Source organism: Ptychodera flava, chromosome 13 (assembly GCF_041260155.1).
Source record: "Ptychodera flava strain L36383 chromosome 13, AS_Pfla_20210202, whole genome shotgun sequence".
Taxonomy (NCBI): domain Eukaryota; kingdom Metazoa; phylum Hemichordata; class Enteropneusta; family Ptychoderidae; genus Ptychodera; species Ptychodera flava.
In genome coordinates, this window is record NC_091940.1 from 7,157,543 (window position 1) to 7,301,721 (window position 144,179).

Here is a 144,179-nt window from a genome sequence, read left to right on the forward strand (position 1 = left end):
TACTAGGAAATTGCTAAAAGTTGCAGCTAATGGAGCTTTAAACGTGCTTGAACAGATTTCTGTTCAGATTCAGTGCAAGGGCTTCTATGTAACCCTCCCCTGAAAAATTCTGACAGCCCTGTTGCCATGCTGAGGGCTGGTTCAGCTGAACCAGCCCTCAGCATAATAATCGTGCACATAGCTGAACCAGCCTTGAGAAGCCGCAGAGACTTCCAACTATTACAAAAATATCCCAGTATAGCATTCAGAAAAATAGCGTCAATGACACGGTAGCTCCCATCCTGGACTATTTAGTGTTTGTTCTCTGGTCAGATATTTGAACATGTGTGAAAGGGATAAAGTGCATGAAGTGAAAATACTTAAATGAAATGTACTGGAGACAGTGAAATATGTTTAATGTAATTATTCAGAATATAAAATGGAAAAAATACAGAATTAGATATATCGAATACTGTGATACAACCATTAACTCAACAAGTCATTTACAATGACATAGTCCCCACTTGTAATAGGAGTATTAGTCTTGATGGGGCAGGAAAATGTGGTCATTAAGAAGTATCACTGGAGTGTATATGTTGAGATCTATGGGCACATAGGTCTATGTCGTTGTTCCCAATTTGAAACACATGAGGCATGTCTAAGTTATGGTTCTAAATCGGGAAAAAAGATCAGACCTCTAGCAGTATTGGCCAGCCAAGAAATACATATGCGCATTATAAATGAGGTACAAGATGTGACATCTTAAGGTCTAATATCCTATCAAAATTGGAGGGTATAGAACTTGTGGTTACTGAAATATGCATATATATGTATAATCAAGGTCAAAGGTCATCGAGGTCACATGACATTTTGGAAAAAAAAATTATATTGCTAATTAATCCCTATATGCCAAAAAATCAGATCTCTAGCTCTATTCGCTTGCCCAGAATTAGATGTGTACATAATTAATGAGGTAAAGCGTGTGTTGTCATAAGGTCTCCCATCCTACTAAATACAAAGGACATAGCACTTGTGGTTACTTATTTATTGACATAAACATATATTTTAGGTAAAAGGTCATCGAGGTCACATGACATTTGGTCAAAAAATTTCTCTCCTATAGTTATCCCTATATACCAAAAATCAGACATCCAGCTCTATTGGCTCGCTCAAAATTAGATATGTGCATAATTATTGAGGTACAGTATGTGGCGTCATAAGGTGTCCAATCATACCAAACATGAAGGGTGTAGCACTTGTGGTTACCGAGTTATGGACAAATATGTATATTTGAGGTCAAAGGTCACCGAGGTCACGTGACATTTTGTCAAAAAAATTGTTTTGCTAAGTTATCCCTATATACCAAAAATCAGACCTCTAGCTCTATTGGCTCGCTCAAAATTAGATATTAGCATAATTAATGAGGTACAATATGTGGCGTCATAAGCTGTCCCATCATACCATACATGAAGGCTGTAGCACTTGTGGTTACTGAGTTATGGACAAATATGTATATTTGAGGTCAAAGGTCACCGAGGTCACGTGACATTTTGTCAAAAAAATTGTATTGCTAAGTTATCCCTATATACCAAAAATCAGACCTCTAGCTCTATTGGCTTGCTCAAAATTAGATATGCGCATAAGTAATGAGGTACAATATGTGGCATCATAAGGTGTCCCATCATACCATACATGAAGGCTGTAGCACTTGTGGTTACTGAGTTATGGACAAATATGTATATTTGAGGTCAAAGGTCACGAGGTCACATGACATTTTGTCAAAAAAATTGTTTTGCTAAGTTATCCCTATATACCAAAAATCAGACCTCTAGCTCTATTGGCTCGCTCAAAATTAGATATGCACATAAATCATGAGGTACAATATGTGGCGTCATAAGCTGTCCCATCATACCATACATGAAGGCTGTAGCACTTGTGGTTACTGAGTTATGGACAAATATGTATATTTGAGGTCAAAGGTCACCGAGGTCACGTGACATTTTGTCAAAAAAATTGTTTTGCTAAGTTATCCTATATACCAAAAATCAGACCTCTAGCTCTGCTGGCTCGCTCAAAATTAGATATGCACATAATTAATGAGGTACAATATGTGGCGTCATAAGCTGTCCCATCATACCATACATGAAGGCTGTAGGACTTGTGGTTACCGAGTTATGGACAAATATGTATATTTGAGGTCAAAGGTCACCGAGGTCACGTGACATTTTGTCAAAAAAAATTGTTTTGCCAAGTTATCCCTATGTACCAAAAATCAGACCTCTAGCTCTATTGGCTCGCTCAAAATTAGATATGTGCATAATTAATGAGGTACAATATGTGGCGTCATAAGCTGTCCCATCATACCATATATGAAGGGTGGTAGCACTTGTGGTTACTGAGTTATTGGACAAATATGTATATTTGAGATCAAAGGTCATCAAGGTCACATGACATTTTGTCAAAATATCCGAGATATCTGCGTGAACGGATGGACTCACGGATGGACTCACAGACAGACATGACCCAATCTATAAGCTCACTGGACTTCATCCGTGGGGACTAAAAATTTGTCACTGCATCCTTTTTGCAATATGAATACGATGAGAAACTAAATTTTTATTTTTTGTGGCCTTATACATGGGAGTCTATGGAGATCTGCCTTATACATGGGAGTCTATGGACGTGTAAACTAAAAATATGCAAATTTCACCACGATTTGCCCAAATTTGGGAAAGGTCACTCCTATGCACTTCCATACCAAGTTTCAAATCAATCGGACTTGTGGTTTCAGAGCAGGAGATTTTTTGACCAAAAATGGGAGAAAATTACAAAAAAATTCATGAAAAATAGCAAGTCCAAGATACTGACCCAAGATGCGCACAATCATTTCATGTCAGCCAAACTACTTACATGCTAATTTTTCATGTAATCTGCTCAGTGGTTATTGAGTTTTTTCAATTTTGACTGTTTTTACATTTTTTCACTTAATTTGCATATTTTGGCAATGACAACTTCATTTGAACAAAATCTCATCTACAGCCCATCATCCATGTACACACCAAATATCAAGATGAAATGTACAGCGGTTTTGGAGTTTTTGATGTTGACGGACAGACATACAGACATACAGACATACAGACGTACAGACATACAGACATACATACAGACATACAGACATTTTCCTAGCCTATAAGAATAGCTTCCATTGCCATATATACATATGGCTATGGGAGCTAAAATAACTACCAGGGCTGCATTTCACATCCATGTACCTAGTGTGTCAATAGTCCTGTACAATAGTTTTGCAATTAGCACATGCATCATGGGTTTGAAAAATAAGCTTGACCATCTGCTTCAGAGTCAGTCCTGTACCAGCTATGTGCACAGTCTGTAATAGGCAAAATTCCAACATAACTGGCACATGAATGTGTGTACCGGTATAGCCATGTGGCAGCTGTGTTCTTAATAAGGCTTGTACCCCTGGGTGACTAGGATAAAAAAGGGGCTGCCACGGAAAATTCCCATGAGGCTGCTGCTGGTATGTGGATGATAATCACTATGCCACAAAGGCTGAAAAAAAAAACCCAGTACAGAGAGGTGATCAGCAGTTCTGGTACATGGATGACAGTAGCATTAGATGCCTACAACACACATCCCCATACCTGGACTGTGTAAAAATTACCTTGCTACAGTGTTGTCAGGTACATACACGGTACAGGGATGTGCTCTGCAAAGCTGTGCTAGGATAAGAAAGGTTCCCTATGATCCGTAATACATGCACATGTCAAGGGGTTCATACATATATTGTACTCCAAAAAAGCACCCAATTGGCTTTTCCATGCAAAATGTTCCTTGTACTATGACAGTTTTAAGTGAGTAAGATTGCCATAAAATCGTTTCCTGCTCTTGAACTTTATGTTAACTGAGGAATCCATATCAATATTCTATGTTCAGTCAGCATTTCCTCTGCTTGTGATATACAACACTGTCAATGCAAAAGATGATCAGTTGAGAACAGAGCCGGATGTCTACCAAATTTTCACAGATAATGTACAAACAGATAGTCTCCTATATATATATATCTCAGAATTTTTCTGTTCTGTTTAGACTGTTAATATTTACAATGTAAATATAGTAAAGAGTATGAAAACATGCCATCTGTGACAAAACTTAGGCCACTTTAAAAATCTGAGGTATGTTATTGTAGATAAGGTACAAGTTAAATTGTTGCTGTGCTCTCCCTGGCCTTTCGAAATTGTTAGTAAATTTACGAATTGGGTTCAAAAAATATTAGTAAGCACAAATTATGTTATTCTGAACCCACCAACTTTCAACAAGCACTTCTGGTACTCAATAGATGATTTAAGGGGATAGAAATGATGAATGATTTCATTAAAGACAAAAGAAAATGAAAAATCCCTTTTTAGTTTTTTTGACAATGAAAACTCATATTTTGATACGCATTTTCAAAAGATTTATTGAATAACACAGTACATCATGGGTCATGAATGCTTGTAACATTGAAATTTCTTCCTTGTCTCAATGAAGTGTGTAATTTTGGTCAACGGCCAATGAATGTTATTCAATTACTCTATCTTTATTACACAACATAACATGCTCAAGTATATTGTGACACAAATCATAACTCCCTTTGTGTGTGCAGTCAGTGGTTGATGATTATATATATTAATTTATGAAGCGGTCATGAATATTATCAAATATTATCAGTGTTTGCACAAGTTTTAGATGCTAGAAAAGCTGTCCCCTGTTTTTCATATTTGGAAAGCTCTGTTACTTTGAAAGTATGCATGTCATCCCATAGGTACTAGGTGGTGCCTCTATAGCTGTAGTCATTATGCCATGTTCATCTCTAAATTCTTTTTAAACAAGCACTGATCAGAACATTTGGCAGTCTGTGGTTTCGCACAAATTTTGTCTCATCTCAATCAAATTTAAGTACGCAAACTGAGACTGGTGATCCTGCTAATGTTTTCTTAGAGACAGTTATACTTTTAAAACGCTGCAGATGATCGTCATTTATTTTTTTGTCTGGATAAACTTTTTGGTCATGGGACTGTGCACAGCATTTTCTCTGGATCATAGAAAACTATCAGTATTCATAACATTTGCTGAGACAGTTTCTTGTAAAATATTTTGAAGGAAACCTATTAAAATTGGCAAGCTGACTGAAAAATTCAATTTGCAGATCGTCAAATGACAAATCTATGACATCTAAGATTTCCGGCTCGCTTCCACCTCCATGCACAGAAAAACACTGTGCAGTACATGTTCAACCATGCGCGGCCCGGACTGCAGTTCTGCTGTAGTTCGACTGTCTTTCAGGCTGACTGTTCTTGATCTCTTCTAGCTCGGCGGTTTCATTGTTTCGTATTTTTGTCATATCAGTTGCCGTTTTTATGCCCAACTTTCTTTCCCAACTGGATACTATCAATCCAAAGTATTTGTAACTGCACTGTTCCCTCGATCCGCTTCAACAGTCCACTCGGAGAGTTGACAGCATGTGAGTGTTTGGGTGTCTCGAAACTACCGTAATGTGGGTGGTAATGCATGACACACCACTATGAGATTACAAGACCCGGGGATCTTGAAACCTTTCGCGCATGCTCATGTTATTACAGGTCAAAGTCCAAAGCCAGCTATCACCATGTGTCGATGCGCTGATGATAGGGGCAGCGTAGGTTTTGAAAGACGAGATATGACAGTATTTCCCCGGAATTCACAATCTTGACCGAAAATCAGGCTTCAAAAATAACAAAATCGTTCGTAAATGGCCGATCGGGCATTCATTTTTTTTCGTAATTTTCATTTTTGTTCGTAATTTACGAAAGTTACGAGCGACAGCGAGAGCACAGAAGTTAAATTGTTGCTGTGCATAATGACTTGTACACACTTCTGGTTAAACAAAATTTATGCCTCAGAAATAAAATTGCTAGAAAGAATTTTCTAGTGATGCAAATGCCTTCAGTATAATATGATTTGATTGAGAAATTATGTTTAAAAATCATGTTGTCATGAACCTATCATGCCTTCTGAACTTTCTCATTTCTAGAACCATAATGCTTATCATGCCTGAACCCATCGCTTTCAAAGTTTGTACAAGGACATGGCCACGCCAAATCTGCAGTTGTCTATTTCTCTTAAAGATAAAAAGCCAATATGGCCACCAATCACACCCTCATTCATATGAATCATATGTTTACTTGGGTAGATTATGGCTTAATACTATTGTTCTAATCTCCATCAGCCACAACTCTGGGTTCTTTTTTCAGCATTTTTGTTTTTTTGTATAAACTGCAGTTTCCCATTCAAATAGTTGAAGCATAATGAAATCCAAAATGTGTGGCTTCTCAGTGCAGTCTCTATCTTTACTGTAGCATTGTTACTGTTGAAACTTTAAGGCCAGATGAGAATTCATTTGTCAATTATAAAAATGATAATTGCAAATATACACGCTGTATTGACAAGCATAATACATTTGCGTTTTAGTGTATACAGTACTGAAATACAGAAAAAATAGCCAAAAGTTTAGAGTTAATGGAGTGTAATGTACTTACTTCAAACTACATCACACATATGGAGTACGTCATCAATGATGACTTGCGTAGCCAGAGTAACAAAATATTTTCTCAAAGTTCTTTCCAACTTCCAAGTCTCAAAAGGACATTGCACTATGACTTATTATAAATCCAGTTTAATGTTCTGGCATTGAAATTCATCATTGTGACATTCAAACCATAGTTTCATTTACTTATTTTTGCCTGTGCAGTGATGCAACAATTGTTAGAGCTGTCTTTTTCATGCCAAGAGACTTACTTAACTCTGAACAATTATGTCAGTGTACCACATCACAATGAGAGGTTATATAACTTTTAAGGTAGCATTTTCTGTGCACCAGGAAAGAATTGATAATTGTGTTCCAGCAGTCAAATGCTGTATTTGTTTAAGAACATGACAGACTTTTAGAATGCTACAAATGAATATTCCAATATACTTGTACAGTTTCCCTAAACATACTAGGCCTTAATTTGCCCTCATTGTACTAGTAGCTGGGCACTGAGTGTTTTACCAGTAGCTAATCTTGTACTCAAAATTTGAATGTTTGCATCTTTTATCTTCTAGGATGCTGGAAAAGTCACATTCTGCGGCAAAGAAACAAAGCAGCCCCGTATAGGTGTGCTTGTGTATGAAGGAGAAATTAAGCAGTTGGTGGTGTTTTTGGAAGTTGTGTATGAAGGAGAAATTAAGCAGTTTGTGGTGTTTCTGGAAGGTACTATTCTGTACCATGGAAACGGACAACATTGTTCTAGGTTTGCTAACTTATCTATAGGTGTTCACTTTCTCTGCAACTTCGACTATATCAAATGTGTCAATGGCACATGTAAATTTCTGGAGTATTTCTGGCTTTACAGCAAAGACCAAGCGGAGATACCAGGTAAAGTTAAGCAGGTTGGGCTGGCAATTATGAGTGGACTTTAGTGTGTTGGGGTTTTGCCAGTAATACAGATAGTTAGTCCATAGTTTCTTCAACAATCATCTTATTAGATGTGTTAGTGTTGTTAAATGTATCATGGTATCACTGCAATTATATTTTTATGTCATATCTGCAACTGTTTTCCAATCATTGTGTTAGTTTGATATTCATATAGATTTTATGGAAATGAAGGAAGTCTATTCGGCAGTTTACACTTAAAATCTTTAATAGATCTGCCGGTGCTCTTGGAATGAAATTAATAAAATTTATTATACTGTAAGAGAAATTCAAGCTGTACATTGCTTCAGTTTTACTTGAAAACATATTTTCAATATGTATTATCTGAACTGTAAAGCACAGCAGTTTTTTCTTAAGCAAAACTTTCACTTATTTGAAATGTAGGAGGTTGGGTGATTGTCCTATTACTTATGACCGCAGAGCTGATGCATTGTATGCAGACTTTGCTGCTGGAAAATTCTGCGCCCCCAATCACATGCAGCTCTATGAAGTTGAATGAATGGGAGAGAATATACTTTATGGAACTGTTTTGATAGATCATTTCAAAATGCCATATTATATTATCACATTTGAAAATCCCAAAAATTAAGAATTGTGTTTCTTAGACGATGTGAATGTCGAAATGAAAATGAAAACTGTCAACATTGAAGCTTTAATCAGGCTTTACTCACAGGAGAATGGTTTGGCAGAGTCTTTACTTCATACATACCTCTTCATAGTGTTGTGATTGGAGGCATAGGTGTCTCACCAGCCAACAGTCAACATTCTGTTCATAGGGTGTATGTTGTACCTGTAAGCATTTATTCAGCATCTAAATGTACGATGCTATTGTCAGATTTGTTCAAATTATGTTGACATCATAAGTAACATATATCAAGGCTAATTCTGTAATGTTGGGAAAAGAGATTTGCAATGCAGATGGAATATATGTTTTCAACTTTGACAAAAGCAAACAGTTATCTTCATGGCAAAATTTTTCCATTTTTGATTACTCAAAAATCCCTCTCAGAAACACCTGTTTCACAGATTTGAACATTGGTATACATATCCTTTGGGATGAGCTGAGGTGCAGAATTAGCAAGATTGTATTTTTGAGGCAATAGTTTTCTTTTTGTCGAGAATTATTATTCTGAGATACTACATTTAGTACTGCCTATGGTATACTGGTCTAACTCAAATTATTAAGTAGTATTTTTGATCTAAGTCTGATTATATTTTTTTTGCAACCTCATCTTTGTTTTGATTTTTGTATTACTTTTTGACAAAATTAGAGTTTGAGGATTTTGGTGTTTTGACACCTTTAAAAAATTTATATCAGTTTGGAAATTTTTTAGGTCCTTTGCGTATCAGCAAACGCATGTCACTTTTAAGTTTTTTCCCTATTTTTTTTGCAGATGAGTTAGGCAAAAACATATGTGTGTTTCTGGTAACCCAATTAACCCTAGAAAAACCCACTGACCCTAGACTTTCTTTCACATTTTCAGAAACTTTGAGCATTTGTGCAAAATATTATTACATTTTATTGTTTTTCGATTGTTTACCGGCTAAAATGAACGATATAAAAATTGCCAAGCAACCACAATTTTGAGTAATGTCATCAAAAATCGGCAACTTCTTACCTGATACCTTGATAATATTTTTTTTCCTAACTTTGATTCTGCAATTCTTATATTGAAATATCACCATGTGCATTATTTTGTGTTTTCTTTTTCTATCAGTTGATGTATCAGTTGATGCATTTTCTATTATACTCTTGCTTTACATTTATTTTATTCAGTAGACGATAATATTTCTGTTTGCCTTTGTTCTGTCTGCCAGTTATTAATATATATAAGATAATTTTGCTTCCACAAAAATTATACACGGTGAATTTATATCCTGCTCCGATGTTGCCATTCTCATTTTCAGACTCTTTTTCTATTGACAATTACGCTTATGATATATCAAAACTTGAAAAATCTTTGATTTACTTTTCACTAAGTGTACATCTGATAAAGTACAGTATCACAAGCAAGTGTACATGTATCTACCTACATAACTGTATACAGAAACTGAAATTGTCGTACAGATGCTTTCTTAAAATTGCAATCTTGCTGGTCTTGAAAGCATGCTGAACCCCATTGAGGTAAACTGTATAACATGATGTTACAAGTACATAGCATTCATGAAAAATGTCATTTTTAGCAATTATACCCCTTAAATTGTTAGATTTGATTATTTTGCACCAATTACTGTCTCATTTCTTGTAAATGGTAATAAAACAGTCTGAGAGTAATTGTTACATGATTGTTGTTCGTTTTTTTAACGTAGCCTGCAGGACTTCTAGCTACTTAAGCTATTCTCTACATTTCAGATGTGGTACAATCCTGTATTGTGTATAGCGCCATCACATAGATGACCCATTAGGCTGTTCCATTTGATGATATCCTACCCTACATTTGCAAAATATGATGAAATCAAATTTCAATTTGAGGGATGATCAGAAATTCTCTTTTGCCCCCCCCCCCACCCTGCTGGTCCCAATATGGTTTGTATTTAAGCCACATTTAGCAATTGAAGTGGTTTGTGAGCAAGCCATACATTGGCCCCGGAGTGGCATGCCTGCAAGCCAGCTTGTAATGGTTTGTTTGTAAACCAGAGGAATCCTTAAAGTGGCTTGCTCGTAACCAGAATTAGTCAGAAATTGGTTTGTCAGTAAGCCACATTGCACTAATATTGGCTTATCTTCAAACCAGATGGAACCAGAATTGGCTTACCGTTGAGCCAGAGAAGTGTGATATTGGTTTATAAATAAGCCCCTGTTCAGCATTATCTGGTATATGGGCATTTGGCCACAGTATCTTAAACTTGGCTTGCTAGCAAGCCGTGTTCATATTATAGTGGATTGCCTGTAAACCATTGTTTAGTACCAACTGGCTTACTGGCAAGCTGAAGTGATCTTAGCTTGACATGTATATATGCCGTATCATGTTCAGAGGTAGCTTGCATACAGGCCATTTAATTCTTAGCTTGGCTTGCCTGTAAGCCAATATTGAAAAGCAAACTGGCATGCACAGAAACCAGACTTGGTATGCAGGAAGCCAAAATAAGCCAAAATTCACAACTCTAAACATTCTGTTTACTGACAAACAAGCCGGTTTATTTTTGGCTTGAATTTAGCTGGTCAACAAGCCAGAAAAATTTGCAGTGTAGGAATGAATACTAAGAAACATATATCTACAACTCAGAGTACAAGTTGCAAAAACAGCCATGCATGCAACACTGATAAAATTTGTCCGCATTTCAAGCAGCGTTGTTGAATATCGCACATATACAGCTATATTTAGTAACAAATCTGTAACCGTGAACAGCGCTATTACATGATTCTTTATCATTTTCATATAAAATCATATAAAAATGTTTCATTTAGAAAATGCTCAAATAAGATGTAACAATGACATACCCAAAGCTGTGCCTTTCACTTTATTTGAAACATAAGTCACAACTTCTGATGCCTAATATTCATAGATGGAAATGGTTGTTGATGTCTATACAGTAACATAAGCAAGAGCTCAAGTATTCCAGGGGCTCACAGGGGCTCAATTAATGAAACTCCACTGTACACAAAACACAGTAACATTTTGCCTAGAAATTGTTTGGAATATTACAATAAACATCATAGTAAATTCCAAATGTCCATCACACAGCAAATACATGCTGGAAGACTAGAAGAATGCAATTGAGCAACCAACATATTTCCCTATTTGTGACACAGAGATAGAGAATTTTGTTGAAATATCAAACAGCCATTGTTCAGATTCAATTCTGTGTCAACTATTTTTGCAGTTCTGAGAGAGAGCAAGTTCTCAAACAAACCTCGTCATTGTCATAGTCATCTGCATAGTGGCGATGTGATTTGTACAGAGGCAGTATCTTCTTTTGTTGTGTAATTTGCAACACTTAAATGATAGTTCTGTGAGCTCTGGTGGTTGGATTACTGGAAAAAGAAACAACATTATGAGACTCCTTAGTATTGTATCATCAAATATCTATTTTCAAGCTATATCTTCTCAATTTCTTCTTCAAATTCAGATATTTTGTTGAAATGTTGAATACTTATTTCAATCACATAATCATGACTGTATTGACAAGATTGAAAGTCCCTCAGATCTTGCTGGAACCCTGATTTCCAGACACAGTAAATCTTTTCTCTATGGATGCAGGCTTTTCATTCTCTAGCAAGAAGACATTCTGTGTATCAGCATCTAATCAGCAAACAGAGACAAACAAGGGTTGCAAGCATAAATCAATTTTAATTAATTTGTTAACGCAAGATTAAAATATTGGGTGGGTTCACCTTTAAGCTTTTTAAACAGTCATTAAGTTGCTTGATACAGAAGTTTAATTTATGCAAATGTATGTAAATCACTTGATTTTCTGGCTTCCTTTTCCACTTTCAAAAATTCCAAAAAATTTAACTTCACTCAGGCTGGGTCAAATTTTCAGAAATTTTCACATTATGTTCTTTAAATGCTATATAACAAAACATCTATTTTGTTTGGCAATAAAGTTTTTTCATTTTGAATAAGAGGCATTTTAATTTTGTTAATCATGATTTAAATCACTTTTTTGAATGTCAGTCTTTCAACCAATGCCATTTTAGAATGAGGATAGACAATGTAAAATAAATAGTCGTTTTTTTCTACATGTACTCATCTTTCAAGTGAAATATTTCAGAAAATAGCATCAAGTTTTTGACTTAAATTAATTTTTAACATTAACACCAAAATTGATTCACTGTAAAAGTCTACAAATTCATGTTTACGTTTAACAAGTTCAATTTCAAAGTCAAGTAAACAACTGACAAATGTACTTTTTATTAATTTGGGTATTTAGAATGGCATTGAATGGATGATTTGATTTAGTAAAGGGAATTGAACTTGCTGGAGACAACAATTTTGGTAAGGAAATTCATTGAAAATTTGACTCAAAATTTCTCCGTAATTCAACCCTATTCATTGTTGATAGCCACTTGGATAAAAGAGAATATAATTGATCTCACATGTAATATAATTATTACAGATGTCAAGTAAAAATGAAACATCCCGTCTGGACTTTAGAACTCTTGTGCCATACTTGTTTTGTGTAGAGAATAACATTTTGTGACACATGTATTGATGAAGAAGGTGGATATCTTTGATAGCTCATTTCAGGATAACCTGAGCAAAAATGGCAAAATTAGCTATAAAAATACAAAATTGAAGATTTCATCATAATTTCAATATATTACATTAAGATAAAGCCTAGGAACCTGTATACCAAATATCAAAGCTATTAGGTGAGTAACTTTTGAGAAACAAATATTTTGACCAAATATGGAAAAAACTGACCCAAAAATACAAAAATTGAATTCACCAAATTTCAATATATCACACTAAGACAATCCATAGAACCTGTATACCAAATATCAAAGGCATCAGACAAGCAGTTTTTGAGAAACATAATTTTTGACCAAAAAATGGCAAAAATTGCACCAAAAATACAAAATTGCAGATTTCATCAGATATTCAATATATCATATTAAGTTCATCTTTAGGAACCTGTATACCAGATATCAAAGCTGCCAGACGAGCGATTTTGATGAAATAAAGTTTCGACCAAACATGACAAAAAAAATTCCTTAAAAATACAGATTTGCATATTTCATCACAATTTGAACAAATCTAAGTTGGGTTATCCCTAGGGACCTGTATACCAAATAACAAAGCTGTCTGACCAGTGGTTATGAAGATTTTTTACTAAAAACGCCTTTATGGCACTAATTTGCATATTTTTAACAATATCAAATAAAAATAAATTCAAAATCATATTTTTCATCTACACAAGAACTATCAAATTAGTAAATACTGCGGCTCTCAACATATTTGAGTGGACGGATGCCTCACAAACGGACATACACACACATATACATGCTGACGACGGGCAGATACCCATCCCAATAGCTACTATAGACTATAGTCTATAGTAGTTAAAAACAAAATTAACAAGAACCTACCTTCTTCATCCTCTGGGACACCATTATTGGCAGCACACAATTGTTCATCCTCAGACTTTTCAGGTTCTTTTCCTGATGTGGTATCTTCTGAAATATGAGCAGCAGCTGCTGAGAGGAAAAATTTACAGCAAAACAAAAACAACCGAAACCTTTAGAAGACAGAGCTTGGCCTGATTGAGAAAAGTTGAAAAAAGATACCCAACAGTTTTTAACATCTAAATAGTTGAGAAATGTCTGGGAAAGGCTTACTTTGGCCTTTTGAAAATATTGTATTGTTTTAAAAATGGTTCAGAAAATTCTCAAGGGTTTAAGTTACTGACACAAGAAGGTAACATGTTTACAAATTTTCCACGCTTGTTTGTAAACGATGCTTGGAATGCTTGTGAACTGTGGCTGTGCACATGTGGAGCACAGCAATACTTACCACAAGTAACAGTACAAATGAAGCATTTCAATTGACGCTTGGTATGGCACTTTGCATGATACTTTCTTCCACATGATAAACAAGAATTCTGCAATGTTTAACAAAATGTATGATACGTTTAATTCATCACCATTTTAGTTTGTTATGCAAGATGTTCGTTTTCTACATAATGTTGGATATTGATTCTCTTAAAGGGATTAAGTCATTTGAACTGCACTCAAAGGTCATATGGGACCCATATGACCAATGTACATGTAAATACTATCCAAGCCACATTGGTGATTGTTGAAAGTTAAAACATGGCTGCCATAATCTACATTGTATAATTTAAAAGTTGCACCTATGATGATCATGCAAGAAAAAACATTGTTTCTGAACAAGAAACTTGATGCAGGTGCATTTCTGATGACTGTTTCCCTTCAACTATGCCCTGATACTGTTTTCTTAACAGTCAAAAGAAAACAATTTCTTCATAAGTAGTTCAGTATTACTTACCTTAGGGCTACCCTTGCCACATCTGTGACATCTGGTTTTGGTGGTATCTGCATGTAAAGAAGGTTAAACGTATATTACATTCTAAACCGTGAATATACTGCAGCATTATTGGAAGTCATTTAACTGAAGTTACATTGAAATTACAGGTTCATTTAACTAGAAAAATGAAAGAATTTGGTGACATAACCATTAGAAACATAATATTTTCACCATGTTAATGAAAACAGTATTGAAAGAATTTTCTACTTATCGCACATGCAAACCAACTAACATGTTCTCTCAACAAATAGAAAAAATAAAGGGTTGTTACATTTTGATGTCTGAAAACTGCTACTATATTCTACATAAGGTGTCTTGCATATCTGTATGCAATCATATAGAATACATATGTGTAATTTGCAAAGACAATAAGCAGTCTCCTGCCTTAAACTTTTGATATGAACTAAGTGAAACATTCGTTGAGACACGGTCCCTCCACAAAACCGTTTGTGGAGGGACTGTGGTTGAGACCATTATTCTTTGGTGGGGCAAGTTGGTAATTACCTACCTATTTAGCTAGGGATACTGCAATATACCAAGGGAACTTCCTAAGCCATACTCTGTTTTCCTATCTGAAGCGGCAAGGAAGTTCCCTTGGTATATTGCAATATCCCTAGCTAAATTGGTAGGTAATTACCAACTTGCCCCACCGAAGAATACGGCCACAACTGTAAGTCAACAAGAGATCCTATTGTAAATTCAAATGTGTAAATCAATTGCTATACAATATGTTACTTGCTAAAAGGAACAGTAGCTATAACTTTTGATATCATCTTCATTGTTTGTCAGTATATCAACTACTGTTTCTGTTCTACTTCTGAAGAATGTTGAAATGGTATGATTATTATCCAAACTGCTTGGGAAAATTTGGTTATACAAACCTTTACTTTTGTTTGGATAACCTCATATTCAGGTGACTGATCAATACACAAACAAAAGTGATTAATGGGACCTTGAACTGAGGTTGCAATGTATGGAAAGTTAATACAACTGTTGTCTGGATGAGTGGTGTTCAACTTTTCTATATGTCTGTATGTAGCAATTTAAGGCTATGTTGATGAACAGATTTCAGTTATGATGTAAAAACTGAAAAAGTATAGAAACTTATAGCTATTGTCCCTTTGTTTAGACAACAACATGACATGCATTGGTAAACATACAAAAGAACACCTTTGTTTTAACCTTAGAGCTAGCACCTACCAATCTCTTTTACTATCTTTTCAGCTATTTGCAACCTTTTTTCTCCTTTATCGAAAGTAAGTATTGTTTTCCCTTGCAGGAAAAGGTCAGCAAACTGTAGAGAAATACCATCACATTTCTCAAATAATTATAAACCTAATACAACATGAATTGGTAGAATAGAATAGAATTGATCTTTATTGAACTGTATGCCACTCTGGCATATTAGCACATACAATAAAGATTTTCAACTTCAAGTTGAACAAGTCATAATTAAAGAGAAAAACTTCCAAATTCACTTAGAAATAATATAAAATTTTCTCTTTTCAAAACAACAATAAATAAATTTTGCTAAAGAAACAGCTGTGTTATTGTTTGTCATTATTTCAATAAATGTTTCAGTTAAACTTTGTTTCTTGTCTTTTAAACGGAGGATTTGTATTCTTTCTTTGTTATATAATGGGCATAAGAGTAAAAAGTGTATTTCATCTTCTATTTTGTTACTCTTGCACATGGGCAGAGACGTTTTTCTGCTCCCATTTTACGATGTCTACCTGTTTCTATGTTAAGTTGATGTGCACTTAGTCTAAATTGTGTTAGAGTGTGTTGGTATATGCAGCTAGTTTATTATTTACCACTATATTCCTGGGTTACCCTACAGTCAATCACACTTCTGAGTTATAATTATTAGTGATCAATATTTTGACTGAATTACATCAAAATTCAATTTTACCATAGTCCTGTAATGTACATTGAAAATGACGCAAATGACTGAAGCAATATCAATCAAAATCTAATCAATTCGAAAGTATCACATGGAGTGCTACATAATGCAGTTTTTTTTGTTAAGGGCGGTAAGCAGGTAAATGTTAGAGGGGCTCCCAAGTCATTTTACACGGGTTCCCCTTGGTATAGCAATGGAATCAGATTGAGGGACAGCAGCAATGTTACCTGGGTTCCCAAATCATTTACCAATATTCCCCAACCTTAGCAAAAACACTGCATAATGTATGCTTGACAGTACATGTTGCTGAGCATTTTTTTTAAATCCTTTATTTCAAAATATGTGATTCCTCGACAGTGTGTCTTCCTGTGATGACCTACATACTAAAAAATAAGTTTTTCTCACAATGTTTTCTTAAATTTTAATTCTGACCACATAGGTACCATAGAGCACATTCTAACAATGATTCTTACAATATTAATGGGACAGACAAACAAACAGACATCAGTACTCGAAAGTGTGTACACAGCATTTATTTTCATATGCAGATAAGAATGGACAGTGAATTTGATCCAAATGTTATCACACTTGTGTAATTGGTTTGTAAAGTTGTTTCGAAATTTACTACAGGATCGGTAACTTTCATTGAGTTGCGGCAAACTATAGACGGATGACAGTGTTGTTTCACAGTAGGCTTCTGCTGTAATTGTTGATAAAAAGCAATAAAGCAGACACTGATTGGTGTCTGTGTGTGTAGGGTAAAGATTTCCTGACTTTCTATCCCTGTATGTGAAGTGCACTTCAAAGTGTACTCCCTGGTGTGTGTTTATTGTGGGTCCATAAAAGCTCTTTGGTTTCCACCGCAGTTATAACAAGTCAGTGCAACTTCTGAGGCAAGTTTTGGAACAACTTTACAAATCAATTACACAAGTGTGGCAACATTTAGATCAATTTCACTATCCATTCTTATCTACATACCAGTGTGAAGACTGATTACTTATGCCACATGTCTCACCTCTAATGCATAAACACCACATGAAGATCCATCTTGCTGGGTGTCATGTGGTATCTTGAGCGCCTTCCATGGCCTATTTAGCCCAAGGTAGCCAAGAAACTCACTGGAAGAAAATTATGATGTATGACTCATTAAAGTGATCATGGGAGTATTTTGCAGTATTTTCTTGGATTGAAAATGCATTTGTGGTGAGACACTAACTTATGCAGTCTCATCAAATTTGATGTGAAATTTATAGATGGATGGCATGTTGGCCATATTTGCAAATTGTTCATAATTATGATGCCCGTTATTACCTAATCTATTCAGATTACATTACATTTGTTCCTAATAGGTCTACAGACTGACAGACAAAATGGCACACTGTACAATCGGTTGAGACTTGCCAGAGTTATATGGCTCTCGACATGAAAAATAATAATAAAATTGCCACCATGTGGCCATATTGGACCATATCGAGAAACAAATCGACCTACATAAGTCAATGTCTTTGTACCAACTTTGAATAAATTTGATTGATACATGTTTGAGTTATGGCGCTGTACATGAAATAATCGTAATAAAATGGCCATCTTGCGGCCATATTGGATCGTATCACAAAACAAATCGACATGCATATATATGACATAGATCAATGTCCTTGTACCAAGTTTGAATAATCGGTTCCCTGGTTGAGATATGTCTGAGTTATGGCTCTATACATGAAAAAATCGTAACAAAATGGCCACCTGGTGGCCATATTGGATCATATCACAAAACAAATTGACGTGCATATCTATGACATTAGTCAATGTCCTTGTACCAATTTTTTTGAATAAAATCGGTTGAAACATGTCTGAGTTACGGCTCTGTACATGATAAAATCGTAATAAAATGGCCGCTGGCAACCATATTGGATCGTATCAGAAAACAAATTGACGTGCATCTGTATGACATATGAAGTAATCCTTGTACTAAGTTTGAATGTAATCGCAGCAGGCATCTATGAGATATCTGCGTGAACGGACGGACGCACGGACGGAAGCACGGACACGACCAAACCTATAAGTCCCCCCGGACTGTGTCCATGGGGACTAACAAAGCACGAGAGGTGAACCTTCTGGGATTTTGTCATTATTTGGTCAACTGTGAATAAGATCATCCCTGATAACCTGCAAACAATCTTCAAAGCAATAGGTTTAATCTGTAAACCGATTAGACTGCTGTGCAAACCACATGCACAAATGTGAATATGGAAAATTGTATATCAGTATACCGGTACATTGTGCACAAGGATTTGATTTGTACCCCCATCTTGGGTTTATTGAGTGTGTGGAACACTAGGCATTTGTTTCATTTATGAGAACCGTTCAAGAACAGGTTTTCGCAAAAGGCAGTTTCTGGTCTAGAAAACATGATCCTCCTCCCATAGATCATTGACAATTCTACTTAAAAGGGAGAGGGTGAAAAACATTGTAAGCAAAGCTAAAAGAGTTATCAGTATCACTGTTATCAGTTAATGCTCACAGTTGTACATTCTTTCATTTGCACAAAGCTTTGTAAAATATCATTTCTGCTGTTTCCATTTTCTGGTCCTGAAACAGTAGATTCACTCCTCATAAGCCACCTATTCAATGCTTAGTACAGTAGATTCACTCCTCATAAGCCACCTATTCAATGCTTAGTACAGTAGATTCACTCCTCATAAGCCACCTATTCAATGCTTAGTACAGTAGATTCACTCCTCATAAGCCACCTATTCAACGCTTAGTACAGTAGATTCACTCCTCATAAGCCACCTATTCAATGCTGAGTACAGTATATTCACTCTTCATAAGCCACCTATTCAATACCTAGTACAGTAGATTCACTCCTCATAAGCCACCTATTCAATGGTTAGTACAGTATATTCATCCCTCATAAGCCACCTATTCAATGCTTATTTCAGTAGATTCACTCCTCATAAGCCACCTATTCAATGCTTAGTACAGTAGATTCACTCCTCATAAGCCACCTATTCAATGCTTAGTACAGTAGATTCACTCCTCATAAGCCACCTATTCAATGCTTAGTACAGTAGATTACTCCTCATAAGCCACCTTTTCAATGCTTAGTACAGTATATTCACTCCTCATGAGCCACCTATTCAATGCCTAGTACAGTAGATTCACTCCTCATAAGCCACCTATTCAATGCTAAGTACAGTAGATTCACTCCTCATAAGCCACCTATTCAATGCTTAGTACAGTATATTCACCTCCTCATAAGCCACCTATTCAATGCCTAGTAGAGTAGATTCACTCCTCATAAGCCACCTATTCAATGCTTAGTACAGTAGATTCACTCCTCATAAGCCACCTATTCAATGCTTCGTACAGTAGATTCACTCCTCATAAGCCACCTATTCAATGCCTAGTACAGTAGATTCACTCCTCATAAGCCACCTATTCAATGCTTAGTACAGTAGATTCACTCCTCATAAGCCACCTATTCAATGCCTAGTACAGTAGATTCACTCCTCATAAGCCACCTATTTAATGCCTAGTACAGTAGATTCACTCCTCATAAGCCACCTATTCAATGCCTAGTACAGTAGATTCACTCCTCATAAGCCACCTATTCAATGCTTAGTACAGTAGATTCACTCCTCATAAGCCACCTATTCAATGCCTAGTACAGTAGATTCACTCCTCATAAGCCACCTATTCAATGCTTAGTACAGTAGATTCACTCCTCATAAGCCACCTATTCAATGCTTAGTACAGTAGATTCACTCCTCATAAGCCACCTATTTAATGCCTAGTACAGTAGATTCACTCCTCATAAACCACCTATTCAATGCTTAGTACAGTAGATTCACTCCTCACTGTTGAAGCCTCCTATTCAATGCCTAGTACAGTAGATTCACTCCTCATAAGCCACCTATTCAATGCTAAGTACAGTAGATTCACTCCTCATAAGCCACCTATTCAATGCTTAGTACAGTATATTCACTCCTCATAGCCACCTATTCAATGCCTAGTAGAGTAGATTCACTCCTCATAAGCCACCTATTCAATGCTTAGTACAGTAGATTCACTCCTCCTAAGCCCCTATTCAATGCTTCGTACAGTAGATTCACTCCTCATAAGCCACCTATTCAATGCTTAGTACAGTAGATTCACTCCTCATAAGCCACCTATTCAATGCTTAGTACAGTAGATTCACTCCTCATAAGCCACCTATTTAATGCCTAGTACAGTAGATTCACTCCTCATAAGCCACCTATTCAATGCTTAGTACAGTAGATTAACTCCTCATAAGCCACCTATTCAATGCTTCGTACAGTAGATTCACTCCTCATAAGCCACCTATTCAATGCCTAGTACAGTAGATTCACTCCTCATAAGCCACCTATTCAATGCTTAGTACAGTAGATTCACTCCTCATAAGCCACCTATTCAATGCTTAGTACAGTAGATTCACTCCTCATAAGCCACCTATTTAATGCCTAGTACAGTAGATTCACTCCTCATAAACCACCTATTCAATGCTTAGTACAGTAGATTCACTCCTCACTGTTGAAGCCTCCTATTCAATGCTTAGTACAGTAGATTCACTCCTCATAAGCCACCTATTCAATGCTTAGTACAGTAGATTCACTCCTCATAAGCCACCTATTCAATGCGTAGTACAGTAGATTCACTCCTCATAAGCCACCTATTCAATGCCTCGTACAGTAGATTCACTCCTCATAAGCCACCTATTCAATGCTTAGTACAGTAGATTCACTCCTCATAAGCCACCTATTCAATGCTTAGTACAGTAGATTCACTCCTCATAAGCCACCTATTCAACGCCTGGTACAGTAGATTCACTCCTCATAAGCCACCTATTCAATGCTTAGTACAGTAGATTTACTCCTCATAAGCCACCTATTCAATGCCTAGTACAGTAGATTCACTCCTCATAAGCCACCTATTCAATGCTTAGTACGGTAGATTCATCCCTCATAAGCCACCTATTTAATGCTTAGTACAGTAGATTCACTCCTCATAAGCCACCTATTCAATGCTTGGTACAGTAGATTCACTCCTCATAAGCCACCTATTCAATGCTTAGTACAGTAGATTCACTCCTCATAAGCCACCTATTCAATGCTTAGTACAGTAGATTCACTCCTCATAAGCCACCTATTCAATGCTTAGTACAGTAGATTCACTCCTCATAAGCCACCTATTCAATGCCTAGTACAGTAGATTCACTCCTCATAAGCCACCTATTCAATGCTTAGTACAGTAGATTTACTCCTCATAAGCCACCTATTCAATGCTTAGTTCAGTAGATTCACTCCTCATAAGCCACCTATTCAATGCTTAGTACAGTAGTTTCACTCCTCATAAGCCGCCTATTCAATGCTTAGTACAGTAGATTCACTCCTCATAAGCCACCTATTCAATGCTTAGTACAGTAGATTCACTCCTCATAAGCCACCTATTCAATGCTTAGTACAGTAGATTCACTCCTCATAAGCCACCTATTCAATGCCTAGTACAGTAGATTCACTCCTCATAAGCCACCTATTCAATGCTTAGTACAGTAGATTCACTCCTCATAAGCCACCTATTCAACGCCTGGTACAGTAGATTCACTCCTCATAAGCCACCTATTCAGTGCTTAGTACAGTAGATTCACTCCTCATAAGCCACCTATTCAATGCCTAGTACAGTAGATTCACTCCTCATAAGCCACCTATTCAATGCTTAGTACAGTAGATTCACTCCTCATAAGCCACCTATTCAATGCCTAGTACAGTAGATTCACTCCTCATAGCCACCTATTCAATGCTTAGTACAGTAGATTCATCCCTCATAAGCCACCTATTCAATGCTTAGTACAGTAGATTCACTCCTCATAAGCCACCTATTCAATGCTTAGTACAGTAGATTCACTCCTCATAAGCCACCTATTCAATGCTTAGTACAGTAGATTCACTCCTCATAAGCCACCTATTCAATGCCTAGTACAGTAGATTCACTCCTCATAAGCCACCTATTCAATGCTTAGTACAGTAGATAAACTCCTCATAAGCCACCTATTCAATGCCTAGTACAGTAGATTCACTCCTCATAAGCCACCTATTCAATGCTAAGTACAGTAGATTCACTCCTCATAAGCCACCTATTCAATGCATAGTTCAGTAGATTCACTCCTCATAAGCCACCTATTCAATGCTTAGTACAGTAGTTTCACTCCTCATAAGCCGCCTATTCAATGCTTAGTACAGTAGATTCACTCCTCATAAGCCACCTATTCAATGCTTAGTTCAGTAAATTCACTCCTCATAAGCCACCTATTCAATGCTTAGTACAGTAGATTCACTCCTCATAAGCCACCTATTCAGTGCTTAGTACAGTAGATTCACTCCTCATAAGCCACTTATTCAATGCTTAGTACAGTAGATTCACTCCTCATAAGCCACTATTCAATGCTTATTTCAGTAGATTCACTCCTCATAAGCCACCTATTCAATGCCTAGTACAGTAGATTCACTCCTCATAAGCCACCTATTCAATGCCTAGTACAGTAGATTCACTCCTCATAAGCCACCTATTCAATGCCTAGTACAGTAGATTCACTCCTCATAAGCCACCTTTCAATGCTTAGTACAGTAGATTCACTCCTCATAAGCCACCTATTCAATGCCTAGTACAGTAGATTCACTCCTCATAAGCCACCTATTGAATGCTTAGTACAGTAGATTCATCCCTCATAAGCCACCTATTCAATGCTTAGTACAGTAGATTCATCCCTCATAAGCACCTATTCAATGCTTAGTACAGTAGATTCATCCCTCATAAGCCACCTATTGAATGCTTAGTACAGTAGATTCACTCCTCATAAGCCACCTATTGAATGCTTAGTACAGTAGATTCACTCCTCATAAGCCACCTATTCAATGCTTAGTACAGTAGATTCGCTCCTCATAAGCCACCTATTCCATGCTTAGTACAGTAGATATACTCCTCATAGCCACCTATTCGATGATTAGTACAGTAAATTAACTCCTCATAAGCCACCTATTGAATGCCTAGTACAGTAGATTCACTCCTCATAAGCCACCTATTCAATGCTTAGTACAGTAGATTCACTCCTCATAAGCCACCTATTCAATGCTTAGTTCAGTAGATTCACTCCTCATAAGCCACCTATTCAATGCTTAGTACAGTAGATTCACTCCTGATAAGCCGCCTATTCAATGCTTAGTACAGTAGATTCACTCCTCATTAGCCACCTATTCAATGCTTTGTTCAGTAGATTCACTCCTCATAAGCCACCTCTCGAGTATGTTAAGGCACGGCTCCCGCAAGGGCGCCCTCTATCGACGAGTGCGTTTCGGTTTTACTGGCTAAATCGGCACATCCTTCCGTATTAGTCAAACTTTGTATATGTATTTTATAAAAAACGACTCCACAAAATAGTATTATGTTGATAAAATCCCGGAAATAATAATTTATTTCACTAAATAACGGTATTTTTGGTTCGAAAATTGTATGGTCTGTTCCAGCACAGAATCCAGCCGGTAGACTCCCCCATATCCTGTAAATAACCACACTGTCCGCGTTGACCTCACTTTCCATCACTAGTGCGACCTATACTGTAAGAAATTTCGCCCCCGTATTAATGACTTGCCACAAAATATCAGCTGACCCTTGACGGACGACCTCCAGTACGAGCGTAATTGGGGTCAAACTGTGCCTGCACTTGCTTTCTGGGATAAAGAATTGCCAGCATGATAATGACAAACATGTCAATATAATATTCAAATCAGCGATTTAAAAAAAATAACAAGTTTAGCGGCTGGATTTTGGCAATTTTCTTGTCGTAATTTGGGACTCTAGCCGGCCCGGGGAATCCCTATGCAGGCCCCTGGGGAAGCCCATCCAGGGACCACATACAATGCTTTATGGGTAGAGACAGCTGACTGTATCCTAGTAACAAGGCGGTCGCGTCCATTTCAGCACCGTACGCATTCAGCGATTGCGTCGGTGTGAGAGCAGTTCTGGAGATCGATAAAATACTCAACCTCGCTTTTGTTTCTGACTTTTATTGTACATATCGTGAGTAGTGACAACCAGTAGTTGCAAAACACTCCTGTCTGTCCTTGATGAATGATGGCGAAAACAAGTGGTGGGCCACATCAGGGATCAACATGTGCTGATGGCGGCAACCCCGGGCGGCAACCATGATGGCGTAGCCACAATATCCTTCGTCAAACTGCGTTCATTTCGATATGCTCTTGATATGCCAAAGACCGAAACGGTGAAGTTGGCTGACATAAATAGCCGTTCCAAATCTCCCGTTTGGGTCTTTTGCCCACATGAGCTGAAGCCTCGAAGGCTACACTCGGGAGTACTCGCACACCATACACGTCCGCGACCTGGTTGAATCAAGCTGAGCGCCCGCGCTCAGGGAAACATGAATATTTATTGGTGCAAATTTGCATATTCATAAGAAATTTCTCGAGCCTCGCCTTAACGTACTCGAGCTATTCAATGCTTAGTACAGTAGATTCACTCCTCATAAGCCACCTATTCAATGCTTAGTACAGTAGATTCACTCCTCATAAGCCACCTATTAATGCTTTAGTACAGTAGATTCACTCCTCATAAGCCACCTATTCAATGCTTATTTCAGTAGATTCACTCCTCATAAGCCACCTATTCAATGCCTAGTACAGTAGATTCACTCCTCATAAGCCACCTATTCAATGCCTAGTACAGTAGATTCACTCCTCATAAGCCACCTATTCAATGCCTAGTACAGTAGAGTAACTCCTCATAAGCCACCTTTTCAATGCTTAGTACAGTAGATTCACTCCTCATAAGCCACCTATTCAATGCGTAGTACAGTAGATTAACTCCTCATAAGCCACCTATTGAATGCTTATTACAGTAGATTCATCCCTCATAAGCCACCTATTCAATGCTTAGTACAGTAGATTCATCCCTCATAAGCCACCTATTCAATGCTTAGTACAGTAGATTCATCCGTCATAAGCCACCTATTCAATGCTTAGTACAGTAGATTCACTCCTCATAAGCCACCTATTCAATGCTTAGTTCAGTAGATTCACTCCTCATAAGCCACCTATTCAATGCTTAGTACAGTAGATTCACTCCTCATAAGCCACCCATTCAATGCGTAGTACAGTAGATTCACTCCTCATAAGCCACCTATTCAATGCCAAGTACAGTAGATTCACTCCTCATAAGCCACCTATTCAATGCTTAGTACAGTAGATTCATCCCTCATAAGCCACCTTTTCAATGCTTAGTACAGTAGATTCACTCCTCATAAGCCACCTATTCAATGCTTAGTACAGTAGATTCACTCCTCATAAGCCACCTATTCAATGCCTAGTACAGTAGATTAACTCCTCATAAGCCACCTTTTCAATGCTTAGTACAGTAGATTCACTCCTCATAAGCCACCTATTCAATGCGTAGTACAGTAGATTCACTCCTTATAAGCCACCTATTGAATTCTTATTACAGTAGATTCATCCCTCATGAGCCACCTATTCAATGCTTAGTACAGTAGATCATCCCTCATAAGCCACCTATTCAGTGCTTAGTACAGTAGATTCACCCCTCATAAGCCACCTATTGAATGCTTAGTACAGTAGATTCACTCCTCATAAGCCACCTATTCAATGCTTAGTACAGTAGATTCACTCCTCATAAGCCACCTATTCAATGCTTAGTACAGTAGATTCACTCCTCATAAGCCACCTATTCAATGCCTAGTACAGTAGATTCACTCCTCATAAGCCACCTATTCAATGCCTAGTACAGTAGATTCACTCCTCATAAGCCACCTATTCAATGCCTAGTACAGTAGATTCACTCCTCATAAGCCACCTATTCAATGCTTAGTACAGTAGATTCATCCCTCATAAGCCACCTATTCAATGTTTAGTACAGTAGATTCACTCCTCATAAGCCACCTACCCTTATGAAAATTTTTAGCCTGCTGCACAGTGTTCCTGCACAGGTGCGGCACTAGTGCAACAGACAATTACTTTAACTCAACTGTAAGGCGACTTTTTCGCATGCAAATTAGCTGCTGCCGCACAGGCACAAGAAATGATAAAAACAGTAACTGTGCGGCAGCTTTGTGCAGGAACTGTGCAGCAATATACAGCAGGTTGCGGCAGCTCTGCTGTAAGGCGATTTTTTCTCATGCAAATTAGTTGCTGCCGCACAGGTGCAAGAAGCAATGAAAACAGTAACTGTGCAGTAGCTTTGTGCAGGAACTGTGCAACAGTACAACAAGTTGCAGCAGCTTTGCTGTAAGGTGGTTCGTTCGAATTATACACATTAGCTGCACTGAGCAAATATATACTATAGTGCAAGAAATGCTGAAAACAGTAACTGCAGTAAGTTTGTGTTGGAAATGTGGAAGCCTGTGATTGCACAATAGCCCTTTGAACTACAGAGTACCGAAAGACTGTGCAGGAACTTCACAGAAAATTGTGGCATCTTGCAGGACAGCTACCAGGAGTAGGTAAAATTTGCGGCAAATTATTTTGCATGTTACTGCAGATTTGCCGCAAACTACAAAATGCAAAATTTCCTTCATATTGGCATAATTCCACAGCAGTCAGCTCTGGGATAAACTTTTACCAATTTCAGGAACAGTAAGAAAACGAAATACATTATTTAATAGACGAGAGATACTGAAAACCAAAGAAGCAACACAATTAAGTGACAGCAAAATTTCTTGTATTGTACCATAAGTTTCAACGTTTTTATCTTTTCCAACGATATAATACGTTCAGCTCAGATATGTACACAAAAGTTGTAAAATCGCTTGTGTAAACATGGCCAATGTTAGTGACACTGTTGAAAACCTGACAGACTGTGGAAAGCACAAGATGTGTTTTATCCAACTAAGCTCTGAAATACCAGTTTCACAAGAAAAAATGGTCAGCGCAAATAAAGTTATTGTTAAATAAAAAGACAGAGAGAAAAAAAGATTAAATTCAAATTGTGGTACGATTTATTTTAAATGCCATGTTCATTTCATGCCACAAGTATCTTCAAGAGATTTTCTTTTGACTCGAGAAGTTTCATGTAACATTTACATTACTGTCATAGGCTGCGATTTGGCTTTCTGTTCTCTGAATTTCTTGTCCCTTCCTCACTATGCATTCTGAAAAATACAAATCGTTCAGGGAAGAGTATAAGTCTTTACCGTTTGACCACACATTTAAACATCGCAATTTGATGAAAGACATCAATAATTATTTGAAAAGAGACAAAAAAGTTGAAAACTTGAAGCAAAAAATGCATATACATTTATGATTATTAAATTAATAATGATCAAATGTCAAACAGCGGACAGCTCGCCGTATGTTGTTTACATACCAACGGCGGCGACGGGCGACAATCTGCAAAAATCTCAGCACTTACTGTAACTGTTGTGAAACGAAAGTGAATTCAGTATGAATCAGTACTCAACGAAAATTTATCTGTAGCTAAACATAGATATGCAACGATTACAGAACATTATAGCGATGAACAGACGGACGGTACATTGACTTACCGGTACATTTGAGAATGGCTCGCAGAGGCTGGATGATTCGATCCTGGTTCCGGTTGCAGGTCTCTCCGAACCGGACCGTGTGTACATACTTAGAAAACATAGTCAGCATTTTTACTGCTGTTCGCGTTCACAAATTTTGAAAACCATCAATCTCTGGTGCTGTATACACGTTTTTCCAACACTGTGATATCATTTGGCTGGCGATTCCAAAGAAAGATCACGAAATTGTCCACTAGATAACTCCCTAACAACAAGTACACAGCCGATGGTACCAAAATCTAACTTCGCGCCGATCAAGCCTCATGACGTTAACGGAAGTGCGATCTATAAATCATTACGCGATTTATAATGTAGTCCCGTTTTTAAACGTTGGAATTGACTCTACATTATTCACCAATCCGTTATGTTTATACTTGATAGAGCACCCAATTTACAAGTATAATGAAACTGGTTATTTTCATCATAGAAAGACTCAAAATAGAGTAAAATTTCTTTCAACACGAAGATTCAATATCAATGCGCGAACTGAACTTGATGAACCGTGACCTCAGAGTGTAAACATGTCGGCTGCTCTCAGTCTCAGCGCTGGACGTTCGCGAAGCAGCGTATTGGATTTTCGTACAGCGGTCGGGATGGGGTGTGAAACACCCCAAAATTGTGCTCGGCAATTATCTAACGCTGAAAACATGGACAAAAGCATTGAATATCAGTCCAGTCATAACAGAAAGCGAGATTTTGTTAGCGATGACAGGACACAGACTTAGTGCTGGGCACTGTACGTACGTACCTAGACTCTCCGCAGTCGCTGTGCCTAGTTAAGTTTTGTGCGCGCCGCGATGGGCCTGCATTCGAAGGCTGTGCAGCTGTGAGCACGCGCTGCCAGACACAGCGACTGTCCGTTCTTGCAAGTATATGAATATTCATAAGGGTAGTGATGTCAAAAGAAACACCTATCTAACTGGGCGGAGAGAATATATACTAGTAGCTGGTACACTTATATACGCGGTATGTTTTTATTTTTCATTTTTAATTTATTTGGCTATGCTACCTGTCAGTTTTGTTTTGATTAACGGATGTGGGAGTTCTATAAAGTACCCGGATCAGGCAGAAATCCGACCGGTCGCTTGCAAGAACGTCCAGACCCTGGGATTCGCGTCGCGTCTCTGAAGGGCGCCCGCGCGTGTTCCAACAGGGAAGAACGCGAATCTCAGGGTCTCTGCCAGACTAGTACGTACCGTATACTGTATACACTGCTATAGCGTGAAGTCTGAGCACGTCCACGGCCCTGCTTGGAGCCAAGGTACTAGTAGCGGGTCCTGCGACATTGAAGTTTATTTGTTTGTTTCTACAATGGAAAGTTCTCATCTGTCGATATTTTTAAGGTACAGATTTGCAGTAACAAAAGTCTACGACGCGTCCTTACACAAGTTACAGACCATCATAGATTTCGTTCGAAACTGTTTCAGTGCATTTTGGTATCACTCGCAGAAAATACAGAGTTAAACTTGCAAGTCAGACAAGTCCCTGTTTTAAAAATTTGTTTTCCTAAAAATTCAGTTGTCGATTGAACCTTGATTTACCAAACCAGATCGTCGAAGGGGGTACTCATGTAATGATGTTACATGTCACTGCTGTATAATACAGATGTACTCTTTATATCCATCATCCTGCAATGTTGTTGAGTTTAGGCCTGTGTCGCTTTCGCCAGCTGAACTGTGCTTTAAAAGCTGTCCATTATCTAACAGTTTTTATAATTTAAAAGTTGGATTGTCTGTTATAAAAATAAATGAATGTAAAATATAAATGAAAGGTCAGTTTTGTTTTCTTGAATATGACTGGTCACGAAGTGCAATGGTACACTGTACTCCCGGTAATGAAATACTAGTAGTCGGCAATGTGCCCATCATGTGTTGCTCCATATTTGCAGCAATAACCAATAACAATCTGTACATGTAATGTCATTTCTGGCACACAAGCTGCACACTTTGATGGCCTGCTGCACACAAGCTGCACACTTCAAGGTCTGTTGTACACAAGCTGTACACATTTTACATTTGCCGCACACAAGGTGTACAGTATGGAGATTATTGCACAGAAGCTGCACAGTTTTGTCTCCTGCTGCACAGTTTCTGCTCAGATTAACACTGTGCAGAAACTGTGCAGCTAGCTGCATTTTCCTGCACAGCCTCTCTTGCACAGCTTTCCTGTGCAGCACTAGTGCAGCAACTCTACGGCAGAGCTGCCGCTAGTCTACAGCAGAGCTGCCGCACAGTTTCATTTTCATAAGGGTATTCAATGCTTAGTACAGTAGATTCACTCTTCATAAGCCACCTATTCAATGCCTAGTACAGTAGATTCACTCCTCATAAGCCACCTATTCAATGCCTAGTACAGTAGATTCACTCCTCATAAGCCACCTATTCAATGCCTAGTACAGTAGATTCACTCCTCATAAGCCACCTATTCAATGCCTAGTACAGTAGATTCACTCCTCATAAGCCACCTATTCAATGCCTAGTACAGTAGATTCACTCCTCATAAGCCACCTATTCAATGCTTAGTACAGTAGATTCACTCCTCATAAGCCACCTATTCAATGCCTAGTACATGAATGAAAGAAATGCATGAAGTTACACAGATATTGTTATTCAAAGCACCAGAAGAACATATGTTATGATGCACGGTACATTTGTTATACTTACATTTATTAAGGCTCAAAGTTTGAGTTGAGTGTCACATTTCATAACTTACTCATTTTAATTTACGTATTTAAAAAATCAGTGTAATAAGGCCATAAATCAAAACTTAATACACACCAAGTTGTATGATAAAAGGGATGATTTTAATTTTGAAATCATTAACTTTCCCTACTTGACCAGTAATATTCCGTCGAGTCCAGCTTATGGTGTGTACATTTCACAACTACTGAGATACTGTAGAGCTTGTGATTCATATGAAGATTTTCAAGAGAGACACAGCTTATTAGTCTTAAAGCTGGTGAGACAAGGATTTTCACAAAGTAGGTTGGTTAGATCTTTTAAGAAGTTCTATGGTAGATATGGAGATCTTATATCTAAATATGGCAAATCTGTCACTCAGATGATGAAAGACAGTATTCCCGACTTTGACTCAGAACAGTAATTTAGCAGATAGCTGAATTACCGTACAATAACTTTGTCACACTAGTTCAATCTTGACGGGTGTAGCATGCTAGCAGGGTACGCTTACCCATTCCGGACACCTGGTACCACCACTTATATAGTGGTTCAAGATTGTACTACCGATTTTGTCAGTGATCTTATGTTTCTTTGTGTGTTTGTTTTTACTGTTTATTGGACCTGGTAATTTATTTGCCTTGAATGATAATGATTGCTGGAATCGATTTGATGTCATATTAATACACTGACACTAGGGTAAATTGATCAAAAATCATTTTAACTACACTGATTATAGTATGATCTGTATGATATACTCATTAATAGGTAATTCTGCATTATTAATTACTTCATTTAATTAGGCTATATATTCAAACAAAATACAATGAACTTTCATTGATATGCAAGTCTAATGCCTATATATGACACACTTGCAGAGGCAGAGAAGGCATTTATCATCTACGCAAAATATGTAAATAGTTATGAATTATAAACATCAAAAGTAGAATCAGATTAGCATTTGGTCAAAGTTGAGCTTCCTTTCTGGTTTGCACAGCTCGAGATATCAATTAACATTGTTCATTCAATTTAAGTTTCATTTCCACTCTGCAGTACATGGAAGGGGTACAATTTTCACTTGACACAGCCATTTACGGGTGTACCGGTATATGTATATAATACTATATTGGACACGCCATTAAACACCCGCATAGAGCTTTATCAATAGACATTCAGTGACTCTTCCTGTGCTGCATTGGAGAAAGGAAACTTTAACTCTAGGAAATCTCTTTAGTGGGTTCTCAACCCCAATTAGATATCAAATATCTGATTTTGTCAATAATATTCATTTTCAAAACTATTACACACTTTGTATCAATGATTATTGCATTCTCCATCAGTAACACTGTGTAGTGAAACAGAGTCTTTTTATTTGTGCAGTTTGATTAAATACATATCAATGCAATTTTAAAAATATCAAAAAACGTTACAACGACTATAGCGATGTGGAAACATGTTATATGTTTTAATCAGAAAACAAACTACATAAAAAAGAGCTCAAATTTATTAATTAATTCATTCATTAATTAATTAACCAATAATTAATTAATCTATCAAACAGCTGATTTATGTATTAATTGCTTATTAATTATTTTACAGGTTATCAGATAATGCAAGAAATGTTGTCATGTATCATGCATGATGAGACTAAGGACTTGCTATAAAAGAAAATATTTTCAGATAACAATTAATTTGCATAAATATCTAATTAAAATTATCATAATTTACATATAAAATTATGTAATAAGGGTCAAAGGTCAACAGTAGATAATAGTCAATGATGCATTATGTAATTGTTACTGAACGCGGCAAAATAAATCAGTGTATTGAAATTGCCGTATTCAAAATATGAAATGAATAACAATATTTATATATTTTATTAGGTCAAAGGTCAAGCAGTATTAACTGTTTTCCTTCTTTCTCAGAGTATTTAACATTTTGATTTGAAAATTCTATTTCAGGACAAATTTAAAAAAATAATGATGCTGTTTTGAATGCAATGATCTTCAGTACTTTGGTCGTTATTTGATACTGTGTTCCATTTCAGGACACATGAATATATTTCTGACAAATCTTTTATTTCAGAACAAAATTTATTTATTTCAGTGACTTATATGTACATTTTAACATTTTGTCTTCAAGTCTATAATTACAAATCTTTGATGATTAAATCTCCCTTCTTTAAATCTCGCAGGAGATCAAAGTGATACATTTCATTTGGTGTGCCTACATATCTAACATTGTATACAGTTGAAATCCGATCTAATTTCACTATATCAGTCACTTCAGCTTCATACCACTGTGGTACATGGTGCTCATCAAAACTCTGATGCTGTATCATTTTGCCCAACAGTTTCGTTGGATCATCAATATACACTGGTAGAAGTTCTTTTTGCTGTAAAATAATGACTTTTCCCCTTGCTTTTTTAACTCTGGCTGTCATTTTTTTCTTTTCATTTGATACAACATCTTTCATTTCATCAATATCTGGGTAGTTCTTTCCTTTCTAGTCTGTCCTCCTCTTGATTTCCACTTGCATCATTTTCTTCTAAAATTAATTTTAGATTATCTACCATTTGTACCAGTGTATATAGATGACCAAGCCTACTCCTTTGAAACCAGTGTCTCTGGCCTTTACACTTTAAAACAAAATGAAAAAACTGAATATGTGTCCAAACAAAATCTATAATTACTTTTCCACTTTTTTTGCATTCTTTCAATTCCTTGACTTTCACATCAACTTCTGAGAGAGACCATGGGCCCCCACCACAAGCTGCTAATTTCTTTGTAAGATCAAAATTTTTGGTGACTTCTCTTTGCTCTTTATTCGTTTTTTTCATTTGTTTTTCTTCAAGAAGTTTTATTTTTTGTTCCTTGATCTTAACTTGTCTTTCTTTGAACAATGCTTTAATTTCATCTGAACTTTTCCTTGCATTTTGGATAATGTACTCTCTTTCTTCATCTGATTTACTATTCAACCAATTGGAAGTTTTATTATTTGTCCACATGACAATTGCTTCATAACACAAAGTTGAAGCTGCTGGTTTCAAACGAACAAGAAGATCCAAGCTCCCAAAATCTCTCTCTGAAACTGTATTAGTCTTTTTGACATGCTCTGACTGCTTCTGTACACTGTCATCACAGGCGACCCAAGTATTACTGAGTTTTTCACACTGTTTTCTCTATCATTTTCTCTTCTTTCTTCATGCTCTGAATGATCGGAATAAATAAAATAAATGTTTATATAACCTAACCTAACCTAACCTGTGACTCTTTATTTATTTTACACTCTATTACAAGGACGTATATCTCTCATACACACATGCTGTAATTAATTAGTCAACACAACTATAATTATGCTAATCCGTGGACTTATCAGGGATTTTACGGGTTGGTCAACATCGCGAAAGATAGGAATGGTTATTAGTCAACACAACTAATTATGCTAATCTGTGGACTTATCAGGGATTTTACGGGTTGGTCAACATCGCGAGAGATAGGAATGGTTACTAAAACGGGAAGGTAAGAAGCTCTCCTGAAATGTGTCCAGAAATTACCGAATTGCGGCCAGTCATGACCTTTTATCCAAAATTTACTGCAGCCAATGTATTTCGATGGCCGAGGAGAGCCAGCTACTCTTATTTCAAACGTTTAAATGGTCGCGAACAGTGCAAACCCTGCCAGTGCCTTGCCTGCAGTTCATGGCATGAGGACGTCTGAAACGTCTGTAAAGCAGGAAGTCGGAAGTTGAAACCTTTGACCTTTACGTTGTTTATATGTGGGCAAACTTGTAAACATATTCCCAGGGACAAGTCTGATTTTGACTAGGGTCAAAGTTCGTGTGGTTTAGCGTGGTTCTCTCAATCGGGTGGTGTTGCTAGGGTTTTGTCTGCCCACCATCCGTGGGTGGAGGGACGGCCGTCTGCCTTTCAGTTTAGCTGTGCGTTCTTGATAATTTTGCTGTATTTTTTCTCACAAACATTGGAAATTCGTTTAAAGTTTTAAGAAACATTGATTTTTATATGAGGAATATTCTAGCTCGTATCCTCGAATTAAATCAACCGATTTTCTTTGATACAGTTTTTTATATGGTTTGGAGAACTCTTTGGGGTGGCGTCAGATAACTAGTGGAATGAGACAACAACATTTCGTTCATGCATGGATGTAAAAAATAGACCCATGGAGACAACAACATTTCGTTCATGCATGGATGTAAAAAATAGACCCATGGTTCATGTAAGGAAATCATATAGCAAGTACTTCTTGCGGTGGTGCAAACTCTACGAAATATTATGATATCAAAGATGTTTTCCATGATAGTTTACAAGGTTTCTTGTTTAAATTCGCGGAAATCATCAAGAATATCTAAAAAATACTACACGTAATTATGATTACATTTTGTATGTGTAGAGGTGTTGTTTGCCGTTCCGAACGTATGTTCTACACGTACGCGACGTATGGTTATCACTAATCAGCTGATGATGGAACGTAATTTCATGTAACTAAACTTTTCCATAACGATATGTTACCGGCAGACATGGAGATAATAGCGAGTGAATAGAAATTATGGTGACTGGTTTAAAAAATTCACAGTGCTGGTAAAAATTCTCACAGGCTTCTTGAAGTAGTGGACAACATCATCGGTGATGTCAGTTTGTGTTTCGATGTTGCGAGGTCACTGCTCAGGTGACTTTAGTGACGGGCTACACTGAGCCTCGTCAATCGCTGATTGTACGCCAGAAAAAGAACGGTCTGCGAGTAGTCATGTCGGAAAAAGCTGGAAAAACGGCGATAGTTTGGTGATTTTTTTTTGTAGTGGTTGGCCCCTAATAACCATGTTGTCGATGAGTGTTGGCAATTTGGGTGGAAAATTTTCGAAATATCGACAAACAAAGTTGCGACAAGCATGCTGTCGGGCAGAACATGGACGTTCCCATGGCTGAGCCTGTGGTGGTGACGTTAAAGTCAAAACCAGCCGTAAAAGGCAGAAATCCCGTCCGAAAACACCACAGCTATGGACCCAAAGCTAGCCTAACAGTACAAACGAAGTTTTATAGCCCGTGCGCTGCTTCTTTCGGGAATTTTGTGCACTAGCAACATAAGGCACAATTGGAAATCGATCGACTAGTAGCGACCATGGAGCTGGAAACTAGCTCCACATGTAGCGACCAACTCTCTTTTATTATGCGAAAAAAGTAACCGGCGAGCTTAACTCTTTGACGCCGTACAGTCATTCTAGTCATGAGCTTGGTTGCTACCGTATACCAGAAAACAACCGACTTTGACGTCAAAGGCCTGTTGCTGGTACGTACTTTGAGACAGAAAATAACGATATGTTACCGGTAGACATGGAGTTAATAGCGAGTGCAGAGAAATGAAGGTGACTGGTTTAAAAAAAATTCACAGTGCTGGCCAAAATTCTCCAGTGTGTGCTCCTGCTAATGTGTCACCATTGTGCCTTGAATCACGACACGGTTTGTAAATTATACTTGGTATATACACTCCCAGAAAACGACGACGTGAAACATACATCTATATAATTTTGTTGAAAAACTCATGAAACGGCAACTCCGGCGATCTTTTTCTGCTTGGTCGGTCGATACTTTCTGGGCATTTGTTACATGGAGCAGGACCATGTCTACTTAGTTATGTTAGAATTTGGCACTTGGCAACGAAAAGCACGCGCGTTTTCAGCGTTCCTTTTGATCTAACTTCCCGTTTGTTTTTGAATATGAGCAGTGTTTGTTTGCGCATATCATGAATATATAAGCGTCCACTAGGTTTACGGACGTCCTCGGGACATGTTTCCCAAGATCTTCATACCTTCTCCTTTTTCATTAACATCACTATCTTTCCGAAGTTGACCAACCTCTGATAAGTCCACGGATTAGCATAATTAGTTGTGTTGACTAATTAATTACAGCATGTGTGTATGAGAGATATCTTCTTTTTCATTAACATCACTATCTTTCCGATGTTGACCAACCTCTGATAAGTCCACGGATTAGCATAATTAAGGGGGGTTTACATGTGTGAGTTAAGTCCGGAGTTGACAACCGGAATAAATTTAAACCTGTGTTAGTTGGACGTGTGAACAACCAACACCGAACTAACAAAGAACTAAATTAATTCGGTGTCGGAGGGCTGGTCCAGGTTCGGTGCTCCGTACTAAACAATGGCCTATTTACACGTGTGACCAGAACACCGAACTAAACGCCGAACTATATCCTATCTTCGGGCTTGCGGCCATTACCACAATGGACGGTGTTCAAGTAAGCTCTCGCGATCGCGGCAACAATTGGCCGCAGGAAGAGATCAGGCTACTAATGTCAATCTGGAGAGACGAAAATGTCATGCGTATGATGGACGGCACGTCGAGGGATCGGCAAGTGTATGAAGTCGTAGATGCCAAGGCCAGGGAGAAGGGACTCGAAAGGACAGCAGAACAATGCCACAACAAAATCAAACGGTTGCGAGCTGCAGTTCAAGTCCGTGTCCGACAACAATCGTCGAGGTGACAGAGCTAGAAAACGATGCCATTTTACGATGAGTTGTAGGTAGTAAAGGGAAAGCAACTGGCAGTAAAGGGAAAGCAACTCCACACATCGTTCATATTTAGGTTGTTTGCGTTTTGTGTATGATATCGTGTATAATATAATTGTATATCATGTTTAACTGTTTTGTGTAAAATGTTGCTTGGCCATGGCGAGACGTACCCGTAATCTACGTGTCTTGATCTAAATCTGCACTGGAGCGGAGAGACTAATGTGACACTGCGATCCTTTGGCGCTATGTTTCGAAAACAGATTTTTATTCATCAGTCGCTTAAAATCCATTTCATTGATTGGTGAGACGTGTTGAATAGTTGATTGTTTTTATTTTATGATATGTTGTTCCACTTACGTTTGGTAGGGAAGCTAGAATGTCTACTGTTTGGCCTTGTTGTGTTTGTGTAGGTTCGAGTGAATCTGAGTTTGAGCTATTGTAGTTTTTGTGAAGTCTGGCGCTTATAAGTGTGTCGCCTATATTTCTGTTCCTTCTATATGCGATTATTGGTTGGTTTTGGAACAGTTTTTTTAGTTTTTCGTCTTTTTCAAGTTCACTCCAGTTTTCTGTCAGGGGTGCTTGATTTTTGTCGTTTCGATGTACGGGCTATACGTTGTTATGAAGACTACTGTATTGTTGGTGGCGTTATTTCTTTCGCTTGACCCGAACTAAATTTTTACCTTGTGTATAACGTGTAAACGTGAGATCGCTTAGATCGCTGATAAGGAATATTTACAGAGCGACTAATCAGATTCCCTCAGGTTTAAAAAAATACACGTGTAAACCCACCTTTAGTTGTGTTGACTAATTAATGACAACATGTGTGTATGAGAGATATACGTCCTTGTAATGGAGTGTAAAATAAATAAAGAGTCACAGGTTAGGTTAGGTTAGGTTATATAAACCATTTATTTTATTTATTTCGATCATTCAAGAGCATGAAGAAAGAAGAGAAAATGATAGACAAAACAGTGTGAAAAACTCAGTAATACTTGGGTCGCCTGTGCTGTCATCAGGCTCAAAATACCTGCCACCAGGAAGCTGATCCTTAGCTTGCCTGTCTAAAATAATAAGAATAGCGTGCATTAAAAGCTCCAAAGCCATTTGAGTATAGCTGTCTAACTCAGCATCATTTGTATCAGCAAACAGTTCATCATATAGTTCATCTTGATGAACCGGTATATCCATGAATGGTTGTTGGCCTTCCATCAAAGAAGATGCATTGCATCCCCACTTATCAAGCTTTTCTCTGAGAAGTTTGAGATATGGGTTGAGGGTAAGTATACCCCCCTCACTCTCAAACAATCTCCACATGGGACCTGTGATAATTTTATCAATTATCCCCAGAGCTCTAATTTCAGCTATATATAGCTTTTGCCTAATGTCAAAGTCAATAGATCTCAGCAGATCATTTGGAAGCAATTGATTATTCAAAAAATTACAAATATCATTTCTGTGATAGTAAAGAGCTGCACTATTGTAGTATAGAACATTGAACCTATTGCCACGGAAAGTGATCAGTTTGTTCTTACGATTATCTTTAGATAGAAAAGTTTCCCATTGAGAATACACACCAGACTTTTCAGAACCATGGGATGTAAATGCTTTAGCTGTAGTTCGAACGAGACGGCATGCACCTGACTCAGACGAGGAAAATGCAAATGGATTTTTCCCTGACACAACATTGTCTTCAAATGCATGGAGGCATTTATCTGACTCTGTGGAAAAATTAACCAACAGGTGCATTTTACAAAAGAAGTGGCCAAGTTGCTTCAGACGCTCTTGTGTTTCAGTGGGCAGGCTATCCCATTTATCTATGACCTGGGGTAATAACTCTCCTCTGAATTAACTCAGGGTAGCATTAAACACAGGATTAATTGACCCCTGATCCGACATTGTATTTGTCAACGCTGAAACAATTTCTGCAATTTTTTTATCCTTTTCCTCATTACATTCAGCATTTAAGGAAGCTGTTGCTAATGAACCAATTGTATCTATGAAACAATCCATTAGTGCTTCTGCACTGGCAGATCCAACTTCTGAAATACCTGTGGACAGACTTCTGCCATCTTGCAGTGTAATTTGAAAGCCTTGGTAGTGCTTGAAAAATTTAGAGGTTGCATCTGAATGCGCATCTGAATGCAAGGTACTACTAATCATATTAGCAGGGTCACTTTGTTGAAGCAGTTCCTCCACAACTTGTTTCTGGGCTACAGCCTTGGCTTCAATGAGAAGTCTTGACCGTAATCCCAGACTTGGCAATCGATTTGGAACTTTGCCAACCAAGTTGTGAAGAACTGTTTCAATCACAGAATTCATTTTGTTTAAACTTACATTACATTCTGTTGCAAGTGTCATAACACACTGCCTCAGTTCATTTGTGTATTTACCATCTTGGAAAGTTCTTATGATTTCACTATCTAAAATATCATTTAGTTGTTCAAGTTCTGCTATCTTCTTATTGTATTCACTAACTCTCTTCTTTAAATGTTGTATTTCATCCAAATTGTGTTGTATTTGGTGTGACTTTGCTTTCTCTCTTTTCCTTTTTAAGTGACTCACTTTTTTTTGAAGCTTTCTTTTTTCTTTCTTTAGTGATTTCACTTGGCTGTCATTAAATTCCACTGTATCATTTAATTGTTCTATTTTATCTGTACTCTCCTGTAACTGTTTTTCTAATTGTTTAATTTGTCTGTCTTTAGCACTTGCTTCCTCTCTCGCTTTAACTAGATTTGATTTTAGACGTTTCTGCCTTCTGTTTACATTTTTTACATTGTACTTTGACAGCTTGTCCTTGGCATTTATAAGTTCTTCACTTGTTTTATTCAGCTTGTCTGACAGTTTAGTGAATTGTTTCTCATATGCTTCTGTTTCTTGTTAGCTCCCATAGCCATATGTATATATGGCAATGGAAGCTATTCTTATAGGCTAGGGAAATGTCTGTATGTATGTATGTCTGTATGTCTGTCCGTCAACATCAAAAACTCCAAAACCGCTGCACATTTCATCTTGATATTTGGTGTGTACATGGATGATGGGCTGTAGATGAGATTTTGTTCAAATGAAGTTGTCATTGCCAAAAATATGCAAATTAAGTGAAAAAATGTAAAAACCGTCAAAATTGAAAATCTCAATAACCACTGAGCAGATTACATAAAAAATTAGCATGTAAGTACTTTGGGCTGACCTGAAATAATTGTGCTTTTTTTGATTTTTTGATATTGTTGAAAATATACAAATTAGTGCCAAAAAAGGCGTTTTTGGTAAAAAATCTTCTTCTTCATGAACCGCTGGTCAGACAGCTTTGATATTTGGTATACAGGTCCCTAGGGATAACCCAAATTGGATTTGTTCAAATTGTGATGAAATATGAAAATCTGTATTTTTAAGGAATTTTTTTGTCATTTTTGGTCAAAAATTTATTTCATCAAACCGCTCGTCTGACAGTTTTGATATTTGGTATACAGTCCCTAGGGATAACCCAATTTGGATTTGTTCAAATTGTGATGAATATGAAAATCTGTATTTTTAAGGAATTTTTTTGTCATTTTTGGTCAAAATTTATTTCATCAAAACCGCTCGTCTGACAGTTTTGATATTTGGTATACAGGTTCCTACAGATAAACTAAATATGATATATAGAATATATGATGAAATCTGCAATTTTGTATTTTTGGTGCAATTTTTGACATTTTGGTCAAAAATGTGTTTCTCAAAAACTACTTGTCTGATGCCTTTGATATTTGGTATACAGGTTCCTGGGGGTTCTCCTAGTGTGATATAGTGAAATTTGATGAAATCTTCAATTTTTGTATTTTTGGGTCAATTTTTGCCATTTTTGGTCAAAATATTTGTTTCTCAAAAGTTACTCATGTGATAGCTTTGATATTTTGTATACATTTTTATACATAATTATGATGAAATCATCAATTTTGTATATTTGCAGCTAATGTTGCCATTTTAGGTCAGGCCATCCTGAAATGAGCTATCAAAGATCTCAACCATCTTCATCAATACATATGTCACAAAAAGTTGCTCTCTACATAACACAGCAGAGCTCTGTCGACTATTGGGTCGCTTGGTTTTTTTTCAAAACCGCTGGTCAGACAGCTTTAATATTTGGTTAACAGGTCCCTAGGATGACCTTAGTGAGATGATTTCATACAGTCAGGAAATACTTAATTTTGTATCCATGTCTATAGTAGCTTCAGGGACATTGGCCCTATGTTTAAGATAATGTTGTGATTCAGTAAGCATTTGAAATGGTAAACTGTATTTGGTGTTTAAATGCGGTAAAAAATAATGAGAAAACATAGCTGAGACAACAATATATTCAAAGTTTTTTTCAATGTTAAAGAGTGATGGAGGGGGGGGGTCCTGGCAGATTTTGAAAAAAATCCAAACAAATGTCAATAAAAAAATCAGCCACAGAAGGTTTGTCAAAAGAAAAGGTGGGATAGTGGGAAAAAAAGAATGTACAGTGTATCGGATAAAAAAGATGTTCCTCATCAATCTTCCAGACAACCCCCTTTTATCAAATGGTACACCCCTGATGTATTTTTGTGTGCCATTAAACATGCAGTGTATTTTAGTTTAAGATGTCAATCAAGTTAGGTAAGGATTTGAAAGGAATAGTCAAGTTCACCACAGTTTAACTTTATCTCTTGTGTCATCATCCTTGTGTAATCGGTTAAGTTTGTAAGTTGCTCCAGATGTGGATATACCAGCTGTTCTGGAAGAAAACAATGTTTACTTTTCCCTATAGGGTTTCTGAGTTAATGATTGCATGTTGAAATCTCTCCATGTATCTGGTGCATGGGCAAAATGTAAATATTTGTTGCATGTTATGTATTTCAGTCTATGTCAAATATTGTAAATGAAAAATCAAGAACAGTTTGCTGTGTGCTTGTACAAGATAACATGTATGTCAATTAATTATATAAAATAATTCAATATTAAATATTAAATTAAATTATGTCAATTAAATATTAAAACTGCCTTGCAGTTTGATTGTCTTAAAAATTATCACAGAAGTAGAAAATGAAAAGAAACTAATCAAATTGCTGTAACATATTCACCCTCAGTGTCTGTAGGCCTATACTTAACTATTTTATCATTACATTCAGCTTTTTGTTATATCTTTATCACTCTCCATGGGCCAAGGCACACTTGGGGTCAATGTCATCACTCTGTGCCAGTCTGTGAATGTCAGTCTGTCTGTATTTAGGCCCATGTTTCATACAATTGGTGGTTTGTTTTGATAACTATATTTGGTATATAGGGATAACCTAGCAATACAATTTTTTTGACAAAATGTGACATGACTTCGGTGACCTTTGACCTCAAATATACATATTTGTCCATAACTCAGTAACCACAAGTGCTACACCCTTCATGTATAGTATGATGGGACACCTTATGATGCCACATATTGTACCTCATTAATTATGTGCATATCTAATTTTGAGCAAGCCAATAGAGCCAGAGGTCTGATTTTTGATATATAGGGATAAACTATAGGAGAGAATTTTTTTTGGACAAATGTAATGTGACCTCGGTGACCTTTGACCTCAAATATACATATTTGTCCATAACTCAGTAACCACAAGTGCTACACCCTTCATATCTGGTATGATTGGACACCTTATGATGCCACATATTGTAGCTCATTAATTATGCACATATCTCATTCTGAGCAAGCCAATAGAGCTGGATGTCTGATTTTTGGTATATAGGGATAACTATAGAAGAGAAATTTTTTGACCAAATGTCATGTGACCTTGATGACCTTTTACCTAAAATATATGTTTATGTCAATAAATAAGTAACTACAAGTGCTATGTCCTTTGTATTTAGTAGGATGGGAGACCTTATGACAACACATGCTTTACCTCATTAATTTTGCACACATCTAATTCTGGGCAAGTGAATAGAGCTAGAGGTCTGATTTTTTGGCATATAGGGATTAATTAGCAATATAATTTTTTTTTCAAAATGTCATGTAACCACAATGACCTTTGACCTTGATTATACATATATATGCATATCTCAGTAACCACAAGTTCTATACCCTCCAATTTTGATAGGATATTAGACCTTAAGATGTCACATCTTGTACCTCATTTATTATGCGCATATGTATTTCTTGGCTGGCCAATACTGCTAGAGGTCTGATCTTTTTTCCCGATTTAGAACCATAACTTAGACATGCCTCATGTGTTTCAAATTAGGAACAACGACATAGCCCTATTTGCCCATAGATCTCAACATATACACTCCAGTGATACTTCTCAATGACCACATTTCCGTGCCCCATCAAGACTAATACTCCTATTACAAGTGGGGACTGTCATTGTCAATGACTTGTTTAGTTAATGGTTGTATCACAGTATATGATATTTCTAATTCTGTATTTTTTCCATTTTATATTCTGAATAAATACATTAAACATATTTCACTGTCTCCAGTACATTACATTTAAGTATTTTCACTTCATGCACTTTATCCCTTTCACACATGTTCAAATATCTGACCAGAGAACAAACACTAAATAGTCCAGGATGGGAGCTACAGTGTCATTGACGCTATTTTTTTAGCTTCGACAAATCTTTGCTTTAATCCTCTATAGCTTTCTTGTGATTAATTTGAACTCTTTCAAGTGCAGAGAGCAGCACATTGACTTCATGAGAAAGTGTTCTCTGCATAGTCTCTAATGTAGCTATTTCTTCTTCCTCCTCCTCTAACTGTCTCTTAAGATGTCTATTCTCACTAACCACACCTTCAACTGTATTTATGACCTGCCTGATTACCTCTCTGTGTGTTTCTGGTATTGACTCAATCAGTGTATCACTGGCTACCTTTGGAGGGTCAAATTTACTTTCACAAAATTTTAGGAGATCTTTCCTGCCTCTTCTTTTCATGTCTTTTATTTTCCTTACTACCTTCTCTACCTTCTTGCGGAGACTGTCAAAGTTGCATTTCTTGAAACTGTCGCCTAGTGTCAGCTGTGTTATTGTTTCTGCAGCTTGCTGTGCTGAATTAGATACCTGCCTCAAACAAGTCCATTGGTGACACATGATTGCTTAAGAACCTGCCTGGGATTTAGTACTAAGTCAGCTGTTACACCTGCTACTTCACTGTATTCGCCTAATTCCATTTTAGTGCCTATTCTCACTATTGCAATTATGATCCTAAGGGAAGGGGAAGAAGTTTTATTCATAAATATATAATTCATCATTTTTAAATACAAACTTTCTTTGATGTTGATGACTTTCATATAAACTTTTACTTTCAGTTGAATATTAACTTAAACTCTAATCCATGTATACTGTAGAGTATTAAGAATAAACTTTCAGAATGCAAAGAAACAAGAGAAGTATATCCTATGCAAACAAATTTAGTGTTTTCTTTGAAGCAGTTACAAACATTATTTACATCCATATATAAATAAGAAACATTTCATTGATATTTTTTTTAAATCACGCATTTACTTCCATAAAAAAGTTTTGTGAACACACCACCGCTAAGTGAGGAAAGACAGGAGGGTTTATTGCAAAAAGGAGAATGTAAACGCCAACAAAGTATAGAATAAAGCACAAGATGAAACGGCAAATATAAAGCAGTAAAGGGCATAGAACTAGTGCCCTCGCAGATCTCAAACTAAATACTATCAAAACTTACAATACAAAACAGTCAAAATAGAAGTAGCAAACTATCCTACAATAAAATATGAGCAAAATATATGGGAGAGGGCCCCTTCAGTCAAGCAACCGAGCAACGGTCATTGGTGACCTTGGGGTCAAGGTCTGAATGACCTTGATGATGAATCCATCCTGAGAGGCCGCAATGTGGGAAAGGAGTGGAATTCCCGAGAAATGGGGGTCAGGATGGAATCCAAAGCCCGGACACTTGAAAGAAAGGGAAAAGAGAGGAGGAGACAGGGGATGGTGGTGGGATAGGCTGAGCTGGTATGGCATGGACCCAGCGGCTGAATGAATGAATGAATGAATGAATGAATGGGAGCGATGAGACAAAGGCTTGATTATGTAGTGTCGTGTGCAAACGTGGCTGATTGGCTGGGAAGGAGGATTGATAACAGTCATGGGTAGAAAGAGCCGCATTGGCTAAGGGGATGACAGTGAAGATGTAAGAAGGCAGATAGCTAGGTGTAATCACAAAACACATCTGTGATAAAACACAGATTCCACACTATTTACAAGTTTTGAATGAAAACAAAGCTCATTGAACAGCGCCATCAACGGTCAAATAAACATAAATAAAGGCAGATGCCTCAATGGACGCTCACACTGTCGTTTTCAAAATCATTTCTGTGCAAAATATCAGTCGCATATTTTCTTTCCATGTCATTTTATGGTGTAAAATGTATTCAATTTTCAAATGCAGACTGCGCAAAAATTAAACTCTGTCATTTATGCCAAAAAAAAATCGGAGCTAAATCTTACAACGGGCACTTACCGTATTCAACGACTGTCTGCAAAATTCGCGCCACTTGAACTTTACTCTAAATTTACATAGGTACCCCTTATATGGATTTTTCTGGGCGTGTTTTCACTCATTAACCCCAGCGAAGCTATTTTCCGAAGCTGTCTATCAGGACGATACCTGTTTGACAAGGGTCACAGTTTGAGGTCAACCACAGTCTCCGCCTTCTGAACGGACCGGCGACTGATAGCCGTCGTTTCCACCAGTACTTTGTATGAAATAAACACAACTCTGCTCATTTAACCCAACCAAAAGATTATTTAGATATCATTTGCATGGAAAAATGTCTTTTTTCCGTCATGACTATTTTAACTAGGTAAAATACGGCAAAGAATTTACGTAGGTATGCGACAATGCAACGCACAGAATGACGTTAGTGTGCGTCCATTAGAGCGAGTCACGTGACTTGAAATCCCTATTATATGAGCTCATCATCAGCCAATCTTTCATTAAACTTATGAAAAATGTATTTTATAGCGTGAATCTCCATTGTAGGCTGGCAGCGCAATATAAAACGTACATTTCTACGATTTTCAGCCATGCATAACAGAAATATTACGAATTCTGCTACTCAAAAGAAAAACTACATAAATTTGCTTACAAGAAATGATTAAAATTTGTTAACCTGTCGCTATTGGTAACGCTGCAGGAAGTTACTCACCTTTCTAGGTTGGTAGGTTTGAAGCTGCGGATCGAAAGAAAGCCGTAATACAAATTTTGAAAAAGAGGCTATTCAGCGTCACATATGTCATCGCATTTGCATGAAGATAGGCCTGGTACCTGATTTAGTTGACGGTTTACGGCGCTGCATCACAGCTAGTTCAACTGTATGTGTCGAGTCTACTCATGCCATATATACTGTATATTAGGAAACACATGATTGGTTTAATTTCACAAATTACTGATGTCTTCTCCAATCAGAACGTCTGTGAAATTCAACGCATTCAATACATTCTGCGCATGCACCTAAACTTCAGCACGTTTCACTAAATAATTACGGAATCGATCGCGATCGACGCTGTGATTTCTGGGCTCACCGGTTCGTTATGTGGCGTTATTTAGAAGGCGACCATGCCCCCGGCCGCCAAAGAAGAAGACGGCGACACAGACAGATCAAGAACGGCGACAGCAACAGAGACAGTACGACAACAAGCAAAGACAACGGACATTTCAGAGTGCTTGGCAAACGGAATTTGGTTACAGTTGGCTTCTATATGACAAACAGAAAATGTACTGCAAACAATGCCGCAGTGCCTACGGTCAGTTAGCTGTCAATAAGGTAGCTGCAGTACAGTAGCTCGAGGTTTTGCCTGGGTATTTGGGTCGGACATATTCCTCTTAAAATTATCATTTCAATGAGACTACAATTCAATTCCGTTCACTCTTTTCCCAAAAACTTCAGAGGTAACATCACTTCATATATCAGTTTTATTTGACAAAATATCACTTTCAAGACATATCTTTGCTCAAATTTCATACCTCTTGGTGTTCTCCACAGCTTAGAAATCACCAAGGGCGGCTAATTATTTATTTACATATTATTTTGTTGTGACAATATTCTTTTGTTGGGTTATTAACATATGAATAGATTTCTCCAAAAAATACAAGGGTGGCCCACCCCTCTAAATCCCCTCGTGGAGAACCCTACTTCCGCATTTCATTTGAATATTACTGCTTGATATATCAGCCCCCTCGATAACTTGTTGTGGGCACTCATTTACATAAACATATCTCTAAGCCACCTTCTCTTTTTTGTTATTATCACAATTGATTATTACAACCTATGCCCACCCTATTGTATCTTACAGGACATTCCTGCTGATATTGCCGCCCTATACAGTGACACTGATGACCTATCAGACAATTCTGACACAGATTCACATTGGGAATCTCGTTCCATCCAAGGCTTGTCACGTTTGCAGAGGGTAACATTATGCCCAGCGTCACCTACATGTAATGGATACATGACTGACAGCAACAGGTATAACAATCACATTGTTTTCTCTGGCATTTATTACTGAAATTCAGATATACTTCAATACATGCATGTCCAATTGATCATACCCAGCACAACTAAACACTACTCACCATGACAACTCACCTCAACCTTTTACTCTACTCATATCATTATTCACTTAACATCACAAACATTTTCACAAAATACATTTAAATTTATTGTACAACTCTAACCATTTCTAATCTCGTTTTTTTATAGATTTCGCTTCTGTAAAAAAACCGAAGGCACCCACCTCTAGACAAGGGACAACTCTGGCTCTGCTAGCTGCTGCAAAACACCTCCAGGAATGTTGACACCTATAGACTCTTCCCAAAAGAAGCAAAATCACTGCTACAAAAATATAATATCAATCCCATCAACTCGACCCAGGACCAACTGCACGAGCAAGTCACCGACATTTGCGACGGCCGTACTTGGCATTAAAAATCGAATGTCAACAACACCATCACTGCCATCAGACTGAACTAATATTAGACTTCTCACCAGCCCCATGTTTACAAATCCACGGACTTTTTTTTTTGATTACTGCCTTTTACCATGCATTTTCTGCACTCCCATTTCCAAATAATTTCTACACTCCAGATCTCACATTTGTTATCAGTTCTGCTACTTTTTTCTATTTTTATACCATTTCTTGCGCAATACAACAATCATCTGACATCTTTCATTAATACTTAAGGTATTCTATTTTTTTAGCATAACAACAATAATACCTTTGTTTGTTTAATTAGATTTAGTTAACCTTGCGTACTCAGCTTAATTAGTTAAAATTCTTATTTTTATAGCATTATGACAATGATACCTTTATTGATTTAGTTAGATACTAAATTAACCTTGTCTTCTCTCTTGCTTAATTATCATTTAGATTTTTTTATTTATATAGCATTTCAACAATGATACCTTTGTTGATTTAGTCAGATACTAAGTTAACCTTGCGTACTCAGCTTAATTAGTTTAAATTCTTTTTTTATAGCATTTCAACAGTTATACCTTTATTGATTTAGATGCTTAGTTAACCTTGCTTCTCTCTTGCCTTATGTATCATTTAGATTTTTTTGGTTTTTTATACAATTAAGGCAATGACACCCTTGTTTATTTAGTTAGATAGTAAGTTACCTTGACTTCTCAAGTACTTAATTTATCCTTTAGATTTTTTTGTTTTTATACAATTATGACAAGGACACCTTTGTTGATTTAGTTAGATACTTAATTAACCTTGCTTCTCTCTTGCTGAATTTATCCTTTAATTTATTTTGTTTTTATAGCATTACAACAGTGATACCTTAATTTATTTAGTTAGATACTTAATCCAAATTCATTAGCTCCATACAGTATTCGATATTTCTAATTCTGTATTTTTTCCATTTTATATTCTGAATAAATACATTAAACATATTTCACTGTCTCCAGTACATTACATTTAAGTATTTTCACTTCATGCACTTTATCCCTTTCACACATGTTCAAATATCTGACCAGAGAACAAACACTAAATAGTCCAGGATGGGAGCTACTGTGTCATTGACGCTATTTTTTAAAACTTCTTAGTTTTTGTCGTTTTTCATTAAAATGGGCTTAAAATCACAATGTGAAAAATACTCTTTCAGCTATATGTTGCACATTGACACAGTGGTCTGTCTAATTCACAATGAGTGGGGTTGTTGATAAATAATATACTGGGCAGTCATTATGTCCAAGTGCCATTGATGGTATTTTTTAATATTTTAACTATCTCTTTCCTTTTTAGGTGTTCTAGTGGCTACAACATGGATACGTACAGGTCCAATGGATACATAGCAGGGGTTGAATTCACAGGTGTCAGAGCAGAGTAATGCAGCTATCAACAGAATCAAAGCACAGTTGTCATACATGCTTCCGGACAATTTCATTTTCCATACTGCACTTTTCCTCGGTATAACCAACAGGAAGAGAAAGAAATCTACTTTGCAGAGATGTTGAGGCTCCCTACACAGTACAGTGACCCAGTTTTCTAACTTAAATTTACTCTGATGTTTCTGTTCCTGGTCTTGTTTAACTTAATTTACGATAAATGTCCTATGCCAATTAATTTCCCATGAAGATTTCTCGCAGAACTTTTTTTACAGACAAACCTGTGATGTATGAGAACCATGTGTGACACATTTTCACTGTTATTGCTGGTATTTTATGTTCATTACCAGTACTTTGTGCCAGTCTGTTTATGTACAACATTTTATGCTTTATCCTTTGTCAATGGATTGGAATTGAGTGTGAGATGCAGAGGTGCTTTTTAAGGAACAAATAGGCATAAAGGAAAACAAAGAGACATGAACTAAATTTTAACTTGAAAAAGTAATATTTTATTTGACATGAAAAGCAGGCAACAACTGGAAATAAACATAAAGATACTGATATTTTTTCTGTATGAAAATTTGAGAAAGGATTGAAAATGATATTTTTTTCTCTGTAATTTTTGTGAAATGTACTTTTGATATAATTTAAGAGTGTTGAGGATATGTAGAGACCGTCACTGAAAATGAAAATTGCAAGACTGTTCTAAATAAATGTAAATACATTTTGTTCACACTACTCAACAAGTTTTGCTGGACGCCTTCTTGCACGCTTGCTCTTCCTGATGTTGTTAATGGATTCTCTTGGACGTTTGGAAATTTGTTCTGCTTGTGGCTGGATGGGCGCTAAAGTGAGTGTTGGCTGCTGAGCTGGTGATCGTTGTTGGGATGGTGCTTCTGCTGGTAGCTGGGTGGGCACTGGAGTGAGTGTTGGCTGCTGAGCTGGTGGCTGGATTGACATCAGAATGAGTGTTGGCTGCTGAGCTGGTGGCTGGATTGGCATCGGAATGACTGTTGGCTGCTGAGCTGGTGATGCTGCTGAGCTTTGTGCAGTAAAAACTGCAATAGATGTATTTGTATCAAGTGTTGTGTTGTCCTGATATTGGGGAATTGGTGATGTAAGAAATCCAGGATCTGATGCTTCTGGGCTGATAACTGATGGCTGTACGCTTGCTGGGGTCGATGTTAAAATGTCTGAAAAAAAGGAAAAACATAGGGCCAAAGTCCCTGAAGCTACTATAGACATGGATACAAAATTAAGTATTTCCTGACTGTATGAAATTATCTCACTAAGGTCATCCTAGGGACCTGTAAACCAAATATTAAAGCTGTCTAACCAGCCGTTTTGAAAAAACAAGCGACTCAACAGTTGACAGAGCTCTGCTGTGTTATGTAGAGAATAACCTTTTGTGACACATGTATTGATGAAGAAGGTGGATATTTGAGCTGGTTTATCTTTTAATATCAGTATTTTCATCCTATTAACCAAGCACATTTTAACTTTTAAATTAACATTGTAAGTAAGTTCTGTAAGTAGTCAGAGAAAGCACACTGAAGAGACAAATGTTTGAAACTTAAGAAGTTCAAGGTCATCAAAAGCATTATAAGGAATCACCTAACACTTTCATTGCACTGTTTACACAGATTGCATAATTGCTATAAATAGCACATGAGGAATCTTACAGCCCAGCTTTACCATAAAAACCCTATCACTTTGACCACTCTTTAATTGACCACTCTATTTTTTTCCTCAAAAACTATTTATTTTATCCTTACCCAGTCAACCATAAATGGAAATTAGAACTTTCTCTATCTCTATTTATTTGACCACCCTATCATGACAAACTATTAAGAGCAATTTCTTTTAGATAACATACAGGGCACACTAAATGACGGTTCAGAATATATTAAAGTTGGGATTCAGGAAAGTCGCCTTTACATGTTTTAATCCTCCAAGATGGTAAGCATTTCACTATGAACTGTCAAAAAAGTTGATCTTTCTGATAATTCCACACTAAAATTATTTTGGCTTTGATGATTTCCTATTAATTCAATTATTTAAAATCATATTAATTATTTTTTTCTGGGTGAATTGATAGGGTTTATACAGTACAAGAATTACTTACAATGTAAGTCAAATTTGACCAAAAATGACAAAAAATTCCTTAAAAATACAGATTTGCATACTTCATCACAATTTGAACAAATCTAAGTTGGGTTACCCCTAGGGACCTGTATACCAAATAACAAAGCTGTCTGACCAGCGGTTATGAAGAAGATTTTTTACCAAAAACACCTTTTTTGGCATTAATTTGCCTATTTTCAACAATATCAAAAAATTAAAAAACTAGTTTCTCAAAATCATATTTTTCATCTACACAACAAATATCAAATCAGTAAGTACTGCGGTTCTCAAGATATTTGAGTGGACGGACGCCTCACAAACGGACATACATACATACATACATACAGACTGACGACGGACGCCGGACGGATACCCATCCCAATAGCTTCTATAGACTATAGTCTATAGTAGCTAAAAATGGTGATATGATGCAAAACCTACTTTATGTAGATAAGAGTGATTGTTTTTGCCATATGTATATTGCTGTATTTCAATAGGAAGGGGCGTGATGATATGACATCAATTATTTATTCTCGGTGACCTTGTTCAGCTTTTAAAGCGAAATACTTCAATTATAACTTTGCAGGGGATATTGACGGTGATTTTGTAACCTATCATTTATAACAACATAGTATTTCTACTTTCCATCATTATTTGTTTCTTGGCGCATTGAAATTATTGCCCCAAATTGTTCATAGTAACTTAAGTAAGTCAGATTGGACCAAAAAGCAAACTAAGTAAACAAAACTTATGTTAGTTTGAATGTTATAAAGTTACTTACCCATGACTTCCATTGAATCGCCATACTGGTCTGTTAAATGCTGTATTGCTTGAGGTATATCATTAACATCGATTGTAACAGGTTCTTGATCAAATTCATCACCTGAAAAAAAACATCGTTTAACAAGTCATCGTTGATGACACAGTTCCCACTTGTTAATGGGTACTTTGATTACAAGTCCTCAGAGAGGATAGAGTCCTCTTCATTAATTAGGTCTGTGATAAAAATACTTTGATACAGATGGCGCTCAATGGCCAAGAATGAGTTCCATGTGTGAAAAACATAAAACCAATGTAGGCCACCATCCTAAAGGTCATTAAATGAGTCAACTAGGAATTAATCAACAGGATGTTGCAAAACATTTTTGCATCCTATCATAACACTGATAGATTATCACTGGTACCATATTTTATAAAGTTTGATGCAGTGCTTCTGGACATTAACCCTAAAAACAAAATTTCATCATGTAAATGCAAATTAGCAATTAATTTAATTTATTGGATCGTATCACAAAACAAATCGACGTGCATATGTATGACATAGGTCAATGTCCTTGTACAAACTTTGAATAAAATCGGTTGAGATATGCCTGAGTTATGGCTTCATACATAAAAAATCGTAACAAAATGGCCACACGGCAGCCATATTGGATCATATCACAAAACAAATCGACGTGCATATGTATGACATAGGTTGATGTCCTTGTACCAACTTTGAATAAAATCAGTTGAGATATGCCTGAGTTATGGCTTTGTACATGAAAAAATCGTAATAAAATGGCCGCATGGCAGCCATATTGGATCATATCACAAAACAAATCGACGTGCATATGTATGACATAGGTTGATGTCCTTGTACCAACTTTGTATAAAATCAGTTGAGATATGCCCGAGTTATGGCTTTGTACATGAAAAAATCGTAACAAAATGGCCGCACGGCAGCCATATTGGATAGTATCACAAAACAAATTGACGTGCATATCTATGACATTGGTCAATGTCCTTGTACCAACTTTGAATAAAATCGGTTGAAACATGTCTGAGTTTACTGGCTCCGTACATGAAAAAATCATAATAAAATGGCCGCCTTGCGGCCATATTGGATCGTATCACAAAACAAATCAACGTGCATATGTATGACATAGGTCAATGTCCTTGTACCAACTTTGAATAAAATCGGTTGAAACGTGTCTGAGTTAGGTCTCTGTACATGAAAAAATCGTAATAAAATGGCCGCACGGCAGCCATATTGGATAGTATCACAAAACCAATTGACATGCATATTTATTGGTCAACATGCATATTTATGACATTGGTCAATGTCCTTGTACCAACTTTGAATAAAATCGGTTGAAACATGTCTGGGTTATGGCTCTGTACATGAAAAAATCGTAATAAAATGGCCGCCTGGCGGCCATATTGGATCGTATCACAAATCAAATCGACGTGCATATGTATAAAATCAGTTGATAACATATGAAGTAATCCTTGTACCAAGTTTGAATGAAATCGCTCCTGGCATCTCTGAGATATCTGCGTGAATGGACACACGCACGCACACACGCACGGACATGACCAAACCTATAAGTCCCCCGGGACGGTGTCCGTGGGGACTAAAAACATTAGCCTATCTAACTTCACTGAGTTATTTTCTATTTTCCAATTACCCTTACCGAAAATTATTTCTACTGCAAATTTGCCGTAAGTTTGCTGCAAATATGCAGCAAGCATATAGCTTGCAGGAAGAAGTTGCAGAAGTTTGCAGGTAGATGTGACCCTCCTGCAAACCCTTAAGTCAGTTTGCAGCAAATTTGCGGTAAACGACGAAGTTGCTGCAAATTTGCGGCAAACCAGATTATTGCTGCAATATGCAGCAACACATGATTAACATATTTCCCACTATTTCATTACCAGGGAGTACACACTACACACTGAGTACTGTTGCACTTCGTGACCAGTCATGTGTAAGCAACATAAAATTGATCTTTCATTTATATTTTATGTTCCTTTATTTCATAACAGACAATCCACTTTTTAAATTATAATAACTGGTAATGCTAGATAATGAACAGCTTCAGTTATGCTGGTGAAAGCATTGCATGGATATAGAGTGCATCTATAGTATATACTGTAGTGACATGATGTAATAAAAGTGCCCTTTGACAATCTGGTTGGGTAAATTATGGTTGGATCGAAAACTGAATTTTTAGGGAAACAAATTTTTGAAACAGGGACTTGTCTGTCTTGCAAGTTACACCCTGTATTTTCTGCGAATGATACCAAAATGCAAACAGTTTCGAACGAAATGTGCGTTTGATGATGGTCTGTAAGGACACGTCGTAGACTTTTGTTACTGCAAATCTGTACAGTAATGTTTCCGCTACTACCTCCAAGCAGAGTAGTGGCTGTGCTCCAAGCTATTCATCCCATCAATATAGTACATGTATACGGTACGTACAATGCACTGCAGCTTACAGTCTGTCCCATCGATGCCGCTGACAAAACACGCCTTCTGATAACATGGGTCGAGGTAAAAGGCTTTTGTCCATGTTTTCAGCGTTAGAGTTGTATTGCCGAGCACAAATTTGAGATTTAGGATTACACTCCATCCCGAGTCGCTGTACGAAAATTCAAAGCGCCGCTTCACCAACGTCCAACACGTCCTGTGTATCAGCTGCGAGCAGCCGACATGTTTACACTCTCCGGTCACGGTTCATCAAGGTCAGTTCGCGCATTGATATTGATTCTTCGTGCTGAAAGAATTTTTACTCTCTTTTTAGTCTTTCTATGATAAAAACAAGTCATCGTTAATGACACAGTCCCCACTTGTTAATGGGTACTTTGATTACAGGTCCTCAGAGAGAATAGAGTCCTCTTCATTAGGTCTGTGATAAAATACTTTTGAATAAATTCGCTTGATACATGTGTGAGTTGTAGTTCAGGACATGGAAAAATCGTAATAAAATGGCCACACGGTGGCCATATTGGATCGTATCACAAAACAAATATATGTGCATATGTATGACATAGGTCAATGTCCTTGTAGCAAATTTGATTAAAATTGGTTGAGATATGCCTGAGTTATGGCTTGTACATGAAAAAATCATAACAAAATGGCCGCACAGCAGCCATATTGGATCGTATCACAAAACAAATTAATGTGCATATGTATGACATTGGTCAATCTCCTTGTACCAACTTTGAATAAATTCACTTGATACATGTCTGAGTTATGGTTCTGGACATGAAAAAATGTAATAAAATGGCCACACGGCGGCCATATTGGATCGTATCACAAAACAAATCAATGTGCATGTGCATGACATAGGTCAATATCCTTGTACAAAGTTTGAATAAAATCGGTTGAGTTATGCCTGAGTTATGGCTCTGTACATGAAAAAATCGTAACAAAATGGCCGCAGAGCGGCCATATTGGATCATATCACAAAACAAATTTATGTGTATAGCTATGACATTGGTCAATGTCCTTGTACCAACTTTGAATAAAATCTGTTGAAACATGCCTGAGTAATGGCTCTGTACATGAAAAAATCGTAACAAAATGGCTGCACGGCGGCCATATTGGATCGTATCACCAAAAAAATTGACGTGCATATCTATGACATTGGTCAATGTCCTTGTACCAACTTTGAATAAAATCAGTTGAAACATGCCTGAGTTATGGCTCTGTACATGAAAAAATCGTAATAAAATGGCCGCCTGGCAGCCATATTGGATCGCATCACAAAACAAATCGACGTGCATCTGTATGACATATGAAGTAATCCTTGTACCAAGTTTGAATGAAATCGCTCCAGGCATCTCTGAGATATCTGCGTGAACGGACGGACGGACGGACGGACGCACGCACGGATGGACGCACGCACGGACGCACGCACGCACGGACATGACCAAACCTATAAGTCCCCCCGGACGGTGTCCGTGGGGACTAATAACCATTTTCATTAAACTAATAAATTAAATGCTATATTAAGTATGAAATGTAACGGATTGGTGCAGATGTAGAGTCAATTCCAGCATTTAAAAACGGGACTACATTATCAATCGCGTAATGATTTATAGATCGCATTTCCGTTAACGTCATGAGGCTTGATCGGCACGAAGTTAGATTTTGGTACCATCCATCGGCTGTGTACTTGTTGTCAGGGAGTTCTCTGGTGGACAATTTTGTGATCTTTCTATTGAATCGCCAGCCAAATGATATCACATAGTTGCAAAAACGTGTATACAGTACCAGGGACAGGCGGAGTTCTAAATTTGTGAACGCGAGCGGCAGTAACGATGCTGACTATATTTTCTGAGTACGGTATTTACACACAGCACGGTGAGACCTGCAACCGGACCGGAATCGTCCAGCGTCTGCGAGCCGTTCAGAAATGTAAGTCAATGTACCGTTCGTCTGTACATCGATCGCTATAATTATGTTCTGTAATCGTTGTATTGCAATCTTTACCTAAATTTTCGTTGAGTACTGATTCATACTGAATTCACTTTCGTTTCACAACAGTTACTTACAGTAAGTGCTGAGATTTTTGCAGATTGTCGCCGTCGTGTATGTATTAAAACAACATACGGCGAGTTGTCCGCTGTCGGACATTTTAATCATTATTAATTTAATTTCGATCATGAATATTTATGCATTTTCTGCTTCAATTTTTCAACTTGATTTTGTCTCATTTTCAAATAATTATGGATTTCTTTCATGAAATTTACAATGTTTGGTCAAACGGTAAAGACTTACACTCTTCCCTGAAGGATTTATATTTTTCAGAATCCATTGCTGGTACACTAAAGGGACAAGAAATTCAGAGAACAGAAAGCCAAATCGCAGCCTTTGACAGTAATGTAAATGCTACATGAAACTTCTCAAGTCAAAAGAAAATCTTGACATGATCATGACACTTATGTGGCATGAAATAAACATGGCATATAAAATAAATTGTACCACAATTGAATTTAACCTTTTTTTCTCTGTCATCTTTTTGTAACTTTATTTGCGCTGACCATTGTTTCTCGTGAAACTGGTATTTCAAAGTTAAGTTGGATAAATAATATTTATATATTGGCCGACTGTGGACAGCACAAGATGTGTTTTATCCAACTAAACTCTGAAATACCACTTTCACGAGAAACAATGGTCAGCGCAAATAAAATAATTTGCTGTATGGAGTTTGCGGCAAATTTTCAGTAACATTCAAATTAATTTGCCGCAAGTTTGCTGCAAGGATTGTGCCGCAAATTTGCTGCAAAGAGTTTGCAGCAACGTTGCGGCAGGGAGTTTGCTGCATATTTGCAGCAAGTTCACAAGAAACCTAATTTGCATCTGAAAAATGAACCACCCGCATATTTGCGGCAAATAGTTTGCTGCAAATTTACTGCAAAGCTTGCGGCAAATTTGCAGTAACAGTTTGCGGGAGGCCTAAAATTTCGGTAAGGGTACATGTACATACATTTAGACTATTGTATTTTCCCTATGGCTTAAATTCACATCATCAATCATAGTTTCTATTTCTGGTCTGGCTGTACTTGGCTGTAACATTTATTGACAGGAGTGCACGGCCAAGAAATGCCAATGACGATTGCCGTATATGATAATTTGATTTGATTTTTCTGTACCAGACCATTAAACTTAAAACTCTGTACACTGTATTGGTATAAATTAATGAATCCAGTCCTAGAGGAATCAATGACTTCAGCTCTACCACTACCCTGAACAGTAAATATAAACCCCTCTGAAAGTCCAACATTTTTAATCGGCGAATTAAGACACTGACTTCAAACTTTACTTTGCACAAATGTGATTTCAATGAAAGGAATTTTAGGTGTGATAAACTTTGCTAGCTGCCAAAGAGTGTTGCAAATAGCAAATGTATCGACAGTTATCTGATACGTTTTTGATTGGGATGACACTTCATATGACACTTACCGAGTTTTTCCAGCTGATTACAATGTTGGTAACATGCCTTGACTGCTGTTCTCATTTTTCTGTCCACCCTTCACCGCCATGGCTACCTGGCCGAGTTGGGCTGACGTATGGTACGGAGGAAGGCCACCACTCTGGCTTCTGTTCCTCACGACCCCAGTGCGGCTCCCTTTTGACGGACAGTCGAACACATCTTGTGAGGAGTTTACATAGCCGTTGGTGGTTCAACTTGCTGAGTTGTTTGTTGGCTGACCGCAAGTCAGGCAAAGCGACACAGGAGTCATCTGCTGCTGGCGACTGGTTAGCAATGCTACTCATTGTCAGAGTAGGCCTTGACGATGGCAAAATGTGGCAACTACTGCAACTTCTAATTTGGTCTTGCGATGAAATGACTCCACCTTACGGCTCAGGATAGACCAGGCTTTCTGTTGATGGCCGCTGAGATTCTGCATGATGTGATACTGGTACTAGTGGTACTGGTGATGCTCGATGTTTCGAGAGACTGACTCAATGCTTTCTGGTCACAATGCAACGAAGAAGTGAAGTCCTTGTCATACTGAAAAGGCTTTATGAGATTTCTGCCATTTAGCGATTATCACCTTAGTATAATAGCACTGTTTTAAAGAATAACATTAAAAATGCCGCATAACTGTTTGTTGTCCGCCGAAATTTTTGGCGGGTTGGAGAGTGTAAAATAGCACCGTTCCGTATCAAGCCACGATTCCTTTCGGATGGAAAAGTGTGAAGTGTTTTTAATAAGTAAATTTATATGGTCGAAGCAGTGTTTTCCAGGTTTTCTCTGCATGTTAATCAGAAAGCGGCAATTTGTTCCCCATTCATCAAAATTAGCGGGCAAACTTGATGTTGATTTTGCCTTCCTAGGAAGCGCTTCCCTAAATATCATTAAGATCGTCACCTAGTTCCGTTGCGTAGTCTATGCTATGCAGCATCCGTACTGTTATCAACATCGTTATGTTTGTCAACTTTTTGATGAGCTGGACTCTTCTCTATCTGCTGTTGCTTCGTTATCCACAGGTTTTCCTGACTCAAAATTTGACGTGTTTGTTCCCTTGGACACAGTTTGGTCCGAAGTTGGGGGTTTAAATCCATAAAAATATGCGATGATCAAATGATTGTGTTTCGATCGAGACCGTCAGTTCAGCTTGCCTACAAAAAAGGTGGAATTTTCCGTAATTCTCTCATTGATACAGTGTTTCAAGTTCTGCTCAGAATCTGAATATACTTGCAGAGGTAGCCATGGAGACAGAGCGACAACTCATGATTGGCGGTTCTTTTCGATGCGTGCACTCCACGTCATGGACGTCACCAAAGCTGAATGACAGGCGATACTATGTCTTTTCCGAGGGAGTATTGTGATTAGAAACAACAGTAAACTCATAGGTCACTGCGCTATGATCGCCATCATGTAATATGCATGATGCAAGTCTTTGCTTGCGGCATGCGGTGCCGTGCTGCCAGTAACTTTTTCAGGGCAGACGATGACTCTAAGTACGCAATTTGCGTAGTGGAGAGAAAAACACTGTCGAACCATGGCACTTAAGAAATCGAAACGGCTCGGCATCAGTCATGGTTTGATACCATTCCTATACGTATCAATCCTCCATCGTCGCATGATACTTGAAAGGGAAGCGGACTACTCTATATTTACACACGGTCCCTCCCATTCTCCGTACAGAGATTATAGCTAACCTAGCTAGGGGGTCTTACTGGCCGCTCTAATCTCTGCCACTAGGAGACATTTTTCACCAACTTTTTGGGTATTGCGCGTTTTTTCTAATATGCATTTTCTGTCTTTTTTACATTGACTGTTGCAAACCAAAAAAATAAGATAAATAAAAAAATAAATCTGTTTCAATATCGATCGTCGAACTTGTGAACATTTGCAAAAACATAGACCTTGCTCTAGGTTACATAGATGGAAATCGGCGATTCAAGATGGCTGCACCCATGGCCGTCAGCTTTGCAGACGCCATTGTCAAAGTTATGTCAGATTATGATGGTAAAATGACATTAAAATCAAAACAGCAGGAATCTCTAAGAAGATATACGAAGATGGAGTTGACATAATTGTAAATTTGCCAACGGGTTATGGAAAAGTGTAGCCTTGATGAAGATTAAACACCATGGAAGTAAACATTGCATCATCGTTATCAGTCCCTCGACAATAATTCAACAAGACCAACTGAGCAAACTGAGGGACAGAGGTATTTCAAGTGTGAGATTAGATGTTACGGGAACTCAACACTTAGTTGATTCTAATTCAGATGGTTCTGACAGTGAAAACGAAGATGCTATGAGACAGCTAGATTGCTAAGAGGATATGAAAGACGTGTGTGATGCGAAATTCGACATCAAACACTGCCATCCTGAAGCTCTTTTCTGCACAAGAAAGGGTTGTGGTCTTCTAGAAAACCAACTATTTGTTAGTAAAGTTGCGGCTGTGGTTGTGGATGAATGTCACAAAGTTGAAGACTGGTAAGTTTCCTTTCAATTATTTATTTCTAAGGGGAGAACCATTTGATTTCGGGGGGGGGGGGAAGGTATTGAGGATTTTGAGAAAAAAAAATTGTCACCAGGTGAGACAGAAGAAAAAACAATTGATCCTGTCATGGCCTGAGGAAAAGAAATTGTCATAACAGACAGAAGTGAAAAAAAAATTGTCACAATGCACCAGAAATTAGTAAATTTGGAAACCTTATTCTCATGTATTCTTTGCCGGCACGCCGCCATAGGCGGCGCAAATGTTTTTACCACAAGCATTACTTATATTTGTTTCCCCAGCACTTATGATATAAGCATGCACTACATAGGTCTACTTTACACCTCAGTACACTCAATGTTCTCCTTCCCTTTTCTGACCCAAGAAATCATATTTCAGGATTTCTGTTGCAATATCTCAATGGCATAGGCACTATCTAAAGGGGACTATTTGACTTCTGTAAATTGTGAAAATTTAAAACACAAGACAGGAGTTAATAAACTAGTGTTAAAATCAATATATCATTCTCATAATATAAAATTGTTAGAAAGATGTACAAGTTGACAATGAAAAATTGAGGAACAACAAATATAATGAAATACAATGCGTGAGCCTTGTTTCTCTGACCACAAAAGATATCATATTCCCTGAGAACTTACATCGATGCTTGGTCATGTTAATTATAATGTGACACCACACACCGGATCACTCACTATAGAATCCATCAATTGGTTGGATGACTTGCTCCATAGTTCCTTGTATGCTTTCTAATACAATGAAAAAAAAAAGAGAAAAAATTACCCCTGTAACAAAAATGAACAGAAATTTCCATGCACACAATTTACAAACATGTATTGCTGGGTTAATACATAGATCCTCGAGAAAAACGAGGGTCTATGGTTAATAAAATTATTTTCTATATCAGTAACACACATCGTATAAAAGCATAAGTAAACTGAAAATGCTTGTTGTTTTCAGAAAAAGTGATTGGCACCCTAGTGTGTGTAAAATATGGCTGGCAATATAATAAATAGATCATTATTATTTTACTGCACAGTTTGTGTTCTTAAGGATATACAAGCGTTACATGCACACGGATTTTGTCCCTTTCCATAGGATTACATTGAGAAATACTGGAAAAGCAACTTCTACTATTATTTTCAGGAATATTTGCAGAAATCTCAATCAAAAGAATTAAATAAGTGATCAAATAAAATTGTATGGTCACTGTGCTTAATTTTGAGATAAACAGCATTAAATCATTTTGTCCATAAAAAATGCAGTGGTGAAAAAATGCTGACTCAGCATTTTTCTCATTGACAATTTTAGAGAACTAACAGTATTTAGAATTTTACTGCTTGTACATCCTTAACAGCCATAGGGAAACAGTTATACACATATTGACTGGCCATGAGGGCAACAGCATACCTCTGTACCCCGAGGGACTGTGAGTCACCCCCAAAGACAGACTCTTTCGTGAGGCCGAAGGCCGAGGGAAAGTCTATTTTTGGGGGTGACTCACAGGCCCGAGGGGTTAATGACGTATGCTGTTGCCCTAATGGTCAGTCAATATGTGTTTTATAACACACCTCATCCGCAGTCGACATGCATAAGAACGTACCATAGACAAAATTTGTCGCATGTAATATGTTGGAGTGGTTTGGCAAGAAAAAGTTTTTCCCGACTGGATCGCAGTACTTCTGCAAAACGTTCAGTGCACCTTTGATTATAGTTTTTGTCCGTTTTGAGTCCTTGTTGGAAAGCAGAGCATTCAGTTATTCTTCAGAAAGTAGGATAAACCCAGAAATTTCTCGACTATCGCTTTGATCGGCCGCAGCTGACATCTTCGTTTACATTCCTGTTTGCGCATGCGTCAATGTATCAGTGGTTTATATCACACTTTAACCTAAATTAGCCATACATTGTGTAACTTTCGGCTATTTTGAGGGATTTTGTCGTGTGTATCAACTGCAATGTATTTCTTGAATCCATGAAGTTGAAACACACAACAACAGTGTAAAATAGCTAACTAAGGTAATGATTTTCTGACTGTTAGTACCAATTGCTCATTATGCATAATAACATATATTGGAGAAATATGTTCAACACATTACAGCGAAAACAGAGTCAGCGTGGACTCTCTCTTGTGCCGCGCAACAAAATAAACGCAGCCACTGGCGTTTTTTACAGACAAAACAAACAGACAATGTAGCAAATGTCATCGAATCTTTTTCAAGGCGTACTAGGATTACCAGGACTTACTTTTTTGAACGTGTTGATTTCGTCATGGATGTGTAAGACAAATATATATCTATGTCTTGAACAAAAAATTGAAAAAAATCTAAATTTTAATATTATCAATGGTTTTATCCAACTCACACACTGAAGTAAGAGTTTTCCGTCTTTAAGAGGAACTACTGATGCTAAAAGCGGATAGCGTCAATGGAAAAACACTACGGACCCGACCCCGGGACCCGACCCTAGTACGAGTAGTCGCTGTGGTGGGTGTGGGTAGGGGTAGAGGTGTCAGTCAAACAGTCGACAACGTGCTCACTGTTCGTCGGAATTTCATCTGGACGTTTATAATAGACGTACGTTGATGAAGGTGGCATCGAACAATACTGTCATTTCGATGGCAGCAATCTATATTGAGCTGCTTGATGCGGTGTTTGTTCGGTTGATGCTGTCCCAGTTTCGCTGAAGCTACCACCTCGATTGACCAAGGAAGTTTGTGTAGATGCAGACGCAGGAAACGTGATACCGCGCCGTTCAAGCTCTTTCTCTACATAATTTACCGTATTTTTGGTTTTATTCTCAACTCGTCATGAGGAACTTTTTGTAACAATAAGAATACAAATTGAATCTTTTGTTTGATTTGTGGGATTGATTGAATAGGCGGTGTGCCTTTGATGACGTTAAGTTTGGGTGTTCTGTCTGAAAAAAACGTCTGTGGCTGCGTTTATTTTGTTGCGCCGCACAACAGAGAGTCCACGCTGACTCCGTTTTCGCTGTAATATGGGTATTTTTTACATATACCTTGCAGATTCAGAGGAAACTCCAGAGCATATAGCCTCTTCAAAAGCAGATGATGACGATGATTCCGTGTTTGATGGTATCCATGAACATGTCGTATCAGTTGAGGATGATGTACTTGCTCCTGGAATAACAATGACCTTTGATGATCCTGAACCTACTGGTGTACCTGAGAAGAAGAAAATTGAAGTTGAAGACATGGAAACAGATGATATGGACAATGGCTACACTCAACAGGGTAATCATTTTTAGTAGAAACATCAAGAAAGTAATCAGTTTCACCTGAAAGCAAATACATTACTTGACATGTTAAGCAGCAGATGTTCCTAACACTTGGCTGTGTCACCAGATAGCAGTGCAAATAATTCTCAGTCATAAACATAGCTAAGGAGATGCAGCTATCTGTGACAGGAAAGGCTGTGTTTTTGAGGGTAATCAAAAGGTCAATATGAATGTTGGAGTTTTCATATAGCCTAACCTTCCCCACCACAGGTACATGTAGCTCTGTTTCCACAGCTTTCATATACACAACAGAAACTGATCCATATGCTACCTTTCATGTGAAATATGTATGCAGTTTGACATTATTTCATAGATTAATTGCACAGACATGGTTTACGACAGGATCACCAGTGACTTACCTGTTTGTGACTATTAAAGTTAAATGATACTCAACTGGTGTGGACCTGAATCATGTTGAAAAAATGATCTTGCAAATGCTAAGCAAGTGTGCTATGATATCTCTGAGCTTATTTACAATCCACACTGAGGGCATTTACTTGTCAAAAAATCAAATAGCATCTGAAATTATGGAAGCAGCATCAGAGCTGTCAAAGTATGGCACTGAATTTCTTGTCATGAAATTTATATCTATTATATGATTTTCCAATATCAAATGAAACTGCTTAATAATTTATTAAATTTTGGTATACACTTATAATTTGTACTTTTCTTATACTGAACATAAAAATGTTATTTGCATGCAGATCAGTCAAGTATACCTCATGTCGAAGAAACAACAAATTCAAGCATGGTCATGCAAGAAGAACCATCAAAGAAGGTTAACAACAAATCCACCACAATTGACAGTCTAATATTTGTGCTAGGACAGACAAAAGAAGTAGACAAATTTGACAAAACATGTAATCGTTTGAGGGCCTATCCCAACAATCAGACAAGCGACCTAGCGGCCGATATAGCTCCGCTGTGTTTATGTAGAGAATAACTATTTTTGACACATGTTGGTGGAGAAGGTGAAAATCTTTGATAGCTCAATGCTATGGCCAGAAAAAGTGGCTAAAATAAGCTGCAAAAATACACGATTGAAGATTTCATCATATTTTGAATATATCACATCGAATCATCTCTAAGAACATGTCAACCAAGCTATTTGATGAGTAGTGTTTTGAGAATAAAATTTTCTGACAAAAAATGGCAACAATTGCCCCCAAAAATAAAGATTGCAGATTTCATCATAATTTCAAAAGATCAAATTTAGTTCATCTATAGAAACCTGTATTCCAAATTTCAAAGCTGTTGGACCAGTACTTTTTGAGAAACACATTTTTTGACCAAAAATGGGAAAAATTACCCCAAAAATTTAAAATTGCAGATTTCATCATTATTTCAATAAATATCATTTAGTTCATCTATAGAAACCTGTATACCAAATTTCAAAGCTATCAGATGAGTAGTTTTGGAAATACACATTTTTTGACCAAAAATGGCAAAAGTTGCCCCAAAAATACAAAATTACAGATTTCATCAGATATTCAATATATATTACTTGGCTCATCTGTAGAAACCTGTATACCAAATTTCAAAGCTATCAGACCAGTACTTTTTGAGAAACACATTTTTTGACCAAAAATGGCAAAATTGCCCCAAAATATACAAAATTGCAGATTTCATCATAATTTCAACAATTATCATGAAGGTTAATCTGTAGGAACCTGTATACCAAATTGCAAAGCTATCAGATGAGTAGTTTTGGAAATACACATTTTTTGACCAAAAATGGCAGAAATTACCTCAAAAATGCAAATTTGCATATTTCTGCACAATTTGAACAAATCTGAAATAGATCATCCCCAGAGACATATGTACCAAATATCAAAGCTATCTGACTGGTAGTATTGAAGAAGAAGATTTTTAAAGATTTTTTTACCAAAAATGACAAAAATTGCCTTAAAAATACAAATATGCAAATTTCATCACGATTTGAACAAATCTGACTGAAGTCACCCTAAGTAAACTGTATATTAAATTTCAAAGCAATCGGACAAGTGGTTTCAGAGAAGAAGATTTTTTTACCAAAAACACCAAAAATTGCCCCAAAAATACAAATATGCAAATTTCACCACAATATGAACAAACTTAAGTGAGGTCACCCAAAGTGAACTGCATATAAAATTTCAAAGCAATTGGACTTGTGGTTTCAGAGGAGAAGGCAATTGTTGACGAACGACGACGGATGACGACGACGGACGACGACAGACGACGACGGAAAAATCAACCTATTTGATAAGCTCCGCGTCGCTGGACAGCGGAGCTAAAAATAAATGACGAATAAGGTACAAGTAGGAACGAAGCTGTTAAAATCATACAGAATAGCCAAACAGTCAATCAAGGAGTGGGAACAAGAATATTGTGTAAATCATGGGGGCAGTGCACCGAATTTGGAAGATTATAAGAAGAATAAACATATACTGAAATTGTACAAACAAACAAAATTAGCTGCCTAATTCCTAAAACACCGAAATATTGATTATTGCTAGAATCTGTATTTTAATGAAGGCAAATACTGTGTTTACAATTGTACATATCATTGCATTTTTAAGCTTACTACATTTTAAGAGAGACGCAAAGAGCTTTGTGCATTTTTTTTTTGCATGGGCAATTGGTGAAATGGATTTATCAATTTTAATCCAAAATATATATTTGCATTTCCATGCAGCAATATTAGAGCTGCTATTTTGTTAAATTGCACAATACCTAATCTTGACAATATGGGCTTAATTAATGCATACTTTAAAGTAGCACTGTTCTTATATTCTTGGAATATTGAATTTTGTTGGGAAAAAACAACCAGCTCCTCTAGTGCTGTATACAGTCTTTAAAAATACTGACTAATAAATATGTATTGAACTTGTTATGGGGTATCATGATCTTACCTGAATACTGCTCTTCAATTCATTGGTTACCGTAATAGCAAATATGAAGCAGAATGTTTTAAACTGCCACTGCAATGCACTGGTTGTTTCCTGTATTCCATAAGGAGAAAGCCATTTAATATCTATACACAACTGGCATGAGTAATATTCTTCCCCTTCCTGTTTCCTTGCCATATAAAATACCCCTCTTCACATGGAATGAACTACCCCCCTTCCTTACCACTACAACCAATCACTGTCAGTAAATATTGTCTAACCCAACATTAAGAACTGAGATGGAAATGGAAATAAAGGATGCATTTCATTAGATACGTCAAGATTAAAAATTATTAGACAGTGGGAACGTAAACTACAGATCATTTGTTGAATGCATAGACGACATTGGAATTTGAAGGTCATTATGCAATCACGAAAAGTCGGTGAGACGACTCGGAACAAGTAAATGTTAGTAACGACGTCCTCTACATCTAACGAAAGCTGTATGCTTCGTCAGCTTGTATTAGTTTAATGCTTACATGGTAATAGAAGCCCTACGAGTACATTCGTTTCAAAATATCGATAACCTGGCAGCCTTTAGCCGAAGGAATTTAGTAAAAACTGATCACGTGATTATAAATTTCTTGCACGATCTGCAGTTTGAAGTCCCCCCCCCCCCCGGTTAAAAGACACAAAGCAAAACATGTTGTTATCGTATGCGTGTGACCCCTGGAATTCGTTTTGAAAATATTTGATATATACTTACCTTCATTATGTAGTTTCAAAAGCGGCACCTGAGTCTGTCCCTGGCCTGGCTTGATGAATGATGGCGAATCAACATCATGAAACATGTGCTGATGGCCGCGATCGACCATGATGGCGTAGCCACAATATCCTTCGTCTGAGTCCATTTCGCGATTTTGATATGTATAAGTCTTAACTTAGTGGGCTCTGAATATGCTAAGAATATGCTAAAGACCGAACGGTGAGGTGGGTTGGCATAAATGCCGTTCCAAACCTCCCGTTTAGGTCTTTTGCCCACGTGAGCCGAAGCGTACACTCGCACACCACACAGACACAGACACATCTGCGATCCAGTTGAACCACGCGGGCTGAGCGCGCTCATGGAGTTATGAATATTTATTAGTATCAATTCGCATATTCATGAGAAATTTCTAGAGCCTCGCCTTAACATACTCGAGGTGCTGATTAATAAAACTTTAATTGATATAACACCCATGGAGCCTGCAGTTCAGATTGCAAAAGGAAATATATTCTACACAAACATTGATCTTTTTCACATACCTTAAGTGGAACAATACCAGGTTTCCAATGTACATCTTTACTCCACACCCTGTACTGAAGTTGAGCCTTGCCTTGCGAGTTCTTAGTTACAAGAAAAGCATGAGGAATGGAATGTTTGTGCAGATCTGCACAGTATGGTTTCAGCCATTCACGGATATCATACATTTCACTGAGCAATGCTACTGTAGAACCATTCTTGGAGTGGCCTGATTGCAAGATATCCAAAAACGTATCCATAAGGTCTGAAATTTTAACATACGAATAATTGATTTATTAGTGAAATCACGTTGCCTAGTCTGACCAGTGGGTATGGCTTCCTGAGCAAAATTATGAAGATGCAGCATTAATACCTTGTAGATTAATTGGACAAGTACGGTACTATATTAAACTTTCACAGCACATTATACAAAGTTGATTTACGAAAGAATTCAATGAGCAGAATAATGTCAGTTCAGAACCTATTTTGTGTGATATCAAGAGCTGCTCCAGTTGTTTGAATATAGCTTGAAACATGCTGATATACTGGCAAACTCTACACAGTCTCTTCTCTGGCAATAGACAGACAATATATAAACATGCACTGAGAAATAAAAGGTTTCTACCAGGCATTCGTTATTGAATGGACGTTTGAAAATGAATGAGACAGGATAGCAAATATTATATGTTTGGACCACATGAGGGTTGTCAAAGGAAAGAGACTTTGACATTGAGCAGTGCATTTCATCTTGATCTCTCACATAAATTCATCAGTTTTCATACAGAAAAGGGGTCATTTCTGACAGTTTTATGAAAAAAAGATGAAAAAGAGTCTTTTTCCCTTTAATGTAGCTGTATCTTTGCATCAAATTCTTTCCAAAGTAATTTTTAAAATACTTACTGTCCAGAGTGATGACATCTGCACGTTTAATTTTGTTAGATAATACACTGAACACTTGGTCAATTTCTGTTAGAAAAGAAGACAATTTGAATTAAAACTTTATTACACCAGATATTAATTACATAAGTAATTCCATGTAATTCCAGAATGTGCATAATTTAACTACAAATACTTATAATTTCATGCTAAAAACACTGGGAGTTCACTTGCTTTACCGCATGTTATTGAGCAGTAAGCTTTTTTTAGACAACTGGATGAAAGGATTAGATATGGATATCTAAACATGAACATGAATTTAGGGACATGCTAACTTGAGATAGGGGCTAAGGGCTGGCCTAATGAATCCTACCCGGTAGTCAGGGATTAAACCTAGAATAGAACTTTTGTCAGGTATGGACAAACCTTAGCTCTGGGTCCATTGTCAGTGTGCATGAAGCCATGTTCTATGTTAGACGCATGTTCTATGTTCATTTTAAAATGTGTACTAAATAGACTATATAGGTGGATGTAGGGATTTATCCTTTTTAATTTTTGTAGATTACCATTGCTAACCATTGACAATTGGCCTGTCAATGTGGGCAGTGCACTGTTCACATTGCTTGCCCGTTTTTTCTGTTGGTGGATTATTGATCCATAACAGCAGCAGTGTGAACTTAAGCTAGATAAATACCAAATCGTTCATTTTTCTGTCAAATTTTCAAAATTCTCTGAGAATACGCCTTCAAGTAAGACCCAGAATTGAGATGTGTCGCCAGTTCAAGATAAGGAATGGTTTCCGTGTAATTCACGATTTTAAAAATCAAAACAAATGCACGTGGCTATCCCGGTTAAATCGGGGAGCTTTTGTAAACATTGTGGACACATTTGCATTGTTATTTCCATAATCCATCTTGAGTGACACAACGTTGCGTTGCACTAGCTAATTTACATAATGACGTGCTGTGACTTCTCCAAACACCAGGATTACTTCCGTCTGTAAACAATAAACCGTAATTAAATGTTTGTCGAAGCCTAGTCCAATAAACAAGTATTCGTACAGTTCCAGACATAGTCTACACCAGAGAGCAAGTCATTTTTCTTAGTGTGGTCAAGACATCGTGTCAACGACGATTTCTCAGCAGTGCGACGTTTTATCACTCTTTGCTTAGGGTTGGTCGGAGCCTGCACACGCCGCTTTACGGTGGTTGACGTCTTTTTCGCAATGTTAGATAAACAATTACACAGTGTTCATTCTAGGATTTACAAACAACGGGCCACTGTTGGCCCCAACTCCTGTTCCAAGGGGGCCATTTTAGAAAATTGGGGGGCCATCATCATCACACATGTAAAAACCTTGAATTTTCTGCAGAAAATACAATAGTCTATCAAGTCAAGAAAAGGAGAATACTGGAGATCCCCCCCCCCCCCACCCGTAACCAACCAAGCCTACTGCAAAGTTGTCCCTTGTACGTACGCAACAGGCCCAATAACGGCAACAGCAAACCGTTTGGTTTGATTCAATTGTTTACGTAACTTATGTGATGAATTATTGATATGTCGGACTTGAACAACTGTACAAATTGCTAAGGACTGTGATTTTGACTGTGAAAACGATCATGATCAAAGCTTTAACACTGGACACTGGTAGGATTTCTCCGAGAGTGGCCCTCGATTTGCACGCATCGACAATTAGGCTACTCATACACTGATATAGCACGAGACTGTAACCCGTACGACCTATAAAATAAAGTGATCGATACATCAACTTTTAAACATAACTCGTACGTATTAGCAAATTTACGATCATTGGTTCTGGTCAAAGGGTTTTACACAGCGGTGTTGTTCAATGCAAAGACCTCGCTACTCTGGAAAAACGAGATGTGTCCTACCTAAAATGTGTTGCTCTTCAAAACGATCATGGACGTTTTCCTTGCAGTGTTCAACGTTTCGTTTGTACGGACGGTAGATGTTGCAAACGCTTCAATTTAAGGGACTGCCCGATCATCCTGGGTTCATCACTATAACGGCGTTAAAAATCCGAGTGTCGGCTAGCTTTCCACCTTTACGCAGCGGCCAGTGCCGTTGTTTTATATGCTTATTCATCGGCCATGTGGCCATGCCACATGCGTACGGCTCCAAAACACCGTTGCCCCTACATCAGTCCTTTCTACCCAGCTTCCTATGTACCACCATATATGCTGTAGTGGGTATTTAATTGCAAAGGTTGATAGGTAACTGAATCGTTTTACATGTCACACTATGACTGAGGTAATGACCTTCGGGGAGCTACGCGAATGTATGAACTACGTGAACTCTGCGTGATCGACCCATTCATATAATGTTGCGCCCTTAGTGGCGCGTCAAACGTAGAAATGAGGGCCATTCGAGATTTTATTGCGCAATAGCGCGTCCTAGAATTAATTCTGCAATTGGTGCGATAGTACGCTATCAAGTTTACGGTTCTGCAATGTCTATATAGCGTGTGAGGGGAGTGTGATCTGGGGAACGCAAACAAGCTTATCTGCATATGAATTTAGGACACGCCCGCTATCAGTAATGACTGCTGACGTCATTGTTTTTTCCCACTGAAGCCATTCGCTGTGGCGATGTGTCGACACGCAAGGCTCCAAAAATTGGTAGTTTTCCGCGATTTATTTTATTTCCTGGGACTTTTTCTCTGAACAACTGTCATTCCCGGCCGACATCATTACTTGGTAACAAAGTATGTCCGTGTTGAGGCTCGTGCACGTCTAATTATCAAATGCCGTAGCGTAGAAGTATCAAAACATGTTTTTTGCGTTTTTCTCGAATTCAATGTGTGAATGAAGTACCCTTCTTTGGCACCTCGTCAATTCGCGTTCACAAACACTAGCTGCTTGAAATTCACACCGTCCATTGGAAACATAATGAACTCAATATCCGTGTCTGGGATTTCCTTTTATATGCCTTTGTTATTTTTTAATGCGCTCTTAAAGGTGTTGGACGAAGGTGCTTTTCAAGGAATTTTAATTATCACGCCATAGAATTTGAATGGACATGGTTTTGAAGGATATTGTCAAGGCTTGTCAATGAAGAAATTCCAACCGGAAATCTTGCAGCGTGTTTGCATAAGGCCGGGAAAACCGGTTTTTGGAAGGTTCAGCAAAACGCTTGTCACGTGACTCTTATGCAAATAATGACCGTGCACTGTTCTTGGTCGGATAGCTCTATATCAGGGCTTTCAGAAAATGTATACTTTATTGGGGTTTGGGACATGTTCAATTGAGAAAACAAGTGTCTAGGCAGTATAGATAATAGCTTCACAGGTGCCTACAACTGATCCAGGGCTAAACAAACCAAAGTAAGAAGTAACTCACCTTCATGTGTATGCCCTTTCATAAGGAAATTTATGTGAACCTGTTAAATTGAAATGAAATAGTCAATCAACCTGTACACTCATTAGTTTTGAACGTGAACATTCCTATCAGTGACAATCATGTGCTACAAGATCTTTTGAGCATCCTTATGGATTTAAAGCTCAGTACTGTACAAGTGTATACTTGTTCTTTCAGGGACATTGTATGTGCAAATGACACAAAATAGAGAATTCAAGTGATGCTATTGATAGGTCTTACAATATGATGTTCTTCCAAAGGAAGCCAAAAAATTCTTGATGATTTGAATTGATGACCTTATTAGTAAATCTGTATAGTAAAGGTACCAGAATTTTTTGACCCCAAATCTCTAGCAAATAATGACAGAAGTACCAAACAAAATCTATCAATCTTTTTCTCTACATCAAGAGGTTAGAAGCAAAATGTGCTATCGGTTCAGTTTCTATCTTAATCCCAAAGTGACCAGAAATTATCTTACTCCCACACCAAAATTGACATACTCACAGAGATTACAATTAAAGCTTTGTCTCTATTTTTAAAATTCAAAAAAAGAAAGAGATTTACTAGCACCATAATAAAACTCACTTCCTTGAAGTTGTCCATCTCCACAAGGTAGCCCAAGAGACCGAAGACAAATCGGTTTTTGTTTTCCCGAAAGCAGTTATCCAATTGAAGGAACATCACATCTGGTATAGTATCCAAACAGAGTAGAACATGCAAAATGATGTTCATGGTCAGGTTACTGTCATGGCAGAACTGCATGACATCAAAATAACCCATGGCTGCCCTTCCACGTACAAGTACACCAGTAAGGTGAGTTCTGAGTAACCACAGGCCACTCGTCGTTTTTCTGGACTGCCGCAAACATTGAAGGAAGAGTTTGTTTTGATCCATTCCATCAATAATGAAGCTCAGATATTTCCCAGGATTAGATCTGCCAAGTTCTCTGTGCTGGAAATACGTTTCTCTCTCTTCCCTGCAAAACAAACGAGCTATACCAGTACATTACTTTTGCACTTACAGTAGCTCATAAAATGAGGAATTGTAGTTCACCCCTAAACTAATTTCCATCCTGTTAGTATTCCTATCAAGAGAACTTCTAGGAATAATCTACCAAATCTCCCAATTTGCAAGCATAATAGAAAACTTTTCTATTCCTCTTCACAATGACTCGTTTTTGCCCATCATGCCCCACCTGTACTAGTCAGACTCTTGCAGAGGCCACTCAAACAGATCACAACAACCAGATAGCTATAAGTTCAGGAAACACCCAAACTAATGACTCTCAAACCAAAACAAAACTGTCACTGCCGGGTGCATATAACCGGGGCCACAGAGATAAGCTAGGAATGAGAATAACAAAAGACCCGCCCTTTTAGAGTAGAAATACTTCTCAACAAATAACATGTACACCACTATCCCTGGAATCCATAGGTGCAAAGTTCAAGGCCACGTTCATATTTTGGATGCTTGTATGGCCTCTCACACAGCTGCCCCATAGAAAAAATGGCAAGAGTGCTACAATTTGCTGCGCACACTTTCCGACTTACGAACAGCACCTGAAATTATGTATTTAGCCTAAAAATACAAAATGCTGTTGCTATCTTTTCAATAAATACGTGTATTTACTCAAATATCTCCTTGATGACTGCTGACAATCCTGAATGGACAGCTATATGATGCAAAAAGCGAGCTGGCAAATTACTGTGTGCTTGCCTTTTTTTCTCTGGGGTGGCAGTGTGGCCTAGAACGCTGCACCTATGGATTCCAGGGCTAGTACACTACAAACAGGGGAGGTGGGTAGGAGCTCTAGATAGGTATACAAATAGGGCATTTTTAGTTTAGCGGAAAACTACTATTCTAGCCATTGTATACCTTAGAAAACTTCTAGGAACAAACATTTAGAGTCCGGCAGATTATTCGTGGAAGTTCTCTGGTAGGTATACAATGGGTAGAAACCAACTGCTTGATTTCCTGCATGTATCAACTGATGGTAAATTATAGCAGCAGTCATATGAATGCAACTGTTCAGAGATGGTGGAGCAGCTTATCAATATTTTGTTGAAAATTTGCTGCCCGTTTTGTGTGGTACACTGGCATTTCAGCATGACTCAGAGATTAGGATGAGAAAGTAGAAGATTTACAAAACCAGAACACTGAAAACATAGGAGTACTTCAACAGTGAAGTGCACCCAAAAGTGTGACATTGACCCCAAAATTCAAACTTTTAATTTGACTTTGAAAGTTATTCAGGTAAAGAGGACTGATGATCTACCTTATGAGAATACATATTAAAAGATAAACTTGTTTCACATTGCTTCAGGAAAACTGACTGATTGACGTGATGTCATGACCAATGGCAACGCGCGTAACATTGACAGACAGTGTTTTCCTTGTAGTAGTTTTAAATGCCATGTCTCAACTAGCTGTTGCAAAGGACAAGTTAAATTCATTGTATACAGTTTGTTATTTCACTATTATAGGAAATCACTTATCTTTGGATATTTTACTGCTTTTGAATACCTACAATTATAGAAATCTTGTATTGTGGGTAACGTATGTAACATGGACAGACAATATAGATGACATTCCTATCTACACAAAAGCTCTCAATATATATATGTCACATCATGTTTACAAATATTGTGGAGAAGATTAAATGTAATTATGCTTTGCCATGCTTTTATGGTTATTTATTGGACACTGTAATGCTATCCCTACAGCCTTTCAAACCACACTTACAAAAGTGAACATGCAACAGATTCTGACAAGCATGCACCATATCTGCCAGTCATTCTGAAATCAATGCACTGCATCCTATTAAAATTAACCTGTGTTAATAAGTCTAAAAGGTCCTTTAACTGTAACTTTTGGCTGTTTCTCAGGATTTATCTTCTGTGAATCAACTGCAGTTTCTGGTTCAAATCCATGAAGCATGAAATACTCTGTATTTAGCTTTATCAACACAGCCTATATGGGTAGTAATTATTGTGATTATTGAAAACTGAACTGAAGCCAGGACAAGAATTCATTTATCAACAATAATGGTTATTACTTACATACAGGCTGTGTTGATAAGCATTCAGTGCAGGGAATTATATCATGTTATATATAGGGAGTAGAACAAGAAACTTTAGTTCATACAAAAAACCTGAATACTAAAAAAACCCAGCTAAACATCACAGCTATTTTGTCACCTTCACCAGCTTTTCCTGATAGGGCTTAACCACGCCAAGTGCACCTTCCCTATAGCTTTCCTTTCTTTTCGCACTGTCCTTCATGCTCATGCACATCTCTCTTTGTGCACATCTGTTCTAAAGCACTTGCCAGTCCCAAGCCTGGATGAAGTTGGAGGGAGCCCTAACATTCTGAATGAGTGCTGTCATTAAAATTAAAATTTCAATATTGTCAGGTTAGTTTATCTCTGACATCAAAATTTGTGCAAACACCCTCATATATGAGGAGAGCAGGTAATACATCCAAGTAGATTTATCCTATGAATCAAAATGTCAATAAAGTCTCCTCCTATTAATTTGTATGGATGAACACTGTCAGGTAAGTTAATTTTAGGAATCAAAATTCAACAAAACTCAAACATGGAGTGTAAAGGTACTTTTTACTTTATTATGAGCTGAACAATGGTAAGTATTTCATAGGTACTGAACTAGTTACAGATTATTCATAAAAAGGACAGTACGTTATACAGTATGGATCACTGTCAGGAATCAAACTTCAGCAAAGCCCCTCAAACACAAGGGGTGTACTTCGTACTTTCTGAACAATGGTAAGTATTTCACAGGAACTTAACTAGTTACAGCTTACTCATCTAAAAGGACAGTACGTTATACAGTATGGATCACTGTCAGGTAAGTTAACCCTTTGCACCCTGGTACTTTATGACGTCATTGGACATTTATGTCCGAGCCGGGTTCAAAGGGTTAATATCGGGAATCAAACTTCAACAAAGCCCCTAAAACACTTGGGGTACCACTGTACTTCGTACTTTCTGAACAATGGTAAGTATTTCACAGGAACTCGTACACCGTAGTTACAGATTACTCATCAAAAGACAGTACGTTATACAGTGCGGCCATCACTGTCAGGTAAGTTGACATAGGGAATCAAACGTCAGCGAAACCCTTCAAACACAAGGGGCGTACTTTGTACTTTCTGAACAATGGTAAGTATTTCATGTTAACTTAACTAGTTACAGATTACTCATCAAAAGACAGTACATTATACAGTACGGATCACTGTTAGGTAAGTTTACCTACAATGCCAAAGACAAATACAGTGCACAGACATGTTACAGTAGGCAAGGGCAATGGACAATGATTGGCATAAACTACTTGCCACAGTCTTCAAGTTATTTTCAAATACCTAGCCTAAGTCTAGCTCTGCAACCTCTGCTGCAGCTTTAATTTTATCTGAGTCAAACAAAAAGTGTTCTCTATTAGTCAAGGATTTGAGACTAATTGCTGATATTATTTCTGTTGTTGGCACCCATGATACATCCTCTCGGGTCGGCCAAATATATTTGCCATCGGAAACCCTCTTCATAAACTTGACTTGGAAAAGATTTCCATCCTTGTGAACAATCTGTGTATGATAAAAGGAAAGTTTGGACAATCAGTACCATTAATTCTTTTAATTAAATGGCGGGGGTTGTCGGGACTGCATCTGCGCAACTTTTTTGTTTACAAACAATATATTTCATGCATGAAATTGAAATTCATCAGTTCAAAACAGATATAGTTTACAATGTACACCATGGTAAACATGTTGCAACTTCCATCCCTCTCCAATGTACTTTGAATACGGTGTGTTGGTCGTATGGGTCCATACAACCAATGTAAACACCGTATTCAAAGTACATTGGGAATGATGGAAGTTGCAACATGTTTACCATGGTGTACATTGTAAACTTTATCTGTATTGTTTGTAAACAAAAAAGTTGCGCAGACGCAGTTCCGACAACTCCCGACCTTTAATATACAAGCAGCTTATTTACTGTAAATGCTTGTAAAATGTATCTGACACTTAAGAAGACAATTACCAATAAAACACTTCTTGAACTGAATTTTTCCGGTATCTTTCATATATGTTATTAAAAATTTACTTTATTGATGGAATTGGGCCAACGTAAATGTGCACATTATATTTGTGAATGTTTGAACATACCTGCCCAAGAAACATCAGTGGTCTACCTCGAGCACTCTCAACTCTAACCAGGATGAAGTCACAAACATGGAAGCCAGAACTGCAAACCAAAAAAATTGTATTTTCAATTTAACCTGTTCACCCCAATTCCCTGTAAACAGGTCCACACTCACCATTGATAACAATGGGATTGGGCCAAACCATGGTGGTGAAAGGGTAAAAGAATCACTGACCAAGTTAACTGAATAATTGTTTTACAGGCAGAGTATACCTCTTAATTAGTAACAATACATGCCACATAACTTGAAAACTACACAGTGTTTTTTAAACCTGTATTGGGTTACACATGTACATGTTTGCAAAGCAAATATATCTATGACTTGTACAAAGCTGGGTAATACTCAAAACAAAACCTTTACAAAACACTCATTTCAGAAATATACATTCCTTTTTTATTTTTTTATTGGGGGGGGGGGGGGGGGTGGGGGGGGGTGGGGGGGGGGGGGGGGGGGGTGGGGGGGGGGGGGGGGGGGGGGGGGGGGGGGGGGGGGCATATGGCCGGCATCTCATTGGCACTTTGTAATGGGCTTAGCATCTTCACAGCTTCATTTTTCCGAAACCTACCAGCAAGTTAATGTTTAGAAAGAATTTCATTAAAGGTAACTGACAATGACAAGTACAAACCTTCCTACTGGCTGTGTGTCAGATATACACGACTCAATAGCATCAGTCTCCATGACATGTTCACAAGGTTGGTCAGTCTGATTGTCACTTTCCAAACGTGCATCAGGTGCAGATTCTGAATTAACAACTGGAAAGAGAAAATAAAGGAAACCATGATTTATAAAATACAAGACACTGACTGTTCCATACATTTGCTGTGGCCCAGGTACAATATTGTGAATAAATCTCTTGAATGATAACCAACCAACTAATAAAGTGATGGAGATGTTGTTCCCACTGAAAATTAGATAGTCACAACTATACAAGATAAAAACATTTCTGTTGGCTACCATGGTCAAATGGATTCACGTGTTCAAACTGAGTCAATTACCTGTGTTAGTATTGGTTGAAGGGGATAGCTTCAGCATTCTCCAGGAGTCAACCCATCTTTGGTTTTCACAGCCAGTAGCATCACTGAGGCACAGAATACAATAACATGATAAGTCTCGACTTTGAAGTGCATATACCTCTCCAGTGCTGCGGACTGAGTGCAGTTTACGAGTCCCCTTGACAGTTTTTACTACACGAGACGGCCGGTCACGCTGGATGTCACCAGTTTCTGTCCAGTAGAAGGTACGTCTGAACGAGTTTGTTGATTTTGCCAATGATTTCTGGCAGAAGTCATACACAGCCTGTGGACAAGTTGGTATAAATTCCTGATTTTTCACTGCTCTTGACAATGCAGCCTTAATGACTCCACCTTCCCCATCACATGGTCCTTTGCCATGTCGTGAACCGAAGTAGTTTCTTTCTATGGAACACTGGACATCCTTTTCTGCAAAGGATACATCCGCAAATGGTGTACGGGACTTGTACTGGCTTGAACATCCATCGGAAAATATTACCATTCTTTGCACATCCAGCTTTCGGACATCTCTTAGATGTTTACACACTGTCTTGGTGAACTCATTCACAGCATGACTGTCATGGCTCAGATCATTGGAAACAAGTCATCGTTGATGACACAGTCCCGCTTGTCCATTTTGATATAATCTTTGGTGTCTAGGTAGCTGTGGTCTAGGTCAGTGTGGAATGACATTGATGCAACGGGTGCATCAGGCCTGTGACTTGCATAATAAAGTAATCTGAGGAACGTTCAATAAATGACTCATCTCTGCCGGTAATGACCACTGAAGGAACTTTTGATTACATCACACATAACGATGCCCTCACTGCCTCTAATGTCATGACAGCACATACTATACACATGGTTTGGTGGAATTTTCGAAATGGTATGGGATCGGGTATGTTGTTGTAATCAGCCATTTCAGATCATATAATGAAACAAATTAATGTGCACAAGAATGCAGCCATAGTATTTTATCTTCGTATCACGTTTGAACAAAATCAGTCCATCGAGGGACAGTGACCTATGTTTATGTTTCAAAGACATAAAAAAATCACACCAAAATTGAAATCAAATGGCTGTCTATTGACCATATGGATCATAGCACAAAATTAGTAGACATGCATATGTATGCCATAGTACTTTATCTTTGTACCAAGTCTCAACAACATTGGTTAAGGAATATTTGCATATGATTAAGCCTCAAAGACATGAAAAAATCCAAAAATGACCATCTGGCAGCGATATTGGAAAAAAATGACAATCTGGCAGCCATATTGGAACATGTCACGAAGTAAATTGACATGTATTATGCCATAGTGCTTGATCTTTGTGCCAAGTTTTGACAAAATGGGTGTAATGACCTTTGAATTATGCTTCAAAGACATGCAAAATGTCAACAAAATGGCAGTTCTGCAGCCATATTGGATCCTATTGCAAGGTTAATTGATACATGCATATGTATGCCATATATAGTGCTTTGCCTTTGTGCCAAGTTTGAACAAAATCGGTTCAAGGATGTTTTAGTTATGGTTCAAAGACATGAAAAAATCGCAAAAAAATGGCCGCCTGTCGGCCATATTGGATCATATCATGAAATAAATTGGTGTTCATATGAAGTGCATAATGTTTTGCTTTTGTGCCGAGTTTGAACAGAATCGGTTCAAGGATGTCTGAGTTATGGTTCAAAGACACGAAAAATCGCAAACAAAATGGCCGCCTCGCGGCCATATTGGATCGTATCGCAAATAATTTGACATGATATGAAAGCCATAGTGTTTTGCCTTTTGCCAAGTTTGAACAGAATCTGCTCAAGGATGTCTGAGTTATGGTCCAAAGACATGAAAAATCGCAACAAAATGGCCGCCTCACGCCCATATTGGATCGTATCACAAAATAAATCGACGTGCATCTGTAGGTCATAGTGCTATGCCTTTGTGCCAAGTTTGAACAAAATTGGTTCAGCAGTGTCTGAGAAACTGTTGATGACGGACGGACGGATGGACGGACAGACGGACGGACGGGACCCAATCTATAAGTCCCCGCCAGACTTCATCCGCGGGGACTAATAAAATGGATGGCCTCTCGCATCACCTTACCATTACCATCCTGGTAATATGCAATCACGGGGTGAATAGTCACTTGTGTATGGTTCCAGTGTGCAGACTGGATTTCATCTTGGAGCTGACATGTGTAGTTTTCTGCAAAGTCCATGCAGAGCACTGCCATATTTGGCGAGGGGTTTCTTGAGATACTTGTGAATTGTGAGTACTGCCAGTGAGCAATGAATAAATGACGTGAAAAGGGGGCCAGTTCTTCTAACAGCTCATTGATTATTTCTTGAGTTGTGCCAGTCTTTCTCACCAGGCACTTCTTCTTCTTGTCTGATCCATCTGATGACACACTTTCCCATTTTAGCCAACACGTTTGAGTCTCTGTCACTGATAATGGCAGCAGTCTGTCTTTCACTCGCTCAAACACCACACTTCTGGCAACTTCTGTTGATGCAGCCTATATCGTGGAATTTGCTTTCAGCTTCCTTTGGACAAAGACTAATCTCCATCGCATCATATTTACTATTTATTCTGACTTCTGACAAGTTGAATCTTGTAGCCAATTTGTTGATTTCATTTAACTTTAACTCAATGTTCACACAATATTCACATAAGCACTGATTAAGTTTTCGGTGTTTTTGAACTTTCACATTTTTGGGCCGCAGCTCACAGAACTTGGAAAGTCCTACTTTACTTGCTGGATTTTCCTGCGACCACTGCTTGTGAACATCTTTCAATGATCTATTTAGAATATGACGTTGAAGAGATGTTTTCTTGCTGACGGTGTTTTTCCCTGCTAACTGAAGAGACACATCAGGACGTATGTAGAAATGGCTTATGATGAACAACGAAAATAGATGCTTTGCGAAATCGCGAAATAACGAAATGACAACATTTCCACAACCCCAAATTTTTTCTTCAATAAAATCTAGTATTTAAATAATGTCCGTGACCGCAGCAGTTGGTTTACTGGGTTTCATGAACGGATTAGGTATGTAATGGAATATTTTGAAGTGACTTCAATCACGGTCGAACTACAAAGTGATACATGGCGAAATCATGGGCCGCCATGAAAATATCAGTATGAACACGTACTTCCACAGTCACTACAGTACCTGTTTAGTCAGGGGAGTTGTGAAGCTTCACAAATCTCTCTCGAAATGAAGCCATAACATTTTGGAATTGAGGTTTTTAATCTTCAAACACTAGCTGTCGAAACGCAGCTATCTGTTGGCGGTGAGCGTGCGTAGCTATGCGGTGGCAGGGTTGACCTTTGATCCGCAAAGCTCTGCATGCATGGCAGGGCACAGGCAACCCAATAAGTATTACTGAGTTTTTCACACTGTTTTCTCTATCATTTTCTCTTCTTTCTTCATGCCCCTAATGATCAGAATAAATAAAATAAATGGTTTACATAACCCATGGAGGTACTACCTCCATGCATAACCTAACCTAGCCTCCGTGACTATTTACTTTACACTTCATTACAAGGACGTATATCTCTCATACACACATGCTGTAATTAATTAGTCAACACAACTAATTATGCTAATCCATGGACTTATCAGACGTTGGTCAACATCGGAAAGATAGGTTTTAGTATTCCATTCCTATCTTTCGCGTTGTTGATCAACCCGTAAAATCCCTGATAAGTCCACGGATTAGCATAATTAGTTGTGTTGACTAATTAATTACAGCATGTGTGTATGAGAGATATACGTCCTTGTAATGGAGTGTAAAATAAATAAAGAGTCACGGAGGCTAGGTTAGGTTATATAAACCATTTATTTTATTTATTCCGATCATTCAGAGCATGAAGAAAGAAGAGAAAATGATAGAGAAAACAGTGTGAAAAACTCAGTAATACTTATTGGGTCGCCTGTGCCCTGCCATGCATGCAGAGCTTTGCGGATCAAAGGTCAACCCTGCCACCGCATAGCTACGCACGCTCACCGCCAACAGATAGCTGCGTTTCGACAGCTAGTGTTTGAAGATTAAAAACCTCAATTCCAAAATGTTATGGCTTTATTTCGAGAGAGATTTGTGAAGCTTCACAACTCCCCTGACTAAACAGGTACTGTAGTGACTGTGGGAGTACGTGTTCATACTGATATTTTCATGGCGGCCCATGATTTCGCCATGTATCACTTTGTAGTTCGACCGTGATTGAAGTCACTTCAAAATATTCCATTACATACCTAATCCGTTCATTAAACCCAGTAAACCAACTGCTGCGGTCACGGACATTGTTTAAATACTAGATTTTATTGAAGAAAAAATTTGGGGGTTGTTGAAATGTTGTCATTTCGTTATTTCGCGATTTCGCAAAGCATCTATTTCGTTGTTCATCATACGTATGTAGAAATCATGTATTGATTTCTTTGCAATACCTGACACACTATCAGATCTGCGCTTCCGCTCCAAGGTGGTGATAGATGAGGCTTTAACTAAAGTCTGCCATCGTATACCAAGCTGATGACTTACTCTTCGCTTAAGACAGTACCTGTTTTTAGTGCTTTTCGCAAGAGCCATGAGAAAGGTTCTGCGAGCTAGGCTTTTCTTGTCCAGCGACTTGAACGTTGATCTTAAGGATTTACAGACACCAACAAGTTCCCTGTTTTCCCTTGCAGAAGCTAACCCTAAAGCTTGTACTGCAGCCTTCTTTTTTGGAGATAGATTTGTAAGAAGCCCTTGTACGATTTCTGCGTACTTTTTGGGAGAACTTGGAAGACGTGCTTTCATTCTATGAACAGCTTTTCTTCTCGTACAGTCCTTGATATACCCAGAATTTTTATTTGCCTGTTTGTTCATCTTCCCTTCTTTAGCTCTCTCTGCCTGCTTCATTTCCTGACGCTTCTGTCTTTTCATCAAAGCATCTTTCTCTCTAATTCTTCTTCTTTTCTGAGATGTCATACGAGCTCTTTCTCTTCTTTTCATTTCTCGCCAGTATTCTCTCTTCTTCTCTTGTTTCTGTTTATCTAGTCTGGTGAATGGATGCATTTTAGCTATGCCTGCTTCTGGATTGAGTAGTGGCTCTAACTTTTTTCGAGCTCTGTATTGCCTCATTCTGAGTCTTGTCAATTCCCGTTGCCTTTCTTTTTGTTTTTCACTTGAGTTTTCTCTGTATTTTCTTAATCTTTCACGATTCTTCTCTTTATACGCGTGATACTTCTCCTGGTTTGCTTTCAGTTCCTGTCTGTATCTTCTCATATCTACTGCTTTCCTTGATAAACTGTTAACATTTTCTTTATTAACATTTTGATTTAACGGCTTGTCACTGGGGTCCCCTTCCTTGTCTGTAAGACTGCACAGTCTTTCCATGCACCTGAGCTTCATCCTGAATGGCATTTTGAAGGTCAGTTTGTATGGTACACACTGATAATACAATCTGGGAATGTGTCAAGGATTAAAGTATCAAACTGATCCGAAGTTACATCATCTGTATCCAATGATAGAATGAAGTACAGAAGTCTATGGTAAGTATTATTCAATATGGTAAGAATGTTATCAAGCTGGAACTTAATACCAGGTGCATCCAAGTTACACAGCAAAGGTAAGTCAGATACTATGCTTACAACATTAGAAGGAGAGACATTGGTGAACCCAATGAGTAGGTGTTGAAGATCTTTGCAACATGAAATTGAGACTGCATCCTCTTTGTGCTGAAAAATGTTCTTGCACTCAGAAAGAATGAGTACCCTTAGACTAAGAAGGTAAGAAAGAAACGTCAATGTTGACAGTATACAGCCAGTCAGGTCAAGGTAAGTAATACAGCGGGACCGCGAGAGGTGTTCGCTAAAGAGTGAATCAGTTCCAATTACCGATTCTTGAACCTCTGCATAAGGTATTGAAAAGGTTCGAAACTGCACTGAATGTTGCAAAATATCCAGAATCTGTTGTCCATCTACCACAATTGGATGGTCACAGTCAATATCTTTCCAAAGAGCACTTACAGATTTTATAAATCTATAAAGTTTTTTGCAACACAAACATACAGACTGCAGCAGCTCTTCCAAGATCAAATTCTGCAGCACTTTAATCAGCACCACATCGGGAAGTGACAACAACATTGAGTCGGCAGGTTAATGTCGTTCTGAGGTATCTACATTCAGGAATGTTCCATAACCAGAGTTTTCTTCTTTAAAAGAAAAAAGGGAGATGGCATTAAAAGGTGCAAAACATACTAGCACATGTACAGATATTTGATGTAATGTACTTCCCATTAGTTTTGTTGTTATGTATTTATCACCATTCCAATGTTATCTTATAAACATTTAGTTGCACTAAATCAGAAGTGATCTGATGCAAACTAACACCCTAAAACTGGTATTTTATTGTATTCTACAAGAAAGAATTTAAAAAAATCTGCAATCACTTTTTAATTAAATGAATAAATAATACAACAGTAAATAAAAAATAACACCTAAAACAAAACTATTGCAGTGTATAACCCTTTAAAAACTGTCACAATCGTTTGAGAAAAAATTTCTGTCAAAGTTATTTCTAAGTTATAGCCCCCACCCCAAATCGTGATTTGAAATCATGCATGTCATCTCACACAATCCAGAAAACAATTGGCTAACACTGTGACAAAGCATCAGATTACTATACAACAAACGTGAAAACACTGTTTATAATAACTTCATCACAGCGGAATTTAGACAACTTTGACGCCTTATCAAGGATTTTCAACTCTCATTCCATCAATTTTGCACTTCTGGAAATCATAGCGATCTCCTCCGTCATGCAATCAAACATCATAATTTTCGATGAAAATTCACAATACAATCACGGAAAATGAAAACAATGAACATCATCGATCTCCTCAGTCGTGCAACATCAAATATTAGAATATTGATGAGAATTCACAAGAATATAATCACAGAAAACGAAAACATCTTTTATAGATTACTGGTCTCTGTCGTCCATTTCTATCACTGCACTGCGTTGACACGTGCAAAATCGGTCAAAAACAACCGCGACTCATAGGCTGTTTCGACATTCTATCACAATTATCATGACAGAAAAGGTTTAGATTGGAGGTACATTTTAGACAAAAACAAACTTATTGATAGTCATGTGGTATTTTATTACAAAATTGTGAATTCTAACACATGGCAGCGCCGGAATAGCACCCCTTCTTCCCGATCTCCATCCCGCGCCACATCAAAACTCCATCGCTGCATGCTGCCATGCGTGCTTTTCTTGGATTTTCAGTTTTCACACTGTCATTAGGGTTTCCATCAATAATGAAGACCTATTTAAACTACAAAAAGATTTCTATATTTAGACAAAGATGGGTAAAAGATGCATTTCAGTCTTTTCCCCATCGAAATTGATGAAAAATTAAGCAAGTTACGCTAATTTTTATTTTTTCAGGCATAAATTAGGTAAGTATTTTGACAATAGGGTTACATAACATTACACTAATCCTATTGTTTACAATATGCCCCCTTTTAAGATATTTCTACAGGTTGTTTTAATGCAAAAATGAGTATATCTTAGCTATTTTAAGAGCAATTCAAACGAAACTTGGAGGTGTCGCTAATGACGTCATCTCTTAAATGTTCCAAATATTAAAATTTTTTTTGAGCAAACAGTTGCTATGGAAACCGTTTTTAACAAATTGCTCATTTTAAATTTTTGTTAATATCAACAGACAACGATTATTTACACACTGAATACCCTTTTATATCAGTATAACATACATGTTTAGATCTAAATTAGGTAACATTTTAAATTAACCTCAAATAGTTATTATTTTCTTTCAGTTGCCATGGTTACGAATAAATATCACCAGGCTTCTCAAGGAATATCAGGGTTCTCCACGAGGGGATTTAGAGGGGTGGGCCACCCCTGTATTTTTGAAGAAGTCTATCCATGTGTTAATAGCCCAACAAAATAATACATTATCAAAACAAAAGAATATGTAAATAATGCATTGTTATGCAAATTAGCCACCCCTGGTTATTTCTGAGCTCTGGAGAGCACTGGATATGTTTAGAGATGGTCTGTCAATTTTTGGGGTGAAATTATTGGTAAAACAACCTGATTGAAGTTTTACTCATGTAATTCAAATAATAAAAAAACAATATCCTAATTACGAATTGTTATGCAAATTAATGATTTCTGATTAAATGAGTATTGCATCATTGGATACATGTATGTCATTCCTGTACTAGTCACCTACCAAACATTCAAACTTCAAAAGATCATGAGGTCACCATCCCTCAAGTCTTTTAACAAGTCAAAATTCCACTGATCATCATCATCTTCATACTTTACAGAGTATATTGTTTTTAAGGGTTTATCTTTGTTTGTTTTGTTGATTCCCAAAACTTTTCCTGAAAACCAGCATCATTGTCTACAATATATTTATGCTTGATTTTTTTCCAATCAGTTTTTACGGATTTTGTACTAGTTCTGGTAGTTGTTTTTCTGTGCCTTGATGATTCTTTTTTCTCTGGCTTCCTTTATCTTTGTGGCTAGTTTGTGTTTCTCTGCTGTTACTTTAATGTTTCTTTCGTCAGCTGACTTAGTTACGTCGTCATGTTCCGTTTCCATGTCTACTGACATTACAGCATTCAGTTTCAGAATTTCATGTATATTTGATTTAAGTTTTGCAACACCGAACATTTCTCGTTTCTTATTTACAGTTGTACTTAAAAGGAATAATGATTTTGGTCCTTAAGATTTTAACACCTCTTTATGAAATAAAATTTGATTTGTTAGACATTCTTTCTGTTGTTTTTCATTTAGGCCTTGTAGCTTATTTTCAATATCTGTGCATGACTTCCACACTGTCTGTATTTTATCTGTTAGAGCAACTTTGCGAGAATACTGTCGCTCTTCTTCAACAAGAGCCTCAAGTTTTTTCTCTTTGACGATTTCTTGTCTTGCTTTATATTTTTCTCTTGCTTTATTCACACTCTTTCGTGCTTCATTTAGAAGTTTTTCCTTCTCTTCTGTCGTCTTGCTATCTAACCAATCTTTTGTTTTGTTATTAGACCACATTATTTGTGCCTCTACCGCTACCAACGTACTCGCAGGCTTGAATGGAAGCAGCATGTCAAGCATGGCAAAATCCCTCTCAGAGATCGTGTTAGTTGTGGGAACACAACTAGCACTTTGTTTCAGACCAGCTGACGGGCTAGCATACTTGCCGCCTGGCAACTGGTCATCACATTGCCTCTCAAGTATAAGCAACATGCAACCACACAACATTTCCAGACACTGAATGGTCATCTGGTCCAATTCCAGATCACCATCTCTGAAAAGAGCCTGATAAACCTGATCTTTGTGGACCTCAACATCTGCCCAAACAAATGTTTGTTCCAACAGGAGACTAGCATCGGAACTCCACTTTTCAAGTTTATTTTGCAGAATCGCCAGATAGGGGTTTAAGTCTAGAACACTTTGTGTCTGTTCAATGAGACGCCAATATGGGCCAGTAATTAATTTATCAATGAAGCCAAGAGCCCTGAGACCTGCAATATGTGATTTTACAGAGAGGTCTTCAGAAACAGCTTGCAGCAACCTGTTTTTGTTGGGCCATAGCTGAAGAAATTTCTCAATATGAGAAATATGATAATAAAGTGCTCCAGCATCGTAGAACAAAATATTAAATCTGTTTCCACAGAAGGAACCAAGTACATTTTATCACTTTCAGCTTGCAAAAATGACAAAAAGTATGAGCCAACTCCAGCCTCCTCTGAACCACCCTCATGGAATGCTTTCACAGCAGTTCGGATTAGCCGTACAGTACCTGCTTCTGCAGTTTCAAATGCATGCTTGGATTGATAATTTGATGTTATGTTTTCAAAAATTTTAAGTGTCTTGTTACATTCAGAAGCAAAGTTGACAACCACATGCATTTTGCAATAAAAATTGCCCATTTCGGAAAGCTCAGTTTTCACATCTGATGACAGAGTATCAAAGTTTTTGACAACATCAGGTAAAACTGAATGGCGGAGTTGTTGCAATTGGAATTAAGGTTGGGTTGGTGGGGCCCTGATTTGATGGTTGCAATCAATTTTTTTGCACCATCTTCAGTACTCAGTCCTGCTTCATTTATATCATCAATTGTTTCTTTGAAATTTTCAAATATGCTGTTTGTGTCCTTACCAGCTAGCTCTGATAAACCTATGGACATTGATTCGCCACTGCTCAATGTGACCTGAAAATTCTGGTACTCTCTGTGTTTTTTTGTTGTGCCATCACCATGAAGTGTATGGCCACCAGTGCCAGTACTGTAGTGCTCACCACAACTTATCATTTTTTCAGCAACTTGCACATGGGCCAAGTGTTTTGCCTCAACAAGAAGCCTAGATTTCACTGCATCTAATTAGATGGCAGCCTAGCCACATTTTTCTTTGCAAGTTTATTTAGTACTGTGTTTATGACACCGTTGACTTGATTCGTGGACACATGCATGGTCAACAAATCCATGATGACTTCACGTATTTCATGAGTGTAATGCCCATCTTCAAATGATATTATTTCGTCATCATTACACAGAGCTAGTTCTACTTCTATTAGATTCTTTTCTTTTTGAATTTTTTTCATATCAAGTTCTAATCGTGCAATTTGCTCTTCCTTTTCTGCAACAACTTCACTAGCTTGGCTCCTCATGCAATCCCTGTACCACACTTTCTTTCTCAAAGCTTCCTTTTCTGTTTGTAGTATTTCAACTTTAACCTGTGCCTCATTTAGAGCAACCTCTTTCTCTTCTAGATGTTGCTTAAACTCTAAAGCATCTTTTTCTTTGCTCTTTTTTCAGCCACAAGCTCTTTTATTTTCTCATTCTGTGCTCTAATCTTTGTATCTCTCCTTTTGATTTTCTTGTTTAACTCTTTCGTATTTTTCTTTCTCCTGACTTCAATAAGGTTACTTTGAATTTCATCAACTTCCTCTGACCTCTCCCTGTACTTTGCTCTGAGACTGTCTAATTCATTTTTCAGTTCTTCCCTGTTTTGTATTTGTGGATCTAAGTTAGCTAATATTTGGTTATATTCTTGCATTACTCTCAAAGAATCATCATACTTTGCCTCTAAAACATTGAGTTGCTGAATTAAATCTTCATTGTCATCTTCTATCTCATTGATTAACCTTTTTAGTTCTCAATTTTGTTCATTTACAATGTTTACTTGGTGTGGTACTGATTCATTTCCACTCCCCTCATTCTGGTTTATGTCAGCTTGACGAGGAACATTAAAGACATTTGCCAAATATTCTTTTCTCTTTGCTTCCTGTCTGTTACTATTCAGCTTAACAACTGTTTCATAAACCTTTTTAGCTTTTTTATAGATGGTTACGTCATGGGCACCACCATCTTCAATGGCTTGCAACTGCTCCCTTAAAGCACTAGCTACATTTTTTACAGACAGCTGCAATTTAGACTTTTTCAATGCCTGATATGCTGAATAAATGTCTTCATTGCTAATTAATATTCCTGCCTGACTCTCCATTTTTCGACCTCTGACACAATAAATCAAAGTGAGACTTGAGTGGACACCGTGGGTCATCAGTATGTATTAGGGAGATGGTGCAGTGGGAAAGAATGTGAAATTTGACCAAACTTGAATAGCATAGTCACGCGACAGTGTAATCATACTATGCACAAGTACCATGTTTGCTTGAGTACATCTTGAGATATGGTGACATATTTCAGTTAATGTGAATGTCTGGCTCAACCAATGAGTATAATACATGATAAGTGTAATGAATGTATTTTCAAAGTTACTATACTTCAAGGCAAGCAGACAAGATTGAAAAAGTAAAGTTTTATTGTCATCATAAATTATGACAAACTTGTAACAAAGTCATATTGAACATGTCTCAAGTCATAAAAACACTTTCAAAACACATTTAATAAAGTCAAAATCACTTTCATAAGACTTGTTATTAGTCAACGCAAACTTTAAAGACATTTTAAACTGGCAATCAAAAATAAACTGTAGTAAATGTTTGTAGTCAACACAACTCTACAGACATGTTTACAACAAGAATAAAAGATAAACAAATATCCACCAAAGGGATCTTAGAAGGGTAGGTGTGATATTAGCATTCTGGGTAATTTACAAAAGTTTGATACTCAAATGTATAAAGAGTTACATCATGAATGTGAGATGGGTTTGTAAAACTATGTAAGGATGCTGGTTGTCATTGTTATCATTTCGTCGTTTTAGAAATGTGAGAAATAAAATGATTTTTTACACAGCCCTAGCAGGAACAAGAACACTGTATTTTCAGGGAATGCTACTGTGTGATCTTGTTATAGTTGTACAGCTACTGTGCTGTGTTCAAAGGCACAAGCTCTGCATTTTTTTGTAAATTTTTTTGCTTGGAAAAAATCCTCCAATTTTCCTCAAACATCATTTCTGTCCATTAAGAAATTTGACCTGTATAAAGGCTTGGTATGTCAAAAGTTGATGGCCTTTCAGATGATTGAAGTTCATGCCTTAAGGTCAGTCAATACTATTCAAAATACACAATGGCGGTTAAGGAGAGTCTACCATCATTTTCTAAGTTGCAACTATCAAAAGATTTATATGTCTGAAAGACGCTGTTCGCTTTACAACATGAGTACAGTAACTGGCCATTTTACATTACTTGGTTAGCACAACAACATAAATACTTCTTGGTTCAAACTGAAATGACCAAAAATAATTTTAAAAATCGTAGAGCTTGTGCCTTTAAGAATAGGACTTGTATTTGGTAAGATTCATCTGACAAGAACATGTGAAGTATACATTAATGGTCAAAGTGCTTACAGAGTAGAAGACACTAGGTTGGTCTCAGTAAAAATGGGTCAAAATCCATGTGAACTATTGTTTGATTTCTTGTGATATTTGTAACCAGCAATTTGTGGACATAGCAATTTTTTACTGAACAGGAACTTTACAAGCACATGGCAGTGGTTTTATTCTAGTTAAGTATATCACAATATCATGTTGAGAAATTTGTTAAAATCTAATAATAAAAGGAAAATTAAAGAGAACAAGTACCAAAATATAAAAGATAAGCCACATAATTCAACCATAGTGTTTGTTATTATGGCCCAATGACAGTGAGATTCACAAAAGTACGTAGGTGACGTTACTACTCTTTAGCATAGAACAAGTCTAGAGGCAGTTGAATGAGAAAGGTGACCAGACTAGTCGTTGAGTCAGTTATTATGCACTGACTGTATTTAGCAAATGTAATACCTAGTGTCACAGACAGTATATCAACTAAAATGAGACATCTACATTGACACAGTATAAAGCATTTAAGAAGTGGTAAACACCAAACGATGAAATTTGCATGAACATTTGTTTCAAATGGACACTACACTTACATTTGAAAATATGTTACCATCTATGCAACATCATAACCTTGTGGTCTAGAGAAGTCCATCGTTACAAATGTAAAAACATTTTCAAGATTTTCAACCCTCCCCCCCCCCCCCAAAAAAAAATGGGAAAATAGCACATGAAATAGAAATAGTGAAATCACCAGTAACTACGATTTGAACCAATGTAAACGGTGGGTTAAGGACGTATCATACTAAAATGCAAAGCACTTTGACTGCTGAGGAGTTCGAGAAGAAATTGAAATCATTCAAATCACAGGATTGAAATCAGAAGCAGAAGATGATACTCAGAACAAATAAAATGGAAAAGAAAAGGTGACCAAAAATTACTGCTAATGGATCTTTAAGACCATGAAGTTGAATGTGAAATAACTGCTTATATGACTGGTCAGTGCAGGATTACTTGTCAGGATAAAACACCCATGCATCCTATGTATTAGTTTGTTAACAGCTAATGGAACTTCAAAGTATGTGAAGACATGTCTATATTTGTACAATTTATGCAAATTATTGGCTGATTTCTTTGGAACTGTGGGAAAACTCTGATAAATGAAAGGTTGAATATATTGTTTCAGATTTAGATTATCTTAAGTACAAGAGCATCAGCAAATCAATCAAACAAGCTATTTAACTATTACCCTTTCATAACATTGTTTCAAATTCACACAACACTTACATTTGAAATATCTTACCATCTATGCAACATCATAATATTGTGGTCTAGAGAGGTCCATCGTTACAAATGTAAAAAGTTTCAAGATTTTTACATCCCCCCCCCCCCAAAAAAATATATATATATGGGAAAATAGCACATGGAATAAAAATAGTGAAATCACCAGTAACTATGAATTGAACAAATGTAAACGGTGGGTTAAGGACTTATCATACAAAATGCAAAGCAATTGTTCAAGAGAAGAAATCAAGGATGATGATGGAGAATCAGCCAGGCTGAAATCTTTTGTTTTTTGAGATGACAATGGACAAAAAAAAATGCAGCAAATCACAAGCAACTCTATGGTAAAAAATACATTCTAAATATAGGCACACGACAATTAATCTTCGGTTTATTCCAAACCAGTTTTGTAAGCGTTCTGACAGCAAAGTTTTAGTTTGTCTTTAGTTTTGACTGTCTTTGAATATTATCAGGTCATGTGCACAGTTGTGTAACACACATCTTCAGGTGAACAAATTGACATTGTCAATCAAGGTGACCAAAATCACAGAACTCTCTGAAAATTTCAGATTTCTAGACTGAAAAGACCAGTACAAATTATACTTTAAGACCATGAAGTTGAATGTGAAATAACTGCTTATATGACTGGTCAGTGCAAGATTACTTGTCAGGATAAAACACCCATGCATCCTATGTATTAGTTTGTGGTAAATGATAAAATCGTACGTGTTGGTGATATTATCATATGCTATCTCGAACAGGCCATCATGTGTTAGTATTGTAGAGGTTATATTGTCAGCTGAAAGAACCTGATGAGGGTTTTTTCCAGACAAATTGTAAGCACAGTGGTCGATTGTATCAATGTAGCTTGCAAGAGATGATCGCGTAAACGATAAGGTTGTTTTTCTGCCATCAATAGTGGTGATAATGAATCCAGTGAATGCTATTGTCATTTCACTGGTGACCTGCGAAGCATTACATTTAGTGCATTTGATCAAAGAGGGCATTGGAGTTGGTATTGAAATTGTAGCCTTGCAGGAAGGCTGGAGACATGAAAATGATTTGGTTATAGAGAACACAACGTTGGCTTGCTCAGTATGGTACTTGTGTTAGGATTTGTGTATGTTGTATAAATATTTGGTATTGAAGACACTTGTTTTGCTGTCGTGTCATAAGATGTACAAAGGTATTTGTTGCCTAAAAAGTAGCGTACAGACACATTACATATTTAATAAGAACAGTTTTTTTGTAAAGTGCTGGTGAAACCACCCCAAGCTGCCAATCTAACAGAGGCTGTTGCGTCCGAAACTATTTTGTCTTGCATGGGTAACTCGGGTTTGTCTTTTTTAACATTATACTTTATTGGTTCATCATCTATAATAGTCCCAAGTATGTTTATTTTGGCATATTCTCTCTGTGTGCTAACATCTTTTAAGTCAGTGAAGACTTTCTGTGGAGGACTATATGGAAATGATGCTAAATGTTCAGTTTTTATGGCTGACTTTAAGTTCAGACAGATTTCCTCTTCATCAAACTTTACATAGGATGGCTGCCACTTTATGTTATGTAGTGTCACAGGCTGATGTGTTTCTGCTGCATGCTGCAGTTGATGTCGATGTTTTAGTGCACTGAAAGATATGCATCTGACGTAAGTGTCCAAGGAATTTTGGATGGTGCACACTACTCGGCTGTTATCTGTACTTGATGTCAAATTGTGCACATATCCAGTTACCCTGGTCTCTTCAGGTGTCACAGGCTGGTGGTTATTCTTGTTTTACAGTGTGGACCTGAAAAAAGGGAGAAAGTTGACATATAATAACTGAGAATAATTGCTGTGATTGTATAGTGCATAGAAAGTGATGAAATGATTACCCCTTTGAGTGCCATTGTCAATTTTTTCATCTTCCATAAAATAGTCTGCTTATTATATGCTGTAATGTGATGATGTATGTATGATCATTGTAATTTTAACCAAAATCCACAATGAGTCATGCTATACATTTGTGCTCAAAAGGGGAATAGTGTCAGTTAAAAATGAAAGAAAATATGAGAAAAAAATTGCTTCAAAATTTGGTGGGAGAATGTGACTTTGAGAGGGTTAAATTTGTATGGTAGATGGTATATTTTTATGTTGTGATTCAGAAGGTGTATCATTTTTGCACTGATGTATGCATAGAGTATATCATTGGTTATCATTTTTTAAAAGTACTACGTCAGTAGGGAATAGTTCTGAAAACTGAAATGGAAATCACTGAACAGATGAATACATTACAACTAAATCTACTTTTGATTGACCAAAAATCATACAGAAAGTATTGGTAAAGTGTTATACAAAAGACATGACGGGATCTATTAGTGATAGCCATGTTTCTTTGTTTTCAACTCCAGATTACCTCATAAAGATGTTTTTTATTATGCTGATTCTCAGTTGTATGTCAGAACCCCAACAGGCAGTCAATTTATGCAGTTGGTGTGATGGTGATGATGATGATGATGATACTTATGATGATGGTGGTTGTGGTGACAATGATAGAGACAGTAGTTGTCATGACAATGATAATAGTGATGATGATTTTATGAGAATGATTGTATGATGATGATGATAGTAGTGGTGGTGGTGGTGATAATACTCACTTGTATCATTTCCTGCATTGAAGAGTCGTCTTTCACAAGGGTTACCACATGATGTGGCTGTAGTGTTACCATCTGCCCTATCATGGAACTCATCTGACAGCAGATTTCCTGTTGCAGATTTTGACGGTGGACGGGCTGTAGCACATGAGGCTTGCTCATCTAGATAGAAATGAAGTAGATACTCAAGAGTAAAATAGATGTCTATACATGTAGCAAGCAGATACTATTAGTTCACTGATTCATATAGGGATTCTTCTGTTTATTAACTGTAACGGTTTTTATTAGAAAATGTATAGTTTGAAAGAGAAATGGAATAGTGACTTTTTTGAGTTTTTGACAGGTCCTGTACAAACTCATCTACCGACTTTACACCCAGAAATCTACATATTTTGACTATGAGTTCTATATGTTTCTGTAATGGTTTCATTAGGAAATCCTTATCAACACTTCCTGACAAGTCCCTGCCACTTCATTCAATTGGAGTGCAAATTATGCTACACACATACCTATCATTAGAGGAGTGTCACATGACAAGCTAGATATAGCTTCAGAACACACATTGGAATGATGAGATGGACTTGTGTCCATAGCTGTAAGACACAAATGATGAGATAACTGCCATAATTTCAGGATAAAGAAATTGTTGGAATTGAATGTGATAGTTTGAAGTATTTACAAAAATAGCTCAGAATATGAAAACACAGGATAATTGGGATGATCATAAATGATTAAATAATTGAATCAAAAAGTGCTCTCAATGTGAAGATTACAACAAATTAACTTTGTAGAAGGTTTGAAGGTTAATGGGCTCAGGCATGTTTCATTATGGAGTGATGCATATTTAATTCAAGATCGGTGTCTGCCAACAATGCAAAGTAGTAGTAATAAATTGCAGTGTTAGAATATTCCTACATGTGAAAAACTGGGGGGGGGGGGGGGGTTAGAAGACTATCATATTCATATTTGTGACAAACATGAAATGGTCGTGGTAGGATATTTCTGAGGCTACAATTTGAGGTTTCATACTTGAACTTAAGAGCTTACCTGATACTTGACTTGAATCATAAGGTGTGGCATTTGTTACTTCGGCAGACATACCATTTTTAGAGGGAGTTACTTCCAAAGGTGTAAGATCTAAATGAGACATATACCGGTAATTGTACGTTTATCAGAAAACAATCAATTAATGTGTAAATGTATATGGTTGTAAGAGCTTTTATAATAGAACTATTCAGCATGTCTATCGAGATATTATTCTACAATACTTTACAACTACCAGGTAAAACAGTATCGATGCCACAGTTTCTTTATGATAACTGTTACTTTTTTTAAAAAACTACAAATATGGGAAATACCTGATATTTGTGATGTGTCTAGTCGTATGCCAAATGCACCCTGTGAAGTACCATCATCTGGTGAAGTCGATGTCGTTTCTATATTACGAACGTGAGTACAATGTGATGAAAAATTGTGTGAAATTGACATTGATCTCGTAGATAATGGAGAAATGTTCCGAAAAAAATAAAAAAGGGTAAAGTGGTAAAATATTACAAAACACGAAAACTAAGAAATAGTGAAGAAGATTGAAAATTGAGAAACGTATCGTGTTTATTACTCGGACCGATACGTGCATGCGGACATTTGAAACTAAACCTCATCAAAGCACATACTGCTGTCATTGTACACGGGTGAATAGCTATTTTTAGCAATAAAATCATTGACGATGTGGGAACAAGTAATCAAACTGTACTTCTGATGCAATGTTGGAATGCATGGAGTACGATAACCAAATTGGAGTATTCAACTGATCGATTTAAACTTTATTCCAAGTCTGTACATGATATGACAGCCGTGTTTCCATAAATCCACTATAGACAAAACGTTTGTCTGATGTTGTAATAAAAATTAATGCGATACCCAGCCAGTGAAAATTTGGGAAAGTTTGCGAAAGGGCCGAAGGATGATTTTTTGATTTCTTCGTTGTTTTAAGATCATACAGCATGAGAGAAAAAGATTAATTGCGGAGAGGAAATAAACGAGAACAACTCAACGATAATAAGAATATTCACTTACCAGGCTTCTTTTTAGTTTTATTCTTTTTCTTCATCACGTTCGCCATGATCAACTTTCCTACGTCTGAGTTCGATGCTGATACGTTATTGCGCATGAGAATAAATAGTTTGGAGTTGAAAATCAAATGTAATCAATGCTTTTGCGCAAGAATCTGAAGTCACATGACATGAAAACAAAATGTGGCCGATGGAAAATTTCTTAATGCGGATTTTTTGAAGTACAAGGGAGTTCTACGAAATCCTCAGAAGGTCGTAAGTTCTGAAATGACGATAGGAAATATTTAAATGTTGACGTTTTTTGAGATAACACTTTGGCCGGACTTTATTCTTTGGCTCCTTTTCTAAACATAAGCTGTATGAACACTCAAGTAAAAGTGAGTTACAAGGCTAATCTGTAACATGAGAACCGAGAGATTTCCGGAGAACGCGTGGGAAAATAATTCGAAGGTGTACACAACCTCCACAGGGGAGAAAAACGTTCTGCGCATGCCTCACCGGAAGTAGCGTTCATCAGCTGTGTTTTCAATCAGCTGGACAACTCGGCCGCCGATTTCTGCGGTTTTTTTTAGCGTCATTCCATTACTATGTTGAGGTCACTGTACCAGTGATTATACTATGGCTTGCACTATCATTACACCTCTCGACTGAATTCCTGTAAGCGTTTTTTATTCTACAAACCTGTTTTTATTTTCTGAATTGTGTGATTGTTAGCACGTTTTTGGCCATACGATTACGAGATGTCCTGTCCTTCCCACAGACGCTCGAAACATCGCTACGAGAGACCAATGTGTTGCAACCAGAAAGGGTTGGTTCGAGTGCCTGCGGTTCTTCCTGCCGATTTCCTGTGTGTGAGCGAATGTACTGGTGTTTTTACAGTCTGCTTTTTTGCCTGAGGCGACCGGGGCTGTGCTTCGTGCAGCGTGAGAAGTGTAACTCACAACAAAGAACCATACGGGTTACATACCCCCGGTACGATCCCTATGCATATCTCCTGTTGAGTTGGCTGCAGACGACACATGTGCTGATGAGTTGAAGGGACTGACACTAGTGTGATTGCAAATGTCCTTAGAAATTAATTGACTGACATAAAGGTAAGTTCCAAAGTAAAATTTTGTTTATGTACGTAAATGTCGTCTTCACTATAAAAGTTGTCAAATCTGACTTGTGAGAAGGACATATAGAAATGAGCAAACATGTAAATGTTTGGTTTGAAGTATGAGAATAAATATGCAATTCAAAGTACATTAGTGTATTGTACATATTGTATACTTATACAGACGTTGAAAAATTGCGGAAATTTCAAAAGCACTTTACCATGTATGTCACATATATATCCATAGAAAAATAGTAGTCCGAGTGTCAAATATTTACACAAATGAATCTGCACATATTGTTACGTGCAGAGAAAACGAACAAAAGGGTGAACTCAGCAGTTAACGTTTAAACAAAATTTATTACGAAAATAAAACTAATTGCTAAGTCAGGGATAGAGTACAAGCTTTAAAAGTGTACAGACTACTTATCTCAGCTGGGACGGCGAAGCTCCAGTCTCAGAGTTGTAACAGTCAGTTGGATGAATGAACAGTCCTTGGCTTGCAGGCTTGAAGCTGCACAAAGTCCACAGTATAAATCCAGCGTTGGCAGTGAAGGTCTTGAAAAGTCTTGAGAATGACTACTGCTGGAGTTTAGTAACACACAAGAGACACGATCCCCAAAAGTCTGACTGGAAGCTGAGCACGTCCCTTTTATAAAGGCATATAAGAACAATCTAGAACTTTTATTGACATGCTAATTACTGTTCTAAAATTATCTCCCTTACACAACTAATCAACTTTCCAGAACATTCCAAACATGACTAATTGAATTCAAGGTTGTGAGGTCATCAAGGGCAGTGACCTTGAGAATGTTCTAGACTAATTGAACTCAGGTCATGATGAGTGTGGGGGAAATGACCTACATAACACACCCCCTCTTCAAAAAAAGAAAATTTTTCAAAGAAAAATCTTTCTTTTACAAATGTAATCTTGAAAAGGATTTAAGTACTCAAATTTTGTTTTACTCTAAAGTAAAATTTCTTGAAAGTGAACAACAATAAAATTTCTTGAAAGTGAACAACAATAAACTCTAAATACGAGAGAGACAGTCTGCAATTAAATTGTCTCTGCCTTTGATATGTCTAATGTCAAGATTAAACTCCTGTAACATTAAACTCCATCTTAGCAATCTCTGATTTTTGCCTTTAAATTTCTGCAGAAAAACAAGAGGGTTGTGATCAATATAAACCACTATTGGCTGATTTGAAGAAGTAACATAAACTTCAAAATGCTGTAAAGCTAATATCAAAGATAAACACTCTTTTTCAATTGTAGAGTAGTTTCTCTGGGATTTGTTAAATTTGCGTGAAAAATAGCAAACAGGATGATCTATACCATGACTATCCTCTTGCAATAAAACAGCACCAGCAGCCGTATCACTAGCATCTACAGCTAATTTGAATGGCAAAGTGAAATCTGGTGCAGACAACACTGGGGCACTTTGCAGTATGGCTTTAAGTGTATCAAATGCCTGTTGGCATTGCTCTGACCAAACAAACTTTACTTTCTTTTTAAGTAAGTTAGTCAAAGGCTCAGTAATTGTGGAGAAATTTGGACAGAATTTTCTGTAGTAACCAGCCATACCGAGAAAGCGCATCAGTTGTCGTTTGCAGTTTGGTATGGGAAAACTTGAAATGGCACTGATTTTGGCATCAACAGGTTTTACCTCACCCTGTCCTACAGTATGTCCGAGGTAAGTTACCCTTGCCCAACCAAACTCAGATTTGGCAAGGTTGACAGTCAACATTGCTTTGCTCAGTCTCTCAAAGAACTTCCGCATGAGCTTGATGTGTTCCTCCCAGGTGTCACTATACAGGACGACGTCGTCAACGTAGGCTGCACACCCGTCTAGCCCGGATATGACGTCGTTGATCATCCGTTGGAACGTTGCCGGAGAGTTCTTCATTCCAAATGGCATCACCTTGTACTGGAACAATCCGTCTGGTGTAACAAAGGCGGATATTTCACGAGCACGATCCGTCAGAGGGACTTGCCAAAATCCCTTCAGTAGGTCAAATTTTGTCACATACTTGGCTTTTCCCACTCGGTCGATGCAGTCATCAATCCTCGGGATTGGGAAAGTGTCTGTCTTTGTTAAAGTGTTGACCTTCCTAAAGTCCGTGCACATACGATAACTGTGATCTGATTTGGGAACAAGTATGCACGGCGAACTCCAGTTACTTTTACTGGGTTCAATAAAGTCATTGTCCAGCAGGTATTTGACTTCTTCCTGGAGATATTTCGCTTTTGTTGGATTCAGTCTGTATGGATGTTGTTTTACAGGCTTACTGTCCCCAACATCAACGTCGTGATAGATGACGTTTGTCCTCGTTGGAACATCTTGAAACAGGTGTTTATATTCGTGGAGCAGTTCTTTCACCTGTTGTTGTTGTTCTGGCTGGAGGTGTGCCAACTTTGTAGACTCCAGCTTCTCCAGGATTTCTGAGTTCTGAAGCTTGACCGAGCCCAGCTTTGAGTTTAGAGTATTTTCACTCAAGTCAGTTTCAGTATCACTATCTTCATAATGGCCAGAACTGACGGTACTGACAGGCTGAGTTATAGTAGGATTATCCCTATCCAAATATGGCTTAAGCATATTTATGTGACATAGCTGTTTTTGTTTTCGCCTGTCAGGTGTTATTATGATGTAATTTAAATCACTCAATTTCTTATCAATTAGGTATGGCCCAAAGTAACGAGCATGGAGTGGTTTGCCAGGAACCGGAAGTAGAACAAGAACTTTTTGACCTGGTTCAAACTTCCGTTTTGAGGTGTTTTTATCATATTTGGTTTTCATTGACTGCTGAGATGACTCAAGATTTTCTCTGGCTAATTCACATGCTTTAGAGAGTTTTGTACGAAAATCTGACACATATTGCAAAATATTCAGACAATCATCATCGTCTGATAGGAATTTCTCTTTAACGAGCTTAAGTGGGCCACGGACTGTATGTCCAAATACAAGCTCAAATGGGCTAAAACCAAGAGACTCTTGAATTGACTCTCTACAGCAAAGAGCAGAAAATGAATTCCTTCATCCCACTGCTTCTCTGTGTCAAAACAGTAGGTCCTAATCATGTTTTTCAAAGTTTGATGAAATCGCTCAAGAGCACCCTGACTTTCTGGATGATAGGCGGATGACCTATACTGTTTAATGCCTAGCTGATCCATTACTTGTTGAAAAATTCCAGACATAAAGTTGGAGCCTTGATCGGACTGGACACATTTAGGGAGGCCAAATAAAGTGAAAAATTTGACTAAAGCTCTCACTATAGTCTTTGTCTTTATATTTCTCAGTGGTATGGCTTCGGGGAACCGAGTGATGTACACATTATTGTCAGCATGTACTCATTCCTGATCTTGTTTTTGGTAGGGGCCCAACACAGTCTATTAGAATCCTACTAAATGGTTCTTGAAATGCAGGAATTGGCTGTAAAGGGGCCTTTGGAATGGTCTGATTTGGCTTTCCTACCATTTGACATGTGTGACAAGTTTTACAGAAATGTGCTACATCCTGCCTGAGATTAGGCTAATAAAAGTGACTGAGAATTTTGTGATAAGTTTTCCTGACCCCTAAGTGACCAGCCCAGGGGGTTTCATGGGCCAGGCGCAATATTTCAGCACGATAGGGCTTTGGAACAACAATTGATGTTTTATAGCCCAATCGTCATCAACCAAAATGTCTGGAGGTCTCCATTTACGCATGAGAATACCAGATTTTGTATAATAGGAACAGAGCTATCTGAAGTTTTATCTTCATCATCTACCCTGTCAAACAAACACAAAATATCTGGGTCTTTGTGTTGTTCTGCAATGAGATTTGATCTAGAAAATGTCTGACTTTGGTCAGCAGAAGTTTTACTGGAAGTTTCAAATCCACGAGGGATAACGGAATGATCCGTGTCAAACACCTGACTGAGAAAGGTGTCATTTAAGTCAACATCTGTGACATTATTTTTGAGAGTATTTTGATTCTCAGAAGTTTCTTTGACATGGCTCGAGTAATGGCACATGATGGGAAAAGGCCGGGAATGTCTTCCTCTATTGGCTCTGGATTTTGATCTAAACTAGGATTATCAGTCACAAGTGGATTAGTAATGACCTTGTCCCCAGCAAGGTCGTTTCCAAGAAGAAGGTGAATCCCTTCAAAAGGCAAAAAAGGCCTAATACCTAAAGCCACAGGTCCAGAAACAAAGTCCGAAGACAAATAGACATTATGGAGAGGAACAGGAATGTAGTCATTACAATCTACCCCCTTAATAAGAACTTTAGAACCTGAAAATGACTTTTCAGAAAACGGCAGGGTATCTGCCAACAAAAGAGACTGGGACGCCCCGGTATCTCTTAAAATTTTGACAGGGGTAGCGGAAGAGAAATCACTAGAAAGTGATATAAACCATCATGAATAAATGGTTCGAAAATACCCATAATGCTATCTTGAGAAGAATTGACCTTGACCTCATTAATTGGGGATAAGAGGGGTTTAACCTCAGAAAATGTGTTGCACACATTATTAGACTCTAATTGAGTTGATGAAGAAATAAAGCCGGTGGGCTTAGATCCACTTTGACCACTTTGACCTTCACGTTTTCTTTTCAATTTGAAACACTCTGACATTAAATGGCCGTCTTTCTTACAATAATTACAAGAAAGTGTACCAAACTGTTTGTCAGAAGGAGATTGAGACTTGGGATCTGATGATGTGTGAGTGTTACTTAAATTTTGTGAACTGTTGTCATTTGATTTCCTACTCTCCTTTGAGAAATTCTGGATGAAAAGGAGGAGTTAAATTTACCTGCATTGTTTCTGTATGAAAAGGACTGGGATGGTTTGCTGAGAAATGAAGATTTGTGGGTCAATGAATAATCATCGGCCAAACGTGCAGCAACCTCCAATGTATCTGCCTTTTGTTCATGATAAACGTCTTGATGTCACTCCGGATGCACCTTTTAAATTCCTCAATCAAAACAAGTTGTCGTAATTTGTCATAATTCTGACTGACCTTTTCAGAAGAACACCAGCAATCAAACAGTTGTTCTTTTGTTCGAGCAAATTCAACATAAGTTTGATCTTTCGCCTTCTCACAATCCCTAAATTTCTGACGGTACGCTTCAGGCACCAACTCATAACCCTTGAGAATTAATTCCTTCACAGAATCATAATTTGAAGCCTGCTCTACTGACAACTGAATGTAAATTTCTCTGGCTTTACCCACCAAAGCACTCTGCAAAAGCATAGACCAGGACTCCTTAGGCCAATTCAGACTCTGAGCAATTTTCTCAAAATGAGAGAAATATTTATCAACATCCTTTTCTTGGAAAGGGGGAACTAACCTGAAATGCTTAGTGATGTCAAAATTGTCTGAAGGGAAGAATTTTCCTGACTTTCCAAGCTCTAAACGTCTCATTTCTAACTGCAGTCGGTGTTCTGCTAATTCTCTTTCCTTTTCTTTTTCCTCTCTTTCTTTCTCCCTTTGTCTTTCTTCCATTTGCAATTCTTTTTCTTTCATTTCCAATTCCCTCTCTTTCTGTCTTTCTTCCATTTCTAATCTTTCCTGCCTTTCTTTTTCTTTCTGTCTTTCTTCCATTTGCAATTCTTTTTCTTTCATTTGTAATTGCATTTGTATTTTTCTTTTTCTAATGCCAATTTTTTAAGCTCCAAATCTGCCTGAATTTCTAATTCTAATTTTTTGAGTTCGAAGGAAGACTCAGGCTCATAATCTTTTAAGGCAGACTCTTCAAAATGGCCAGAATTAACTAAATGTTTTGCAATGTGGTACTGTATTTCCCGCTTGCGCATAGATCTTTTGACATCTACTTTAAGGAAATTGGCCAGTGCAATGAGGTTGTCTTTTTTGAGGGAATCAAATGCGTCCTGATCAAGGTCATCCATAAATTCGTCTGGCTTGAATTCCGCCATGATTGAATTTCGCTGAGTTCACAGTATACAGTAGTTTTGAAAAGGCAGGCAAAATGTTGTCAAACGGCTCAAAATATTCGTCTCCCGGACGAGCCCCCAATTTTGTTACGTGCAGAGAAAACGAACAAAAGGGTGAACTCAGCAGTTAACGTTTAAACAAAATTTATTACGAAAATAAAACTAATTGCTAAGTCAGGGATAGAGTACAAGCTTTAAAAGTGTACAGACTACTTATCTCAGCTGGGACGGCGAAGCTCCAGTCTCAGAGTTGTAACAGTCAGTTGGATGAATGAACAGTCCTTTGGCTTGCAGGCTTGAAGCTGCACAAAGTCCACAGTATAAATCCAGCGTTGGCAGTGAAGGTCTTGAAAAGTCTTGAGAATGACTACTGCTGGAGTTTAGTAACACACAAGAGACACGATCCCAAAAGTCTGACTGGAAGCTGAGCACGTCCCTTTTATAAAGGCATATAAGAACAATCTAGAACTTTTATTGACATGCAATTACTGTTCTAAAATTATCTCCCTTACACAACTAATCAACTTTCCAGAACATTCCAAACATGACTAATTGAATTCAAGGTTGTGAGGTCATCAAGGGCAGTGACCTTGAGAATGTTCTAGACTAATTGAACTCAGGTCATGATGAGTGTGGGGGAATGACCTACATAACAATATGTACATGTAGTCAGTTACAAAATGGAAGAGGAAGAGTTTAATTCAAAGGTTTTGACCTTAACTTAGCGACTTGTAACAGTGACACAATGTTATACACCTTTTTAAAATTTATTGGTGTTCTCCCCAGAGCAATGAAACAATATTGGACCTACTCTTTATTGGGGGGGGGGGAAACAATGGAAGCTAATTATCATAAGAATTGGTTGCATTATAATGCCAATTAGCCTACACATTTTCAGAAATTCATGGGGAGAACACTGGTTATACATCAAAATTGTTGCATGTCTTTCTCTAAGTATGTACAGTTCATTTTTAAATACAATTTTCATTCTGTCCTTTATTGCAGAAAAAGCATTGCACTACTACCAGGGTGATAAACTGGTAAGCAATTCAAGAGATGGATGCACTTGAACTTTAAGGTAGGATATCATCATTTATCTTCTCTCTTACATGGTGTTGTGAGATAAATATGGTGTTTTAGCAATTCACTAAAACTTAAATAAAGTCACTGTACCAATATTATGCTCTCCATCAACCCCAATGAAACTATCATAAAACTGATGCAAATACTTGACATTTGAATGCTGTACCTGGGCAAACAGTGCACCATTCTGACCCCCACTGTGTGTATGTGAATCAGCAAGTAAAACATGGCCTTGATTCACAATAAATAAAATTGACATATTTCTTCTTACATATACTAAAGCCATTTTTGCCCTCTGTTTACAATAATCCAAGTAAAACTCCAATAACCCCTGTCTTGGTTCAGACATATGATGAGTATAAACTGGTCCAATTTCATTTGAATGAAAACTTAGCTTTAATTTATTTCCTAGCAGTCTCATTCCTTCTAAGGGTGAAAGGTTGAGATGAGGAGATAATTCATTCAAACGATAGATGTCATGAGCTTGATTACCAAGAACACATGACATAATAAATCCAACCAGACATTCCTGTGGAAAGACTGATGACTCTGGTAGGATCTGTATTGAACACTCTTGGTAGTACCATTGTGCAAACAGTAAACAAATCAATGTACATGCATTACTCCCTGATCGCATGTTGTTGCTATGCAATGATCCTTGTGAAATGACATTGTTACATGACCAGTAACTTACACATCCATGTGACTGTGGTTTTGGACATAAACATACCAAATGTCGCAAGTGGGCATATTTGTGAAGTTGAAGGGAAGATTGACTCATTGATTTTCTGTTTTGCTTCTGTTTTATTTGTTTGTCAGAGACAGAATGCTGCTGTACAGGTATTGAAGAAAGGGTTGTCTCTGTCTGCAGTATTGCTGCATCTGGTGGTACATGGTGCCTGGAATGGGAAGTTTGTATATGTGGAAGTGCTGAATCAGATGGTGAAGGTAAGTTAGCTGTTTGTGTCTGTGGTATTGCTGCATCATTTGTTGATGAGGGGGATATCTGAGTCTGAGGAAGTACTGCACCATCTTCTGAAGACCTAGTTGTGTGTGTCTGTGGTATTGCTTCATCAGTTGCTGAAGGCTGGGATATCTGTGTTGGAAGTATTGATGCATTAATAGATGAGGAATGGGATGTTTGTGTCTGCTGTGCTGATGTATTTGTAGAGGGAGAAGAAATGTTACTTTGTGTGGTGTGTGCATTCATCTCCTTGTGTTGTTTGTTTCGGAATTGGCCTGTCTGTGCGTTTGGTATGAGAGAGGCACGGTTTTTTATGTCATCTTCAAATTGCTGTGTTAGGTAATATTGCATGTCATGAATTTTGCAAGATGTTGGCAGAGTGTCACTGTCAGTTGTTTCAGTGGATTCATTAGAAGGCTGGCTGTGTATGTCTTTGATGATGCTTTCATTCCAGCTGTTAGATAAGTGAACAACTTCAGCAGTTAGGAGAGGAGAACATATTGGACAGCCACTTTGAGATAAGCAAGTTATGTGAAAGGTGTGGCCACAAGTGAGGCGTTTTGAAAGATTGAAGAGAGAGGAAGAGATAGAGCAGTTCGGACTATCACAAATAAGATCTTCACTTGGCCGATGATGGTCGGACCATCTGAATCCAAGTGGAAGGCACTTTGCTGTGATGTCTGTGTTGAAAGTTGGAAGATGATATGTGGTGCTGTTGACTTCTGTATGTTGTTCATGTTCAGCTGCAGACTGCATTACCTGATTGATAATATCAAGAAGTGTCTCGGCACTTCTGCCAGCTAACAGTGTGAGGTCATGGTCATCTTTACCATGGTTATGGTGTTGCAAGAAGTCTCGAATGAGAGTGTTATGTTTTGTGTGGTGTAGCATGTGTGCTTGTCTTTGTATGGTGATGCCGTCATCGTGAGGCTGTATGTGGTGTCTTAGTGATGAATGAAATAGTTCAACTTTCTTCTCAGTGATGATGTGTTGGTGATTTTGTGTAAGATGATTATAGCCAGGTAAATGGGATGAGTGATAGAGGTCATCAGAAAGTAAGCTAAGAAGAGACTTGTTATAATGGTGTCTATTGGATATTATAAAGTATATTTCTAACCGCTTTAGTACTTTGAGAAGCATGTTTCGGTCTTTACCTTGAACAAATACAGGATAATGAAAATATACAAGGGGAATTAATTCATCTAGAAGATAAAGCATAAACTGGACTTCCACAGATTTACACATTGTTAATTTGCTGATCACATAACGGCGAATGCGAATCCATCCACTGAAAGCCAAATAAATACAAAGTGACACTTTGTAAGGTTTAGGAGATTTTGCTAAAATGAAACGTTTATCAAAAACCCCATTGCAGAGTAACTGGAAGAAAAACCTTGCAGATATGACAATATCACGAGAAGCGTTTAAAGTGATATGAAATTGACCAACAGTTGGTACAAAGGAAAGTATTTCTGTGGGAATACTTATATCATTATCACTGAATGAAGCTATTATTTTTTTACCAAAGTACCACACTGGCCAGTCACCAGGTGCTAAAATAGCTTGCTTTGAGGTATATGTCTTCAGCTGTGGGATATCAAGAAGCATCATCCACAGTTTGAGTAGATCTTGTTTTCTCTTGAGTGGCTGCTCAATCTCGTCAACCAGTACAGTGGTATTTAGAGTATGGAGTTCTTCCACATCAACATCAGTGTATGGTCTGTAGGGCAAATGAAATTTAAAAAAAAATTATTTACATTAAAGATATTGGTACACAAAACAATGTTATCACTCAATATAATTGAAACGTATGATATTTCTATTTTCAGAGAAGATGTACCTTTCCTTTTATCTCATCAGGGACACATTTCATTGTGAACAGGTAAGTATTACTATTACTCAAATGATTTTATTTTTATGCATTCATCTATATTCAATGTAATGTGTATAATAGTATACACATATTTCCTGGTGATGAGGGTAATTGCATATGTTTGTTTACATGAGGGACTGTAAGTACATCCCAAAATAGTTTGTTTCTCTCAGGTTTTGGTCATGGGAAACAGACTCTTTTGGGAAATTCACAGGTTCTAGTGTACACAAAAGGTTTGCTGTTACCTAAATATTGCCAGTCAATATATGCTTTGTAACACACCTCATCCATTGCTTCATGACTTCTTCTGAATATGTTATAAATTAAGACAAATCTTTACTGTCACTGTCTGCACTGCAGATGACATTTCCAGTTTTGTGCAAGTGTAGATGGGTTGTCAAACTTATCCAAGTAACTGATTCATGTATCAGTTCCAAAATAACTCTTCCCATAAGAACATATGTTGAGAAATTGCATAAGCGATTATGGATCAGGTGTGTTGTAATACATAATAATATTTCTTTAAAATTGTAACACAATAGACGACATGTGTATTTCAGTGTCAGTAGCAAAACCAAAACAATGTCAAAAGGTGACAGCCTTGTCCCATCAAATGTCATTGTTATGTGATAAGATATTGGAATCCTACCTCATGTTCTTAAGGGAAGAGATGGCATGTTGTGTATCCAGTTGGTGATATTGTATCGGGAGACTCTCAAGGAAACTCAAAGCATAGTCTTGCATGAACAATTTGAATTCCTTTCGCATGACATGGGGTGCTATCCCTCCTCTCACAAGTATCTGCTGTCCATTTTTATAGATAAATATATTTCTATAATGCAAAAAATAGTACAATTAAGTGCACTTCATAATCTCTTTAAATCCTTCATGTCCCAAATGTTACATGTTTGGATATGAATATGGTGCAATAATTAATGCATTATGACAACATTATTGACTAATGATTGTTAGCAGTGCACGATATAGTTACTATCAAAGTCATGTCATTATAAATTGACCCTTTCATACAATTGATGTTGGAGAAATTTGTTTTCGTATAGATTATGTAATACACATTTCACAAATATAGTGTGTGTGTGTGTGTGTGTGTGTGTGTGTGTGGATTCTACAACAATTACAATGATGAGTCTGATATAAATTGTCAATTTTACCTGTGTATTGATTCACCAGCTGGCAGATCGAGTGACTCTACAGGCAAGATATCCAACATTGTTGTTGCCATATGTACAGCCTGACTGGTTTTCAGTTCCTTGTGTCCAGAGGCCATCGATTTAAATCCATGGATATTATGGAAATCATCAATAAGAGCGAGGATGAATGCTTTACCTCTTGACTTAAATAAATAGACAAACAAATAATTTTAAAAGTAAGGTAAATTACTCACATCTATCCAATTTCAGGCATTATTCAATTATTCAATATGCTCACAGCAAAATATGAGAAAAAATGATCTTCGAAAACAATTTGGTTTCATGATATCAGTGCAGTTGATATTTTGCATTTTTACTTGAAATAAAAATATTTAAAATGTATTTAAAGTGTTTTTTGTCATTTATTGATTACTGTATGTATGTAGGTCAATCATGCAAAGCTAGAAAGTAATATTTACTTGTAACTTATTCATCAGGTATGTCTTGATTCGCTTCCCATGTTCTCCGGCAATCTGCTGTCTCCTTTTCAACAAAGTGCGGGGATGTTGAGATAGACCAAAAATGTGGCACATATCCTGCGCTTCTTGGGATAAGCCCTGCATATTAAAATATATCCCCATTGCCTCCTGGAAGCCTCTTGTCTTCTGTGATCTGAATGATGGAAATGGCAGATTCTATTTTATATGCATACATAACAAGAACATAACAATAAAAAAAAATAAAATGACACTGAAGAGATAAAGTTGTCTCTTGATATCATTTGTTACTCCTGACAGACTGCACCACTGAGTTTTTCTAGAATTTACTGAAATATTCTGTTCTATCAGAGCATTGCTTTCAGCCTTTTTTTGACATCAAATTATTTCAAGATTCCAGTAAACTGAAAATAGTAAGCATCAGTGTAACAGGATATAGCTTCATACATCTGTGTTTCTATAGTTACAATAGTAATACTTATAGCAATGTCATTTTAGACTACTGCAAAGCACCAAAAGATATATAATTAACCTCACTAAGCTTTAATTTATGTGTCTGCACTCTATATACTACACTTCAAAGTATGTGACTGTGTCCAAAGTAAATGAGTTATCATCACTAAATTGCAATTGTGTTTCACCTGTAATATGCAAGTAAACTCAGGACAGTCAATATTCTCTTCTCTTGTTGCCTTTTTCTTTCCACAGACAATGATGGGTCAACTATTGCACGGTAAATCTCCTGATAAAGATCTGGGACATATTTCTTAGCAAAATATTCCATTTTTTTCACATCAAGGAACACACCATTTTGTTGTGACCTGTACAGCATTTCCTGCAGTGTTTTCAATTGTTCAGAAAATGTCGAACCTGCATGAACAAATTTAAAAGGTACACAATTAAATATATCTGAAAATTAGATGATATATTTGTTGATAAAGCAAAGAATAGAAAAGACATAGCTATGGGGCTTTAATGTTTTTGATAAGAAGCCATTGAAAGATAGTGACTCCCCCAAAAGCAAATTCAATGGGATTGTTGTCAGTCATTACTTTATCCGCTTTGAGATTTTTTGTAAATTTGTTGAATAAAGTTTGCAAAGGATGACTACAGTGCAGTAGGATGCATGGTGTATGACTTGTACAAATTCAATTAACTCTAGATCTTAACCTTATGATTTACCAGTCATCCACTCTCAGTGTTTCAAATGTCTTTTTCAAAGCTGAGAAAAGTATGTATACAATAAACTATACCAACCTTGCAACTTGGAAATAATGCCATTCCATTGAGTTTTTGACAGCAACACATGACCCTCATTTGTAGAAAGAACGGTACCACAGTACACGGAATCAGTCTTATTGAAAATTGTTGGTTGCTGCTTGTAGAAGACAAAATAAGATGCAGTTTAGTAGAAATACCAGCATTATTCACCTGTTGTGATTTTGGGGAATCAGGATGTGTATACAGAGTTCTCCTTGAATAAGATAAAAGGGGCGTGGGGGCCCTCTTATAAATTCAGATAGCCCTCTTGTGAAATGCTTTGCAACAAATAATTTTTAAATCGCTTCCAAGAAAATTCACAAAAAATCATGGCCAAATCAGTGCTAGTGACATTAAACAGTGTTTACTTTCTGGTTTTAATTTGAATGTGTGCCGGAGCATTCATTTGATTTCTCATCAATCCCTGAAATCTCCTATGTGTGACCGCTTCTTTCTGCAGTGCTTCACAACATATGAGCCCTATTGTGAAAATTTCCTACGGAGAATTCTGTGTATACCCAATCAGTGGATGAAAACATATGCTGGAGCTTGCATTTTTTTCGGGGGTGAGGGTAAAATTCATATGTTTTTGTTTATTGTTATCAGTATCATCATTTTTGCAGAGTGTGGCCATCCTTAAAAATACGCCAACTAATTAATTACTCTGTAGTTAGCTAAACTCACAAACCTATATTACTTCATGATTTTGTGCAATGACCCCATTAAATGATTATGTTTTTGATAAATTGAAGATTAATTACTCTTGACATCTTTCAGTTCACAATTTTTTTCCCAATTAAACCACCAACAGTTTAGTGCGCCCTCATGCACCAGTTCTCAATATTTCAGGTCAATAACCTGGAGTCAATACAGCCGAAAACAACACCGGCCGCCGAAGGACCTGTCACAACATACCCTCGCTGTTGGTCTCGATTTACACTTACCAGTGGAGACCTGTCTCGAATATTGCTGTTCCCGATATTGCCGCCTGCGATTTTCTTTGGTGGAAGATACTGTGAAAACCCGGGAAAAAACTCCAGATCTGCTTTTGATTTGCATCTGGTACACCATCGCGTCCCCGGGACGTACTGTTCATCTTTTGCACCAATTTCATCGAAGACCTGGAATAGCCTTGATGGGATTGGACGCTCACATATCTTATCACTGTAGGCCCATGGTGCCGGACAGGAACATAGTCGCCTGTTTCTTCTGATGACTGCTTTTAAATGATGTAAACAAATAAGATCACCGGGACTTTGACAACACCGTCTTAATTCCACTGTCAAATGACATAAATTTCCTGTGCAAGTGGTTTTCGCACGCGTTTTACCGGCAAGTACACACTCAGACATCTTGAACAACACTTCATTGAGTTTTAGAAGAAAAATTCGCGCCAATATTTTTATCGTCTGCTGCTATATCATATGTGTGTACAAATGACAGTTTCACGGCTCTGGCATATACTGTCAGTGAATAGATCATGTAGAGGAAATAAATTCATTCTTGAAAAAATGGCAAGCGCCTTTATTATGTGCAAAGCCAGTAAACTAGTAGACAAGTGCATATTGTCGCATTTGAAAGTTTGCACTACTAGCGATCGAAACTGACGAATGTAAACAAACATGCGTAAATTTAGCGCCACCCTTTTTCAAATAGTGTTCCTATTTTTATCCAGGATCGGTTTTTTTTAGGCAAAGGGTATGTTGTAGTTTATAATAAAGAGAGTTGTTGTACACATTTATAGCAATCCCTTTTGCGTATTTTTCATCCCTTTTGAGAAAAGAGAAGACCTCCATGTATTTCTATGCATGAAAACTACTTCCGGTGAGGCATGCGCAGAACGTTTTTCTCCCCTGTGACACAACCTCACAAGCTTTTACTTCTTCCAAGTGGGGGTACGCCCTCTGTAGGCGATAAGCTTATTTTCTTTTTTTTGTTGGGTTCCTGGATTGGCAAATAGGAGAAAGTACTTTCACGGAAATGTTTTAATAAATCAATTAAATTAACTATTCATCTTTTACAATGAATAAAGTTATTTTGTTAAATTGGTGGGATACTTTTGATTGACTAATCACAGAAGAAAAGAGGATGCATTCTGAATCTTTCTACTTTACATATCCGACATAATTGAGAAAATGATAACCTGGGCATGATTATGTGTATATATTGCATGGATAGTGTTTGACCATTGCACATTAATTATTTTTGTGAGTTAAGCGTACTTAAGTGCGTCTAGCTGTTAGTTTGGTAATTATTTAATTATGGAACAGCATATGTTCATCAGACAGGTGATCATTAAATGTGCACACTCATTTAGAATGTAAGGCTTAGATTTCTATAGAAAAACTGGATATACAAAAAATTTTGAATTTGTTTGCATGCATTATTGATTCACTTGAAATCATCATCGTAGACAGCGAGCCTCATTGTGCTCAAGTTTGTGGGAATAATCTGACATAGAATGCAATTTAAAAAGAGGATTTTTTTGATAAATAGCATAGAGAGTAGTAGTCTCTCTGTACAGAGTACGTAGTGACAAAGAAATGTCAATACTGTCATACACAAATTAAAGAGTAGGTATTTAATGTGAATAAGAAATCTACAGACTTACTGACCATTTTCAAAACTGAGAACAAAGTGTACTGAGAAGTGGAGAACTGTATCACACATGACAATTTGTGTAAACATTTATTATTCTGAGTCTTTAGCGCAAAACATCACTTAACAGTGGTGAGAAAGGGGATGACTAAATTTATGACCGATAGTCTACTAATGATAAATGAACATGCATTTCTGCTTATTGGAAATGAGTGTTATTTGTATTGAAAATTAGTTTTTTTCCATTCAAATGTCACATTTATGTGTGTGAATTGAAGGCTGCAAATATTGGCTTATGATCACTGAAATAAGATTCAAGTACATGACCTTCAATAGGATCAATATTGGTGTAGATGTGATCAAGGCATGAATTATAATCAGTTGTTGGAGAGTGTATCAGCTGTTTGTAATCATATGTTTCTGTCATTAACTGTAAAAGTTTCTGTTTTCTGACAGAATTGTCTTGCATATCTACATTAAAATCACCGATTATGACAATGGGGTCATTGAGATGAAGTTTAAGATGCAGGTTAAAAATGGCCTTTTCAAAAGTTGAAATTACAGTATTTGGATTACAATATGTACCAATAACTTGCAAGATACCAATATGTGTTTAATACTTTGATAGTGTGAATTCAATGCCACCATAATCAATGCTTTGTGGTGTTTCAAAATAGCCATGTCTGGAGTAAATAACAGTGCCATGTGCTGATCTCTGATTTCCGGATGATGACCCATCATGTCTGTAAGTTACATAGCCTGGTAAGTCATAACTGGAACTATCATTTGGGGACAGTTTTGACTCTGTACAAATTATCACATCTGCAGCTGTTAAACTGTAATCACATGTAACATCTTCATAATGGGCATGTAATGATCTCACATTTTGATGTGCAACTACAAAATAGGTCTCATCATATTTGTAGGGAAATTGTAAATTTGGTTGTAACATTGCTTCAGTGCGTAAACGATTCATTTCTGTTTGAACATCACTGCTGACTGTTATATTGTTTGGATGCAGATTCAGAATATGAAGACCTTCTAGATGAGTTACACGACTCAGTGCAACATAATGTAGATGATACTGTTTTTTGTTTGGCAGATCTACAACAACGTGTTGGAGTGTGTCACCTTGTGAACGGTGTATTGTTTTTGCACTAGCTGGACGAATAGCAAATTGTTTTCGTAAGACTTCAACTGAGCTTTGATACCACTGTGCAGTAGATGTTTCTTGTCATGACGTGTTTTGCGGCCTACAGACTGATCATCAAACTCAATCCACAAATTGGTGACATTGTTGTTATCTAGTATATCAATGAATCGGATTATTCCTGATGCACCATTTATGAGGCCATCTTCAACTGATAAATTTATGCAGAGGTCAATTCTCTGTCCAATGGCAATATGCAATGTATGTTGTAAACCCATTGTCTTTTGAGCTGCTTTTGGAACACTCTTTAGGATTTTAGTTTTAACAGCTTGATCAACATCACCAATAACTGTGTCTACTGCTTCAGTGGTTGTCTTAAATCCTGTCAATTTGTTAAAGGCTAGGATGTTATGTGAATCAACACTGGCATTGCTGTAGAAAATGTGGACTATGTCAGTAACATGTTCTGTAGTTTCATCTTCATAGTTCAATTGACAATACGAGTCTCAAGGTATTTAATGTCATTGTCTGTATGGTTTCCTTCTCGAAGTCGGTTTAGTAACTGAGCAAAGTTTGCATCATCTTTTTGTCTCATTATTTCTGTTAATTCAAACATTGTAAAAATTCTTGCCAAAGATTTGTTGCTAAAGGCCCATAGTTCACATTTAGATCTTGAAAAATCCAACCATCAAACACAGGTTTGAGTTGAAACAAATCACCACTACTAATGATACTGACACCACCAAACAACTTCTTGTTACCCATTATTTGCTGCAGCCGTAGATTCACATAATTGAACATGCCATTACCAACCATTGAGATTTCATCAATAAATATTACTTTCAGGTTTCGATACTTTGCTTGCAATGTATTGAGCTTATCTGTTGAGAGTGCTCTGTAGTGAAAACCTTGACTAGCAGGTATTTGAAGTGCACTGTGAATAGTAGTACCACCAAGATTGTATGCAGCTTTTCCAGTTGGTGCCATTAGAATCATTGTGATAAGGTCAGGGTTTTCACCTGGTAGACTTCCAAGGTATCGTAAGAGTGCTTGGTATATTGCTTTGACTACCATAGATTTGCCAACTCCTGCTCCACCTGTCAGAAACAGACATAACTGAGCATCTTTAGTTTTTACCCAGTTGAGAATATGATAAAATATTTCTTTCTGTTTCTCATTTAGTTTCCTTACAAGATTATGGAAATCCTGCTTGTTCATTCTGGGTTGCTGTAAATCCTCAATGCATGGGTTATTGACAGCAATACCTAGGTCTTGACCAATATCATAATTTGAATGTTCAGGTTTGTCTGGATTGAAAGATGCATAGCCATTGTTTTCAATTGAGCCCTGGTTAGCATCTTGTTCATCATTGTGTATTGCATTAGGTGCTACTGTACTCACAGCATTATTTTGTTCAGCGTTTTCATTCTGCAGATTCTCTATTGCTTGCTGGAGAACTTCAGCATTATGTTGGTATTGACATCTCTTTGCATCTATGTCTGCCTTCAACTGCATATATTTCTCTTGATATGAATCACAATTCTCAATGAGTTCACTTTCAGATTTCAAGGATGAAACAGCATTAATAGTTCTCTGTAATGATTCTCAGGTTCTTTGCTTTGTGGAAGTTAACATATCTAATTACTTTACATTTTTGACGTTTTTTGTAGATCAGTCCACCAACTTTGTATGAAACATGTGACTCAGATGATGGTTGTACAAGTTCATCATCAACATTGTCATCATAGTGGTTTGTTTGATTATGTTTTGTGTCATCTTTGTGGAAGTCAAACCAAGCTGCAAAATCTGCCAGGCACCATGCCAAGAGAGGTTTTGGGCGACGTTGGTACTTTTTAATGAGACTGTCAGTTTCTATGTCAGTGATTCTGGAGGCATTCCTTGAATTTCACAGAGTGGTTTCAACAAAATTGTGCGACTGTCTGGTGGTGATGTATTAATAAACACAAAATCACGTGTAGCACGGCGCAGTGACATTGAAGTACCAAATATACAGCTTCTTGAGCACTCACTTCTACATGGTTAAGAAACTTATTTCCAATATGTCTAACTCTGTCTTTGATATCTTTATTACCTTCTCTTGCTTCCTTGGTGGCACGCTCTAGTAGGTTACTCATACCTCGCTGAGCCTTACTTATGTATGACACAATGTACATCGCACATGCATATGGGTCTAGAATAAACTGAATATCCATATTTGCTCTCCAAGCTTGTAGTAATGTTAAATTGTAACTATTAATTCTGATATCATTTGGTGTTCTCTTGAGAAAAACCTTGTCAGTTGCAAGTGATGAGCGAATAGCATCAATGTATGTTTGCTCATCAAGTTTGAGTTTGGACAGAAATTCCTCAAATGTGATATCATCACCCATACACATATTATCCAATTCCGCCTTTATTTTGACATAGTGCTCTTTCAGTTGATTTTGTGTTTCCTCTGGACAATCAGATTCAAGAGGAGTCAGTATCATTGTTTTTGGCATTGGTGGCAATGGGAAGCCAAATCTACAGACACATTGTCCCTTCTTTTTGCAGGTTTTGGCATGTCTATGTAGTTGCAGGTTGATCAGATTTTGCAGTGTCTCATCATCAGAATTCATTAAATTTTGACAAGAGATGTATCTGTCAATGAAGTCAGTGATTGTATCATTATCATCTTTATCATACTGTGGAGCATCTTTGATCCATACCAGCATGTGAATATGTGGTGATCCTCTCTGTTGAAAATCAACTCGATAAAAGCTATCTGCTATTTCACCAATAGGATGAAGAGAACTCTCTAAGAAATCATGAAGAAATCGTTGTACAGAATAGTCAAAATGTCTTGCACAAGTCACAGGATCAGACTGAATCAATTCACATTTGTCTTTCCAAGTCATTTGACTAATCTCTTCATCAGTGTATAATTTGTGATGCACAGTTTGTCCAAGTATTCGTAGTAAATGATGCCATCGAGTTTCTGCAGCAGAAAATGAGAGGAAAAATGTGGGTAGTCCTAGCTGACGAATCATTGCAAATAAATCTCTTTTTGCTTTTTCCCAATATGGTGGTGATCCTCGGACAGTTCTCAAAATTTTGTAACCTTCATCAAGATGCAACACATTTTGTACTGCTCATGAGATTGGAAAGAAGCAGCTTTCAATTGTTTGCCTTCAAATTTACATTTACGTAGAGATAATGTAGCTTTGTCTTGTATTTGCTTTACTTGTAATTTCTTAAGTTTGAAGAAAATGTTCGGCACTGATTTAGCAACTCTCCTGTCTGAATGTCTTAGTTCCCATTTACATAGTGTACTGTAATGTACAGGTACTTTTGTCTTTGGTCTAGGTTGGCCAGCAAATATTGTAGGAAATGACAACTCTTCAGAATATTTATCTTGAAACAAACCCATCGGTTTATTGCGTTCTCCTGGAGCATAGCAGTATGCACCATCATTGTCAATATCAGTTGTTTCAGGTGTAAGTAATGTATCAAGATTTCCTGTAGCACGGTCATCTATGTTTGTCACTTCTGTCCACTCATCATCAGATTCTGTGTCAGATGTTACATTTGTTTGCTCTGGCAAATTAGGACAGTCTTTTGTGTTACTTGTTTTATTTGTGTCATTTTCGGTATTTGTTGTTACATGTAATAGATTCTGGTGGTTCTGATCCCTATTACTTGTAATTTGTGCTTTGTTTATGTTCAGTTCACTGTCAGCATTATCTGTCGTATATGTAATAATCTTATCAGTTGTGGCAGTATGTGTTACTGAATGATCCGAGTCATTTTGATTTATACCTGTATGACTATCTGATCTGTTAGATTCATCTGTGCATTGTGTATCATCAGTTGCAATTTGTTTATCAGAGTTGTCTTGAGGTAAAAATTCTTTCCATTCTTGCTGTTTATCTTTAACTACACCAAAATGATTTGTGTGGGGTGAGATAGTGACATTTCAGACTTGTACAGACAAGAATTTTGTACTAGCCACTGTGCAGCATCAACAACTTTCTGTGGTCTAATATTTTGCACTTGATATGCATGTTTGTAACTTTGTTTTCTTTTAGCTTTAGTGGTATTGTTTGTGATGCATCTAATGGGCGTGGCAATGTGTTAACAGTTGTAGATATATCACATGGTACGTTTACAACATTCCCTCGTAATGAAGTCTGTTGTCCTCGAGGTAGCTCTCTCAACTGCATAAATGGAATACGTAATGCAACTAGTCTTTCTTCTAATGGATGAAGTGCAAGCTCTTTTGGTAAAGTTGGAAATGACATGTGTTATGCACTGCACATGGAGGAATGTTGCCCTTTTCAAATATGAATAACATGTTGAGCAAAGCCATTGCACATCATTATCATCATGTTATCCTGAGTCTAGTTATAAGTGGCAGAGTGTCTTTGATATTGTTGTAATTAATCAAAGTTTTTCTGTACCAGAGCTGACTACAACATGCACACTTATAGTGAGGTCCATCAGAAATACTATTGTGGAAATATTCTATAAGTTCTTGCACATTCAGTTGTGTACAGTGTCTTTGGTTCTGTTTTTCCTGTTGTCATGTAAACGTTCTTTTGCTCTGTAATTTTCATTGGTCCGTCTTTGCATCATAGCAATGGTGTTTCTTACCTTTTCCTTTTCACGATATGCAATGTTCAGTCTGGATTTTCTCATTGTGGTAGCATTTGCTGCTTTTCTCTTTTAGTCTATGAAATACATTTAATCGCTTCTTTGACTTTGAAATTTTATTTTTCAGTCTTTCTTTTTGTTTGTAGTGGGCATCAATTCGTCTATTTTTCTTGAATAAAGCGTTTCTGATTTTCTCTGTACAAATGTATGCCTCATCTAAACGTCTGGTTTTTTTTCGAATAACGTCTTTCTGTTGTTCTTTTGTTTTATATCCTTTATCTAAACGCACTGCTCTCTTTCGAATTACATCTTTCTGTTGTTCTGTTGCTTTGTATTGTTTATCTGTACGCACTGCTTTCTTTCGAATAACATCTTTCTGTTGTTCTGTTGCTTTATATTGTTTATCCAAACGCATTGTTATCTTGTACATGGCCTGATTCTGTTGTTCTGTTGTTTTATTTTTTTATCTAAGGCACAGTTTTCTTACGAATTACATCTCTCTGTTATTCTTTTGCTTTGTATTGTTTATCCAATACGCACTGCTTCTTTCGAATTACACCTTTCTGTTGTTCTTTGCTTTATATTGTTTATCTCTGCGAATTGTTTTCTTTCGAATTAAGTCTTTCTGTTGTTCATTAGCTTTGTAAGTTTCATCTATCCGCTTGGCTCTTTTTGAAATAAATCTGCCTGTTGCTCTTGTGCTTTGTTTTCTTCATCACATCGTTTTCTTTTCTTTCTAATTAAATCGGTTTCTTTCTCATTTTGTTTGAAATTTGGATCAGCCCTCTTTTTTTGAATCCATTCTCTCTTGCACTGCTGTCTACATGTAGGAACTGTGATGGAACTTGAAATGGGTTTCAGAAAATCATAATGTCCACTGTCTGGCATGGCATTTCTATAAACAAGATGGATAATTAATGGTCCATTGATATTGCCAACAGTGTCTATGGGGTTATTTGCAGGGTCAAGATGTACTTGGATACATACATTATACACAATAGCAGCTGCAGTCAACTCAATATGACCTGCATATGTAGCTAAACCTGGTTCATGTCTGCTCATATAGTGTGCATATTCCTCTTTCGTTTGGATATGCCACCTTGCATATTCAACTTTGATTACATCTTTATAATCATCCCAATGTGTAGTTAAATAATCAATAACACCAAGTCTGATTTGTATGTGGTAATCTTCAGTATTGTAGATCCCATAACTTATAGCACGATATAGACAATTGCCATCACCTCTCATCACGACTATCTCATAGTAAGGTTGGCTTTTTGGGGAAGACCTTCGGCTCTCCATGTATAATTTCTTTGCAAGGTTTGATGCTTTTTGACTTTTCTTTTTTGTTTTCATATTTGTCAGTGTATTTCTAAAATGTCAAGTTCAATTAAATATATAATGCACGTAAATATTAAATGTTTATTGTCAATGCCTTCACTATCAATGATAGTTCAAAATACGTGCATAGGTGAACTATGAAAAGCTCAGTATTTCTAGAAAGTATTCAGAAGGTACTGTTATTTCAGAAGAGTACTTTCAGAATGTGCTTTGGAATACAATTCAGAATAATATTCAGACACTCACTATGTGAGATAATATTCTGTATATTCTAGAACTAACAAGCTCTGCTTGTTAGTATGTATTGTCAATGTCACTGTTGGATGTTGTTGTCAAATGTCTGTGTACTAAGTGTGTGTATTCTGATTTATTTTGGCTCTTTTTTTAATTAGCAGCTGCAGTAAAGACACAGTGAATACCAGTACTGCAAAAGAAAGAAAAATATGTCAGAGATAGGTTGTCTAGCTATGATTCACTAAAATGATTTAAATTTCATATTAAATATTTTGATTTTACATTCAAAGCACATTATGCATTTCCTCTGCGAACAACATTCTCCCAATAGCCACTGTAAAACTGAAATCAGATGCGATTCTTGATCAGTGTCATTATTCTAATTCAGCACAGATTTGTGCAATTCTGACATATAAATCCAATAGGAAACTAATACACCATTATCAGTTGATGTTTCAATTGCAGCTGGACTGCACAAAATTCACAATCTTTGTACAAAGTACCAACTATGTTATCATCACCACAAATATATGCATCTGAAATATCATTAGAATAATTTGCAAATTGTTCAAAAATTTTAGAACACTGCTAAACAAATATGGACTAAAGAAATAAAAAAATACACACTAAAGATGGGCTAAATTATTGAAATGAAATAACATACCAGTAATAAATATGCATATGTTGAAACAAACTGTGGACTACACTTCATTTTTTCAACATTTTAAACAGAAATGTTTAGCCATAATTTGAACGCCACACTATGACACAGAGGGGTAATTTTAAAATTCGTTTTACACCGAATGAAATTCATCGACCGTCATATCTTGAACACAGAAATGCCTTGCTATATTGCGTAATAAAGATAGCATTGAATGCATTTCTTTGAATTGTGCGTAGTACTGTTAGCTTGAATAGTCGAAACTGCATAATGCCCATAATTGAGATGAGATAAGAAAGGCTGACGTATTTACTTGTGACATTTTCCATTTTCAGTAATGAGATACAAATGGCAGCCGTTTCAGTCATAGATATCTGTCAGTGACAGTGGTTAATTAACACACGAATTTGAATCTGAAGCTGTGCACATCCGTTTGTCAGTGACGTCACTGCGTAAAGTTGTTGATACACAAATATTGCCGCCGTGTTCTTTCGTTTTTGGCTCAATGAAAACACACCATAAAGGTAAATGTGTACATACTGTTGTTTTTTGATTAAAGATTATATGTGGTCCCATGGCAGTCATTTCATTTTTTCTGCTAGCAGATTCTTTCTCTCTTGCCTTACACCCACAGCATTTGGTATCATTCACAAAATTGACCCATTTTTCACAACCAGATCGACACATTGGCATGTAACCAACACAATAATACTTGGTGGGGACTATGTCATCAATGATGACTTGTTCAAAATGTGGTGAAATTTTCATATTTGTATTTTTGGGGCAATTTTTCCCATTTTTTGTCAAAAAAATCATTTTCTCCCAAAGTATTTGTTTGATTGCTTTAAAACATGATAGTCTTGATCCTACGGTAGGTTTATTTTCTGTCATATGTGTAAAAGTCATTATGAGATTGAGCATTTCATATTGCTGGGGTATAAGATTAATTTGGACTTGCAATGGAATTTTCTTAGTAATCAACCTGTAAGAATGCAATGTCATGTGTTTACTTAGTATCTTTGTAAAATGGGAGCACAGTGTCATTGACACTATTTTTTTTGTCTCTTGAAATGTGAATATTAGTTTCCAATTTCACACATTTTAAAGCGTTTCTTTGTCGGCCAGGACTCTGCACAGTACAGTGCAGAGCATGGTATTTAGGCACGCGACCTTCGGCAGTTGCTCTGTATACCAGACGTAAATTTTCTTTCAGCATTGCTAAAAAAAGCTGTAGAACTGTACTTAAAATTGACATTTGTTAATCGTGAACACGAGATTTCTGATGGTCGAGCAGTATCCAATCTTTGATTTAATTTGAAATTGTTAACCAGATACAAAGATCTTTGTGCACCATACATGTAGTATTGGAAGTGAACATTATAAACACAAATTCCGATGACATTTTCACTCATTGGTACCATGTACAAACCATATATTGTCTATGTACAAACCAACGAAAGTCTAAAGCATTGAGCGTTCTTGCGACCACTGGGCATTCTATGTAAGTGAAAATAAATGTTGCGCACGCGTCTTGTGTGCCCCAGCAAGTTTTACTTGTTGGTGCCGTTTTGTCTGGTGAGTTTGTGGCTATATTTTTATTACATGGTTGAGGGGTGAACTTTTAGGAAGTTCCTTATCAACTCATTAAGTTTCAAAGGAAACACACTGATGAATTCATGAGATGTATCAATATTCACATGAAGTTGAGCGTTGGATGATAGATGCAAAAGAGTGTAAAGGCTACACCTTTACGTGAAGACTTGATATGTGCTTTCAATTTCAATTCCTCATATATACATGAAAGTGTTATCATTTTTTGACGAGTCTACCAATAACTTTTTTCTTTTCTACTCCATTTTTGCCACTGGATGAACATAGTTCAGAATTGAACAATTTTGGAAGGTAAATGTTGATTTTTCCCTGTTTTTACAGGAGAAGATGATGGACATGGCAACAAAACTTGCACCCCAGATAGTACATCAGAGAGTCTTTGTAATGAAAAATTCATAAATTTGTCAAGTGAACTTGGTAAGTCAAATACGATATAAAGATAATTTGAATTTGACTACCGGTATGTCATGCATCTAGAGTATCTTGTGACCACTCAAAATGTGACTGTAGATCCGTGTACAGTACATTTTAACTCGCATAGGTTTAGCATATTTGCACATGTCAGGAATTGTACCGGTAGATAGGTATTTTCATGCAGTGCAGTGTTTTTAAAGCCAAAGTATTTCTCACTTTGACATATATTTTCGTTTGAAATGGTATCTTCAATTTCTAAATTTAAAGTAGATCGTAATTGATACTCAATCGAGCAGTTTCCATCAGACTCAGTCACCACAGTGCTATTACGTTGGATTCCATACAAAAACAAAGCCTGACCTTCTGGAGCCTCCCTTGCCAAAGATATCATCTTGTAACAAACTTTAGACAAGTTATGTTTTCAACTTTGTGACAAGTGTACAGACCATATGACTCTCCACCTTGTCACATCCGTGTTAACAAGCTTGTCAACACGCTTGACATGAAACTTACGCAAGCGTGGGACAAGTTTGAATCTTACAAGCTTGTAACAATTCAAAAGGTTCAGGAAAGTGGAAGGTTGAGAATTACAAGCTTTTAACAAGGTTGTGGAACACTATGTGTGTCTGCTGGTATATTCATCTATCAAAGGTTGTATCAAGGTTGTATATTACCCATAACCTTTGCTTCATTGCCAGCATTATTGCTGCCGTTGCCATAGGCAACTATATTGAGCCCAGTTGGGGTCATCATGCCACAGGCACTAAGTGCCACATTTGCGGGATATTAACCAGATTTGACTGATTTGATAACACAGTGACTTCATTATTTATTAAAAGAACCATATTGTATGTGTTACGAGTGTAGGTTTGGCAATCAAGAATGAGACAACAACATGCTAGAGAGTGGCTGGAATATGGCTCTCATCACCAAACCTCTATTTGAACTACCTACCCAAATCCAAAGTACATCGTTCGACTTAAAACTTACCTCTTACATCAACAGATCTCAATTTCAATTACCTTACCAAAATTTTAGGCCTCTCGCAAACTATTACTTCAAATTTGCCGCAAGCTTTGCAGTAAATTTGCAGCAAACTTTTTTCTGCAAATAAGCCGGCGATTCATTTTTCAGATGCAAATTAGGTTTCTTGTGAACTTGCTGCAAATATGCAGCAAACTCCCTGCTGCAATGTTGCTGCAAACTCTTTGCAGCAAATTTGCGGCACAATCCTTGCAGCAACTTCCGCCAAATTAATTTCAATGTTACTGAAAATTTCCCGCAAACTCCATACAGCACATTATTTTCTCATGTTACTGCAAATTTGCTGCAAATTACACATGCAAAATTGCCTTCAAAAGTTGGTATAATTCCACAACAGTCAGCTCTGGATCAGTAATAGTAAGAAAACTGAATACATATTGAAAACCAAAGAAGCGACACAATTAAGAGGCAGCAAAATTTCTTGTATTGTACCACAAGTTTCAAAATTTTTATCTTCTCCAAAAATATAATAAGTTCAGCTCAGATGTGTACACACAGTTGTAAAATCACTTGTAGACATGGCCAATGAAAACCTGACAAATCTTAAGACAGACTGTGGACAGCACAAGATGTGTTTTATCCAACTAAGCTCTGAAATACCAGTTTCACGAGAAACAATGGTCAGCGCAAATAGTTATTATTTAATAAAAAGACAACAGAGAAATAAAAAGGTTAAATTCAAATTGTGGTACAATTTATTTTATATGCCATGTTCATTTCATGCCACATAAGTGTCTTCAAGATATTTTCTTTTGGCTTGAGAAGTTTCATTATATTTACATTACTGTCAAACGCTGCGATTTGGCTTTCTGTTTTCTGAATTTCTTGTCCCTTTTAGGCTTTAATTAGAGAACCAGCAATGCATTCTGAAAAATAAAAATCGTTCAGGGAAGAGTGTAAGTCTTTTACCGTTTGACCAAACATTGTAAATTTCATGAAAGAAATCAATAATTATTTGAAAATGAGACAGAGTCAAGTTGAAAAATTGATGCAGAAAAATGCATAAATATTCACGATCCTTTAATGATTTAATAGAGAGATTAAGATTGCTTACGTTAACGTAACGTGAACGTAAACGTCATCACTTCTTGCGCGCCTTTCCCGTAATTTGATTACGTCACACGTTCGTTTGTCGTCTGCTAGCCGTATTTTACGTGAAAAAGGTAAGTTTCACGTATGTGAATTCCGAGAAAAAAATAAGGGTTTATTTGAGAAGTGACTTCAATGCCAATGATTTGTATTCCGACTTTCTTTATCACTTAATGTGTTAATGTTGAAAGTTGTCTCAGTAACGATACATTTATGTAAAAAAGAGCACAATTTATCAGAGGGGATTTTCGTTGAGGGCATCCTTCAGATTGCCGCTGTAGTGACCTTTGGCCGAACACGGAAGCAACAAAACGGCAAGCGAAAGGATGCCCGCTGCAAAACCCCCAGTTCATAATTACTGGATATTAATTTCTGGCTTATCTGACTGTCATGTTGGTGAAGTGCATAGCATCGTAGACAACTTTGAACTGGTGTAGCCCCACTCGGAACCTGGGAAAACTTGACTGTTCGCTCGATGCCCGATGATGTTGTGAAATGCATTGAGCTGACCTGGTCTGTCATACAGTTCACCTCCACTTTGCCGGGCAACCTTTGTCTTTTTACGCAATATGCGATCTATTTGATGTATTTTATGCATGAAGTATATCTCTCATTTTACCAAGAATACCTTATTTAACTGCTGACCAATTGTCAGGTTTTCTGTTTTGTTTACGCGGAAACGGGAAATTTCTGAAAACACTAGTCATTGCATGTATATATATAGGCCCCAGTGCAGTGGCTTTGCTACCTCCATGGTCACTGCCTTCCTAAGATACTTGTTGGGTTTCACCAATTGGAAAAGTTGTGTACGATGCTTTGTGGTGTACATGAACATGTAATTTTGTTTGGTAAGTAGTAAAACTTTGATTCTTGGTAATTGAAAGCTCAGCAACGTTTGTTTTTCAAAATGTTGACGGTTTTTCTGAATGTTCTGAGCTAATTGCAATTTTGGACAAATTTCCATCATGGAAATCCATGTCACTGTATCTAGCATGATTACAGAACTTGTAATTAGATTTTAAGTTCAGCCAAAAGGTGACATAGATTTGATTGTTTTTTCTATAGACTATAAACAATAATGGGCTGTACTTGCTGTATTGTGACAAAGGAAAACATTTTTAAAAATTGTTTTGTTATAAATTATATTTTTTGTAATTTAGCTACTTACTACATGCTAATAGCGTTGATCGGGATTCAAGGTTTGTTTCTAAATATAGTAAGGCGCGCACGACATCGGCACGTCGCGCTAGAATTTCGGACAAATTTTGTATGCGATCAGTCTGTGATTATTGTCGTGACTTATAGCTTGAACTTGAAATATTTCATTTATATGCCTCTTGCCGTCACGTCAATAGACTCCAAGCTCGATTTTTGTCGTTCTTGTTTGTTCAATTTGCTACCTTGTCTCTGAAATTTTCGGACAAACAAAATATTTGCATATACAGTGACGTCATTTACGATCAGCGTTATTATGTTTTGGTATGCCTGCTAAACTGAATGATAGTGAATTTTCAGTGAATAGAGCTGAGCCATTAAATACTGCAAGATGATAGTCAGTACTCTGATGGCATAATTTTTGGTATAGATCAAAAATTAGATCATCAAAGTAAATATATATATATTGTTATACCCACAAGCAAGAATGATGAAGTGTAGAGATGATGAATGATATTATCATAATTTTTCAATTAAGTGCATGAATCTGAAAAACACCTTACATGAAAAATAACAAAATTGTTACTTTGTATCTTTGATGTTGAAGTGGCTGTAACTGATAAATCTTTCAATATTCTGGTTTAGTGTATCAACTGTAGTTTCTTTCTACACACAAAAGCATTCAAACACTAAAAGTATTCAGCTTGTCAACACAGGTGATGCAATTAATGAAAATATTGAAAATGCACACAAAGTTACACCTACTATCCTTTAATCTAAACATTCTAGTTTAGTTTTTAAATTTATGACCAGGTTATTTACATGTCAACTATCTAATTTTGGACTACAGTTCTAGAAATGACAACACCAAAACGGATTGCATTGCGGTGGACGGTTCAGCAAGATGTTGATTTGCTGAAGGAGGTGGTGGCCAGTAGGCCTGATACATCAGCAGAGTGGCAAGCTATTGCCAATAACCTGATGAGTCATTGGTCCTGGGCTGAAGACAGAACAAAAATATCACCAAGATCTGTCCGAGAGCATGCAGATTTACTGCTAAGCAAGTTCAAAGAAAATGACAAGAAGTCCATGAAAAAGTAAGTAGTATGCAAGTGCTGTTGCTACTCAGTATATGATACCTGTATGTGGTGCTAAAATCATTTGGGCTTTATAATTTAGAGGTATTTTAAAATTAGGTGATAACTTTATCATTATTATATTAAAGGGAAAGGTTACTCAGGTATTTTTTGTTCAGTAATAAAAAATCGATGAAAAACTGGCACGAAATCTGTCTCTGTTATTCACTTTCACTCACTCATTGTGCAATGGCACCCATTTGAAAATCTTTGGTTATAGGCGGAAGTGATGTAAGAGCCTAGCACTGCACTCACAGTTGCAGGGCTTCCCCATAGTCTATAGCTTGGGAAGCCTTACAAGTGTCAGTGCAGTGCTAGGCTCTTGCGTCACTTACGCCTATAATCAAAGGTTTTCAAATGGGTGCCATAGTGCTAAAGTGAAATTGAATAACAAAGACAGGTTTCACACCAGATTTTCATAGATTTTTTATTGCTGAACACATATTTGCTGGGTAACGTTCCCCTTTAATCATTAGATTGATTTGTCTGAATGTTTCTGAGTTTTTTAGTTGCTATTATTATAATTCATACTTCAATATTTCAGATCTGGCACAGAAGAACAATACAATGAGCTGCAACAATTATGCCAAGAAGTCCTTTCATATGTAGAAAGTCATGCAGCCAGTACTTCTAAGGAGGTTGTTGCATCAAAGAAAAAACATGAACAGAGACAGCAAGCCCTAGCCATAAGAGAGACTGCCATGAAAAGAATGACAGAAACAGCAGGGAACAATGACCAAGAAGGTATGCTCAGTCATTAGGAACTATCACACACCTCATTTGGTATCTTCTCAGATTCATTGAATGTTCATGTCTTGCTGACAAAATTGTTTAATCAGGTATCATCTATTTTGCTGCAATAGCATGAACAACTAGTTCCATAGCAAATCCAAATTGATATTTGCATAAGGAAACATAACTTTAAACAAAGTTATCTTCTGTGACCAAGTCAGAACAAGACATTTTTTTGGGTGAGAATATGGCAATATGAAGTGTGTTGTATAGAACAGTTCCTTAAGGGTAAGGGGACCATCCACAAAATAGACTCCACTCTCCATTAGTCCTGGGAAACAGTCTATATTGTGGTATGTGACTCCTTGGTTTCATGGCCAACCATGGGTACTGTCAAATCATCAAACAAGCATGTGTCTTCAGTGCTGTGTACAGCCATGTCATCACAGCACTTGTCATATGCAGATCGACCCACATCATCCCCTGTCACAAGACATGGGATGTCTTGACATATACAGACTAGACCAGTACCACAGCATTTTGTCAGGGCCAGTTGCTAGAGTAATTTTATTTTTGCTTTGTACAAGATTATTAATTCCATTGTTTGTAATAATTAGCCATTTCATGCCAGTGTCAACTTTTGACACCATCCACAAAACAGTCTGCTTATTATCTGCAGTAATTACAAAAATTGTGTAGATAATTTTTAAATAATTTTAACCAAAATCTATAACCGATGTCCTGCTATACATTTTGTGTTCAAATTGGAAAAAAAGTGTCAGTTAAAAATATATGAAAATGTTGCAACAAATTTAGGCCAGTAAATGTGGCATTCAGGGGGTTAATTTCTTTAGAAGTGTTTTGTTCTCCAACACAGCCCCCCCCCCCCCCCCAAATAATTATGCCTTTGTTACAGGCTCTGTGTATACCCTGATACAACCCTGTGGCAAAGGTCTGTGTCAGCAAAGATGTCCTATTGCTGTGACAGAGGCTGATGTACATGTCTATAGTCAGTGCTGTAGTCTGTAGTCCTGTAGTTGTATACAGTGTTGTAGACACAGTGATATGAGCGGGTATGAAAGTTTGACCTGCATCATCATCAGTTCGTGTATACTCAAATAAACCAATGACCGTGTTATTACATCATGGCGAACAGTGCCGCCAACCTTGAAACCTTGACAAGCACAACAATCAGGGGCTGACGGTCTGTCAGCGGCCACTTTGAAAATTCAGTTATTGTTTTTTTTTTCAAAAATGATGGCTGACAGACCGTTAGTCTCTGGTATTGGCTGATGCATCAGCAGACAGTAGTAATATGTACATTTCAAGGTTGGTGGTTCTTGCCAGCATACCATAATTGGCACAATCATTGGTTTATTTTAGTCACATGGGGTTGTGGGATGTATTCTAAACCTCTTCAGTTTTAGAGTGTACACAAAATGATCATTGTGTATACTGGACTGTGTACACAGACCTGCAACAGGGTCTGAATTTGTTTAAATGTGGATACAATTGTACCTTTTTTCATTTTTCTCTTCAAAATTGATCCATTTTCTGAACATATACAACCCTGCCATCTCACAAATTTTCAGGCCTGTGTATTTCAACACTGACACACCACTGTTTGTCCACCAATGTCTCAATCATGTGGTCACAGCACTGGATACAGCCAGAAATTATACCACACTGTATACATTCATGCAATAATAGGCCTGATTCAGATCTGTCAATATTTTCTTGATATCTGACCAATTTTACATGTCCTGTAACAGACTAAAGGTCTGTTACTGGTACTGATCAGACCCTGTTGCAGTCATGTACTAATATCTCCATGTGCTTTGTTTAGCCAGGTACACTACAGAATCATCAACCATAACATTTCAAAATTTTCCATTCAATTTATAATTCACTCTTTTATCATATAATTTCATTTCTCTCCAGAGCATCACACTAGCAAAAAGCAAAAGGTCATGAGGTCATCAAAGAGTGAACTCTTTTCCTACCTACAACAGAAACATGAAGTGGAAATGAAGTATAAGCAGGACGCCCTGGAAGTTGAAAAGAAGGTTGGCACTTCAAGAGAAGCAGTTAGAAATGCAAATGAAGATGATAGAACAGCTTGCAAAAAGAAATTAAATTTTAAATGTGAATAAAAATGTTCAGTTTTTCCCTGAGCTATTGTGTTTGGTTCCCATGTTTAGGTTGTTTTGTTTTAAAATAAATAACTGTTCATAAGATTATGTTTTTGTTATTTTATTTGATCAAATGAGTGAAATGTGTTGTCTCCATGCAAAAGGTTTTCTGAATGAAAGTTTAGTCCAGCCTCTTGCTTATAACAAAAAATATTTGTTTTTAACTCCTCTGTCAGTAACGCGGAGCTTATCTGATAGGGTAGTTGTCCGACGTCGTCATCTGTCGTCCATCCATTCTCCATCAGCAATGGTCTTCTTCTCTGAAACCGTTTCAGATTGCTTTGAAACTTGGCCTGGAGGTTCACAGGAATGACCTCACTCAAGTTTGCTCAAATTGTGGCGAAATTTGCATCTCTTAATTTTTGTGTAATTTTCCTCTATCTGATGATAAAATTTCAGAGTTTCTTGCACTGATTTTTATGCAGTTTCCCATGGGCTACCTTGGCGATATTGTAGCAGTTTTTGTAAATTTGCATCGTTATCCTTTTTGGGTAATTAATCATTGCAAATTTTTTGACAATCACAATGATTGTCTGGACAGTTAAACTGTGGTTGAATATGAATGTCACTTCTCACATTGATGTCATCATCTCAGTTCTCTTAAATATCACAGCAGAGCTATATCGGCCGTTCGGTCACTTGTCTTTTAAGTAAGTCAACACACATACATGGTTGCAGCAGGTTCCCAAACAACTTACCAATTTACCAAAACTTTGAGTGAATCCAAATCTGAGACTGTCCTGTAGCAGATACTATAACTCCTGACAATCATATATCAAGAAAACATGTTTATTAATAATGATACTATTTTGAAAATTTAAAATACAGTGAAGTATGACCATTTAAAATTATTTCAAGTTATACGCCAAAAAGTAAAAATAATATTTCTCTGTTGTTGGACATCACACAGTAAATTTTTTTCATTTAACACATCAAAAAGATGCTCTCATTTTGACAAATTTGCAAATTTGAATTACAATCTATTTCAACCTCCAATTATTTTTCACTGGTTGAAACAAACAGGTTTTTACAGTACTTGTTCATTTGAAAGATACATTTCAAGTGTTGGTGGCTGCAGATCAAAAAAGTTGAAGTCTCACTCCCATACAGACAAGTGTGACAATTAGTTAGAATGGTTGCTACAAGAAAGTACATGGCAACAGGCTGTAGGTACAGTTTTTGATTCTTCTTAAAATCAAGAAATGCAAACAAAGTGATTATCTTTGCAAAGCCCCATTCTACACATACACGTACTTCAGACATGGACCGATTGAAAATCTGCTGCTGGGGTGTTAGGTGTGCTCCTTTGAATGGGCCCATTAACCCGGGTCGGAGTGGATAAGCAGGGTCCGCGTAAACACACATCATTGGGCCATCATTTTGAAGCTGCTCTAGTTTTGGAAGTACTTCACTCTCTCCAAGCATGAAGGCATCATGACGGCTCCCTTCTATAGGTCCAAACATGTGGGCAATGAGGCCATTTGGAGCTTGAATGGACTGAAATTGAATGGAAAATATTGTCAACTTGGTTTAGAAAGTGAGATACTGATAAGAAGACAAAACACATTTTTTTTCTTACATGGAATTCTAAACATTTGAAGAAACACTTGAATTATTCAGACATGAAAATTCGTTGAACAATTTAATTGACACCTTTCCAAACCAATAAATTTTTTTCAAGAGTAAATTTGAAATTTTTAGTGGGAAGGCTAATTGTGAATGAGTTTGTAAATGATCCCTTGGACTTAACAGTAATTAGCTCAAATTTCTTGTATAAAATTAATACATAACGTGTGTAAGGTCTCCTTAAGGAACACAGCTTGCTCTTTTTTTCCAATAGAAACCTGTGAAATGAATATGATTCACACATTATGAAAAGACTATGCCTCCTTAAAAAGAAGATTGCTAGCTAAGTGAAAAACATGATATCCTTACTTGGAATTTAAGACAGTGAGTTCGCTTATGCCCAGAGAACACAACACCTTGGCCACTTGTTGGTCTTGAAATTGATCTGGCAGTTCCATCGATGAACCCCCAACAATTATCTAGTGTAGCCCCCTTGTTATGAACTGCTTCAGCAAATGTCACCAGATCAAGCCACACCAAATTCAGAGATGTCAAAAGATGACCAAATTCTTCATAGATATGTTCTACAATCTGTATAAAAGTAAAACACCGAAAGCACATTTGGGATAGGTAGCGCAAGTTATAAAAATGCAATTGTTTAAATACATATCTGCATGTGACTGTGACTATGAAATCTCATCAGTTTTACAGACTGTTATTTGTTCCCTGCATCTGATTTTTTCAAATTATGGTTTGCCCTAAAGCCTCATGTGGGTTTCACTTTCTGTGTACCATTATATAAAATTAAAATTATTTACCGTGTTGAAAATAATGCTCAACTCTGGTTCATCCCTCTGAAAAAATGTGACTAAATCACACCAACGGTTTGGATAGGCTAGTCTGCGTAGAAGTATGAGCAGAGCTTCCATACTTGTGTCAGCAGTTCCATTGTATCCTACAATTTTTTCTGGGAGGGAGAGTCCATCATGCAACCGGGTAAGGTCTGGTTTTGCAAATCTGGAAGTTGAGTAATAAAATTTGTACCATAAGAGGAGAATTTTGCTGAGTGCTATAGAAACAATTAAATATATAAATGTTTTTATAATAATCAATAAATAAAATAGACAAAGATAACATGAAATAAAAATTAGTTGAACAAAAGACAGTTCCATATAGATGCAGGTATTTACATTAAGGCATAAGATCTACATTACCTGAAAAATTCAAAGCACTCATCGTCCGAAAATTGATCGAGGTTCACTGGTGTATTTTCAAGATTTCTTCCGGTTGAGAATGTATCAGTTAACAGCATATCCAAGTCACTATCATCTTCCTCACAAACCAAAAGTGCGTCAACGATCTCTTCTCGTCTGCGTCTACAATTTTAACAGGATAGAGGCAAATGTGAATGTTGTAGCCCGTGGATGCAGTCGAGGCTGCCACTGTAGTTATGGCAAGGGACAGATCACCTACACACGTGAACACTACGCTAAATTCAAAAGAAATTATTTTTTTCTTTCTAAACTTTCTGGTTACTTGATTTTCATGATACAACTGCTCGTCGTCAACATAATTTTTTTTAACTCGCTCATCTTCAACAGCTGTGTTGCCACATCATACATGTAGGAACTACACCTATTTTATTTCCTCGTTGTTATTTTCAAGTGATTTTGCCTTGCCTCGAGTTTATTCATCTTATAGGTTTTTTCCGGTTTAAAATTTTCTCATAAAAACAAAATATACAATAAAATGTGTCATTGACATCCTACATACCTTCTCCGAGCCGCAGCCATCCTTGTAATGTTTACCAACAAGGAGCATACAAAAGAATGTTGTAACACTAGAGATGATTGGATAAAAGTAAACTTCCGCGCCAATCAGATTCATTTTTACAGCTTGCAAGTTTCCTCGATGTCAAAGGTCACGTTATTATCTTAATCACTTTACCGCACACGTAGCGTGAACGCAACGTGTGTAGGCGTTCGACGTTACGTTCACGCTACGTACGCACATCTTAACCTCTCTAATATGCGACACCCGACAACTCGCCGTATGTTGTTTACATTCACACAGTAAGTGAGGCTACCCACAATGCTCCATGATCTGTACACACGGAGATCACTCACTGAATTGAAGCAAATTTCTTCTGTACACAGAACAACTCGGTCCATATTTCGAAATTCTGCCAACATAGTTCTGATCATCATAATTTTCTGATATCTCACTGTGAATAATGAGAAGATCAACCCCTTTTCCGCGGAGGAGATAGCAATTTTGTAATTTTGTCGACATAGATTTTTGACAGCCATACACAATATTTTCAAGGAAACTAAGGGAATAAGTTGCATCTGTGTTGGCAAAAGAAAGGGTATTGATTTTTTTCAATGTTCCTAACAAAGGAAATTTGCATGTCTGACAGGTGGTATGATGAGACCATCTTAGTTGCTGAAAACTTTATCTTGACAAGTGTGCAATTTTCAGCACCTCCAAACATCAACTTCTCATTAAATTTACACTTGAATTGTAAACATAATCAATAATTTTGGAACATAGTCTTGACAAATAATCCTGAACTTAAATTGTAAGTTAAAAATTGTTAAGAAACCGATAAAATTGAAAAAGCCTTTAGCAAAAAATGTCTGAGTGAACAAATCAAGGGGAATTGTGGGTAGCCTCACTTACTGTGATACACGACGGCGACAATCTGCAAAAATCTCAGCACTTAGTTACTGCATGGAGGTAGTACCACCTCCATGGTTACTGTAACTGTTGTGAAACGAAAGTGAATTCAGTATGAATCAGTTCTCAACGAAAATTTATCTGTAGGTAAAACATAGGAATACAAGGATTACAGAACATAATAGCGATGTACAGACGGACGGTACATTGACTTACATTTGTGAACGTCTCGCAGACGCTGGAAGATTTTCGGTTGCAGGTCTCCCGTCTCCGTGCTGTACCACGGTCCCTCCACGACGACCGTGGCTGTACGTACATACAAATATAGTCAGCAACTTTACTGCTTTTCGCGTTCACAAAATTAGAACTCCGTCTGTCCCTGGTACTGTATACACGTTTTTCCAACACTGTGATATCATTTGGCTGGCAATTCCATAGAAAGATCACGAAATTGTCCACTAGATAACTCCCTGATCACAAGTACACAGCCGATGGTACCAAAATCTAACTTCGCGCCGATCAAGCCTGATGACGTTAACGGAAGTGATATCTATATATCATTACGCGATTGATAACGTAGTTCAATTTTAAACGCTGGAATTGACTCTACATCTGCACCAATCCGTTATATATCATACTTAATATAGCATTTAATTCATTAGTTTAATGAAAATGGTTATTTTTACCACAGAAAGACTAAAAAGAGAGTACAAATTCTTTCAGCACGAAGAATCAATATCAATACGAGAACTGAACTTGATGAACCGTGACCTCAGAGTGTAAACATGTCGACTGGGCTCCTCGTCGCTGGATACACAGGACGTGTTTGACGTAGTCTCGCATGCCAGACCTCGAACCTGCATGCGACGCGAGCGGCGAAGCCGCGAGCAGCGAGTAACCGCAGGTTACGAGGTCTGGCAAGAACCAACTGCTTAGGAATGTGATGACGTAAAAAGTGGGCTGTCTTTCCTATGCTAATAAGTATAACTTTGGACCACCGCGTACCTGCGTACAGACGGCCATAACACATTTTCAGTGTACTTGTCCACTACGTTTCACATATCTGCGCCGAAAAAACACTCAAGCAAAAATCAACGGCGAGAATTTATTTGTGAGGCCATTTAGCCTACCACCAGCTCATCGGCAGTTGAATGGGGCCAAAATCTGAGCTTCGTTTGAACGGAGCAAAATGAAAAAGCAAACTCCACAGAGGATGTCGACGATCAACAAAATGCAACCGTAAGCATTGAAGCAATCTTAAAATTAGAGATTGGCCATATCTTGTCGGCAAATTCACGGAAACGTCGTCTCCTTCCAGATAATCTGTCATGGCTAACTCCTTCTTCGGTTTCAGGCTGTCCATCACCACTTTCTTCAACGGCATAGATCATTTTTGCAGATTTTTTTCATCATGGTTACTGGGGATAGCGTAAGCGTGATTTCATGAAGCCGTACTGTCATGTCTGAGGTCAACGTAAAGGCAGTTTACTTCGAATGAAACATTTCTGGATGAATGACACAATCATTCAGTCAAATTCAAAAGGCTATTTTTAGACGCCCCACCTACATTCATGAATAAACAACAGATGTACTCTTTCATCCAGCCGATTTTCGAAGCATTCTATTGGACAGTATATATAGCGCGTCGGTTCTAGCCAGACCTCGTAACCTGCGGTTACTCGCTGCTCGCGGCTTCGCCGCTCGCGCCGCACGCAGGTTTCGAGGTCTGGCATGCGAGACTATGTTTGACGTTGCAAGTAGCGCATTTGATTTGCGTACAGCGGCTCGGGATGGAGTGTAATCCTAAACCTCAAATTTGTGCTCGGCAATATAATTCTAACGCTGAACACATGGACAAAAGCCTTTTACCTCAATTCATGTCATCAGAAGGCGAGATTTTGTTAGCGAAATCGATGGGACACACACTGTGGATAGAGCCTAGAGCCTAGAGGGACTGAATGTACGTACCATGGCATAGGCCTACTATGATGTGATATTAAGCTAGCTTCGAGCACAGCCACTACTCTGCTTGGAGGGAGTAGCGGGTCCTTGCTTATACCAAACATTGAATGCATTGACATTTACTTGTCTGTTTCTACAATGAAAAGTTCTCATCAGTCGATATTTTTAAGGCACAGATTTGCAGTATACAAAAGTTTACGACGTGTCCGTACAGACCATAACAGACGCAGATTTCGTTCGAAACTGCTTGCATTTTGGTATCATTCGTAGAACATACAAGACAAGGTGTAACTTGCAAGACAGACAAGTCCCTGTTTTAAAAATTTGTTTTCCAAAAAATTCAGTTGTCGATCCAACCATGATTTACCCAATCGGATTGTCAAAGGTTACTATTATTAATGTCACTACGGTATACTATAGATGCGCTCTTATATCCATGCAATGTTGCCGAGTTATGCCAGCTTAACTGAAGTGTCAATTATATACCAGTTATTATTATTTTAACGAGAGGATTGTCTGTTACGAAAGTAAATGAATATAAGGGACTGGTCAGTTTCTTCAGCCTGGGGGGGCCGGTGGATTCATGGGGGGGGGGTCACCCTGTTTTTGACTTTGGTGATAGGGGGGTCACCATGTTTTTGAAATGCCCAATAGGGGGGGTCAGTGTGTTTTTGAATTTTGACACAGGCTCATCATTGCCTAAAATGCTAGTGTCAGCCACTAAATTCATCATTCAGTTGTATTTTTCGGCGCGCCCTTCGGGCGCGTAACTTTAATAATCAGTCATATTTTTCAGCACGCCCAACTTTAACATATCAAGCATACATACATCAGAGATATCTGTATGTTCAATATTTTTCAGCGTGCTCTTCAAGCTCATTACTTTAATATATCATACATCTTTCAGCATGCCCTTCAGGTGCATGACTTTAATATACAAGGCATATATATCAGAGATATCAGGATGTTTCATATTTTTGGCACGCCCTTCGGGCGCCATACTTTCAGAGATATCTTGATGTTTGCTAAGTGAAAGTGTACCATTATGAAATCGGCATTTCATATGAAAAGGATGACAAATTCCTGATACTTTTCTGTTCTCTCTGTGAGAATTCAGTATGAGAAAGCAACATGCACAAATATTTCACAATATATATTTGATACAGTGACTTATTTTAGGATAGAAAAATGACAAGATATCTTTCCTTCTCATTGATGCAATTATTTTCCTTTGTTTCATAGGTTTTCTGTAGAAAGATGCTTTTTTATGAACAAAATAACAGTTAAAAAAGGCAGTTTTTGTCATTATTAGCTGTGCTTTTATGGTTTCAATGTTACACAAGAAAAGGTCCTCTCAGACACTGTACACATCAGATTTGGCTAAAAAAGCTCTCTATGGCTCCTCAGTAGATTTAATTGGATGGTTGGCAAGTCTTAACACCCATCAAAGTTTTTGATTCACTGCTTTTTCCTCTTTGATATTAATGATTGACATCCATTTCTGTACAACAGTTCAGGACATCTGGTTAAGCAGAGAAAGTGTGAAATACATTCACAGCTCATTCAACATACAGCTCATTCAAAATGTACTGTATTTAAACTTTAAGATTGACACTTTGAAATTCCTATCTTACAACTGACATGTCAACAATTTCACTAAAACATAGAATGACTATTTAAAATAAAAATATATGTAAAATGTAAAATATAATATATATATATATATATATATATATATATATATATATATATATATATATATATATATATATATATATATATATAATTTATGTCCATCTTTTGTTTTACCTTTGTCGCGCCCGGGGGGGGGGGGTCACCCTGTTTTAGAAATTTGGAATAGGGGGGTCACCCTGTTTTCAAAATTTGGAATAGGGGGGGTCAGCCACATTTGGAATAGGGGGGTCAGCCACTTTTTACGTCGGCAAAAATAATCCACCGCCCCCCCCCCCCAGGCCGAAGAAACTGACCAGTCCCTAAAATACAAATGAAAGATCAATTTTGTGTTGCTTGCATATGACAGGTCACGAAGTGCAATGGTACACACTATACTCCCTGGTAATGAAATAGTGGGCAATCTGTCAATCATGTGTTGCTGCATATTTGCAGCAATAACCTGGCTTGACTGAAGTGCTTGTGAAGTGCTTGTGACAAACTTGAAGTTACAAACCTTGCAATTTAATTATCACAAGCGTGGTACAAGATTGTAAGTTTTCACTGTGACGTCTTACAACCTTGTCAAACCTTGAAACAAGTTAAGGTATTGCCTTTAAAACTTGTGTGAAGGTTGTCGCAAAGTTGTACAAGCATGGCACAAGATGATATCTTTGGCAAGGGCAGGCTGCTCATAAAAGTATTCAATTTGCAATACAACAAGTGCAGAATGACTTTCTGTCCAGACAGAAAGTCAGGCTTTGTTTATGTACGGAATCCAACGTAATAGCACTGTGGTGCCTGCACAACCAAATGTACACATGCATGATGTTCATAGAACCCAAGCAAGAGGTTTGGTCACCCTAAATCTAACTACTTCTGTAGAACTCGCAAATATTCACAATTACATCATTTCTGTTGTAAACAAAAAAATGGGTCATTTCAAAATTTACGGGCAATGTTTAGGGCTTGTATGTAGGTACAGCAGCACAAATCTTGCTTATATCTTCATTATGTAGTATTCAAAAATGAACGTATGGGAAAAAATAGGAAATGGTTGATCATTGAAAATAGTCAAAAATGAGAAATTTTTGGGCTTTAATGAATCACCTAATTTCACAGATACCGAGGAAATGAGTGACAATGCTTGTGAGGCTGCTGACTCAAGAGATGACTCATTACATGCATGGCATCAGAGCCGAAAGCAAAAAGTGAAGTGGTCCCCAATTGAAGGTATGGATTTTTGGACACCGTGGTGCTAAGCACCAAAGGTGTCCTTTGTCGCCACAATGTCTGTGTGTGTGTCCGTCTGTCCGTCCGTCCGTCCGTCCGTAGACAGATTTTGTTCCACTCATGACTTAAGAACCCTTAGGTCCAATGTCATGCAATTTGGTATTTGGTATTATCATGATGAGACTTAGATCTGATTAGATTTTGGTGGGTGTGGCTTATTAATTAATTGCTCATTTGCATATTTTAGTGGTCAGAACCAGTAAGGCCTTTCACAATGCTGAAGTTAGACACGGTTTCGGATTCAGTTTCGGATTCGAGAGACTGAAAGAAATTTTATATTTTCAGCCAATTGTTACACTGTGGAATACTGGATTTTCCTTACTTTCCCTGGACCTTTTTTCAGCTAAAATAATATCTAATCACACTAGACAAAGTGAAAATAAGATCACAATAAAACAATGCATATATTTCATGGCATAAATTGTGTGCATATATTCACAAGTAAAATGGTTAAAAAATAGAAATTACAGAAAGCTTCAAAGCACTCTAATTTAAAATTTAAAGGAAGTGTCGAGCAAGGAAAACAATATTTACAAAAACATACTTTAATCATTTTATATGTCACAATGTGTGTCACATGGTTTAATGTTAATATGTTGTATTAATTTGATGTTTTGATTGATGTTGTTTAACATAAATTGCATTTGGAATGTACCATACTAAACTCTCGGACTAAACTAAAAGACAATTCCTTTCTCACCCATTGCAGCCAGACACAAAGACTGGTGATTCTAATTCTTTGGAATTTTTTAAACCCTTTAAGTGCTGAATTTTTTCCCATCAAAATTTTAGTGCTACATTTTATCATTTTTTTTGAATTTTTCTGACTTATTTGATAATTTTCGACCAAATGGCCATCACATTTCATAGACTACAGATTTTTATCAAAATTTTGGCAAAATTCTGGAAAAAAAAAACTGCCTGGGGTATATTTATAAAGGGGACAAAACTTGACTTTGGCGCTCAAAGGGTTAAAGCGGGTTTTCAATCAATTGGGTTGACTTTGAAGAGAGCAGGGTATATTTGACACTTATATTGCATCAATTTTCACTACAAACCAGATGTTTTCGAAAATTTTGCTGCAGGTGAGAATCAGACGTACTAAGCATTTGTGTCACCTTGCTGTATCTGGCATCACCTCAGGTTATATGACATTCATGTATCCCATGTGTGCAAGAATGTTATTATTCATTCTTGTATCATAGCTGTTCAGTACATAATCCAAATGCAAAAGCATCCAATTTTTCTCTAGTCCTAAATTGAGGGGGGTCTTATTTTGCAGGCATGCCACAGGAAAACTGTCGGCACCCTGGTGCAATAAATGAATAGTTGATATGCCTGAGATACTTAGAAATCACTGCAAACTGCTACAATATGTTATGAAACTTTAAAAACACATGCTTTTATCATCATTCACTACCAGTAGTCTTATGTGACAAACCTCTCCTATTACCCAGAGTGACTGACACACTAAGGCCATATTTTCGCAAACTCTAGTACATTTACCTCAGATTTTCTCTTAAATAGATCAGCTTAAAAAACACTTTGCAACAAATAGCCTGCAAGCCAATGTTTTTAATCTTGAAATTTGAAAGAAAACATGGCTTGATTCTGTTTTCCACTTTGTGCCTGAAGCTGCTGTGAGCTTACCAAACGAGAGTTATCAGCACCGCCCTGAGTTACATGAGTGTGAGACACGTACAGCACAGTACCGTGCCATAAATGGATGAAGCTGGGGTTAACCATTGAAATTTTTATTTAGGAAGCACAGACAAGAGGACTAAAACCATACTTGATAATAGCTGCATTTGTTGATTTGTACCGGTATATTCTACTGGATGATTTGACTGTTAAAGAAGACTAGAAATCTTCACTAAAGGCGCTTTATCTAGGGTTTCTATGCGTTTCACTCGTGTGAATTTCTTGGTAGCAGTTTCAACGAAGGTACATGTCATGTAGATGGGTAATAGAATACTAAAGACAAAACACATCAAGAGGTTTGCTATTTACCAAAAGTATAACAATTAACATGGAGTCCTAATGGTAGAATGAATAAAGAGTTTGATGAAATACTGGTACATGTATTATGTGAAGCAACAACTTTGGATGGACCAACTTGTACGCATGATTTTTTGCAAAACCCAAACTTTGGCTTTGAAATTTAATACAAACATGAACTACACAGTCAGCTAGTACACAATGTAAAACAGTGCATTCCTACATGTATGCTACTCGAAATTCTCCAATCAATCCCATGTATGTGTATTCATGATATTTTGATATCAACGCTTCACACTCTGCATTTATACGTGATCACTTGCAGTTCAATGGTGCTCTGTAAGCAACTTCGATGAGACAGACACATTTCAGAAATCTTTCACACATCCTAATTTTCAAATAATGTTATTATGAAGATATAAAGGAGCATTTTTCAGAATGCATATCAAATTTGCATACTGCACATCTGTATGTACCATACAGTGTCACCTTGAGATTTTTATCTTGGAGTGAAAAACATGTTTCAATGTAACATGCAGTTGGTTGATGCATGAGCTTTCAGTAAAATACCAATCCAAGCCCTTCAACAAGTTGTTTTACGAATGTGATCTAACAGTTCCCAAGAAAATACAACAATGTTGTTGGTCTGTATCAGCATTTGTAGTGTGTGGGTTGCAGGCGTTGTACAAAGTTTCTGAAAATCTTATTATCATAATAACACGTGACCTCATTCCAGAAAGACACTCTTTAAAATATTATTAGTTTTGCTCATTAGCTACATTGTACCAGTAAGATATCAAACACTATAATTATGGTTTCTTTCATTTCTCCTTCCAAGCACCAAACAGTGGTAACAATCATCCTTGATGCCGCCGAGGTTACCATGGAGATGGATGCAGTGCTGCCCGGTATCTTTCCAGAGGATCAAAAGATGAAAGTGTGCGCACCTGCAATGACCTGTTGTCATAGTAACCAAAGTGGCATCTCTGACAAGATAAAAACGGCATCAAAGATTGACGCAGGGAGAAGTTTAGCCATGATATGTTGCTCAAGACGAACATAAAACTAAGAGCTTCTCACAGCTGTGCAGTAGTAGGGAATGTGAAGTAAACCTCTTCTCCAACAGTTTATTGCTTCATTTAAGTACAATAGATATACAGCTCATAGCCAAATTATAAATATCCATGACTTTTTTCCTTTTGTCAGACTTATTCATTTAATTGAAACACCTGGATGATATTTGAATCACACTTTTACAAACTTCGTGTTCAGTCCACATTCTAAAATGATCATGAGCTCTGTTTAGGGACTGGTCAGTTTCTTCGGCCTGGGGGGGGGGGTGGATTATTTTTTGCCGACGTCAAAAAGTGGCTGACCCCCCCCTATTCCAAATTTTTAAAACAGGGTGACCCCCCTATTCCAAATTTTGAAAACAGGGTGACCCCCCCCCCCCCCCACGCGACAACTGTAATATGTAATAATATATACTATAAAATATATAT

The 144,179-nt window shown here is 37.2% G+C and overlaps 7 protein-coding genes and 2 long non-coding RNA genes across 17 annotated transcripts; 2 read left to right on the plus strand and 7 right to left on the minus strand.

Moving 5' to 3' along the window:
- Positions 1-11,202: 11,202 nt before the first annotated feature.
- LOC139147275 (uncharacterized) lies at positions 11,203-71,665 on the minus strand. Of its 6 annotated transcripts, none has more exons than XR_011555686.1 (7): positions 71,158-71,665; positions 69,290-69,355; positions 68,413-68,654; positions 14,443-14,489; positions 13,948-14,035; positions 13,524-13,631; positions 11,203-11,465 (listed from the first exon to the last, which is right to left on the minus strand). XR_011555686.1 is itself a non-coding variant. In XM_070718306.1 (5 exons), exons 1-5 carry the CDS (start codon positions 17,419-17,421, stop codon positions 11,335-11,337), a joined length of 393 nt encoding a protein of 130 aa, XP_070574407.1. In that variant the 5' UTR covers positions 17,422-17,780; the 3' UTR covers positions 11,203-11,334. The 6 variants fall into 6 exon arrangements, 2 of the variants coding, with proteins under 2 accessions (XP_070574407.1, XP_070574406.1); XR_011555685.1 differs by having other exon boundaries at positions 11,204-11,465; positions 13,524-13,628; XR_011555687.1 differs by lacking the exons at positions 11,203-11,465; positions 13,524-13,631; positions 13,948-14,035; positions 14,443-14,489 and adding exons at positions 61,509-61,692; positions 63,962-64,127; positions 67,132-67,221 and having other exon boundaries at positions 67,874-68,654.
- LOC139147273 (uncharacterized) lies at positions 27,400-30,257 on the minus strand. The gene is made up of 3 exons (XR_011555684.1): positions 29,204-30,257; positions 27,969-28,755; positions 27,400-27,575 (listed from the first exon to the last, which is right to left on the minus strand). It is a non-coding gene; the product is annotated as an uncharacterized lncRNA (long non-coding RNA).
- LOC139147274 (putative uncharacterized protein DDB_G0290521) lies at positions 49,748-60,949 on the minus strand. Its single transcript, XM_070718304.1, has 3 exons — positions 58,429-60,949; positions 52,483-52,584; positions 49,748-50,770 (listed from the first exon to the last, which is right to left on the minus strand). Exons 1-3 carry the CDS (start codon positions 58,481-58,483, stop codon positions 50,313-50,315), a joined length of 615 nt encoding a protein of 204 aa, XP_070574405.1. The 5' UTR covers positions 58,484-60,949; the 3' UTR covers positions 49,748-50,312.
- Positions 71,666-76,693: 5,028 nt separating the features above from the next.
- On the minus strand, positions 76,694-80,175 carry LOC139147277 (uncharacterized). Its single transcript, XM_070718307.1, has 4 exons — positions 78,857-80,175; positions 78,487-78,613; positions 77,824-77,902; positions 76,694-77,241 (listed from the first exon to the last, which is right to left on the minus strand). Exons 1-4 carry the CDS (start codon positions 79,371-79,373, stop codon positions 77,023-77,025), a joined length of 942 nt encoding a protein of 313 aa, XP_070574408.1. The 5' UTR covers positions 79,374-80,175; the 3' UTR covers positions 76,694-77,022.
- Positions 80,176-94,492: 14,317 nt separating this feature from the next.
- LOC139147278 (uncharacterized) lies at positions 94,493-97,472 on the minus strand. The gene is made up of 5 exons (XM_070718308.1): positions 96,941-97,472; positions 96,630-96,719; positions 96,092-96,175; positions 95,586-95,744; positions 94,493-94,738 (listed from the first exon to the last, which is right to left on the minus strand). The coding sequence occupies exons 1-5, from the start codon at positions 97,068-97,070 to the stop codon at positions 94,701-94,703; spliced, it is 501 nt and encodes a 166-aa protein (XP_070574409.1). The 5' UTR covers positions 97,071-97,472; the 3' UTR covers positions 94,493-94,700.
- Positions 97,473-98,124: 652 nt separating this feature from the next.
- Positions 98,125-113,253, plus strand: LOC139147280 (uncharacterized). Of its 3 annotated transcripts, none has more exons than XR_011555691.1 (6): positions 98,125-98,748; positions 105,694-105,766; positions 106,591-106,719; positions 108,565-108,617; positions 109,800-111,147; positions 111,977-113,253. It is a non-coding gene; the product is annotated as an uncharacterized lncRNA (long non-coding RNA). The 3 variants fall into 3 exon arrangements; XR_011555690.1 differs by having other exon boundaries at positions 112,366-113,253; XR_011555692.1 differs by lacking the exon at positions 111,977-113,253 and having other exon boundaries at positions 98,135-98,311; positions 98,415-98,748; positions 109,800-110,161.
- On the minus strand, positions 105,350-112,868 carry LOC139147279 (uncharacterized). The gene is made up of 7 exons (XM_070718309.1): positions 112,461-112,868; positions 111,514-111,631; positions 110,898-111,126; positions 110,239-110,431; positions 109,781-109,962; positions 109,258-109,440; positions 105,350-108,455 (listed from the first exon to the last, which is right to left on the minus strand). Exons 1-7 carry the CDS (start codon positions 112,866-112,868, stop codon positions 105,836-105,838), a joined length of 3,933 nt encoding a protein of 1,310 aa, XP_070574410.1. The 3' UTR covers positions 105,350-105,835.
- A 13,312-nt stretch (positions 113,254-126,565) lies between the features above and the next one.
- On the plus strand, positions 126,566-131,556 carry LOC139147283 (transcriptional regulator ATRX homolog). 2 transcript variants are annotated; one of them, XM_070718311.1, is made up of 4 exons: positions 126,566-127,141; positions 128,299-128,545; positions 129,129-129,328; positions 131,258-131,556. In XM_070718311.1, the coding sequence occupies exons 1-4, from the start codon at positions 127,105-127,107 to the stop codon at positions 131,467-131,469; spliced, it is 696 nt and encodes a 231-aa protein (XP_070574412.1). In that variant the 5' UTR covers positions 126,566-127,104; the 3' UTR covers positions 131,470-131,556. The 2 variants fall into 2 exon arrangements, with proteins under 2 accessions (XP_070574412.1, XP_070574413.1); XM_070718312.1 differs by having other exon boundaries at positions 126,566-126,806; positions 128,305-128,545.
- Positions 131,557-131,580: 24 nt separating this feature from the next.
- LOC139147282 (uncharacterized) lies at positions 131,581-135,583 on the minus strand. The gene is made up of 5 exons (XM_070718310.1): positions 134,848-135,583; positions 134,289-134,450; positions 133,893-134,091; positions 133,444-133,665; positions 131,581-133,005 (listed from the first exon to the last, which is right to left on the minus strand). The coding sequence occupies exons 1-5, from the start codon at positions 134,865-134,867 to the stop codon at positions 132,505-132,507; spliced, it is 1,104 nt and encodes a 367-aa protein (XP_070574411.1). The 5' UTR covers positions 134,868-135,583; the 3' UTR covers positions 131,581-132,504.
- Between the last annotated feature and the right edge of the window lie 8,596 nt (positions 135,584-144,179).

What these genes read in the sequence shown, in the direction of transcription:
- LOC139147279 (XM_070718309.1), bottom strand. Translation starts at nt 112,868, where the DNA reads ATGTCTGAGTGTGTACTTGCCGGTAAAACGCGTGCGAAAACCACTTGC. An exon ending in TTCGAGACAGGTCTCCACTG is followed by an intron (nt 111,632 to 112,460) that starts GTAAGTGTAAAT and finishes TTCTACAAGCAG; the next exon opens with CAACCAACAATTTTCAATAA. An exon ending in CATTATTTCCAAGTTGCAAG is followed by an intron (nt 111,127 to 111,513) that starts GTTGGTATAGTT and finishes TTGTTCATGCAG; the next exon opens with GTTCGACATTTTCTGAACAA.
- LOC139147275 (XM_070718305.1), bottom strand. Translation starts at nt 17,421, where the DNA reads ATGTGGTGTTTATGCATTAGAG. An exon ending in GTGGTGTTTATGCATTAGAG is followed by an intron (nt 14,490 to 17,399) that starts GTGAGACATGTG and finishes CTTTACATGCAG; the next exon opens with ATACCACCAAAACCAGATGT. An exon ending in TGTCCCAGAGGATGAAGAAG is followed by an intron (nt 11,466 to 13,523) that starts GTAGGTTCTTGT and finishes TTCTTTTTCCAG; the next exon opens with TAATCCAACCACCAGAGCTC.
- LOC139147277 (XM_070718307.1), bottom strand. Translation starts at nt 79,373, where the DNA reads ATGGTAATATTTTCCGATGGATGTTCAAGCCAGTACAAGTCCCGTACA. An exon ending in GACACACAGCCAGTAGGAAG is followed by an intron (nt 77,903 to 78,486) that starts GTTTGTACTTGT and finishes TTTGGTTTGCAG; the next exon opens with TTCTGGCTTCCATGTTTGTG. An exon ending in CACTGATGTTTCTTGGGCAG is followed by an intron (nt 77,242 to 77,823) that starts GTATGTTCAAAC and finishes TATCATACACAG; the next exon opens with ATTGTTCACAAGGATGGAAA.
- LOC139147274 (XM_070718304.1), bottom strand. Translation starts at nt 58,483, where the DNA reads ATGAGAACAGCAGTCAAGGCATGTTACCAACATTGTAATCAGCTGGAA. An exon ending in TAATCAGCTGGAAAAACTCG is followed by an intron (nt 52,585 to 58,428) that starts GTAAGTGTCATA and finishes GTTTTTTTTCAG; the next exon opens with GTGATGAATTTGATCAAGAA. An exon ending in CGATTCAATGGAAGTCATGG is followed by an intron (nt 50,771 to 52,482) that starts GTAAGTAACTTT and finishes CCTTTTTTTCAG; the next exon opens with ACATTTTAACATCGACCCCA.
- LOC139147278 (XM_070718308.1), bottom strand. Translation starts at nt 97,070, where the DNA reads ATGTCAATTTCACACAATTTTTCATCACATTGTACTCACGTTCGTAAT. An exon ending in TGACACTCCTCTAATGATAG is followed by an intron (nt 95,745 to 96,091) that starts GTATGTGTGTAG and finishes ATTTCTATCTAG; the next exon opens with ATGAGCAAGCCTCATGTGCT. An exon ending in CAATGCAGGAAATGATACAA is followed by an intron (nt 94,739 to 95,585) that starts GTGAGTATTATC and finishes CCCTTTTTTCAG; the next exon opens with GTCCACACTGTAAAACAAGA.
- LOC139147283 (XM_070718311.1), top strand. Translation starts at nt 127,105, where the DNA reads ATGCTTTGTGGTGTACATGAACATGTAATTTTGTTTG. An exon ending in TGAACATGTAATTTTGTTTG is followed by an intron (nt 127,142 to 128,298) that starts GTAAGTAGTAAA and finishes TTTGGACTACAG; the next exon opens with TTCTAGAAATGACAACACCA. An exon ending in GACAAGAAGTCCATGAAAAA is followed by an intron (nt 128,546 to 129,128) that starts GTAAGTAGTATG and finishes TCAATATTTCAG; the next exon opens with ATCTGGCACAGAAGAACAAT.
- LOC139147282 (XM_070718310.1), bottom strand. Translation starts at nt 134,867, where the DNA reads ATGGCTGCGGCTCGGAGAAG. An exon ending in GAGTGCTTTGAATTTTTCAG is followed by an intron (nt 134,092 to 134,288) that starts GTAATGTAGATC and finishes CTCAACTTCCAG; the next exon opens with ATTTGCAAAACCAGACCTTA. An exon ending in TGAGCATTATTTTCAACACG is followed by an intron (nt 133,666 to 133,892) that starts GTAAATAATTTT and finishes ACTTTTATACAG; the next exon opens with ATTGTAGAACATATCTATGA.